Genomic DNA, 124,724 nt, shown 5'->3' on the forward strand with positions numbered 1-124,724 from the left:
AGGCTGACTAAATATGGTGCGTTCCATGCAATCATCCCGAGCTCTTCCCTACGCTATCGAAAGTACCTGAAACCAAAACTGAAAACTTTAAGCACGAAGCTTAGTTAGCTCCCCCAAACTACCACATACCATACAATAACATATAAAGCACATATTGGGCCTTGCCCACTATATAAGACCGAAGTTCGGACTAACTGGGGCCTTGCCCCCTGCATCGGACCGAAATCTGAAAACTGCATCGGGCCGAAGCCCGGACTAACTGGGCCTTGCCCCCTGCATCGGACCGAAGTCCAGCTAACTGCATCGGGCCGAAGCCCGGACTAACTGGGGCCTTGCCCCCTGCATTGGACCGAAGTCCGGCTAACTGCATTAGACCGAAGCCCAGACTAACTGGGGCCTTGCCCCCTGCATCAGACCGAAGTCCGGCTAACTGCATCGGACCGAAACCCGGACTAACTGAACATAACTTAGCATAAACATATCAATTAGCATGAACACATATACTGCATACTGCATCGGACCGAAGTCTGGAACACATAACACAAAAACATGCTTGAATCACAAAGACATCAAGCACATTGAACTACTGCATCAGACCGGAGTCTGGAAACTACTGCTAACTAGACGGGTCGGCATTGTGGTCGTAGACCCGTTCCTACTGGAAGGAAAACTTACCTGAACTGCTGAACTCGACCAATAACCCTCTGACTGCTATCTGACGACTCTCTGAAATGTTGCTCCTCTAGCTCCCTGAGCTACTAATACCAGTAATAACACTTAGCCTAAACTGAACTCTAGAAGTCAAACTAAGTCAACTCTGGTCAAAGTCAAATTCCTGGTCAAAATCAACCTTCCAGTTGACTCTACTCGCCGAGTCAACCCGTAAACTCGCTGAGTTCTTAAACTCACAATCCTTCAAAATACCACTCAACTCGCCGAGTCACCCCAAGACTCATCGAGTTCAACGATCTCCGAGTCCCATCCTGACCGAACCCACCGAGTCACCACTCAACTCACTGATTTGCGTCATAACAAGAGAAGATTGGGGTTCTGCGACCAGACTCGCCAAGTCCAAGAACAGACTCGTCGAGTCCAAGGCAACCTTCAACAGACTCGTTGAGTTGTTCTTCGAACTCAGTGATTTCCTTCCCATCTTCATACAACTCGCCAAGTCCACCCATGTGACTCGCCGAGTCGCTTTAGTTCTTAATCCATACAGTGACTTTTCGAGCCATGCATGGTTCCAAACAGTAGATCCACACTTCTAAGGCCCACCCTTTACGTAAAGTTGCAAACTTTACGTGAAACCAAGGAGTTATAGGCTTGAAACACTCTAGGGCTAGGGTTTGAGACAAACATGCTTCACCAATACACTAAAGACTGATACTTTATGGGTTTCTGGGCCAATACAAACCTAGATATGAAGTTCTCTTTGCTCACCAAGACACAATACACGAATTGGCCTTGGAAATGGCCCCAAAAATGATAAAATCTAACTACGAAAGGGGATCTAAATGAATAACAGCCAAGGTATGAGCTTCATACCTTCAAATGATCTGAAATATCACACCAACTCAGAATCTACTGCCAATTCTTGAATCACCAAAGGTTCCTTTCTTCATTTTAGCTTCAAAGCACCCAAAAATGGCAAAGAAAGCTTGAGAGCACTATAATGGAGGCTTAGGGTTTCGAGAGTAGGTAAAGGGAGTGATGGAGGCTGGGGTGGAGGCCTGAAATGATGCTTAAATAGGGTACCAAGTCCAGAAATTAGAGTTTCCCAACCCAGACCAGACTCACCGAGTCAGTCTCCCTGACTCGCCGAGTCGGTCACTTAATCTGCGACACGGGTCACGCTCCGACTCGTCGAGTTCCTCCTTGGACTCGACGAGTTGACTCCTTTGACTTAGGGCTTTTCTTTCCTTTCCTGGTCTTCCTGATTCTGGGTGTTACATGGATGAAGGTTTTGAGTGTTTAAAGCCAAACCAGCCATGAAAGGCGTAAAGTCTTCGACTTTATGGATTAGGAGGCTGTAGGGGGTCCAAATCTGTATTTTGAGCCAAGGTCTTAACTGATTAAGACCATAAGTGAGAAAATAGTGAAACTTGGACATACGCTGAGCGTAAATCCCAGTACGCGGGGCGTAAGGTTCGATCAGCCCGATATCAGCGAAGTAAACGAGTACGCCCAACGTAGGGATATGGTACGCGCAGCGTACTCGCAGGCGTTGACTTTTGTTAACTTTTAGGTTTCGGTCAACAAATGGACTTTTGGACTCACGAAGGGGTAAAATCGTCTTTTACCCTTCTGAGAGAGCATAAAGGCGAGGGGGTGGTCTAGCTTAATGAGTGTTGTTATTAAATAAGAATTTATGTTTATGTGTATTAGACGGAGGCTAGACCGGAGATTTGAGTCCGAGATTATTCCGAGATAGTTAGAGGTGAGTCTTCTCGTTATACCTTACCTAGAGTGGTAATTATGTGTCACCGGAAGGTCGTATGTGCTTATATGTGACATGTCAAATGTTATGTTATGAGTTGCCTGGTTTGGACCGGAAGGTCAAAAGGGTTGGGCCGGAAGGTCAATAGAGCAGGACTAGAAGGTCATCGAGGTAGGGCCGGAAGGTCTACCAGAGTTGTGTCCACTGAGACATATTGACCGGAAGGTCACAGCCTCGAGTGGCTAATTTATATGTATGTGGTATTTTGGGGAACTCACTAAGCATTCGTGCTTACCGTGTTATGTGTTATGTGTTTCAGGTACTTTCGGGGATCGCGGGAAGGCACCGACGTGATTGTACACACACACTCTGGACATTGAGCTATGATTGTGGATCCTGGATTTGATATAATGTTTTGAAATTTGTTGACTATTATGGTGTTTTATATAAAATGACATGTGTTTTATGAAATTAAAAATGAAAAATTTATTTGAAAAATCATGTCGTTACAAGATTTTAGTACAAATATCTCCTCGTATGATTAGTCCTGAGCTAGTACATGCATGACCATTCCCTGTGTAATTCCTCACCGTTTTTCACCTTTGAAATATAAAAATCAAGAATCATTCAGTTAACCATTTTTACTCTCATTATATTTGTTCTTGATTATACTTTTATTACTTACTTACTTATCCTAAGCACATTGTTGAGTTATTATCTTCTAGGCTTGACGATTTCATCCAGACTTGATTGAAAGAATTATTAGCAACCATTGTTGTGTTTTATCTCAAGATTTGTGTTTTCAAACCTTGTCCACACAATCCTTGTTCTCACAGTTAGAGAATATAGAGAAAGGATCTTCGAGAGAAACAAGATAAGAGAGTTCTTTGTAAGAACTGAGATGTAACTCGTGAAGGATTAATAGTAAGGAATTCGCGAGGGATTCAGTAGTAAGAAGAAAGATTAAGGATCCACGAGGGATCATAAGAGATGGAAGTAAGACCGAATGAGAATACCCGGTAAGGTTTATTCGGTTGTTGTTACCATTAGAATATAGATGAGACTAAGTATGATATGTGATCGTTGAGTCCAGATGAGAAAAGAATATTGAGGCATTAAAGTTGAGAATAGAGAGAGATGAAGAGTAAGCAGAGCATGTGAAGGCATGTTAAAAGATAGAAATGAGTAGAGCAATAGATAGAGAAGAAAGAGTAGAGAAGAGATAGAATATGGAACATAGTAGAGAAGAGACATAGATAGAGTGTCATTGGAGCATAAAAAGAGCATGAGAAGAGGCTAATAGTAGAGTATGAGAAACAAAGTAGGTGACATAGAAAGAGATAGACGGAAGAAGAAAAAAGAATAACGGTGTACGCTATTAAGAGAAAGAGTCAGATGATAGAGTATGAGAAAGATAAGGAAATATAGATAAGAAAAGATAGAAGAATAACTCACCAAACAATTTGTGTTTGATGCTGCAGATTTCAGATTGTAGCAGCCGTGGTACCAGAATAGAAGACAGAAGCACAAGGAAGGCTTAGATAGTAGGATCTTATGTATGTACTTTTCTTGTTGTTCTAATTTGTATGTAGATTTTTATTGTAAACCCACGATTATTCCTGGGAAGTAAAGTGTTTTAATTTTAGTAAAATTTCACACTTGTAAAAAAACTATGATATTTCTCTTAGATTCGATGTTTGTATAATGTGGGTCGTTACAATTGGGCTAGCCAATATATGACGCCCTTTAATGCACACAAATTGCTTCATACTAACCAAGTCATCAATCAAAGTGCTCAACCTATTAACTAACATTTTATCAACAATTTTATATTGACAACCTGTTAGACTAATAGGAAGAAAGTCTTTCACAAAATTTGAGTCGTGAAGTTTCAGAATTAGTGTAATAAAAAGATGGATTTCACAGGTTTATGGTGGCGATGGTCAAGAGGGTTTATGGTGGTGGTTGTGCAGTTTTCAAATAGGGTGCAAATTTTCGATGGTGGTGGTAGTTAAGTGTTATTCAACAAAAAGAGAACAAATATATATATATATATATATATATATATATATATATATATATATATATATATATAGCTAGGTTCAAATGTTTCTAGCAAATATTGTGTGCCTAAATGCACCAATCAGAATTTAAGAAAAAAGAAATCATTAATTAAATAATAAAGGGTAATTTAGTCATTATGTATGTACAATTAATTATATTCCAAAATTATAATCCCTAAAATAATGGGTCAATTTCCCTTTAATAACATTTAATCAAGATAATTAGTTTATAAACCCTTAAAAAATCATCATTCGTTTCATCATCGTCACCATAAAATGCCGACTTCCACCCAAGCAAAAAATCCTTCATCCTAGGGTATTGTGTTCTTCCCTTGTCGATCCTGGTAAACACCCTCTTCACCGACGACCCTCCACCTGCAGCCACCAATCCCTTTGTTTTTCCGGTGTTGGTCCCTTGCACCGACGATGATGGTGTCGCAACATATGAGGTGAAATCGAATATGTAAACTCGATCTCTACAATCGACGGTAAATTTCCTCCTGCTAATTTCTGATTTTACAATTGACCATCTTCTATCTCCTTCTTCGATTAAAACAGTTCCTTTTTGAAATCAGAATCGACGGTAAAACAGTTTCAATGGGGCTTCATTCTTGCTCCATGGGCTTTTTATCCATCTCCACTGAAGACCCTCACTTCCGATGCACCGTTTCCACAGAGAAAGATCGAGTGGGAGAGAGGTAAAAAGTCAACACCGCCACCACCCTGCTATGCACATCCAATTACCTTTACCACACTGGTCGATTTTGCTTTACAAACCTCGAATTCTCGTGATCATCCCTTGGATTGTCGATTCAGGTATGAGAAGTACAGATGCCAAATTTTGTTTTCAAATTCTTCAAAGCCGGTATGAGAAGTAATTTGATGGTATAATTTCCGTTTGAACTCGATTTCCCATCCCTTAAAATCCGAAAATTTCCTTTTTTAAAATAGGTTAATTGACCAACATACCCTTTTGCTGAAATTTGTGTGATTATATGATACATGCTACCCTATGGTAATATCATAGACCCTCAGATCATGACTGTTGATTCTGTTCATCCAGTGGTCCAGATCTGTGCATTCTGGCACACAATAGTTACTAGAAACAATATAACCTAACTCTCTCTCTCTCTCTCTCTATATATATATATATATATATATATATATATATATATATATATATATATATATATTTGGTGTATAGTTATAAAAAGGTTAGGCAGATCACAATTTTAATTAAAAATAATAGAAATATCACAAATAAATTGAAAATGACGCTATAGTCATTTCATGTAATGGATGAAGCGTGTAAAATTAAACCAATAAGGGATGAAATGTGCAACTTCTAATCAAACGAGAGACGATCCATGTTAATTTTTGAAAGTATGGATTGGACATACATTTTGACATTTGTACGATAGATGATTTCTGTAATTAGTTTAAATTTAAAAATAGATTTGAAAGATTTTTTAATATAAATAATAGTTAAATGATATTAAAAGAATTTAATTAGTTTTGGGATTTATTAAAAATAATTAAATTATATTAAATTTATTGAAACTGAATTAATGAAAGGAAAGGGGTGTCTTTTGCTAAAATCTGAAAGTACCAAATTTGTTACCGAAAAAGAAAAATGGGTTAAAATTATCAACTTCAAAAGTTCAGGGGGTGATCTGAATTTCCAGAAAGGATTGGTTATTTAACTCAAATTGGGATTTGAGGAATTTTTTCAAGTGCACAAATATCAGGTATCATTAGTGTAAACTAGGAATTTTCATGCAAAATACGGGATTTTAGCCCATATCCTTTCCAGATTTAGATTCAACCCACTTTCCTTGCCCTCTACGGCATCTTGGGATTATATAAACTCCTCCCCAACCCTTATGTGGCGTCGAGAAGGAGACAAACGAGGGAGAGTGCAGAGAAACGAGGTAGGGAGATCGAGGAGAAGAAAGGGTAGGGAGTCATTAGTCATATTCTTCTGTTTGCGAATTTTTGTACTATTTGGATTGTGAGACTGAATATTGTTGGTCTATTATTGTTATTTTTTTTTGTGATGTACCTCCTTGAGAAAAGTATGATGAATATAAATTTTTTTGTTGTTGCTCGACATGCCATACAATTCACGAACATTTGTAATTCCAAGCAGCCTTTCTTTATTTCCTTATTATGCAAATTCATCCCATATAACTTCTTTAATGAAAAACAGAAAGCTGTGTATGTTGTTTATTTTATTTAAGACAAAAAGTGGGTGTCCATTTGATTGAGAGCAGCCGGCTAGATGGGACTGAAGAGCCGAGGCTTGTAATCCTTCCACTGTCGGAAGCGAGGGGTTATCGCAGCTCTGTGAAGCCAGCCTAACGCGTTGTCCCATACTCTAAGCTCCAAGTGACCCAAGCCTTCGCTCAAGCCACATGAATCAACTCTCGACTTGGAACGGGCAAGCCAGATAATGCACAGCAGACCCAACCGAATGACCCAAATCACAGTCCGACCCACTTTGATACCTCCACTAGGTTATAGGCAAGCGCAACCAAGCCCGGTGGCAACTCATCTGTTGGATGACTTTATTAACGGGTTATAAGTTTCCTCATATGCCGATGTGGGAGAACTCAATATAACTGAATTTCTTGATTAATAATTCCACCCCCGTTATGAAGCTTAAGTATGATTTAAATGACTTGGTTCTACTATTTATCCTTTTCCATTTTACATATCACGATAAAGACATTAAACTTGAATCATTACACATAAACAACAAACCACACTATAAAAAACTCTTATCAACACAAACCAATGGTATATTAACAGTATCACTCTATAACAATTTGAGTACAAATCTTCATATTATAACTAACAAAACCGATCATTGAATTCAGAAAGGTAAAATTGCACGATTTAAGAAAAATAGCAATTAGAACAACATAAATTTATGTAACACAATAAAGAGTTTTTTGATTGAACAGAGAGAAATGAGTATCTAACTTCTAGTTAGATAGATAAGTATAAAAGCTCTACAAAAAAAAAAAAAAAAAAAAATACAAACAAACTAGACCAAACAAACCACCAAAAATGCTCAAACCATTTTGAACAAAACATGTTTGCTAAATCTGAAATACCATAAAAATACTCAATAGTTTTAGTGAAAACTAGGACAACAGAAAATTTAACCCCAATAATTACAAATTTCTTGTGTATTATGGTTGAATGTTTTGGATTTAACTTACAAACTAGAACATAGAATGAATTATCATGACTCCATTTACAAAGTCACTTGTACATGACCAAACTTACATCGAACTTAACTCACGTATAATTTACCCATACAGCTAAATCCATCCAATTACTAAATCAATTTTATCAATTCCACATTTCACCCGTCTCATGATCATATTCATCATCTTTCCATTCTAACAATTCAACCATGAATTTAGCATATAATTCTTGAGAATATGATTACAATGCTTACTACATCTAGGGTTCTTACACAACCACCACTTGGCTGTTGACGATGGTGGTTACATAGTGATGCTGGCAGTTCCCGGTAAAAAAAAAGAAGAGAAAATAATGAAAGAAAAATGGTTGTTACCTTAACCTAGCTTCACATATGTAGTTATGTACCTACTTCTTGTCAAGGACTATCATGTCAACATGTCACGTTCATCGGCAATCTAAAAACCGGTTAAGTGGTCAAGACTGACCAAAGGGCTTCTAGCCCAGCGGTATCAGGTGGTGTCCTCCCTCTTTGAGGTTAAGAGTTCAAGTCCCGTCGTGGACATAGGTGGAATTAGGTGTTAGTTTAGGAGTAGATTAGTATATTTGTATTTGCCGGTTCAAAAAAAAAAAAAAAAAAAAAAAAAAAAAAAAAAAAGTGGTCAAGACTGGAAAAAGCTAAAAAAATTCAGTGTCTTAATCGCAACAAAATAAACAAACATAGTTTCAAAATCAGAAAATAATGTAAATATAATGACTTTATTCAATTTTACCCTAAATTTTTTGAAGCAGACTAAATCCTACAACAACGAACACTCAATTGAAACATATTTCTCAAATCAAAGCTAGAGAAATGAAAAGTATTGGTTGACGATTTAAAGGCGTTACATACAAGCAAAACGGTCGACTAGAACGTAATCACGTATCTAATAACTCCCTAGCTAATGCTTGGGCATCAAATAGACAAAAAATAAAATCACATGCATCGAGCACTATCTACACGTCATCAATAAACTAACCAGTCAATATCCTTGACAAATATCAACACTTATAATCGGTCATCGTTCATCAAACACTAATCCCAATCTTTTAGGAAAACAACACATACCCTTAGGGACATCAAACACTGATCCCGATTTGGAGGAAGATAGATAGAGGGTGAGAGGACGATTCGGATAATAAAAACATATTTTACCAAAGTATCAAAACTTCTATACACTAACAAAATTTACGAGCATCCGTTATTCATTTTCTATGTCAATTCGCAAATGTAAATTTTCTCCATAAGGGACATAACAGGACACACATTTCTCTCTTATCGACACTGATAAAAAAGAAAGAAAATGGGATTGTTTGCACGAATATTGCTGACCATTTGGCTAATGGGTGGCACCGCCGGTTCAATATATCTGCTAGGCAGACGGGCTTTAGAAATCGGCGTACGTATGGTGGCTCTCCATACCGAAACATGTTTAGAGGACACTGTGTTATGGCCAACATATTTGATGACCGGCGTCTTGGTTACATGCCTCCTAGGCCTCGTCGGAATCGTATGTTGTAAAGTCAAATTCTTTCAATGGCTCTTTACTTTCTTGGTCAACATCGGACTTCTTTACGTCATGGTCATTGTCGTTTGGCGTTTGCTTATGTTCGGGTGGATCAGAAAATCGACATCAGCCGTTTTCGATGATGTTTATAAGGAGGATTCACCTCTAGATGAAAAATATAAGCCGATGCTTATCGAAGCCATGGTTGCCGACAACGTGTGGCCGATGGTTGATGAGTGTTTGACGGAGATTAAGTTTTGTGAAGAAGATCGTGGACCTGAAAAGTTCCTTGACAAAGACGACGACTGGAAAATAGAAAATTACTACGAATTTTTCAGGGTATGTTTCAAATCCTTCACATCCTTTTCATTTCATTTTATCCATCGTCATCGTTATGTTGATGTAACGGGATAAGGGTTTCAGGAAGGGTGTTGTGTGCCTCCGCCAAAATGTGCACGCAAAATGTTCGAGTTGGGGAGTGTAAGCGAAAACGATGATTGCTTAAAATGGGCGAATGCGACATTGAATAAACCAAAGCATGTCAAATGTTTTGATTGTGATTCGTGTAAAGCTGCCCGCATGGCGACGTATATAACAAATCAAGACAAGGTTGGTATATATTTGACTATTGCCGGCGTATTCCTCTTCATAGCCAATCTGTTTTCTTCAATGGGGGGTTTTGAATAAACAGGGTGTGGTGTGGTTCTGTTGAATTATGATTCTAACAAATATGTATTGTAATGTGAATTAGTGTAAATTTATTGAGTTTATGATTGTTTTTATTAACCAAAAAGACAAAAGGTGTAAGATTTTAGGTTAAATGTGGGATATTGGCGAGAGAAGCTTGCATTTTGTCTTCTGAGAAAGACAAATCAACCATGGCGCCCTGTAAGTATTTCTCGTAAGCAGGAAGGTCAAAATGGCCATGGCCACACATTGCCATTAATATCACTTTTGATTCGCCGCTCTCTTTGCAGTGAAGGGCTTCTCGTATTGCTGCGGCTATGGCATGTGTAGGCTCCGGTGCTGGTATCAGTCCTTCTGATCGAGCAAATTGTATGGCCCCTAAACCAGTTCGTTTCATCCAATTCAACACGTTAGGTCTCAAAATAACAAAATTGATAGACGAAAGATTACAAAATTGAAAGTAATTGTACCTCGAAAGCACTCAATCTGTGGAATTGCGATTGCTTCCATGAAACCTAATTCATAGATGTGTGAAATCAGTGGCGCCATTCCATGATACCTCAACCCTCCTGCAAAATTAGGTGAAGTTATGGTTCATTTTAACCACAAAGAGCATCTTTCTGAGTTATTATATCAAGAAATCAGAAAGAGTTATACCGGAATGAATAGGGTCAGGAATGAAATCATGACCGAGTGTATGCATCTTCATCAATGGAGTCAATTGAGCAGTATCTCCATAATCATAAGCATAAACACCTTTGGTCAATGAAGGGCAAGCAGTAGGCTCGACAGCTCTTATAACAGGGTTGATTTTTCCTTTGAGTCTTTCCCGGATAAAAGGGAAACAGAGCCCTGCAAAATTGGACCCACCACCCGTACAACCAATGATGACGTCAGGAGTCTCCCCTAAATCCTCCATCTGCTTAATACATTCTTCCCCAATAACAGTCTGATGTAACAAAACATGATTCAGAACACTTCCTAAGCAATACTTGGTATCTTGGTTAAGACCTGCAACCTCCACAGCCTCTGAAATGGCAATCCCCAAGCTCCCTGGACTTAACGGATCCATTTCAAGGATTCTCCGGCCTGACTCCGTGATGCTTGAAGGAGAGGGATGAACTTTAGCTCCCCATGTTTGCATCATCAGTTTCCGATATGGTTTCTGATCATAAGAAGCCCTAACTTGCCACACCTGCAAATTAAAATTGAAATTAAACCATAAGTTTTAACCAACACTAAAATGAAGAAGCTAGCTCTAAGAGAAACTCATTACTCACTTCACAGTTGAGCCCAAATAGGCTGGAAGCAAACGCTAAAGAACACCCCCATTGACCTGCACCTGTTTCAGTGACAACGTTCTTGACACCTTGTTGTGCATTGTACCAAACCTGAGGGACAGCGGTGTTTGGTTTGTGTGAACCGGCTGGACTTACACCTTCATATTTGTAATAAATTCTTGCGGGTGTATCAAGTAGTTTCTCCAATCTCTTGGCTCTAAATCAAAACTCAGAACAATTCAAAAATATGATATCTTTTATATATATGGAAGAATATTCTAGAAGAAAAACCGACCTGATAAGAGGGGTAGGGCGCCAAAGCCTGTAAACATCGATAACTTCATCAGGAATCACAATGAATCGTTCATTGCTTGCCTCCTGCTTAATCAGTTCATCGGGAAAAAGATGAGATAGGTCTTGCGGTTGCAATGGTGCAAACGTCTTTGGATGCAGAAATGGGGGAGGTTTGATGGGGAGGTCGGCGATGATATTATACCAATGCGTAGGGATTTCTGTTGCGACAGCATGTGGAGTAAGTGTCGTTGATACTGGTTTTTCTCGAAATGAGAATTTTAAATGATTGGGATTTGCATTAAACAACGAATTTCCATGTTTTTTCACCTCACCTGAAAGGGGAAGAAGAAAGAAGAAAATAAGTTTGGCTATTGGATTCTTATCTTAAGTCGATATAAGATCGTACAGTTAGAAGCAAATTGATTTGAATAAGCGTAGCTTTAACCTAATCATATGAACTGTAAAATCAAACGACCCAAAATAAAAATAAAAATAAACATCTTCTACCAAACTGGATCAAAATCCACCACAAATAAATCAAAGAAGAGTTGATATCAGTACAAATAGATGAAGACCATGTGTGTTGTTTTTCTTTACCTTGGAATGAAAATTTAGGGCTCCGATTTACCGAAAAAGAAAGAGAAGGAGACATTGTTGCAGGGGTGTGGAAGTTGGTAGTGAGCTACTAAACTTGACTAAGTTGAATAGGGATTGAAGAAGTGGTTTTGGCATTGAATAAGATTGTAATAATAAAGATGGCATTTGATGGCATGTGACCACTTCCCTATCGAATACGCCGCCATGACCACCAGATGCCATTTTTCATGCATTATAGAATTGCATTCACTTAACGTACAATACAAATGCGTATAAGACGGAGGACCACGTACGATATCATTTCCTTTTTGTTTTTTTATTATATAAAAAAATGGAAAGTAAAATAGTAGTAAATGGCATAAAAGATTATTATTTGCTTGACAATTGTTTTAGAAGAAAAAAAAATTAAATAAAGAATTGGTTTACAAAAAGGTATCAGAATAATAATGCAAGGTCACCTCAAAAGTCCAACCTACACAGTACACATATTGATCGGTGGTCCGTCGAATTGCTGTCTCGGCCTTATTAGTACCACGAGCTTAAATGGCTAATCTGGGCCCACTAGCGGCCCGGTTCACTAGAAACCAGTCATTACTCCAACGGGTTATCCCTAATTTCCGAGTCATTTTACGGATTTCATTAGAATTATTTATGCCTTGAGTATTATTAAACTTAATATGAATTTGAGACTTTTTTTTTCTTTTAAAAACAGAGACTTTTTTTAGTGTTTTTCCTTATCTAGTAATCGGCCATTCTATTTTGTATATTCCTCCATCATGTGGTTAGAGCCCAAATACAAGGGTCGGACATGAAATACCAAGTCGCAATTTAGTATGGTCAGATCAAAGTCAAAAATTTAAGCTCAGGAAATCTAATATGGAGCCTTGTTGGAGAAAAAATACCAAGCAATGAGATTTCATTCTTTCATAAGAAAGCCTTCCTACAAGGCTACAACTAGGGGTGAGCATTTGGACCGGCCCGGACCGAACCGGACCGGACCGGCTCTTGGACCGGACCGGTTATGGAGAATTTTGTGGACCATGGACCGGACCGGATGAGTCGTGTCCGTGTCTGTGTCCGTGTCCGGGTCTAGGTCCGGGTTTTCCGGTTTTTGGACCCGTTTGGACCGGTACAACTTTAATATTATAACTTGCAAAATTAATATGTTTCCGTTTCATGCCTAACTAATCTACATTGATGTATAATATTATAACTTGCAATTTGCAAAAATTAATTTTCCAAATAAAAGCAACTAACATATAAATCAAGTTCACCAACAAAAGTTAAACAATTTTAAGACAAACATACAAAAGTATTACCGTAACAACAAAAATCATAGTTAAACTTTAAAATCAATATGTAACATATTTAAAGCTTGTGAAATCTCTAAATAAACACAAATGAAAATGTTGTTAGTATTTAATAAAAAGTAATAATTGTATAAAAAAAGAATAAATATTGTAATTTTTTTATCCAAAGCTATATCATCATCGTTCAAGATGTCACCAACGTTGTCAACTATCGGATTTGTAAACTTTATCTCGCAATCATGGGTGCATAACAAAGCTTCAACTATCAATGTTGATAAACTAGTTTGATACTCACTTACAACTCTACCACAAGTGCTAAACGCGGACTCGGAATTATAGTATAAAATAATACTAAAAAGCTGAAATATTTCAGCTTTGATAGCTCTACTTTGAAGGATTGTAACTCAATGAATATAATACCAAAATAAACAAAATTATAGTCTAAATTCATCTACAAATTGTAAACTAAATGTTGGAAAAAACCGTAGGTCAATCCGACTTAAAACGAATGAGTTATGGGTGTTTAAAAAACGTCACAGATTATAAAATCTTCCTAAAAAGCTGAATTTTTTCAACTTTGATAGCTCTACTTTAAAGGATTGTAGCTCAGTGAATATAATACCAAAATAAACAAAATTATAGTCTAAACTCATCTACAAACTGTAAACTAAATGTTGGAAAAAATCGGAGGTCAATCCGACTTAAAACGAATGAGTTATGGGTGTTTAAAAACCGTCACAACTTACAAAATGTTGTTGAAAAGCTGAAATTTTTTCAGCTTTGATAGCTCTATTTTGAAGGATTGTAACACGGTGAATATAATACCAAAATAAACAAAATTATAGTCTAAATTCATCTACAAACTGTAAACTAAATGTTGGAAAAAACCGCAAGTCAATCCGACTTAAAACGAATGAGTTATGTGCGTTTAAAAAATGTCACAAAAATCTTAATCATGTCCAACCGGTTCTAAACCCGGTAAAAACCGGACCAGACCGGGAAAAAAACCGGACCGGACCGGCAAGAAATCTTAGAACCGAGAACCGGCCCGGGGGTCCAAAAAAACGGTCCGGTCCACCGGTCCAAATGCTCACCCCTAGCTGCAACCCGTCCGCCAATTGGTCAATCACTCATTCGATCACTGCAATTGAGAGTGAGTGGATATTGAAATGGGCCTTATATGGATTCACCTACGAAAATAAAGGTCTCCAATGGAGGCTATTTTAAGGGTTTTACCTCCATTTTTTATTCAATATTTCTATTTCCCTTAAGCATTTAGTAGTTTAGAACTATTATAATATATATTTGTCATTCGAATTATTCACTTCTTGAGTATTGTTAAATTTTATTAAGAATTTGAGATAATTTTTTTTAATAAAATTAAGATTGTTACCGAATGCTTTTCCGTTCTCTCCTAACAAACCATTTTTTTTTTGTTTCTTCTGCCATCCATTTAAATCAAGGTTCTAAATAGCGTAAGGCGTGGCGTGGCAGCAAGGTCAAGCCTCAAGCTTAACGAGCCATGGCGAGCCATGACGTTTTTCAAGGCGTGATGTAAGGCAGCGATTTTGTATTAATTTAAAATTATATTACCACATAAATATAAATTTATATTAAATATAAGTACTTTTTATAAGTGTTACATCAATAACTAGTAACAAAAATTTAACGAAAACCACAATACCTGTATCACCGATTAGAAAAGACATAACAAAGAGCAAAAAAACCGTGTCTCAAACGAAAAAACACGCGCCATAACACGCCATAGAGGCTTTTCGTAACGGCGGAGCCACGCCTCACGCCATGGCGCGCCTTTTAGAACACTGATTTAAATACATTGATAGTTTAACACAATAAATAAATTTAAAAAAAAAAAAAAAAAACCCTTGTTAACCTATTAGAGTTCAAAATTTGTATATTTTAACTAAGCAACGAAAGTCTTAACTTATAAATCTTAGAAATGTAGCTTGGTGTAGTTTGTGATTTCCTTGTACAGGAAAAATTAGTCTCAACCTAAAACAAATATTGGAAATTGGTACTTGAATTGTCAAACTCTAAACAGAAATCTTGAAGACAAGTTTTTTAGAAAATGAAATGTGGGTGATTGTGTCACGACTTAGTTATCTAAAAAAACAAGTATTTCATAAGTTGATTCAATGATCTATGGGACTATTCATACAAGCCAATTTTTCAATCTTGAAAATTTATGGCAAGTATTTCACAAAAGCTTGGCATAGCTTATAAACACGAATACAATTACATCAACCAGTGAAAAGAAAAAGAGGTCACAGGAAATGAGCATAACTCACAGAACATTTCAATCATCCTTCAATTGTGTTATTCTTGAAGCTCCATACCTTCCTTCCTGAAGATCATACATCAAGTTGAACAAACTTCTTTATAATTCCCATCATTTCACTCCCCGGAAACCGCCCAAGACAACCCCTTGCCACCGCTAACTCATCCAACTTCCAAACCGAATCGCCGGAAAATGCTCGATTCTGTTGACTCCCTTCCTCTTCTTCCACCACATCATCTGATAAATCTTCACCGGATTTAATAACCGGAAGTGGAAACGTATCAAGAGAAGTTTGTAAAACCACGGATTCACCACCAACTGCACCCACATAATCTTTCAACCAACATAACGTAAATGGAACAGGCTCAAAGCTATGATCCCCATATTCAACCGGAGTAGAATGGTCTCCAGTGACACACACTGAAAACTGGAATTCACCACTTGACTCTGCCTCCCAAAGAAGTCTTGCAAGCTGCCCTATTGCTTTGTCAACAGCTTCCAACCCTTTCACTTTAAACACACTCGCTTTATCATGCCCCGCATCATCTATCGCCTGTAATTTATAACATTTATTATTTATATCAGAAAGGAAAGAAAATAAACAAACACCTTTATATGAAGGAATCCAAAATCATAGCCATCAGATGGACCAGGCTTGTGTTCATCTTCCCCTGGCACAAAAACATTCGGGCAAGACTTTGTAGGAGCCGACAACGCGTTTGCTATCGCCATTGCTTTTGATGTCAATAAGGTTCGGTAATCTCCCGTGGCTCCGGAAGCTTCTAGAATGTCTATACCCAGAGATAACCCAAGCCCAGCTATGATTTTCGTGGGGGCCACCATGCATGGTCTTAGTCCGTGATTCTTCTCAAATGCAGGAACCTGTAATAATTTATTTGTATTTTTTTTATAATGAAATTGTATGTTTGACTTTGACATGTAAAGTTAATAATAATAATAATACCTCGATTCGAATGCCACAGCCTCGTAAAAGGACAATATTGGCAATGTTTTTTCCTTGAGCAGCACGTTTTTCATTCAAGGGATGAGCAACTAAGATTTTAGAAATTTCTTTTGATAATTCATTGATAACTGTTGCAGTATGTTTTGCTTCTTCTGTATCATCAAGAGCTTGTGCTTGTAAAAGCAAACGGTTATCCTTCAATGGATCTGTTCCTGATATATTTCCACTTAGTTTAGGTCCTTTCACCACAACCCCACATCTGTGCTCTGTTGCATACCTGAAACAAATCTAAAAAAGCATAAAACTTGCAACATCTTTTATTTTCAAAAAGCCTTCAAGTCTTGGAGTAAGAGGACACACACACACACACACACCTGACTCTGACTTCATATTCGGGAAAAGATGGGAGCTTCATTTTATCAAGTGCTGCACACAAGATGGGGCCTTCTTCTTCAAAGTGCCTATCAGCCCTTCTGCTAGTGACTACTCCCGTTTTCTCATCTAGAGTTGCAAAGTTTGACTGATGGATTATGAAAGAAATGAAAATCAATACAATCACAAAAAGAGGGACGTTTTATTAGTTAAAAGACGGATTTGCCCATACCTTGAAAGCAATATCTCCTGGTGACATGGCCAAACCAGCACCCATGGATTCAAAGGCGCCTCGACCACGGTAATAGACTCGAGGGTCATAACCCATTAGAGAAAGATGAGCAGTGTCACTTCCACAGCCTAAACCTACTTCAACTGGGTCCATAAGACCATTGACTCCAGCAGAAGCAATGGCATCCAAGTTTGGCACTTTTGCAGCTTCTAGAGGAGTTTTGTATCCAAATCTTGGAATTGAAACATCTCCCAATCCATCGATCAACACAAATGCAACTCTTCTACGAGGCATCTTTGAATTGACCATACTTGTTTTTAAACACTTTTAAGAATCTCACTGTCATCAAGATCACGATATAACAATAAGAAACTCAAAGTAAATAAGCTTTACAACCTAGGGCTCATAACCAATTAATCATGCATGTAAGAAAAAAAATCCGAATTGACACTGAATTAGTTAACCCTAGATGGTCTATTTCAATTATGTAGTGAGATCGGATTGACATGTTATAAACGACCATCATCAAAAGAAATACTTGCATCGCTTGTGGGTTTGTATAATCACACAATCATAAAGCAAGAACTAATAACATAAACATATTTGAGACTAAGACTGACCTGATTAGGCTGAGGGTTTTGAATTTAGGAGAGATTTTGGATACTGGGTATTGAAGAGGATTGCATTTTTGTTGAATCTTGGGTATTTAACTGCGTTTAGTAGATGGGGGTAAAGGAGCATCAATCTTCATGGCACAGATGCACTAGGGTATTCCTTTTCGAATAAAGAATTCCTGTTGAGATGCACACTCCATAACCCTTTCCTCGGTTGCGTACTCTCTTTTTACACCGTCTTCACCGAGTTAAAAGAAACAGAGAAAAAACAAAAGAACAGGAGTAGTAATGAAATCAAGAAAACGTAGATTTTCTTTTATTCTTTTAGAAAAAAAATAAAAATAAAAAAGTTTTTTTTAAGACTTTCCATATATATATATATATATATATATATATATATATATATATATATATATATATAAAGCCGTTTACCCGCGCAAAGCGACGGGTGCGGATCAACAAAATGACATAAAAAATTTGTTAAACAAAATGACGAACAGATAAAGATTTCTTATACCTGGGCTAGGATTAAACGTAAGACATTTTTGGGCTTATTCGATTTTAATAGAAAGAAAAACAAAGGAGGAGGTAGCGAGCATGAGAGAGAACCAAGATTTTGCGGTCAATGGCAAGACATTCATGATAGACGAATGCTAGATCAATGTGCATCTTCCAGTTTATATAAAATGTTTTATAACGTGTACATCGTATTAGACCGATTCAAATGGATATGAAGAACACTTTGTCAAACTTTGACCCATTCAAAATCTTATCATCATCTTATTTGACTTTTTCATTATTATTGACAGATTCAGTATTTAGCGATTCAAGTGGATATGAGGAACACTTGGTCAAAGTTTGACCCATTCAAAATCTTATCATCATCATCTTATTTGACTTTTTCATAAATGTTGACCGGATAAGATTTAGTATTTACCGATTCAATTGGATATGAGGAACACTTGGTCAAACTTTGACCAATTCAAAATCTTATCATCTTCATCTTATTTGACTTTTTCATAAATATTGATCGGATAAGATTTAGTATTTACCGATTCAATTGGATATGAGGAACATTTGGTCAAACTTTGACCCATTCAAAATCTTATCATCATCATCTTATTTGACTTTTTCATTATTATTGACAGATTCGTTATTTAGCGATTCAATTGGATATGAGGAACACTTGATCAAAGTTTGACCCATTCAAAATCTTATCATCATCATCTTATTTGACTTTTTCATAAATATTAACCGTATAAGATTTAGTATTACCGATTCAATTGGATATGAGGAACACTTGGTCAAACTTTGACCCATTCAAAATCTTATCATCATCATCTTATTTGACTTTTTCATAAATGTTGACCGGATAAGATTTAGTATTTACCAATTCAATTGGATATGAGGAACACTTGGTCAAACTTTGACTCATTCAGAATCTTATCATCATCATCTTAGTTGACTTTTTCATATTTAACTCATTTAATTTGAAGATAAGCTTTGAAGACCTATTCAAAATCTGTCTTTGACCGGATAAGATTTATTATTCTCCGATGCATAAAATTATTGTATATGATGCTTAAAAGCTTATACCTTTAAAATTCAACAAAATCTTGTAAATGTTTTTTAAGATATAAAGATATATATATATATATATATATATATATATATATATATATATATATATATATATATATATATATATATATATATATCCACACACACACCTTAATAAGCATTTACACCCCGTTCCCGAGTTAAACTTAACGAGAGAAAGGAAATGAAATAGGTGGAAATGAGAAGAAAATAAAAGAAATTGGTGTTCCCGAGTTTTATTAATGAGAGAAGTGGAAGGAAGTGGAGGGAAATGGAAGGATCGCTTTCCCTCCTAACTTTCCTTCCGATTTGGGAGGATTTGGAAAGAAAGAATAAAATGATTCATTTTCCTTCCGTTTCTCTCCAATTCGGGAACACAAAAGAAAATTTTGTTCTCCTTTCATTTCTCTTTTTTTTCTCTCATGACGTTCTTTTCTCTTCTCTTCTTTTCTTTTGTTAAACTCGGGAACGAGACGTTAGCCTGCTGAATTTTAAGAGGTACAAGGCATAATTTAAGCATCGGAATCTTATCCGGTCAATTAAAAGGAAAAGTTAAACGGGACTTTGAAGACGGGCCTTTGAATTCGTGTTCCACACTTTCAACATAATGAATCGGTCAACACCAACTAACCTTTATATAACATCTCCTCTTTCGCTTCCTTTATCATTGTTACGTTACAACTCACAAGCACACACCAGATTTCAATAACCACTAGATCATTCACTCTCCGCCATCCTCTTTCTTTCCCTAAAAAATAGAATCCCCAACCAAAAACCCATTTGCCACTCACACCCCCATTCATCGGTCACCACCATCACAACATTACTTACCTGCATCAAAGGTCAGCTTCATCACTACTATTGTGGATGTTTGACCGTTCACTTCTCCTTCCGAACTCAACAAATCACAAATCAGAAAATCGAGCAGGTAACACATTTGGTACCTTTTCTCTGTATCCATAAAACCTAGATTGAACGTTCACGCTACCACCACTTTCATCACCTTCAAATCATTCATTGCATTGGTTGTGATCTTCTACTTATGCTTTCTTATTTATGTTTTCTTCTCCATTTGCAGGTTTCAATTTGTGTGTAATGTACTTGATTGGATATCAAACTGATGATGTAACTTTGAAAGGCATGCCTACGACTCTAATCGTTTTAAATCTCATCTTTGTTTTCCTGTTTTTTATTTAATTTTAGCCAGTTGACCTTTTTTGGAAAAAGAATTACTGGTGAAATAAGTTTATCCTACTTTCATATATGACTTCTATTATGTGTAAAGATGTCTAAGTACTCTACTATTTGATGCAAATATTAACCACAACAAAATATGGCTCGAGATTTTATAGCTAATAACTATGAGGTAAAGCTTATCAACATAATTTTTTCTTGTAGGTGGGAGAGAAACGAGCACTAGGAATAGAGACAAAAAGGATTTCGACGATTAGTTTGTTGCTGCAAGGTCTTAATTTTTTAGGGTTAGTATTCTTTTTTTTTCTTGATTTACAAATTCTTTAGGGTCAATTCTTTTTTTCCCCCTGATTTACAAATTCTTTAGGGTCAATATTTTGTCGTGAGAGATGAAGATGTTGTAACAAGAATCAGTATGACAAATAAATTATGTCAGTAACCCATAACTTAAACCTACATCTTTTATCATCTTTTTTCTGTAATCTCTTTTAAGTATTCCTCTCTTTTGAAATTTTGGTAGGGATAAACAAGGAGATCATATAAGATTCGAGTTCCTACAATTGGTTAATGTGCCTTGCTCCTCGGTGGATGACTTTTAAATTTGTTTTTTTTTCAATTTTAATCAACGGCGATGTTATATATATTAAATAAATGATATTGATAACATAAGCAAAATCATTTTATATTTAGCAGGTCGCCTATAGCACCTGAAGATACAATTATACCATAAGGAAGCATATCTATGATTTGTCATAATTAAAGTTTTCAATTACCATGACAGGTTAGTCACCATCTTAACTTGATAGTCACCATATCAACTACATGTGTGTGTAAGCTTGTTTGTGTTTATAGGTCTTAAAATGGGTGATTTCATCTTCATCGTTAGAACAAGCTTTAAGTGGTCATTTTGACCAGGGTTATAAGGTAAATCTGTTAATATATGAATTTTTTAAACTATTATATGATTATGTTGGAAAATGTGATATGGTGTCATTTAGGTCTAATAAAAACTATGGTATGGTTATTCTCCAAAAAAAAAGTCCTAGCAATTTTCTGTCAAAATGTACATTTGTAGAATTCTGCGATTTTACTTATTTTTTTTTTTCAATTTGAACTTTTTTTCCTTTTTAACCATTGTACTTTGATTCTTCTCAGGTGCCTGCTTCATGTTCTCTTTAATATGCTATGTTGGTTTGAGGTAAAACTGTAAAAATTGTCATCAACACTCTAAAGCGATAAGCAACAAAGCCCTTTATTCTTCTTCTAACTTTTTTCCTCTATCTTTTAATTTGGACTCATTTTCCTCTATTTTGAGATCGATACTGAAGAAAGTAAACACTGAAATCTTTTATTCTCAGTGTTTTGGGGCTTCCAAGTCCCCTATGGTCGCCAACCTCTTCCGCTTCTAATCTAACCACTATGATCGAAATGCATATACATTCTCCCATTGCTCCAAAATCTTGAAAATTCCAGCACCTAAGCAATAAAAGGCATGCACTTTCTCTTATTGTTACTGATACACCTCCAATACAATACACGTATTCTAGAAGAAGGAGGGTAGAATGGGAAATCAAGACCAAGACAAAAAGGGAACATCCCTAGAGGTGGCAGTATCAGAGAAGTAATGGGAGACACTGCAGGGGGAAATCTGGAAAGAAGTTTATTTGGTTAGCAATAGAATAGTAGGGGAGCATTAGAGAAAAATTGGTGTTATTTTTATGGAGAGACTAACCTCTCGATCATGTTAGGGTTCTTGTTTGTCTTTAAGTGTTTGTGAAATACCATAAGTGAATTGCCCCTGTTATTTACATTCTTTTGTTCTTTGCTTAGTTACTATCGGAAGTTTAGCATTAATTTAGCAATAGCTCAGGAGTTATAATGTTTATTTCGGTTTTATACTTTGTTAACATCTTTATTGCGTTAAGGTTTTATGTAATCTGTTTAGGTTACATCTGAAGAGACACCATACACATCAGCTGCAAGTTTAGTTTTGAGAACATGTATATTCTCAAGGCTCCATTTACATCATCAAATTCATACCCTCTACAAATTATTGAGATTTAAGGTTGGCCCCCTGAATTTCTTCCCAACTATTCTATGTTAAACATGGCGATGTTTTGTTTCATATTTCATTTGGATGAAGATTCGTGATAATAGTTGAGCAAATCATATATCATGAGGTTTCCTTTTCTTGCTTTTAATCACTTGCTTTTAGGATGAAACACAATCCAATCAAAGCAATGATGGTACTCCCATTTGAAGGGCAAGCTAGAAAAAGGAGTTAAAGAAGATTAATGCTTGGATTTGAAGGTTAGTCCTACGAAATGGACATTTGTAAATAGTGGAATCTGATTTTTAAGGTTGAGAACAAACATTTTTATACAAAAGATGGGAGGGAAGAACAAATTATTTCTAATTTTTACCAAGTTTATTGTTTTTTAAGCTATAGTTACATGTTTATGAAGAATGACTAGGTTTTTATCAAATGTTATTGGGTATCACTGGTAACAAAATGTGATTAATGTCTACTGTTTTGATTGTTGAATTGTTTGTTTTAAAAACAATTGGTTGATTAATGTAAGTATATGTAAGAGCTTTACAAGAAAGCTTGGTCCAAATATTGAACATACTTGATATTCATGTTTTTTTTATCGTCGTATGCATTTATCTTTCAAAAATTGAATTTATATATCAGTTTAGTTAAGCCCATACAAATTCAACGTGGCAACTTTTCTTGTGTTTTAATTTGTATTGGTTTTCCTAATCTTTTTATATTTATTTATATCTAGCATTAATCAAATTTTAATTCTTTGAACTAAACACAACAAAAAAATAATTAATTTGTCTTTCTAATATCTAACAAAATTCAACAATAAAGAAAATTATAATATATAACTAATAAAAAGTATTTGTAATTAATGGAGATACTATGTGATAAATGTTAAAAACATTTTTGAGAATATAACCATCTTATTTGTAAAATTTCAATTAACATCGATTATTTATTTAACGATGGAAGTGAATAAATAAATCTTTATAAAATATAAAAGTTCAATACATATCGATTGAAAGCAAACGAGCAACAAGTTGCGCCGCTAGCCTTTTAAAATTGAGGTTCAACAATGACAAAGTATACACATCAAATGTGTTGTATAAAGAAATATTTGTAAATTCAACCATTAGAAACACATTTATGAAAAAAAAAACGCATCTGTCGCTTAGCGCTGGTAACGACTACGATATATATATATATATATATATATATATATATATATATATATATATATATATATATACAAGTTTTCATTTTTAAAGACTCTTTAAGAAAGATGGAGAGATATATATCAAAATACATTCTAAAACTTTTTGATGACGAAAACAACCTTTCGATTAAGACTACTAAAATTGATTAAACAACATAAGGAATGTGAGAAATAAGAAGTTACATACAGGGGTGAGTATCGAGCGGGTTAGGCGATTTTTGGGTCATTCGGGTTCATTTTAAATGGTTCGTTTTGGGTTACTCGAATGGAAAAACAAAACTGCAGTATGCCACTCAAGATGTCGGGCAACCGAAGGAACCATTGAACCAGGGGAAGGCAAACCCTACAATTTGACGGAACCCTAGGCCTTAATTGATCGGAGAAGCTCGAATGGTCAAGTGCTCGACTATCGGTCTATCTCTAGCGATCGTGGAAGAGACGTCGTGTTTTGATTTTGATTTTCACGGGGTGTTGTAGTGTCGCAATTGAAGTTTTAATGATGCAACTCATAAAATGAATTAAGGGTGGGTGTTGGGGGTAAAGTCACTCAGGGGTAGGTCTGGCAATCGTGTCGTGTTCGAGTTGGCATGTCGCGGGTTGGCGGGTTGGCGGGTCAAAATATGCCAACCCAAACACGACCCATTTAAATATACAGGTCACGGGTTTGCGGGTCACAGGTTGGCGGGTTTGGAACATAAACCCATATATGACCCGCCAACCCATTTATTGATTCAGGTTCTCAGATTGGCGGGTATGTGGGTCTGATTTGGGTTCATGGGTAAGATTCCATAAATAAAATTGACAATTAAACATGAATAAATTCTTGATGGTTGATGCAAACATATCTGAATTTTAGACACTTAAGTCTTAAACATCCAAATGAAAATTAAAAACATTTATAGAAACATGTTCAAATTAAACATTAATACAAACATAGATAATTCAAGTGCTAAAGTAATTGGCCACAATTCCCATTTTTTCTCCCAAAAAAACAAAGTCAATTCTCCAACACCATTTTGATACTTGATTTCGATCACAGAGTAACAGAGGGGAGAGTGAGACTATAGGTGACCAGGAGACTGGAAGTCTGGAAAAGGGAGATACGCTCATACACGAATTGATTTTGAGATTATAATTTAGGGCAAATGGACAAAATGGTTACAGACTTAGCCTTACAAGTTACGACTTACGACCTTAGGTCATCCACACTATTTAAACATCCTTATCCCCTCAAAACCTTTTCCTTCATCAACCTCCACATCCCAAAACATCCCTTGCTAACCCTAATTCATTGTGTAAGCATTTTTTTAGTATGATAGTGTGTATTTGTGCTCTTGAAGGAAGAAAAAGATAATAGATTCATCTTGGAAGCTTCAAGCAAGAGTAGATCTGAAACTTCCTCCTTGCAAGCAACCTCCAAAAGGTATAGAGTGAAATTTGATGAATATTCTCCTTGGTCCCATAGTCTTGGTGTTCATGAGCATGGCTTACTCTAACCATAAGGGTCGTCCTTTCAGACGTTTTTAGGTGTTAGGAACCATAAAAATGTGATCTTGGTCTTTTCTTTCCCTTCATGCAAGAGTTATGGTGTTTAGTTTGAGTATTAAGTTAGAGTTTTAGTAGTTAGACTACTTCTAGCCAAGGAAAGTCATAAAGGTGGAAAGTTTATGACTTAGAATGACATTTAGGTCGAGATCCAAACTTTAGACGTTAAATCTTAATGGATTAAGCACTTAAAAAGAAAAAATATAGTCGGGTTAACTACGTTGGGCGTACCAAGGGGTATGCTGCACGTACTAGCCAAGGGCCTCGTATTTTGGATGGATCATGACTACTCCCAACGTAGTGACTAAGTACGCCCCACGGGGCGTACTCAGTCTATGTTGACTTTCCTATGATTTTTGAATTTTTTAATTTGACTTTTACCAGGATTTTGACCAAGTTTGACTGAGGGGCAATTTGGGGTATTTTGAGTAGAAGTTTGAGTTTAGGTCCTTGTTTATTATATAAGTGACCGGAGAGACAGTAGTTGGAGCAGTGATCTGTTCAGTACATTTCAAACTGTGAGGTGAGTTTTCTTCACTATACTCATGGGTTGATGGCATTAATGTCGACCTACTAGGTTATGTATCCTGGTATATAAGATGTTGCTATGATGTAGTAATTTTTCATATTTGCATTATTATATGTTTGATGGTTATATGTTATTTGTTGCATATCTCGACATAGTTTGGTTAGGTTGAGGCAATACTGCTTTGTGCGGAATCCAACAAATTTGGGAGCAAGCCAAACATAAGATGTGGGCCGGAATGGAAAGCCAAACTTATGTTGTGGGCTCGGAAGCAATCCAAACAAGAGTTGTGGGCCAGGAGGCCAAACCATACTCATGTTGTGGTCTTAGGGGTAATCTAACCCAATGGTTATGGACCCAATATGCATGTTTTTATATGTTGTGTGGTAGCATTTTGCAGAAACTCGCTAATGTTTGGCTTGCATTTTATGTGTTATGTTTTAGGTACTTCTGATGACCGGGACAAGGCGAAGGCATGAGCGCACACATCCTTCAGTAATATGTTTTGGAGATTTTATGATACTTTGATTCTAGTATATTTGTATTTGATAATTGGGTTATGACTTAAGTATTGATTGGAAACAATGAATTTACTTAACTGAAAAATGAAAAAATTTATCATGATTTTTGGGATGTTATAAGTTGGTATCAGAGGCCTTGTTTGAGCGAATTGGATAAGCATTTGTATGAATCCATTAGAACCATGGTTCTAAAAAGCGTGCCATGGCGCGCCTCAAGGCGTTCCATGGCACGAGGCGTGGTGTAGCCGTTACGAAAACGTCTAAGGCGGGTTTGTTAAGCTTGGCGCCCAAATAACGTGTCAAGGCGCGCCTTATCGCGTTATGGCGCGAGTGTTTTTCAAGGCGCGAGTTTTTTTGATTTTTTTTCTTTTGTTTTTTTTATCGGGCCTAAAATAAATGAGTTTTTGTTAACTTTTTTCTATTAGATATTTATTTAAAACTTCTAAAAACTTCATATATTTGATAAAATTCAATAATTATATGATTTATATCTTTTTATGTATATAATATAGTCACGCCTTGAAAAACGTCATGACTCGTCAAGGCTTGTCGTTACTTAACTTTTACCTTGCTGCCAAGCCACGCCTTACGTTATTTAGAACCTTGATTAGAACAAAGGATCTGTAAAGTTTTCAAAATTAATTTCAATTTTGTTTTCAAAATTATTTTTAAAATTGTTTTCAAAGGTATCCAAAGAAGGATGGGGTGTGTACGATAAGTCAGAGCAAGAAAGTATACCCCAAGATATCTACACTATTATTTGCTTATGATGATTATGATAGAATCGCATGCTAGTTTTTAGGTTAGGGATCCTCAGGAATTGCATGATATAATTGCCTAATGTGTGATGCCTTATAGCCTAGGAAAACTTCTTGTATGATAGATGAAATTGACATCATTACTAAAGTTGCTTAGTGTGTACATCATAGTTGTACATAACTAAGATTTTTATAGCTTGTGAATGTTTAATTTAGCCTTATTTCATTTTTCTTGTCTGGTTGTGGGCTTAGGGTAGAATTAAGTATTCAGCTGTTTATGGCATCCAACGTTATGTAAAAATTTAGCATACACGAGCGGCTGCAGAGTTGGTGGAAGCGTCATGAGTGACTGTGGGTGTAGCTGATGGGTTTTATGTACTCTAACATTCCTATGGTGCACATACAACCCTAATGCTTTGGGTCTAATTTTTCTCTAATTATACATGTAGCATTGTTTTCCAAAGCATAAAGCCTAAACTAGCATGCAAGGTAACATTTAAATCATAAAAAACAGCTAGAAGATTACCTTGTGTGGTAGCTTGCTTGTCTTTGTCCTTTAGGAGCCTAGCACCTCAAGTCTGATGCCTCAAATGTCTTATAACAAACCATGAATAAGAGAATTGATTTGAGAGAGAGGTTTGGGAGATCAAAATCGGCTAGCTACAACTCTAGTGTGCATGGGGGCCGATTTTAGGGTGTTAGGGACTTCTTTTATAGCTTAGGATCACAACCATGCAAACCCTAATGACTCTTCATATTTCTTAGTCTTTTAGGCTAAACCTTCTTGGACTTTCACATAGGTTTATTCCAACTTTAATCAACATGAGTCATGAGCCCAACTAGAAGTATTACTGATTCACCTAATCAGTCCCTGTAACTTTAATCAGTTTCTTTTGATCATGAAATTAATACCAAATTAATTCTTGATCATTACTAATTAAATAATGTGATTTCTCAATTAATATATTATACTTATTATATATTAATAAATCACAATAACCTCTTCCTCAAATATCCATCCTATCAAATTGTTCCAGAGTGTTACAACCCACATGGACCATGCTATTATCGGGTCAAGTACATACCCATTATAGTTATGGGCTTAGACACCTAATCCAACAGTAGCAGGCCAGTTGAGGGATGATTAACCACTCTCGAGAGAGTGGGTATAGGATGTATGCATATCCTAGTTATTGGGTTTGTTTTCGGGTAGTTTGTGATGATCCATTGAGATAAATACGGGTAGGTGTGGAAGGTAGTATGGTCCCGTACTACTGAAAGCACAGGACCCGTACGCATAACAAGGAATTCATGAACCCAAAGGGTGTAGTCTTCCCGGAATGATTGAAATAATATGAATTTGTAGCATTTGTGATATACTTATGGTTCATTTTTAGTATGGTGTTTACAAGGGATTTAGGATCTCGAGCTAGTGGCCAGGATTCTTAGATGATGACATTCACGAGTTGATCGCCAATGAGGTTGATGTTGCTATCTAAGGTGCCATCCATGAGGTTTTTGGATCTATCAAGACTGCAATGATTGAGTTTTTTGATGAGCGGTACGCCGCTGTGTTTGAGGTTGTTGTTGTTGCATCCATCGCAGCTATTGTTGCTGCTGCAGCTGGGGTTCAGGGGAGATGATCATTGTAGTATCATGACTTTAGCAACACGAATCTCCTGGAGTTTGATGGGTTCAAGAACCTTATCATGGCCATGAGATGGATTTCTGACATGGAGGGTTGTTTCTTCACCTGTTAAAATTCAGAGGACTAGAAGGTCAAGTGCTCCTTAAACCTTCTTCGACTGTGTGCGAAGGATTGGTGGAACCTAGTGACCAGTTCTTATACTTCTAAGATGAGGAATGTTGTTACTTGGGATCATATCTCATAGATGTTTGGCACTAGGTACGTTCCCTAGGTGGAGAGCAAGAGGCTGGCTCATGCGTATCTGGATTTAAGACAGACGTCGGAGTCAGTGACAAAGATCACCAAGATGTTTAGTGATATGGGCTCTTTTCTGTCCTGAGTATGATGCTATGGAGTAGGCTTGGATGGAACTGTTGGGTTTTTGAGTATTCTAACACTCCTAAGGTGTGCATGCAACCCTAAATACCTTGGATCTATGTTTTCTCTATTATCCATGCAATCTTGAACTTTCCAAGGTATTACCCTAAACTAGCATACAAAAGTTTATACATGGGTAATAAAACAAGTTAGAAGACATACCTTTTTTTGTAGTTGAAAGCCTTGGACCTTTAAGAACTTAGTGCCCCAAGTGTTGCACCTCAAATGGAATCACACAACACCACCAACAATTGGAATAACTTGAGAGAAGATTATATTATAGCAAAATCAGCTAGCCCTCACTTGTGTATCCACTAGTGTCAATGTCATGAACTATGAGGCTTATTATATAGTGTGCACATTAGGGTTACACCATGTAGCTCATGACTTTCCAAATTCCTCATGATCCATGGGTTTTAACCTCCATGGAGGATCCATGGGTTTAGCCCAAGACGAAGAACTATGGATCATAAGCTCACTTTATAAGAATGAATGATTTACCAAATCAATCCCCATTTATTTAATTAGTCTCGTTTGATCACAAAATTAATTCCAAACTAATTCTTAATCAATACTAATTAAATAATATGATTTCATATTAATATATTAGAACTTATAATATATTAATAAATCATAAATATCTTATTCTCACAAAAGTCTATCCAAATTGATCCGATGTCATGAATCCCAAATGGACCATGCTACTCTCGGGTCAAATACATACCAATAATAGTTATGGGCTTAGACACCTAATCCAACAGTCTCCTACTTGGATAAGTTTAGTAACTATTATTGCAAGCATGACTCCAACCTGACTAGAAATTGTAGCTCTTAAAAGCCGTTGTCGAACTCTGAGTCAATGACGTGTCCATTAGATAAGGGATCATACAGTCCTCCATTCTAGATACCATATGGACTGAGACATGGATTATAATCATTCTCTCTGTCCATGTGTTGTTTCCCGATTTCCGATTTATGACGACTGACTAATTGAACAAATCAAATCATTATAGGCCTGATGTCATCACTAAATCATCGAGGGGCCCATAGATATCGCTTTATCCACATGGGGTAAAAGGAACAGATAAACTTCGACACAAATGCTCGCTTGTGCTTACTCATCAAATTACACACAACGACTGGTTTATAACATCCAAGTTACCAGTGCCTTTACATATGTCAATGTGCAACCGACTCGCAATTACAACTCACACATCTCCGTTTGAAGAATATAAGATATTATCGTCTCATGATCACTCGTGATAAAATCCATGAAGTGATTCAAATGAGCGTGGGTTGAATCCAATACTCGAATCTTATTCCAGGAGTACTCATGAACACTGCAGCCACCTTGTCCTCGACAAACTACAGACCCATTCATGACAGTCTTGCCTCAATACCTACTTCCAAAGTATGATCGACTGTGGATGGTTTGAATAAAATAGTTATTCGGGAAGTCAAAACATGCAAAGCAAGACACAAGAATAATACTAACCCTATATGGCTCCAAAACTTTTGAGCCATATTGATTAATCATCATTCATTGTATAATGTTTGGAATAATCAACGTAATACTTGAATTAAAACAATAGTTGTGCCATGCTCCAAGCATGCACACTATGTTTGTCTAAACGATAGTTATGTCATGCACCAAGCATGCACACTATGTTTGTCTATGGTCCTTAATTTGTAAAAGAGATCAAATGAAAAACATTTCAATGATGCTCATTTCAAAATTCCAAATCGTTATTGCAAGTGTAAGAATTCCAAATTCTTGTCACTGCTAGAAAGTGTTAGATTCTAAACTATCATGCAATGATTCTGTTGTAATGTTTAGGTACCAAAAGTCACAAAGACTTGACCAATGATATTACAAAATATTCCTTTGGAGATTGTTACAAGACAATTCCATGGAAATGAAGTCTCATATTCAAAATACATTCCTTTGAACATCCTTCTTGCATAAAAGTTTCTAACTTTCTCATATATTCTTCAACTCCCAATATGTAAACATTCCATATTTGCCATACGACAACTCATTAAAAATAGAATCTTGTCTATTCATAATAGTGTCAATATGTTCCATCCATTATTATACTTCCAACTGCCCTTAAGCGACCAATCCTTGGCAAACCTTAGATTGTCCTTAACAGTTGCTCAACCACTTTAGTCATAACCGGTTTTAGTCTTTTTTCCCTTTTAATGCCTTAGGCATTTGGAAAATTTAGAACACGAGAATAATATAGCATATGTAATCGATCCTATACCCGAAGCATATGGGATACGATTCATAATGTCTAACATAAAGACATGATACTTGATCAGTCTTTTGCTATAATATTTCTATTTGCCATGTTCTCATAATTTTGATTATGAAGAGGGATGACGTAATCATAATCAAAATTTTGAGAACGCAATTAACACATCCATATATAGAATTTCCTTATGTTGAACTATTCTAACACACACACACACACACACACACACACATATATATATATATATATATATATATATATATATATATATATATATATATGTCACACCCGAACCAGACGGCGGAAACGTCTGAGGGCTCATGTGACTAAATTTGAATATCATCACAATGAATATACATGAATCATAACACAAACGTCACCATGCATCAATATAGTACAACTGTCATTGTTCAAATCAAGTACATTGTTTTAACATTACAAATCCATAACATAAAATGTTTGATAGTTTTCAAAAGCACAACACCCTAACATACTTGGTACCACTCCTCAGCTTACCTATTACCTGAGAATACAAGTTATTTTGAAAACGATCAACATATGGAATGTTGGTGAGTTCATAAGCAGGTTTGATATGAAAATGTTTTGTGTAGTTTGTAAGAAAACAACCCAGAAAATCCGATATTTTTTGAAAAGACCATTGTTTATATAAAAGTGTGAAGATCCGTAAATATATGCATGATGATTTCAAAACGTGTATAGTTGAAAAACTTTGTATTAAAAGTACCAGTGAAAAATGTTGAACTTCCCCAGAAAACCCGATGTTTTTCGAAAATAAAAAAATATCATATAACTGTTCGAATTGTTATCCCATCCCGTGAATGATTTTGATTTACCTTGATTACTTGATTAATATTAGATTTATTTATGTGAGTCGTTATAACCATGCATGATAATGACTAGTTCGTCTGTCTTGGCACTCTGGTGAACGCCGGAATTGATCTTAAGATTTTGTCACCCTAGACTGGCCGAGTCTAACTATAGCGAACAACTGAGGTCTGGGGGAGTCACCCCCGTATAGATCTATACACAAACTCTCGCTCTCCCTCTAGGAGACTTTGATTATAACTACAGACTACGACCGACACACGTTGGTGCCACCCGTTATTACTCACTAAATCCCAATTGACTTTGATTACTATTGATTATCGACTCGTATATGTTTACTTGGATTGACGATAGGCCTAATAAACGAGGAGAAGAGGATTACAAGATCCTACTATTCTCGCATATTATTTATGGCTATTGGTTATACGAAGGACACGCTGACCCATTTCGCATTTGATTTACTTGGACCTTACTAGCAATGCTAATGGGCCACTAAGGCCCAATAGCACTTAAAATCCATTGAGGGTCCCTTGAATATGAAATTGGGTCATAGAAGGCCCAATAACATTTATTATTATCCCGTGGACCCAAAAATCATGTTAATGGGTCACAAAGGCCCAACAAGCATGATTGGAACTTTCAAGCCCAAAGATTTGAATGTTTACTTGTTTTAGGTGTAGTTTAATTGTTGGAAAGTTTGATTGGGTGATTGTTAATTTCATACCGGAACAAGGCCGGTCGGTTATTTTTAACGATGTTTTGAATGTTACGTATTTTCATCTTTCCATTTTCATGAATGGTAGTTTGGTATTTTTATTTTAACTCAAATATCTTAAAAATAAAATAATTGACTCAAAAATCTTGGTTTGAACCCCTTTCAGCCCTTCTTTGGTAAAATTGAAAATTTTAGTCCTTTTATAAAAAAAGACATTTTAAGCCCTTAAACCATTTTCTTGACACTTTTGACCCAAAGATTTGTTCAAGTGATATTTTTAGCTCAAAACTTATTCTTTGGCAGTTTCAGCCCTTCCAGAAAAGTATTTTTCAGTTAAAGCCCAAACTTTTGCAACTTTTACAATTTTGGCCCAAAATCCAAAAAGTTTACATTTTTTATCCTTGTTTGGAAAATACATCATTTTAACCCCTGAAATAGTTTTGTTTACCCTTTTTACCCCCTGTTTTGAGAAGTTTATCATTTCACTCCCTTGAAAGTTGAAATTTTCGTAAGTTATGGCTTAATGGGCCGAAAAGCCCAAAATATGTCCCATTAAGCTACAATTTACACTTCTAGCCCATAAAAGAGTATGATATCCATAAAAACATTTATTTTTACTGATTTGACTCTTTTAGTCCTTAAGAAATCGTGAATGACAATCTTTCCCCAAACGTTTGCTTATTTGACTAAAATAACCCAATAATGAGTCTTATTTTGTAACATGTTTATTTTAACCCTTATATGGTAGATTTTTCTTAACTAGTTGTGTTTAATACACCCTAGATCACATATTTTCCCTTATGAACTATAGATCTCGAAATATCTTTCATTTTTGGCACATATTTACCACATATACACATGAAATCACACATAACACACACATACACATAGATCTACACATTTTACCTGCATTCTTCCCCATAAAACATATGAAAACCGAAAATAGAGGGGTACGGACTCACCTTGCTTAGTTGTTCTCGGTTTGAAGAAGAAATGGGAAGAGTTTGATGCTATTTTTCGGCCCTAGCAAGCTTTCTTGGGCTGATTTCGAACTTAAGAGCTTCTAAGGAGTAGATTATGAGAATTGTGTGTGTTAGGAAGAATTTTTGATGAAGTAAAGAGTCTAGGTTATGGATCTAAACAACAACTTACCAATGATGATGATTATTGTGGAATAACCTCCTTGAAAAGCCCTAGATCTCGAAATTTTGGTGGAGGAAATGAAAGTGTTCTTGAGAGAACTTGGAATAAGAGTTTGAAGTTGTGTGGGTGTGTTCTCCTTGCGTTCTCGGCCGAAGAAGAAAAAGAGAGGGGAGAAGAGAGAGAGAGAGAGTTGCATGGATACATGAGTCTTGCATGGTAGTATGGGATGTAATTGCTTTATTATTTGTTGTGTAATATGGAGGTGTCACCTCCAAAGTCAACCTCCATTTCCTTTTTTATATGTTGGTCGAGAATGGGCTAAGGAGAGGAATGTGTTGGGCCTTTTGGAGTTTAAGTCCATAATATGGGCCCAATTTGATGTTTTTCGTCCCATTGGACCTTTTAGAGAAATTCACGGCCCAGTATTCATCAAGCATGAGTTTTATGGCCCATTAGGGCTAATTAGGTTAGTTATGGCCCAATAAGGTCCATTAGGGTATTTTATTTCATTCTAGGCCCAATATGGCCCAACATGTTAAAATAAATGGAAGTGGTCCAATTAGAGCCCATTTAAGAGTTCTAAGCCCAAAATAGTTAAATTGGAAGCTTATTGGCCCATTAGGCCCAATAAGGAAATCCTAGTCCATAATGGACTTAAACCGGGATTTCTAGGGTTTCCAATTCTTTGTTGACTATTTGAAGTGCTTGCATAGAGAGTTTAATGGAAAATTTGTTGTTATTGAATAAGCATCATACGTGCTTTCACATTTTTGGTTCACAAATGTTATCATTGTTGTTGTTACATGGTATAAAATTCCTAATTGTGACATCATCCCCCCGTTAGAGGGAATTTTGTCCAGAAATTCCTTCTAAAGGTAGATTCAAGAATGCGAGAATAGGTGAGGGTACTTCTGCTTCATTTGGTCTTCGCGTTCCCATGTGAATTCTGGCCCACGCTTCGCGTTCCATCGTACCTTCACAATCGGAATGCGACTTTGCTTAGTACGCTTCACCTCCCTGTCCATGATTTCAACTGGTTCTTCGACGAACAATAGATTCTCGTTGATTTCTATTTCTTCAAGTGGAATGACGAGGGTTTCGTCGGATAAACACTTTTTCAAATTGGAAACATGGAACACAGGGTATACACTGCTGAGCTCGGCAGGTAGATGTAGTCTGTAAGCCACTGGACCGATTCGGGAAAGGATCTCGAAGGGTCCAATGTATCGTGGGTTCAACTTTCCCCATTTCCCAAAACGAATAACCCCTTTACAGGGAGAGACCTTTGACAACACTCGATCCCCGACTTGAAACTCCAAGGGCTTTCGTCGTTTATCAGCGTAGCTCTTCTGTCGGTCTCGTTATGCTTGTATTCGAGCTCTAATTTGAACTATTTTCTCCGTTGTTTCATGTATGATCTCCGGTCCCGTTAACGCATTACCTGATGTCAGTCCTCTTGCTAGCTGGGTGTCACCTACCTCAGCCCAACACAACGGTGATCTACATTTACGTCCATACAACACCTCGAAGGGAGCAACTTTGATGCTCGAGTGATAACTGTTGTTGTACGAGAATTCGATTAAGGGAAAGTGGGTATCCTACGACTTTCCAAAGTCTATCACACATGCATGAAGCATGTCTTCAAGCATCTGAATGGTTCGTTCACTTTGACCATCCGTTTGCGGATGATAAGCGGTGCTCATGTCGAGATGTGTTCACAGTGATTTCTGAAGTGATTGCCAAAAACGTGAAGTGAATCTACTATCTCTATCTGAGATGATAGATACTGGCACTCTGTGGAGTCTCACAATTTCCTTGATGTATATCATCTTCAACCTCTCCATCTTGTAGGATTCTTTTATTGGCAGGAAATGAGCAGATTTCGTCAATCTGTCGATTATTACCCATATGGTTTTCCAAAAACATCACAACTTACAAATTTCAAATGTACAAGAGTAGAAAAACTTTTACTCTACATTTAATAATTGTTTTAAACCTTTCTTAGTATTATGTCACTCAAGGTTACAATCTTGGAGTATGACTCTAAGACTTGTTTTGGGTACGAAGTATGACTCATCTTCTTGATTTAAACTATTTCAACAATTCACGATTCCTCTTCTTAGCCATACAAATGCACTAAGATGTCTTTAGAGGATCAATTGTGATATGGTTTTCCATAAATATTAAGATGATTATAAAACACAATACTAAAGTACTCTCCCATCTTTTCAGATTGGAGAAACTTTTATCTTTCTGCCTAATTAGATTCTTCTTATTCGTTCTGCCATACATGGTGATGAGAATCCTTCCTTATTTGGCAAATACTTGACAATACCACAAACAAAAGAATCAAATTCATATTGCTAACATAGAAACATACCACTACCAACACCGCCACTCTCAACACCAACTTTCTCCCCACCACCAATGTCCTTGCCATCACCCATGCCACTACCAACACCTCCAACAACTGAGTCATCAACTCCAATAACAACATCTTCTCCAACGACATTCTCACCAGCAATCTCATTACCGTCACCTACCATACCATCAGGGGTGCATTCAGAGTCGGAAAAAGCATAAAGCTATCGAACCCCTTGGATGTTCAAATCTCCTAAACCCAGAAGCAAAGCGTGATCCATGCTGGCAAACGACAGAAGAGCCTCATTCACACTCACAACAGGACCAGAGGAAGAGGCGCTAGCAACAAGGTTTTCATACCCAACGCTTTTCAGAGTGCTACGGACACACTCCACCCCAACAACGAAGGAAGAGTGACGAATGAGACTCATGACACCTGTAAAATCTGGATGTTCAATCAGCTTGTCAACAATTCGCACAAGACCCACCTGCAACAGCCAATCCAAGTCACGTTCTGTAGCATCAACACTCGCCTGCAGGGCAACCATCATCCAGTCACGATCAGCAACATCCCGCTCGAGACTCTCAACCTGGATCACCAAACCTTCATTAACCCGAGTAAGAGAGTCAACCTTCACCTCCAAGGCAGATCTGACCTCCTCCACAGCAGCCTTCACAGTGACAAGATGTAACACCTATGTTTCTGGGCTTGTCATTAATGTTGATATAATAGTCTAGGTTAACCTTTGTAACCCGTTTTGAAATAATAGAAGTGTATTATTTGAGTATTATGTGTTTTGTGCTTAACTGTGTGACTTAAATAAATTAAGGATAAAAATAAGCGTCAAAAATAAAATGTTATATAATCCTGATATCTATGAAGGATGTGGTAGTGGTCGTGACTAGGTTTCCGAATATATAAAGAATGCCGAAATCCGAGTTATAACGAAGAAGTTATGACCTGTCGAAGTTTCGCGACAGAACCGACACGACACGGAATGACGTAAAATACGAATTTAAGATAGAGCGATATCTAGCCTCAGTAATCTAAACGTAGGATACGTTAAATCGAGATCGTCCATAAAAAGAACACCCAAATCTGACTTCGTATGAGGAAGTTATTATTTTTCCAAAGTTTTGACTTAGCAGTATGCAGCTCGAATCCTCGATTTGAGATCGAGTGATTTTTAGCCGAAACAATCTAAACGAGAATCGAAGATCTCGTTAATAGTAGTGAAACGATAAAAAGATAGGCAAAAACGGACGTTAGATGAAGAAGTTATGAGTTTATAACGGAGTTTTCCTGTCCCGGCCTACTAAAAATAATATAAAACTAATATATTTATAATATATTAAAAATAAAGTCAAAATTAGCCAACGGAGTCTAAACGAGAGTTGTGGAGCATATTCTCACTTACGCGTCAATATAAAGAACCTCAAAAACGGAGTTCGAATGCGAAAGTTATGAATTTCTGAAGTTCGGGGCGCGAAACCCCAAAACTGTCAGCCACCACGACGTGGCAGGAGCTCTGGAGTCTGTCAGACCCACTTGCAATGATGCATGCAGTGACGACCCAGCCACCACGACGTGGCAAAGGCAAATTTTTCCCTATAAATAGATTTGAAGGGCCAGCTGAGTTTGGTTGCTCAAATTCTCTCCCCTCACTCATATTACCTCGATTTACGTGCAAAGAAGTACCCCCGAAGCCCCGGTATCATCCCGAGACCCGAAGCAAGTCTCGAAGCTCGAAGATCCCACGAAGAAAAGAGTTTTCGAGCCGAAGCTCTGCCCGTAAGAAGTCCGGTGAGTGAAGTGAACCCAGTTTCACCGAAGAATACTACTCTTAGAGTCGTAGTGTTGTCCGATCATCTTCCGATCAAGTGAGTGTGTAGTTACCTTTTTCTTACGCATAACTATGAAGTATTTTATACAAAACACGTGTTATGTGTATATTTTGTTGTTATATGTGTGAATGTATATTCAATTTCTTCTATCTCATAGATATGATTTATTCTCTATGAAATACGTGTTGTGTGTATGTGTCTCATCTGTTGATTGGAATATGTATTGAATGAGAATGTTATACAGGTTTTAAACTATGTATAAAAATATATATTTTTATCTACTAATATGTTGGGTAGAACATGGGTAGATAGTTGATGTGTGATAAACAGATGAGAGGCATCGATGTTGTTGTTGATCTAGTTATTCAGCGGAGTATGGATAACGACCACAGACTCTTTCTAGACAGCCATGTGGAACGCTAGCAGGCTCATAACCTGTAGGTGTTGTGAACGATGTGTTCACCGGTGTACTCTAACCCCCTCATGGTTGCTTTTAGGACATCTACTGTTAAGGAAACCCCTTTGCAGTAATGTCTGTCCCGATGAAAATCCTAGATTAGGTCCCTTGAGATAGATGTTGTTTTAGGGACGTAAAGTGAGGATAACGGGAATGGGTAATCGGGTTATTGTTGGTTGGTGGAATTAAATATAATTATTTATTGCGGGTTGAAAACCTTATATGCTCACCAGGCTCCCAAGCCTGACCCACTCAGTTTTGTTGTATTACAGGTAGTGGCGCGAGAGCATAAGTTGGATGACTTATCAAGATCTTTTGATATTAGACCAGTTGTTATATGTAACTGTTGTATGGTCTATCTATTGTTGTTTATGCTTTTGGTCTGTTTATCGGAACATGACATCCTGAATATTGTTATATAACGAAAATGCATCTCTTGATGAAATGCTTTGATAAACTTTATTTTATCATATTTTGTTTTGGGAACAAATTCCGCATCTCTTTTAAATCAATGGATTTACTCTGAAAATTATTTTTAAAAGCATAAATTAAACTGGTATTTTCTGGCCGTGATTTTGGGGATGTCACACAAGAAGCTGGTACCTTTGTTCTGAATGTTGAAAGTCATCACTAAACTCATAAACGTGATGCCCAAATTCAGTAACGAGAGAATCACACCCAACATGTGCAGCCTCCATCTCACCAAGCAACTGGATGCGCCACGCACCTGCAACAATATAAAACATTACCTGCGCAGCAACATATGACATATTGTGAAAAAGGGCAGGGCTGCCCATGACCTCTATGTCCACAATGGCAGCCTGAGGAAAAGCATGTCGGGCAAACTCCACAACATTAGCACGCGCGTAGAGATGGGACTTGTTATGAAGGCTCTAGGTAGGAACAAATGGGGAAGGCCCAGAAGAACCTTCGCTAGCACCTCTACCTGGAGAAACGGGAGCTTGTCCTGGGTCACTAGGACCCTTTGAAGGCGAGGAGTTAACAGGAGTAGAAGAAACAACTTGAACAAGAGCAACATGCTGGTTAGACATCGCACCGACCCCTTCGGATTGTTGAATGTCGTCACCAGGGATCACAACAACAGCCGCCGGCACTGAAGAAATAAAGTTCAGAAGGCGGGAGAAACTATGCCTGGTCTGGACCCGTTTGGCGACATTAGGCACACTGGTAACTGCCTCCCCATAGCCAAAACAACCTTCCTTTTAGCCTGCATACGCTGAGCATCAGAGATGATGCCATCCTTGCTGTCCTCAACAGAGGAACGATGAGCACCACCCAGCGGAATGACGGTCGAAATAGGACGAGCGGTCAAAGGGTTCACCTCAGCAGACGACGAACTCTCCCCAAAAACCGGAGGAACGGGCATGGCAGAGGTTAAAGCAAGTTGATCTAGCCGACGTGGAGGAAGACGTTCGACTAAGTCCACCTCCCGACACTCCAACTTCCCCCGATAGCGCTTCCACAGGACCTCATCCATGGATAAGGGTGATTCGACACCTGAATTTTAGAATATAAAAAGATACATCAGAACACAAAGAGCCCAAAAGACTAGAACCCAACCCCAACGAACACACCCAGGCAAATGAAGAAGAAGCAAAACGCAAGCACCTACCATCAATGATGCAGAAGAAAACCGCCATCATGCCACGGCGCCTCCAAGAAGGACTCATCCCCACACCAGATAGCATAGCTTCAAAATAATCCTCGGGAGACATCTGGACGCTCTTCGGGAAATCAGCAACACCTTGATTATGGGGAAACAACTTGGGAATAGTGTCAGCAAAGGTGTTAGCACGGTAACGACCGTTGCCGGCTAAACCCTGGTTCACCCACAACCATTTTTCCTTCCAATTTTGGGGCGTTCGCCCATCAGGAACTAGGGTGTGCCCTCCCCGCCGAACAGAAAACGTGCACTTATCGCCGGTACAGCAAAACCTGAAGAAATACTTGAACACAAAATAGTCGGGGAGATAACCGTTGGCACGGCAGATCATTTCGAACGCTACCACCTTATTCAAAGCGTTCAGAGTCAGCATTTGAACACTACAACCGTCCTTTTAAAGGACCTCCTCCAGGAAGTCGGTCAATGGGAGACAAAGACTGGTGTCTAGGGTTTTCTGGTAAACCCCAACTTTTCCACGAAGAGGGGACGTAATAGAAGAAGTAGGCGACGAAAACTCCACGTCGTCCAAAGAAGTAAGACCATAAGTACGCTCAAGCAGTTGATACTCAGTTGCAGAAAGAAGAATTCCTAGGGGACTTGCCATAAAAGAAAAGAGGGGAAGACAGACTTGGGGAAGAAGAACAACAAAGGAAAGGATGTGTAAATGAGAAAGCGTAACAAATGCCCTTATAAGAGAACAAAAAGGGCGGGATATTCAAAATGTTCGACAATGATGAAACCGATGGCCATCATGAGCGGTCACGTCGCCATTAAAATTGAAACGACGGGCAAATAGGGAATTGGCACGTGTAGAGCGGTTAAGTCCAGAACGTCGTAACTAGCATCGCAACGTTACGACTACCGGACTGGGGGACTCAATGACGTTCCTAAGCCGACATGGAAAAGTCGCGCCTGTCCAAGGAACCCGACGCACCAATAGAACCAGGCTCAGCGGGCTCAGCACCCGCCAACGCCCCTAAAGAGTAGGGCACTCAGGTGAAAGACTCGCGCATGCCAACACCCCTATAGAGCAGGGCACTCAGGCGAAAGCTCGCACCTGCCACGGACGCTCCCAATGCCAAGACAAAAGATACGGTCAGGTGACAAGGCATGGGATCACACCACTACCGCCGGAGCCAATGATAGCGCTCTGACAGATGGAGGCGCATGATTCTCCAATCAGCACCTCTGACCTTGTCTCCTCAAAAGCGATCACATCCCATACGGACAGACAGGGCCGCTAAGTATAAAAGGGCATGCTCAAGAGCTCAAAGGGTAATCTATCATCTTCCAGTAACATTCACACATACCTTAAACCTTATCTAACCTGATCGTCGAAGCGTCCTTCCTAGAGCCTCCTCCCGGGAAACGGCTGACGAATTTTCTTTCTTGTGATATTATAGAAGTCATTCGATACCCATACCCATTAGAAGAATCGAGAAAGGATCAATTGCAAGGTCGCATCATTTGGCGTCATCCGTTCGTGTGACGAAGAACGAAACTAAAACCACCATTTAGCGAAATCAATGGCGTCTGACAGCAAAAACAGAACTGGAGGAGCTAAGACCAGTACCATACAGTCCATGGAACCGTTGGACGAAACACTGCCACCTATGACGGAAAACAGAGAAGCTACAGGCAAAGGAAGCTCTACAATAACTACGGTACCACCGGGGAGTCAACAACCACTTCCGGCGCCACCCACATCGTTAGAAACAAGCGGTGGTACTGCCACGACCTTCATCCCAACAGCAAAGGCCAACTCAGGTGACGGTACCGCTACTTACACCCCTTCAACCGCCACTAACACTCTAGCCAATGGCGACACAATCCCCAGTACCATAAATTGCCGCCATTCTTCACATCAATAATGCAACACCAATTGTCAATCCCTCTAATAACACTGCCGGTAAACCAAATACCAAATGCTCAACCATCACCCCATATATCATTGCCGAACCAGTCAACGATGAATACACATCTGTTGCCACCACTTGCCCAAGCCATGATAACTACATCATCGCTTTTCTACCCTGCAACAGGCACATGAGGCGAACCTGTCATTACCACCAACACCAGCCGACAACAAAATCCAACAAGCCATCCTCCAACACAACCTCAACCCATCCCTACTGGATACTCACTTCAACTGCCATTCCAGCAGCAAGCCTTCTATGGCCCAAACCCAGTCTACCATGCATTCTACGGCCATCCAGGTGTGCAGCGACACAGCACATCCCACCAATATAACATGCAGGGACCGCTAATGTAATGCCTGTGTTTATGGGCTTGTCATTAATGTTGATATAATAGTCTAAGTTAACCTTTGTAACCCGTTTTGAAATAATAGAAGTGTATTATTTGAGTATTATGTGTTTTGTGCTTAATTGCTTAATTATGTGATTTGATTAATTAAGAATAAAAATAAGCGTCAAAATTTAAGTGTAAAATAAACTCGATATCTTTACATAAAGTAGTAGTGGCCGGAACGAGGTTTCCGAATATATATAGAATGCCAAAATCTGACTTCGTATGAGGAAGTTATGATTTTCTAAAGTTTCGACTTTGCAGTATGCAGCCCGAATACTCGATTTGAGATCGAACGGTTTTTAGCTGAAACAATCTAAACGAGAATCGAAGATCTCGTTAGTGGTAGAGAAGCGATAAAAAGATAGGTGAGAACGGACATCGGATAAAGAAGTTATGAATTTATAACGAAGTTTTCCAATCCCGGCCTACTAAAAATAAATAATAAAAATAAAGTCAAAATTAGCCGACGGAGTCTAAACGAAAGTTGTAGAGCATAGTCTCACCTACGCGTGGATATAAAGAACGTCGAAAATGGAGTTCGTATGAAGAAGATATGAATTTTTGAAATTTATTAAATAATTAAAATATATAAATTTAATCTTTAATTCGGCTGTATATCCGAAGGAGTCACCGATCTGATCCGAAGTACGCCCAGCGTACCCCGATGCATGCACCGCCTCAGACTCGAGTCCTCTGATGACGCATGCAATGACGAAACGAGGCGTACGCCCCGCGTAAAGCTGTACGCCCAGCGTACAGTGAGGCCTCAGCCTCCTATAAAAAGGTTGCGAGGGCAGCCGACTCCATTTGCCAAATTCTCTTCTCTTTCTCCCGTTTTGCATCGTTTTGCGTGCCAGAAGTATCCTGAAGCCCCGGTATCAATCCCGAGCCCCGAAGCAAGTTTCGAAACCCCGAAGATCCCGAGAAGTGGAATTCCCGAGCCGAAGCTCTGCCCGCGAGAAGTTTGATTTTTGTGAAGATCTTCTAGATCTACTGAAGAATACTACTTCTGCAAGTCGTAGTGATGTCCGATCATCTTCTGATCAAGTGAGTGTGTAGTTACTTTCTTCTAACGCATAATTATGAAGTATTTTATACGAAATACGTGTTATGCGTATAATTTTGTTGTTATGTGTGTGAATGTATATTCACTCTCTTCTATCTCATAGATCTGATTTATATTCTATGAAATACGTGTTATGTGGGTGTGCCCCATCTGTTATGTGGAATATGTATTGAATGAAAATGCTATACAGGTTTTAAACTATGTATAAAAATATATATTTTTTATCTACTAATATGTTGGGTAGAACATGGGTAAATAGTTGGTGTGTAATAAACAGACGAGAGGCCTCGATGTTGTTGTTGTTGATCTAGTTATTCAGCGGAGTATGGATAACGACCACAGAATCTTTCTAGACAGTCCCGTGGAACGCTAGCAGGTTCATAACTTGTAGGTGTTGTGAACGATGTGTTCACCGGTGTACTCTATCCCCCTCATGGTTGCCTTTAGGACATCTATTGTTGAGGAAACCCCTTAGCAGTAATGTCCGTCCCGATGAAAATCGTAGATTAGGTCCCTTGAGATAGATGTTGTTTTAGGGACATAAAGTGAGGATAACGGGAATGGGTAATCGGGATTTTGTTGGTTGGTGAAATTAAATATAATTATTTATTGTGGGTTGAAAACCCTATATGCTCACCAGGCTCCCAAGCCTGACCCACTCAGTTTTATTTGTATTACAGGAAGTGGCGCAAGGGCATGAGATGGATGAATCATCGAGTTGTTTTGTTTACAAGTCTATATATGTATATATTTGTTGAATGACTTGTAATGTTATCGTTTATGCTTTATGGTCTGTATCGAAACATGACATCCCGAGTTTTGATTATATAATGAAAATGCATCTCTTGATGAAATGCTTTGATAAATATTATTTTTATCATATTTTGTTTTAGGAACAAATTCCGCAACTCTTTTAAATCAAAAGGATTTAATCTGAAATTATTTTAAAAAGCATAAATGAAACCCGTATTTTCTGGCCGAGATTTTGGGGATGTCACAGCTAACTATCCCAAACCAAGACTGTCTATCAAGGAGCGTCACGTCTCCGTTCGCAAAGGAACTTTTAGACTACGAAATCCCAAACACAGCCAAAATCCCCAGCCTTAAAACTTGCAACAACACCACCGACCTAGACAGCCACATCGATACGTACGAATGGAAAATGACGTCGCTCAAATTAGACGAGCGGTTCTGGTGCACGTACTTCCCAACAACCCTTAATGGAAGCGCGGACACATGGTTCAAAACACTTCGTCCAGGAAGCATCTACAACTTCGGCCAACTCAAGTACATGTTCCTCACAAACTTCATGCAACTGAGAAAATATAAAGGCGACTCCCACTCAATCATTGCATGCAAGTATAAAGAGGGTGAAAGCATAAGGGAGTACTTCACGAGGTCCACAAACGCCACGCTAGATGTCCCAAGACATGATGAAGGCCTCATAGCCGGAGCCTTCACGTGGGGACTCCCACCCGACCCTTTGTCGCAAAAGCTCATGGGCAAAAAACCGCAGACGAGGGCCGAACTAAAGGAAAAGGTGGAACGATACTTGAGACAGGAGGAGAGTGAAGCAACGAAACAAGCGTATCTGAATGCCATGATGACCAAGCGTCATAGGCGTTAGGTGGAAGCAAACACTTTGGGCGAGGATGAAGACTGCAAGGTCGCTTTAGACCATTTGATAGGGATGACAGGCGGGGCCGCCGACCAGATGTCTATGTGGTCACAGACAAGCCGCAGCCGACGAAGACACCAAAAGGGCGGTTCTGTGAGTATCATAAGAGCAAAACACATGATACCACAAATTGCTCAGTCCTTAAGAAAGAAATGGAGGAGACACAACTTAAAGGAGATCTTCAAGTTCATAACCAATGATTTTAATGATCACTTTAAATGAAAAACTTTTCATTTTCCATAACATCCATAACTTGAGGACAAGTTATGGAATTTATCAAAATCCATTTAGATCAAATATTATAACTTACAAAAATAATCAATTTGTCTATGAACTAAGTTAAACTCATAAGAATAAGACAATTCAAATCAAAAAAATTTCATGTAATTAATCTAACCATATAAACTAATACAAAACATGAAACTTTGACAATTATCTTTTAATTAGACAAGCATGAATACTACCCTATTGAAAAACATGTTTCTAGGTTCAAAAAACAATTTAGGGTAATGATCCTAATCCAATTGCAAGCCAAAACACGAAATTTTGCTCACATGTACATCACCACGTCGTGGTAAAAGCTACCACGACATGGTGAGCGATCAGATGCGAAAATAGCAAATTTTCAACTTTGGAAAAACAAGAAGCATCAAGTATACGAGAAAGCAAGCCTTGGCTCTGATATCACTGTTGGGATTTGAGCATTCTAACACTCCTAAGGTGTGCATGCAACCCTAAATACCTTGGATCTATGTATTCTCTATTATACATGCAATCTTGAACTTTCCAAGGTATTACCCTAAACTAGCATACACAAGTTTATACATGGGTAATAAAACAAGTTATAAGACATACCTTTTGTTGTAGTTGGAAGCCTTGGGCCTTTAAGAACGTAGTGCCCCAAGTGTTGCACCTCAAATGGAATCACACAACACCACCAACAATTGGAATAACTTAAGAGAAGATTATATTATAGCAAAATCGGCTAGCCCTCACTTATGTATCCACTAGTGCCAATTTCATGAACTATGAGGCTTATTATATAGTGTGCATATTAGGGTTACACCATGTAACTCATGACATTCCAAATTCCTCATGATCCATGGGTTTTAACCTCCATGGAGTATCCATGGGTCACCACATGGGTTTAGCCCAAGATGAAGAACTATGGATCATAAGCCCACTTTATATGAATGAATGATTTACCAAATCAATCTCCATTTATTTAATTAGTCTCGTTTGATCACAAAATTAATTCCAAAGTAATTCTTAATCAATACTAATTAAATAATATGATTTCATATTAATATATTAGAACTTATAATATATTAATAAATCATAAATATCCACTTATCACAAAAGTCTATCCAAATTGTTCCGATGCCATGCAACCCAAATGGACCATGCTACTCTCGGGTCAAGTACATACCAATAATATTTATGGGCTTAAACACTTAATCCAACAGGAACAATACATGAGCATGCTCAAGACTGATATTCGGCAGTTTGTGTCTACCCAGCATTACGACATCCTCTCTGAGCTTTAGGATGTCGCACAAAGAAGGGAGATTGAGATTGAGACTCAGACAAGAGAGCAAAGGCAGGCTCTCGTTTAGTCATAACCTACAATGAAGTGGTACAAGCCCACCGATTCACGATCTGGGGGACCGAGGGGTCGTAATTGTGGCAAGTGTGGCAAGGTTCATGAGGGTGTTTGTCGATCTTCCTTTGGGATACTCTTAGGTCTCAGATCGTTAGTCTTATTGGCATTGTTGGATGTCAGTGCGTTGTTTTTGGGAGTCGGTAGACCCGGTGACCAACTGGTTTGGATCATGTGGTCAGAAAAAGTTATTTAGGTTGACATATTCTTTGTGCACCGGAATTCGCTTAATGAATATTTGATATTGTGGACCCCGTCTTCTTGGACCCCGTCTTCTTGTGGGTTGTATATTAGGAGCTTGGTTTCCAATGTGAGGTGTTGGTTCTGAAATCTCGAGTCACGGAGTTCGTTGTATATGTATTGAGTGATTTTTCAGGTAGATGTACACCTAATCTAATGAGGGATTTTGATGCAATGTGCAAATTCTTGGATTGACCATCCTTATGCACTTTTTTTTTACCATGGATTTCATCACCAAGTTACCTTGGATGGCCAAAGGATTTGATGAAATTTGGGTTATAGTGGATCGGGGGTAAGCCCGAGTGTTGTGGTTGGTTAGTGGACCGAGGGTGAGTCCAAGTGTTGTCAGTGGATAGTTAGGATGGGTTGTCAAAGCCGAGTAGGAGTGTGGTCTAATTTAGTATGTGATTAGTTAGTTTTCGTTGCGATGGTGCACTTATGTGCAGATTAGCATGACAACATTTGGCCGAAAAGGTTTTATGCCGACCAAATCTATGGGTTTTCGAACAGCTTCGTTGTTGTGAGGGATTGCATCATGAAGTGGGAGCGAGTGTTGATTTCGAGGACGAAATCTAATTTAAGTGGAGGAGAATTGTGACATCCGATTTCCTATCATTTCTTATATTAGGGTCGTGATTCGTAAGTTGATTATGTAAAGGCTTTTGACCTTAAGGAGGTAAAGTTTATTCCTTGTAGAAGGAGGTAATGATTGTTAAGAGATTTAACCCTTGAATTGCATATTAGGCCGAAGGGTAGAAAGGGAAAATTCATAGGTCGGGTTCTTGCATAAAATATGGATTTTTATTCGAGAAGTTTTTAGTCCAAGATATCTAGATAATATTGTAGGGCTCTTCAATACCTTTCAATGTATATAAAGATCGTCAAAATGGAATAGGAACAAAGAAGTTATGCCTGTTAGAAGATAGGAGGGTTTTGGGTTTAGCCTAGTCTGTTGGGTGTACGGGGTGTACGTTAGGCGTACTAGGCAATAAGGATCATGGAGAGTCAACCTGGTACGTTGGGCATACCAGGAGTATGTTGGACATACGTGACCAAAACCCAAACCCTAATTTCAGGGTTTTGAGCCCTATTTAAGCTCCTTAACTTCTCAAACCCTTTCCATTCTCAACCTCTACCTCTCCAACGCCCTCCCTTGAAACCTAAACCCTAGATTGAGCCTTGTGAGCAAAAGAAGGTGTTTTGAAGTGCTTTAGAGTGTTCTTGGTGCATCTTAGAGAAGAAGGAGCTCATTGGAGAAGTGTTGGTTGCATTGGAGCTTGTAGATCCGTACCTTTTTCACCTTGATCTTTCTTCTAGAGGTATAAAGCTTGAATCATGATGATGCATTTGTTAAATCTAGCTAGTTTTGGATGTTATGATTTTTTGGTCACTTTAGTGCATTAAGTGTAGATCTTGAAGGTTTGTGACCCAACTTTATCCATCTAAATATCATTTTGATTCAGATCTAAAGGTTGGAAACTTAGACTTAATGGATTAAGTAAGAAAGATGCACTTTTGGTCCCTTTGAAACTCAAAGACTAGATCTTGAGTGTTTGGACCATCCTAATGGATAAAGCTGGAAACTTTATCCATTATGGAGTTATTAGGAACCATAAAAATGCAATTTTGGTCATTAGTTTACTTCCATGCATGGAATGTGATGTCATAATGAGTTAAGAAGTTAGGGTTTTTGGGTATTGAGCGCTTAATAGCTACGCAAGATCATAAAGTTTGGAAACTTTATGATTTAGTATGTTATTTGAGGACTAGATCTAGATTTTGGACGAAAGGGCTTAAGGGATTAAGTCCTTAATAGAAAAAAATGTGGCAGGTGCATACACTATGGTACGCGCGCGCATACCAGGTCAACAACTCGTTTTTTTATCAATGCTCTAGTATGTTATGTGTACCAACTGAGTACGCTGGGTGTACTCAACTGTGTTGACTCGGTTGACTTCTTTAACTTTTGACTTTGACCAGGATTTTGACTAAACTTGATCTAAGGGTATTTTGGGTATTTTGAGTGGTATTTGAAACTAGTTGGTATTTGGTGTTCAAGTGACATGTAGAGCTGATATTCGGAGCAATGTCTTGTTCAGCTATCTTCTCAAACTGAGAGGTGAGTCTTCCTCATTGTACTTGTGGGTCGTAGGCACCAAGGCCGACCCACTGGATTTTGTATCGTGTTATATTGAGTATGTGTTGGATTGGTAGACCTGTATGATTACCTGTGCTCACTGAGTATGCGTTAGATCGGTAGGTCAGTATGATTACCTATACTTGTTGGTTATTGATTGTTATGGTATATGTCAACATGTTACAGTTTGTTGGGGTGAGACGGACCTGCTTTGTGCTGAAGACCAAGATACCATGGCGGTCCGGATAGATTGTAGGCCTGCGAGGCAGTCCAGTTAGGCCAAAGGCCTGAAGAGCGATCCAGATAGGTTGTAGGCCATATGTGGCGATCCAAATAGGTTCTAGGCCCGGCGCGATGGTCTAGTCAGGCTGAAGGCTCATATATGCATGTTGTTATTTATTTGATTGTGTGTGGTACTTTGGGGGAACTCACTAAGCTTTGACTTACGGTTTCAGTTTTATGTTTCAGGTACTTCAGATGATCGGGGAAAAGCAAAGGCGTGATCGTGCACTTCCTTCACGCTTTATGATTTTGGATTTTGGGGATACTCTGGTTTTTATTATTACTCTTGAAAACAGTGTTTTGTAAACAATTATGGTATCTGGATTAATTTTAAAAAATTAAAAATTTTACTCTAATTTTTGGTATGCTACACTTCGATTATGAAAATGAAAAATTACAAAGTTTGTTAATTACCACTGGGGGAGTAAATTGAATTCTTTAGAGCTAATACTCATAATCAATTATGCCTTGTAACTTTAATTTTGAAAAATGATTAAAACGAGTAATCAGGGGAGTAAATTGAATTCTTTAGAGCTAATACTTTGAATCAATTATGCCTTGTAGCTTAATTTTGAAAAATGAGTAAAGCCAGATAAAATCCCACAGGATTTTAAATCCCTGTTTTATTAGTTAATTGCATGAAACATATTTTTTTTTTTTGAGATAAAGCCTATTTTTTATAATCTAAACTTAACACCAACCTCAATTCTTATAAGATAAAATTTGACTTTTTTTTTAAAGAATTGAGGTTGACGTTAAGTTTAGATTATAAAAAATAGGTTTTATCCAAAAAAAATTGTCAAAAATATTATGTGTTTCATACAATTAACTAATAAAACGGGGATTTAAAATCCTGTGGGATTTTAGGTAAAGAAAAATATTTTATTTGAAAAATATTAAGAAATAATATATCTTTTTATGTAATTAACCTCACTTTTGTTTGATAGAAAATAAGAGAAATAGAGCAATTAGGAGATGATTATTATTTAGAGTCGAGTAAAATCATGAAGATAATTTGAATTTTAGTATTTGGATGAGGTGCAAGGCTTTTTATGGAACTCTCAAGGTAATAACTCTTCCCATAGTGATTTATAGACGAAATCAAAATAAAATGAAAAATAGTGATTTATAGACGAAATCAAAATAAAATAAAAATAGTGTGGCTGCTGGGATTCGAGCCCAGGTCTCCACGGCCACAACGTGGAATTCTTACCACTAAACTACAGTCACATGTTTGCTTAATTCCAAGTTTTATTTTACTTTTATTAATATTTTTAGTATATCTTATTTTTTCCTATGCTTCAAAAGTTGTGCGTTTCTTTTTCTTTTGTCAATCACGGGTTTAGTTGGGTGAGGACATTAGTTGGAGATGCAAAGATTATGCTTGCAACTGCTTCTTTCGCTTCCAATGGACATTCCCTGTTTTTTTTTAATCATTATTTTGTATATAATACGCATTTTTGTGATAATTGCAAAGGTTATAGACTCTATAGCCATAGAGGGATGGATTCTACTCTCAAGTTAATCAAGAAAGTAAGAGGGTGTTTGGGTTAGCTTTTTAAATGACTTTTGACTTTATCTTTTAGAAAAAGTTCCAAAAGATGTTTGGCAAAGGGAAAAAGACTTTTGTAAATGACTTTTCCCATAGAGTAATTTCAATCTTTTTGAAAAGTCACGATTACCTGATTTTTCCCAACTTTTCACCAGCTAAAAATATTAAATTACCAATATATCCCTCATCTACCCTAAACATGTCCTTTTTTGTCATTTTACATGTAAAAATTAAACCAAACACTTTAATTTTTGACTTTTTCCCTTCAAAATTTAATCCAAACACATTTAAAAAAATAACTTTTGTAAAAAGTTCTTTTACAAAGAGGACTTTTGCTCCATAAAATTTAAGCCAAACACCCCCTAAATATTTGTTTACTATTTATCCCCGAAATTTTAAACAAAAAGGTAAAATTATCATTTATTCATAGAGTTGTTTGTTTTGTTTTTTTTTTTCTTATTAAAGTCTTTGTAAAGGTAAAGTTCATTTATTTTTCAAAATGATGATTTTATCCTAATTATAAATAATACAAATGCAAGTGTTCGTAAGTGCAATGATTATGGTTAACAAACTGGAAAAGTGGAAAACTTTCACATATTATTCATTTCATAATTATGTTTATACGAGCAATTCAATTCACAATTAAACAATTTTCACATTCGAAAAACAATTAGTCTTCTTCCAAGTTACCTAATTTTAGTTGAAATGAATGTATGTAATTCCAAATAGAGGTGTTGATTGGGTAATTTTTTCAGATTTCGTGTAATACGGGTCGGGTAATTCGTTTTTCATGTTAAAAAAAATGTCTGTTACCCGACCCAAATTAAATTCGGATAATTCGGGTTTGGGTAATTTGGGTAGTGGGTTGGGTTTGGGTAATTCGGGTATCACCCGAAATATATAATTTTATTAATCTTGTTTATATAAACAAACGAGACATAAACGAAGTTACTCAAACTTTGACATTGAGATTTTTTAGTCAATAATACTTGAGATATCAAGTAATATTTTAACAGCTTAATCTAATCTAATAAGATGTTAAAAAACAAATACTTAAAGATCTTAGTTTAAAAGTTTAAAATGTTTAGGATAATTATAGTCATAAGTTTTGCCATGTTTTGAAGTTTCGTCAAGATAATGAGTTTGTTAATTGCAATAAAAACTATAATCTAGAAAATAGTTAAGTTTTAAAAAACATAGTGATATACAAACAATTGATTTTAATATTGTTAGTGTCATACTATCATAATAAAAGAGATTCATGTTTTACAATAATGATAGTTAGTTTAAGCGTGATCAAATACCAGCTACTAGGGATGAGCATATGGACAGGGGAACCGGCCGGAACCGGAACCGGAACCGGCACCGGAACCGGAACCCGATGGAACTGGTCGGGCCGGGACCGGTACGTTATTTTTGTGGATTTTTGGAACCGGGAACCGGTGGGAACCGGAACCGGTAGAACCGGCAAAAACCGGAACCGTATGATGCTATTTTTCAAGGAGCGGTTCCAACATTTGAAGACATGACAAGAACCGGTAGGAACCGGGAACCGGTAGAACCGTCGGGCAGGTTCGGTTCTTGATTTTGGCCGAAGCCGGTTCCCCGGTCCGGTCCGGTTCGGGCCGGTTCGCTCCTTTTGCTCATCCCTACCAGCTACAGAGTACAAGCTCTACGAAAAAAAAAAGAATTTTTAAAATAATTTGGGTAATTTGGGTATACCCAAAACCCAACAAACTTACCCTATACCCGATCTAAAAAGAAAATCAGGTTACCCGAATTTTTTTACCCGATACCCAATTTACCCATACCCAAAAAAATCGGACGAGTAATTCGGATAATGGGTATTTTCGACAGGGCTAATTCCAAGTTATCTAATTATAGTTGAATTGCATGAATGTAATTTAAATTATGAATTATAATCAATAATGTTACTCTATGAATCTCTTTGATTGTGTTCTTACTTAAAGAGAGGTGATATTTCTACTTATTAATTTGATGCTTCCACTTGAATTAAAATTGCTTTTACATTTTTACCCATATTTAAAACTTACAAAAATAAAATGAGATATAAATGAGGGTTTATATGTTTTCCTCTTATCCATAACAAATTTAAACGTTTTCTTACAAAAATTAGTTTGTTTTCTTAATTTCCTTTTCTTTCCCCTCCCCCAACCTCTCTTATTTATCACTTACAAAAATTAATTAATTTTTTTTCTCTCCTTGTTTATTCCTTACAAAAAATAGTTTGTTTTCTTATTTATTTATCAAACTGTAACGACCCAAAAATTTCTTTAAAAACATTACTAAAATCATATTTATAAAAACTGTATCATAAGTCATAACATAATTTCTCGAGTATTGGTTCAAAACATAATATCATTATCAGAGTCAAACATTCCCAGGCTAACTGTCTATGGTGTGTGCACTGCAATCTTCCCGAGCTCCTCCTTTGAAAAACCGAGTACTTGAAACCAAAACTGAAAACCGTAAGCACGAAGCTTAGTGAGCCCCCCCAAACTACCACATACCATGCAATAACATATAAAGCACATACTGGGCCTTGCCCACTGCATCAGACCGAGGTCCGGACTAACTGGGGCCTTGCCCCCTGCATCAGACCGAAGTCCGGAAACTGACTGGGACCTTGTCCCCTGCATCGGACCGAAGTCCGGGCTAACTGGGGCCTTGCCCCCTGCATCGGACCGAAGTCCGGACTAACTAGAACCTTGTCCCCTGCATCGGACCGAAGTCCGGGCTAACTGGGGCCTTGCCCCCTGCATCGGACCGAAGTCCGGACTAACTGAACAGAACATAGCATAAACATATCAACTAGCATGAACACACCTATACTGCATACTACATCGGGCCGTAGCCCGAAACACATAACACATAAGTCCTGTCTGAGCCACGAAGGCATCAAACATACTAACTACTGCATCAGATCAAAATCCGGAAACTACTACTAGCTAAACGGGCCGACATTGTGGCCTTAGACCCGTTCCTACTGGAAGGAAACTCACCTGAGTCTGCTGAACTGATGCTGCTAATCCTTCTGGCTGCTACTTGACCTCTGACTCCGAACTGCTGCTCCACTAGCTCCTCGGGCTACCAATGACCACATAACACTTAGTCCAACTGACCTCCAAAGGTCAACTAGGTCAATTCTAGTCAAGGTCAAAATCCTGGTCAAAGTCAACCTTCCAGGTCAACCCTACTCGCCGAGTCCACCTAATAACTCGCCGAGTTCAAATGCTCAAGGTCTTTCTATTCGCGACTCGACTCGCCGAGTCAGTCCATGACTCGCCGAGTCAACTATTCCCGAGTCCTGACCTGTCCAACTCGCTGAGTCTCCACCCGACTCACTGATTTGAGTTTCAACTCGAAGAGTTTGGGGTTTCACGACCTGACTCGCCGAGTCCAAGACAATCTTCAACCAACTCGTCGAGTTGTTCTTCCAACTCGCCGAGTCCATGCCTAACTTCATCCGACTCGACGAGCTGTTCATCCCACTCGTCGAGTTCCTCCTCATCTTCAAGCTACTCGTCGAGTCCACTCGAAGGACTCGCCGAGTCTATTCAGTCCTTAATCCATGCAGTGACTTTTCGAGCCAAACAGGGCTTCCAACTTATAGATCCATACTTCTAAGGTCTATCCCCTACGTAAAGTGGCAAACTTTACGTGTAGATTAAGAGATCTAGGCTCAAAACACATTAAACTAGGGTTTATGGCAAACATACTTCTTCAACATACCAAGGGCTGATACTTTAGGGGATTCTAGACCAACACAAGCATGGATCTGAGGTAGCAACCTCAGATCTGGACTTCTAACTCGAAATGGTTACATATCATACCAAAAATGTCCAAAACTCACACATAAGAATAGATCTAGGTGCAAAGGGAGTCCAAGCAACAACTTATTACCTCCAATTGGTCTGAAATGTCTTTTCAATCCCGGATCTACAGTCCCTTCTTGCCCCTCCAAGGCCTTTCTTCCTTCTCCAAGCTTCAAAACTTTACTAAGGGGGGTAAATCTTGCTCCAAAACGATTATGGCGGCTAGGGTTTAGTGATATGTGCTAGAGAGGCAGTAAAGGAACCCTAGGGGAGAGAATGAGACGTTTAAATAAGCTCCAAGTCCCGGATTTAAGGTTTTCCTTGCTCAGACCAGACTCGTCGAGTCACCTTGGCCGACTCGCCGAGTTGGTCGCTTATACCTCAACCTGGATCCCGCTCGGACTCGCCGAGTCCCTCATTGGACTCGTCGAGTCTCCCCTTAAAATTGGGGTTTTCTTTCTTTTCTTGGCTTTTCGAACTTTGGGTGTTACACAAACTAACCCACTAAATGATAAGTGACACCTCTTATTCGATCAGTCCACTTAAATTTTTATATTTGAATATAAAATCTAACTAAAAATAATTTATTTTTTTGTTCATCCACTAAGGCTAAGGGGAATGATAACGATCTTAGCATCTTATCACATCATATTTTTTTAGTGCCACATTATTTTTATTTCTTAGCAACTAACTCTTAGCATCTGATACGGAGTGGTTGTGTGTTAAATTAATATGGTTTATTTTGAAGGAAAAAAAAACAATAGCTGTGAACCAATCATAATTAACCAATGCATCTTCTCCCTCTTCTTTCCTCTCGCTACCTGCTTGACGACCAATTCTTAACATCTCCCTTAGCGAATCCTAAGGAGTGGTGTTTGATATGTTAGCGACTTGTTTGGTGAGAGGGGTGGCGAGTCCACTCCCTTAAGCCTAAATGATATATATATATATATATATATATATATATATATATATATATATATATATATATATATATATATATATATTATGTATTGGGAATTATTTTATTTCAAAAGAATGTATATCACAACAATAAAATGTTCAAATTAATATATATTAAATCATAGTAAAATTTTGTCCAACGAAAATATTCAAATCATAATAATGTTAGAAAAAATATAAGTATAAAAATACATTCACCCTACATCAATTATATATTATCACTTTTAAAGTTGGATATGCATTTAAATAAAATAAGTTGTTCTTAAGCATTTTATTATTCATTTGAAAAGACACAGGTAGATGAAAGATTGTGTGTTTGTGGTGATTCCACCAACTCAAATCTTGAAGGGTCTCACACAATATTTTTTTTTTTTTAAATTTTGGAGATATACCTGTTGTTTGACGAATTATTGGTTCAAACAACATATCAGATTTAGTCAAAAGTTTAGTAATACTTCGTTTACTCATGTCTTCTAAATGAAATATAAAGTGTCTAAGGGCAACTTATTTGATTTAAATGTATATTCACGTTTTAGAAGTGATAATATGCAATTGGAGTATGGTGAATGTTTTTTTTTCCTCAACTTTTTAAAAAAAAAAAATTATTATGATTTAAATATTTTTGTTAGACAATATTTTTGTAGTTGTTTACCACGCAAAACGCCAGTTTATGATTAGTTTGTTTTAAGAGACATGTCATATTATGAGAGAGAGAGAGAATAGGTGTTCAACAACATATATTCCTACGATGGGTTATAAATACATTCATGTCTTACTTAGCTCATTAACAAACATACTTTTATTTTTAATGTTTATAATACAAGTGCGTTGTTTTTTCGGTTAAAAATAAAAATAGATTATTGTTTTAGGGTGAAAATTTTCGTTGTCATTTAATTTTTAACAGAAAATGTCAATTCGATTAACAATTGTCATTTTCAGTTAATTTCTAATTGATGAAAATTTTATGATGTTTGTTTAATTTTCAAATTTAATTTTGCTATTTAGACCATTTGGACAAGTTAATGTAAAGATACTATCCTTATTTTGTAAGTCTAGTTTGGATATATTATATGAACAATACTTGCACAATACAAATAGTTTATTTTGGTAATTAATATATTTCTTGGTAGACATGGTTTAGTTTTATAAACCTTCCATAAAAGTAGTTTAACACATCATTTTTTATAAAAATATTTATCAAATGTCTTTAAAAAAAACCTATAAACACAACGCATTTTATTTTTTAACAATAAACGTTTGAACTTTGCCATTTATATGCTTTAAATTCGAGGAGCATTGAAAATTTCAAAAAAATGAGAAACAAAGTATATTTGATGGGAGTAGAATGTTAATGCTTATTAAGACAAAACTTAAAGAACTTAAGATAAAATATATGATATAATGTCAACTTTATTGATAACGAAGTCTAACAAATGACACTGTATGCAAGTAAAATAACCGAAGTATATAAAATAAATGCAAAATAGTCAATTTTCTAAATTCTTTTAAGTGATACAATCAAAGGGAAACAAAAAATGTGGCACGCTATGTGATACAATCAAAATTGTAATTGCCCGATTATTGTCAAAGAAAATGGTGGAAGAAAAAAAGACAAATATTATAAAAGGTTTAAATTTTTAACGCGTAATTGGAAAAAACCCTAATATTTTTTTTCATTATTGCTATGACCATAATTTTCTTGTAGAATTATCGTTCTAGCCCACTTAACGAGTTTCATGGTTAATTTGGTTAATTTTTTTTGCAAAATCAGTCTTAAAAAATTCAAATTTGATCCCTGAGGTTTGCAAAAAACTACACCACATGGTTTTTTAATATTATTTTTCCTTTTTTGTATACTTTATTTATTTTTGGGTTTTTTTATAAATATATATATATATATATATATATATATATATATATATATATATATATATTATTTTCTTTTTTATATATACTTTATTTATTTTCTTTTTTAGCTTTATTTTTCAACAATTTGATTTTTTTGCCTTTTGTTTTCTACTTTTTTAGTGTATATATAGAGTATATTAGAACTTTTTTTGTTTTTGTTTTTTTTTTGTTTTTTTCATCTTTCTCTTCGTGTTATATTTTTAAAATTTTCATCTTTTTATTTTTCTTATTTGTTTTCCAATTATTTGTTTTTTATTTTTTTGTATTTTTAACTTTTTATTGACCTTTTAAAAAAATGTTAAATGTATTAATATATTAGAGTATATTACCATTTTGATAATTTATAGTTTTTGTATTTTTTTTATTTTTATTCAAGTAAATAAAATAGTTATGCTTGTATTTGTAATTTCGGTCCAACTTATTTTCTTTTTATTCTTTTTTTCTTTAGTGCTATTATATTTACGTTACGAAAAAATGAAAAAAAAAGTTAGCTTGTTTATTGAGAATTAGTGTTTCAGTGTGTTATATAACTTGTAAATTAAATCATATTTTTATATGTGATATCAATAGTTTAAAACTTTAAATTCAAGATAATATTTTTCAATTTGGTAATAGACTAAAAAAAAAACAAAAAATATAATAATTGGTCTTTATAACTTGTTAAAGTAATTTAAATTGAATTCAAGTTTGTTTACTTGAATCTAAATAAATAAACACGTTAGAAAAATCATAAATAACTAAAATAGAAAAAAAAATATAAAAAGATAATAACAAAAATCAAATTGTTGAAAAATAAAGTTAAAAAATGAAAATAAATAAAGTATATAAATGAAAATAATATATATATATATATATATATATATATATATATATATATATAAACCGAAAATAAATAAAATATTCACAAAAACAAAAAAATAAAGTTAAAAAACCATATGGTGTAATTTTTTGCAAACTTCATGGACTAAATTTGAACTTTTTATGACTGATTTTGGAAAAATGTTAACCAAGTTAACCATAATACTCGTTAAGTGGGCTAGAGTGATAATTCTGCGAGAAAGTTGTGGCTATAGCAATAATAATAAAAAATATTATGGTTTTTTCCAATTACATGTTAAAAATTTTATGGTTTTTATAATATTAGTCCAAGAAAAAACTATGATTTCAAAACATTTTAATATAAAAAAACTTGTGAAAAGTGAAAAAGTTATGGATCTCAAGACATATATGATGTGTCTAATCCTTCGTTTTATCTATATTTTTCATTTCTTCCGCATGTTTAAAATTCCTGTTCTAGCAAATACAATTAGTATCTTCGTAATTAGAATCCATAAAATTGATATAAATAAAAAAAATATTCAAATATAGTGACCATTAATCATTTACCTATTACGGGCATTCCATCTTTAGCTTTAACAACTAACCGATCAACAAAGAAAACAATGAGAAAAAAAGTTAATAACAAATTCTATTAAGAACTAAACAACATCTAATCTTCCAAGAAACCTTACAGATACTTATTTTAGAAGGGTATCTATTTTTATTAAGATTAAAGACAAGTCAGCAAAAAGCTGGGCAAGATACAAAGTTCAAAAGTCAACAAATAGAAAAAAAAACATAAGAAAATGGTAAATGTTACTGGTCACAAATAAATAGATATTGAGTAGTGCAATCACCACAACTTGAATTGTGGATATCTACATGGGCAAAGGTACTCAGTAAAGCAAGCAGTCAAATGTGCATATATCTAGTAAGACACTAAGACCAGCACCATCTGGACAAAATAATGCACCCCTAAACCCATTTAATAGCAATGAATTTTTGATGACTCCATAACTAACTTAGAATATCAGGGAATTGAAAATACTAATATATTCATTGTATTAATAAATTAACATCTAATCTACACAAAAAAGAAAAGTAAGTTGGTCAAATATTTTTAGGCAAAAATATAGAAAAATAACATTACACTTCTCTTTTTTACTAATATAGGTAATGCACTTAATTATGTTTCTCATAAAAGCAATGTACTATGATTTTATTATCCAAAATAACATCATAGATACATTTCTTTGCAAATGGTAGAAATTTGTTGTATCTGACATAAAAATGCAACAATATTTTCGCTCATTCCTAAACTCGACCATATCACATACACAAACCTAAGAAAAATAAACAGGTTCCTTGGTTCTTTAATAATGGGTGCTGCAATTGATGCATTTTTAGTGTAGATTTAAAATTTCAAGATCTACAAAACAGTTTCACCATCAATAATCTTCATCAAAATGTAAGAATATTTTAAATATATATCTTAAAATTAGAAGCCACACCTGAAATAACTTTTGTTTAAATGTCTTAGAGCCACTGCACATAGCTAATGGAATGAATATTGGAGGTGTTAGGCACCAATATATTAAAAAGAGGAAACTAATTGTATGCAATGTTATGAATGGTAAAAATCAACAAACGCACCGAAGAAACATAAAAAGGATCACGAATCCACCTCTCCAACTTCAACATAAAGAATCTATGGCATGAAAACCACTCCTAGTGAACCAACAGAAAACCAAAGAAAAAACAAGGGGTAAAGTGGTCAAACTTAGAACAAACTGCACATCAAAAGCAATATACTATCAAGCAACAGACACTAGAGGCATGATACTTCGTAAATGCGCCAACAAGAAACCAAAGCAAAACCAAGGGGCAAAATGGTAATAACAAATTAAAAGAAATAAAACATATAACATGATATACCTGAAGCTTTTACAGGACAGTTCATAACTCCTTTCTAAAGATTTTAGTTCCTGGAAAAGTAACAATACCAGCAAATAACACTAAATTGTAAACAATCCATCAGTTACTAATCCCTGCCATCTTAATAAGCAAACTCTATGATTCATACAAGCTCCAAGAAAAGTAAAAAAAAAAGTTAAATGCACAATCAAAGGCTCCAACGGCCCCTTGGCCCTTTACTCCTTAATTTGAAGTCATCAAGTTCTTTACTGTGTTTTAAAAAATAACTAAAAAAACCGATCAAAACATTAGAAAAACAAAACCTTAACATAGGTAAAGAAAACATTATCTAAGATCCAGGATCTTCATCAACTTTGCAACCTATTTGAGGTATAAAGCTACTAACTTGATGGTTTCTTATGACAGATCTAGTTTAGGGCTCTATTTGTGCATTTTGGGTCCTTTAAGCCTTGTTTTGAAGTATAGGCTACTCCAACAGCTTGGGATAATAGATATAGGTTTTTCTTAGGTCCCTTGTACATAAAAATGATAGCTTGGTGGGTTTAGCTCTACCATGCAAGGTTGATGTTCTTCTTAATGGAGTTTAAGTGCTAGCTTTGGTCTATGGAGTGCTTTTAGCCATGCAAAGGCTTCAGTCTTTGACTTTATGGTTTAAGGCCTTAATATCACAGGTCTATGTTAGTGTGTCGGTTAACTACACACGCTCCACTAACGACTTTGAGAATGTAAATATCACAATTGCTATCGAGCTAAAATCTACTTAGTGAGCATTCTAACACTCCTAAGTGTACATGCAACCCTAAATACCTTGGATCTATGTTTTCTCTATTATACATGAAAATATGAACTTTCCAAGGTATTCATCCTAACTAGCATAATAACATTGATTCATATGAATATATCAAGTTAGAATTATACACCTCTTTGATGTAGAATGTCTTCATGAAGCTTGAGTGCCTAGTGCCCCAAGTATGACACCTCAAATGGTTCACACAACACCAAATACACTTGGAATAGATTAGAGAGAAATCCACACTTCATGAAAATCGGCTAGCCCTTTCTCACATACATAGTGACCGATTTTGTCAACAATAAGATGTTTATATAATTTGTGACAATTAGGGTAAACCCTAATTGTCATGGCTTTCCATTTCCTTGGATCCATGGGTTCAAATACACCATGGATCATCCTATGGGTTTTAGCCCAACTTGATAATCCATGGAGTCTTAGCCCACTATACAAGTATGGATGATTTACACAATCAACCCATATATTTAATTAGTCTTCTTTTGATCACTTAATTAATTCTAGATTAATTATTGATCAATACTAATTAAATAATCTTATTAATATATTAGAACTTATAATATATTAACCAACCTTAAGTGTTATTTCTCTCATTTTAGTCTATCCAAATACATGATGTCATGCAACCTAAATGGACCATGTCGGGTCGGTTCAAGTCTTACCAATTATAGTTATGGACTTAGACATTAATCCAACAGTCTCCCACTTGGATAAGTCTAAAACTATAATTGCAAGTATGACTTCAAGAACCGACTGACAATCGTAGCTCTCAAAAGCTTCTGTCGAACTCCGACCTTGCCGATGATCTCTGACCTTTGTCAATGACTTGTCCATTAGATAAGGGATCATATATTCTTCCATTCTAGATAAAATATGGAGTAAGACATGGATTATAATCATTCTCTCTGTCCATTTGTTGTTTCCCGATTTCCGATTTATGATGACTGACTAATTAAACAAATCAAATCACTCTAGGCCCGGCCGAACACTTACATTTGTCAACACCAAATCATCGAGGGGGCCACAGATATCGCTTTTATCTCGAAGGTAAAAGGAATGGATAAACTTCGAATCATCTGGCTTGTTCTACTACTTGTTGAATCATACACAAAGGCACATTTTATAACATCGATTTACCAATGCATTTTCGTGCAATCAATGTATAACCAACTCATAGTAACAACTCATATCTCTAGGTTTGAAGAATTTAAGATATTATCGTCTCATGATCACTCGTGATAAAATCCAAGAAAAGTGATTCCAATGAGCGCGGGTTGAATCCAATACTCATAACTTATGAGTACTCATGAGTGTTGTAGCACCACCTTGTCCAACATCTTAGACCTATACAAGCCCAACCCATGACAGTCTTGATTCATATCTACTTCCAACATATGACTAACTGTGGATGGTTTGAATAACTTAGTCAATCAAGAAGAACGACCTAGTTATTCTGGAAGTCAAAACATGCAAAATGAAACACAATAATAATTGAATCCAATATGGTCTCAGAACTTATGAGTATAAATAAAAACACCTTTTATTTATCACCATATGATTACACATTATTCATTGTATATTGTTTCAGCTATCAACTTTATTCTTGAATTAAAACAATAGTTGTCCCATGCTCCAAGCATGTACACTATGTTTTCTAGACACTAGTCATGCCATACACCAAGTATGCATACTATGTTTGTCTATGATCTTATTTGTGAAAGAGATCGATTGAACATAATTCCAATGATTCTCATTTCACACTCCCAATTCCTTACTGCAAATGCAAGAATTTCAAATTCATGCCATTTACTGAAATTTATTAGATTCTAGACTTATATGCATTGATCTTATTCTAATTATTATGCACAAAGTCACAAAGACTTGACAACAAACATTACAGAGCATTCCAAAAGAGATCAACTCCTTGGAAACATCCTTCTTGCATTAAGTTTCCTAATCTTACATAGATTGAATAATTTCTAACTTTTAAACATTTCCATATTCCATTTTGACTATCACTTATGAACAAGAGTTGCCTCCTTACAAATTATGTCAATATGGTTCTTCCAGAATTAACATTATACTTCCAACTGTCCTTGAGCAACCAATCTATGGTAAACCTTAGATTTTCCTCGACAACTGTTTAATGATCATTTTAGTCATATCCAATTCTAGACCTTTTCCCTTCTTAATGCCCCAGACATTTGGAAAATTTTAGAAAGGATGAATATAGCACATGTAATCGATCCTATATCCGAAGCATATGGGACACGATTCATGATGTCTCACATAAATACTAAACCAATCTTTTGCTATAATTTTTCCATTTCAATTTTTAAAGCTCTCATAAGTCAGATTATGAAAAAGGATGTCGTAATCATAATCGAATTTTAGAACGCAAATAACGGACCCATATAAAGAATTTCTTTATGTTGAGCCAATCCAACCTAAAATTCATATATATCCTTGACTAAAGATTTAAAACCTCAATCTAAACTTTTAGATTTGAGATGAAGTATAATTTCCTCTCCCTTAATTATAGCAAAACAACTCTTTCCCAATTGAAACCTTTTGTTTTCTATAATTAACATTGCTAACTTGCAACCTTTATCATAATTATCATGCTCTCACTAACATGATGATTATTAGCATAACACTTATGCTCCCACTAGCTTTGACATGTACTTAGAAATTAGCTGAACTTCCAGAAAAACAATACTTTATTGACTTTCTTACCAAAGTTCAGATTTCTGATACTATATTGCTTTGATAAAACTTTATCAGTATCATACTCTTTATCTTAGATCGCTCACAGGTGTGTCTAAACAATTTTAATAGCTATGAAAAGGGATGCCGTAATCATAGTCTCGATTTTTTAGACCTTTTCCACTTCTCACAAGTCCATGTTAGTGTGTCGGTTAACCACACACGCTCCACTAACGACTTTGAGAATGCAAATATCACAATTGCTATCTAGCTAAAATCTACTTAGTGAGCATTCTAACACTCCTAAGTGTACATGCAACCCTAAATACCTTGGATCTATGTTTTCTCTATTATACATGCAAATATGAACTTTCCAAGGTATTCATCCTAACTAGCATAATAACATTGATTCATATGAATATATCAAGTTAGAATTACATACCTCTTTGATGTAGAATGTCTTCATGAAGCTTGAGTGCCTAGTGCCCCAAGTGTGACACCTCAAATGGTTCACACAACACCAAATACACTTGGAACAGATTAGAAAGAAATCCACACTTCATGAAAATCGGCTAGCCCTTTCTCACACACATAGTGGCCGATTTTGTCAACAATAAGATGCTTATATAGTTAGTGACAATTAGGGTAAACCCTAATTGTCATGGCTTTCCATTTCCTTGGATCCATGAGTTCAAATACACCATGGAGCATCCATGGAGCATCATATGGGTTTTAGCCCAACTTGATAATCCATGGAGTCTTAGCCCACTATACAAGTATGGATGATTTACACAATCAACCCATACATTTAATTAGTCTTCTTTTGATCACTTAATTAATTCTAGATTAATTCTTGATCAATACTAATTAAATAATCTTATTAATATATTAGAACTTATAATATATTAACCAACCTCAAGTGTTATTTCTCTCATTTTAGTCTATCCAAATGCATGATGCCATGCAACCCAAATGGATCATGTCGGGTCGGATCAAGTCTTACCAATTATAGTTATGGACTTAGACATTAATCCAACATTTTTACCCTGGGATTTGGACAATTGAATGAGATTCATGGTTTTTGTTTATGGCCCAGCTTATTAATTGGGTTTATTTGATTGGCTAGCGCGTGGATTTTTTGGATTAACAGTCTGAGTTTTTATTTGAGATATTCAACAACTTGAGGTGTAGCGCCCGCAGATTCGGGCTAGTCAATTTAAAGACGATAAACATCAATATTGACTTTTTGATAGAGGATTATGTAGAATAAACAATATTAACTAAATTGTAGTATAGGTCACAAGGTTTCTGTACATATAAAGAATGCTGAAATCCGAGTTATAAGAAAGAAGTGATGACCTGTCGAAGTTTCGCGACAAAACCGACACGACACGACACCGGGAATCATAAAAAGTGAGTTTACGATAAAGTACTTCTTAGCCTTAGGGGTGTAAATGAAAGTTGTAGAGTACGTCTCCACCTACGCGTGGATATAAAGAACATAAAAAACGGAGCTCGTATGCAAAAGTTATGACCTTCCAAAGATGCAACTGTCTGAGAGCATGACACGTGTCACAAACCCTAATCTGACTGGGCTCATGACGTGAGGAGTCAAACAGACACTAATTGAAGCTAGAAAACACTTGGGATGGCTACCAGATGACTCTTGGAAGCTCACGACATGAACATATCATTCTCACGATGTGAGAAGTCATACAGACACCTTTCAGAGCTATATATGCAAATAACAAGTATACGAGGTGAGCAGGCATGACTCACGATGTGAGCATTGATTCTCATGACGTGAGACCACCAAAAATCAGCCTATAAATAGCAAGTTCGACCCTAAGGTTCCTTACACCAAATTATTTTTTCTATCTCTCTTGTTTTCGAAGGTAGTTTCCCTTCATGAGCCCGACGATCATGAACCACTGATCGTTTCTAGTTAGATTCTATCAAATCACGCTACTAAGTGCATAGTTACTTTCATCTTACACATACATATGAAATATTTAATATAAATTACGTGTTATGTGTGCATATTATTTGTGTTCCCGATATCTATGTTGGATGAACGTTTTATATATGTTTTAAATGATTTAAAATGTATATATATTTTATATCTACATATATGTTGGGTAGAACATGGGTAGATAAATAATGAGGGATGAAAGATGATACAGATGAATATTGGCATCTACGCCATAACTCGTAGGTATTTGATTTAAGTGTTCACCAGATGTACTCTAAATATCCTGGCAGCTGCGCCTAAAGGATAATACCGGCACCTGAGCCTAATAGAGAACATCATTATCCTGGCAGTTGCGCCTAAAGGATAATATCGACAGCTGCGCCTAATAGAGAATGTCATAATCATGACAGCTGCGCCTAAAGGATAATATCGGCAGTTGTGACTAATAAAGAACGTTATAATCCTAGAAGTTGTGCCTAAATGATAATATTGGCAGTTGTGCCTAATAGATAACATTGGCAGCTGTGCCATAGGCAACGATGGACTTCGTGCCTATTCCTTAGGAGAATCCTTAGGAATGAAAAAGTGAATGATAGATGATTCTTAGGGTAGATCCTTAAGAATAATGAAGATAATGGGGATGGGTAATTGGGTTGATTGTTTGATGATTAAACATAATAATTATATTATTATGGGTTGAAAACCCTATGTGCTCACCAGGTTTCCCATCCTGACCCACTCAACTTATTTGTATCACAGTTGTCGATACGAAGCTACATTACACTGAGAGATTAAAAGAGATGTAGATCACTATTGTAAATGAATGTAAGGTCTATTTATGCTTACGTTTCTGTATTGACAGTGACATCCCAAAGTTTTAATATTAACAAAATACATTTCTTCGGAAATGCTTTGATAATATGTTTATCATGTTTTTCTGGGAACAAATTCCGCAACATTTTTCTTTAATGAGTACTCTGATTTTCAAATAAGCATAAACAAAATTTTTAAAATGACCATGAATATGGGGATGTCTCATGAGGGGAGTTTCCTTACTGTGTTTGGCGGGTCAAAGGCACCAATGGATGCTAGTTGTTTGTGTGATTCTCACATGTGTAGTATGGGATATTTATACCGGGCGGGACGTGATGAGTGTATTGTGTGCTATTTATCTTAGTGATTTTTGCATGTGTTTATGTGTCTATATGAATGTCGAGCGGGGCCTGATGAATGTGATGATGCATGACCCATCTCATATTATTGACATATTTGTTCCGAGCGGGGCCTGATGGTTGTTTGGCACGACCCATTATATATTTGATATGTATGGTATGAGGTAGTTTAGTGAACTCACTATGATTCATGCTTATTGTAACGCCCGTAGATCAGGGCTAGTCAATTTAGAGACGATAGGCGTCAAAAATGAATTTTTGATGAAAGATTATTTAGAATGAATAATCTTAACTAAGTTATAGTATATGTTACAAGGATTCCGTACATATAAAGAACGTCGAAATCCGAGTTATAACGAAGAAGTTATGACCTGTGGAAGTTTCGCGACAGAACCGGCACGACACAACGCGACGTAAAAAGTGAATTTACGTTAGTGCGATATTTAGCCTTAGCAATCTAAATGAAAGTTGTAGAATACGTTAAACCGTGAGCGTGCATAAAAAGAACGTCCAAATCTGACTTCGTATGAGGAAGTTATGATTTTTCTAAGTTTCGACTTAGCGGTATGCAGCCCAAATGCTCGATTTGAGACCGAGCGGTTTTTAGACAAAACAATCTAAATGAGAATGGAAGATCTCATTAATTTTAGTAAAACGATAAAAAGATAGGCGAAAACGGACGTCGGATGAAGAAGTTATGATTTTATAACGGAGTTTTCCTGTCCCGGCCTACTAAAAATAAACAATAAAAATGAAGTCAAAATTAGCCGACGGAGTCTAAACGAAAGTTGTAAATCGTAGTCTCACCTACGCGTGGATATAAAGAACGTCGAAAACGGAGTTCCTATGAGGAAGATATGAATTTTTGAAGTTTATTAAATATTTTCGAAATTAAATTTAAATATAAATTTTCGATATTATCCAAGGGAGGAGTCACCGGGCTTATCCAGGTTACGCCCCGCGTAACCTAAGAGTATGCCCCGCGTAAATCGCAGATCCAGACCCTATAAAAGGGAGTCGAGTGCAGCCGATTCAATTGCTCATTTCTCTTCTTCCTCTTGCGTTTTTGCATCGTTTTTCGTGCAAGAATTATCCCGAAGCCCCGGTATCATTCCCGAGCCCCGAAGCAAGTCCCGAGGCCCCGAAGATCCCTAGAAGTGCGATTCCCGAGCCGAAGCTCTACCCGCGAGAAGTTCGATTTTTGTGAAGATCTTCCAGATCTACCGAAGAATACTACTTCTACAAGTCGTAGTGCTGTCCGATCATCTTCTGATCAAGTGAGTGTATACTACCATTCATAAACACGATAATAATACAAGTATGGTTTGAGTGTATTAAGTATATTGTTGTTTATATGCGTGAGTGTGTGGTCACTTTCTTCTAACACATAAATATGAAGTATTTGCTATGAAATACGTGCTATGTGTTTATATGTTATTTGTCTATTTGAGATGGGCATGGAAATTGGAGTTTTATACAGGTGTTAAATGATTTAAACTGTGTAAGTATTTGTATCTACAAAATTGTTGGGTAGAACATAGGTAGATGGAATAGTTGGTGACTATGGAGTTAGCGCCTATTGTATAAACTTGGCGACGATGTGACTTCGTGCCTATTTGATGAACCTTGGCGACTATGGAGTTAGCGCCTATTGTTGAGTAAACCTTGGTGACTATGGATTTAGCGCCTATTGTTAAGTGAACCTTGGTGACTATGGAGTTAGCGCCTATTGTTGAGTAAACCTTGGCGACTATGGAGTTAGCGCTTGTTGAGTAAACCTTGGCGACTATGGAGTTAGCGCTTGTTAAGTGAACCTTGGTGACTATGGAGTTAGCGCCTGATAACTATGGATTTAGTACTTGATAAATAAACTTTGGCAGCAATGGAATTCGTGCCGATTCCTTACGAATAAATGAATGAAGGATAGTTGGTTCTTAGGGTAAAACCTTAAGAAGATAATGAGGATGGGTAATTGGGTTGATTGTTTGTTGATTAAATATAATAATTATATTATTGTGGGTTGAAAACCCTATATGCTCACCAGGCTCCCAAACCTGACCCACTCCGTTTTCTTTTCATTACAGGTAATGGCACAAGGGTATAAGTTGGTGGACTTGACGAGAGATTTTGGGATTATAGATCAGTAGTTATAAATAACTATTGTAAGATCTATTTTATATTGTTTATGCTTTTGGTCTGTAACGAACATGACATCCCGAAGTTTTATTATTTAATGAAAATACATTCTTTTCGAGAAATGTTTTGATAAATGGTTATCATATTTTATTTTGGGAACAAATTCCGCAACCGTTTTCTTTAAACGATCACTCTGATTTATAAAACAAAGCATAAACAAATCGGTCTTTTCTGGCCGTGAAATTGGGGATGTCACACTTATGGTTTTCATTTTATATTTCAGGTACTTACGGATCGAAGGGGAACAACTCGGGATGATCGCATCGCACACACCACAATGTTCCGCATTTTATTTGATTATGATGTAACTGGATGATTATTGATATACACTGGTTTCATTATGGTTTTTATGAAACGTTTTGGATGATGGTTTTATTATTATAAAAATAAAATTTTTGGTCTTAAAATTTAGGACGTTGCAAGAATGGTCAAGTGTTGTCATCCTACTTTGAGGGATGACCAGACATACCATTAAGTTTCCTGATCTGGACCTATCATTTTTGGTCATCCAAAAGGAATACTAAGATGTACTCCGATACGAAGCTACCTTACATTGACACCTAAAGGTGTCACATAATAGGACTCTACTTTCCGTTCCTAACTTACACACCTTTTTTGAATGAGATTACCCATTATCAAACTTAATTGAACTGAGTATCCTTTACAAGTCCTACTTTCGTAATAAGCAATACTATCGGGCTTATAAACTTTTCTCAAAATACCAACTCTTATTTTTAGGCAATCATATCCTAATATTAACATAGAGTATTAGGTATTACTATTTCTTCTATCTTTCTTACTAATCATACTTTGATTACTTAATTATCATATTATCTATATACTATAACACATAGAACCATGCTTGGTTTGCACCTTATATATATATATATATATATATATATATATATATATATATATATATATATATATAAAATTTTAAACAGATATTTAATACTTATATTAAAATCATGTTCATGAAATGGACTATGCACTACTTGATGAAATGGGTGACTGACGATTTTGGCAGCACTTCGCTTCACACTTCCAAAGAGACATAGGCATATAAAGCACTAAGCCTTAGTCTAGTTTCATAATCCTAGCGACTATAATAATTATAGTCTATATTCCTCTATAATACTAATCTCTCATCAATATCTACCGAGTAAGGAATAACCATGTAGGATCATATTAGAGGTAGGGTCCGTTTGATATACATAGTATACTGTTTGGAGATCCCACTTTAAATACCTTACTAAATCCAACCTGGACATCATTCCGTAAGTAGTTCAATCAATATAATGACTTGGAATCACTGATAAATCTTAATTATATGTTCATAATTACCACTATGAATATGATTCAAAGTTATACTTAAATATAATAAGTGTAGCTTAACTTAGAGAGTAATCTAGTGAAAACCGGGAGTTACACGGGCATAACTTCTCACCGGGGAGCTTATATTCACCAGCTATCTGACACCGTAGGGCTTCGTTAAAGGGGTTGAGAACTTAAAACTAAAGAAATCTTAGACTAAAAAAGAAAGAACTCGAGAGAGAATCGTTGGAACATGTGAGGAAGGAAGTGAGATGAAGGCAACTTTATATAGGCCAAATTGACCTGTGTGCCGCACATAGATCAGGTGCACGCCACGCATCTGGTCGGAAGAAGGTGACGTGCCTCTCTCTGCATGGTGCCACATGTCGCATTCTAAGTGGTGTGTTAGTGCACATCGCACATGCTGTCTGTACGCGCGACTGCGTGCGAATTTTTTGTTTTCTTAGAAAATTCATAACTTGCTCATATGAGCTCTGTTTGTGATGATTTGTATATCTACATGTAGCTATTGACGAGATCTACAACTTTCGTTTAGACTCCGTTGGCTAACTTTGATTTTGTTTTTAAAGTTATGTTTTAAAAGACTTAGACTATTAAAGTCCGTTAAAAGTTCAAAACTCTCTCTTTCGATGTATGTTCTCGACTGTCTTTAGATTGATTGGTTTCTATTAACGAGATATTTGATTCTCATTTATATTGTTTCGGTTAACAATCAACCGATCTAAAAGTTGATATTAGTGTTGCACATTGTTACGCTGGAACTTAAAAAAATCATAACTTTCTTTTACGAAGGAAGATTTGGACGTTTTCTATATGCACGTTCTCGGTTTAATGACTGCTATGACTTTCGTTTAGGTTACTTATGCTAATAAGCAACCTATCCGGAACCCAACTGATGCCAACAATCAAACCAGTCACTTAAAACACTAAATTGCAATAACTACCTCTCTCTCTAAACGCTAAGACCCAGCTCATAATGACGCCACTTAAACAAGAACCTCCAAAATTGTATCTACTAACCATCTCCATCAATGTACTACACAAAATTGGGAGCACAACAGTCCAAACTCTAGAGACATACATAATGGGTGACGATCATCCACTTGTCATTCTTACCCCAAGTCCCTGACCAGGAATACCAGTAAATTGTGCATAACAACACTTAAAACATTTCGATCAAGGATTCCAACCCATACTAAATTCGAAAATCGCTTAAAAGTTCTCAAATACACACTAGACTTCCAAATAAGTCGTGACTAACCAACTCTTCCCACGAGCATAACCATGGTCAATACGAACTCTCGCATGACACTCAAGCTCCCACAACAACTCATGTGCACAACCATTTGCCAAAACATCCAAGAGACTTATAACTACTCGTATCACTGGTAACTTAACTCATACGGAACGTTATCATAAAGCGAACATAGATCCACAAGGAAGAAAACAATTTTAAACTTAGAGTACATGTAAAACACCATATTGGATTTAACAACAAACTTAGAATATATTGCAACTAGTTATACTGCAAAGAATAATTATGTGACTAAAAGAGATTCATCAGTGACCTCAGTGTTGAATTCAATCACTGATGGTCATTTTGAAGTTTCTGTGACTATAAGAGTGAAATTATCTTAGTGAGGATCCCAAGTCACACAAGCCCATATGACATATACTCAGTAAACACAATCACATCTGATAGTTAGCTGAATGTAAAGATTTCATAATCAATAGAGTTACATTATTAAAAGAGAAACTTGATGATATATTCTTTTAATCAATGTCATTAACCATGTATGATAGTCACACAAGGTCAAAACACATTATATTTGCAAATGAATTGGTCTGGGCACCTGGGAACCAAAACGGTATAAATTTTTATTTGATGGAGATCAGTCATTTCATTAGTTTATTAATGTATTCATTTTGCTTATAGAAGTGAAATTGATCTTCAAAATCTATGTTTTTACATAAATCTATGCGTGTTTGTGTTTATCTAGTTTTTCATACGCACACAATGGTAGGACAGAGGGGTAGGGGTGGGTTAGGGGATTTAATTTGTTTGTTTTATCAAATAAAAATGGTAAAACTTTTAAAATAATAGGAAAATAAATTAAAGAGTAAAATAGATTTTTTCAATTTTAACGGTGACTAAATCTATGAATAAACATTTTCAAAAACTATATCTATAAATAAACATATTCCAAAAGACCATTTTGTTCAAAAAGATTTTGACCAAAATCCAAAAAACAGAATGGCAAACTACGACATCATTTTTATAAGTTTTGTCTAGTAATATTTATGATTTTTGAAAGTCTAATTTAACTATATAATATAATTCATATAACTTTTTTTAATATAAATCAAATAATAACTATATCTTTTGATCCTATAAATATTGTATAAAAATCCGTTAATTATAAAATAATTGAGAATTTGAAAATGAGGGGAGTGGATCCCATTAAATCATTAATGCGGTCTTTTATTTTATCAAAATTCAATAATTGAAAATATAATAAAACCAATTAAAAACAAGCTGTGATTGACACTGACACTTTTCTAGTTTTATTTTTAATTTCTATTTTGGCTTTGTACCGACGGAGTAATAGATATAAGTTCATCTTCAACCCAAAACTTTATCCAATTTACAAAAAGTACCCCTTTTTAAGGGGCATTTTCAGTGATTACCGTAACATGAAGTACCTATCTGAAACTTCATCAGAACCCTCAACGGTAAACTCTTGGTATGATGTGGGGTATATATCTATGCGTTTGCCAAGAACTCTCAACGCTCTTCTTCTCTCTCTTCTGTCGCTCTCCGTTTTAAACCTCATCAATCATTTGAAAGAGAGCGATCCACCGATCCTCATCAATATTTCTCAAATCTTTGGATTCCTTGAAGTTTTACTGAACGTATGTTTCAAAGAAAGATACGCCTGCTTCTGGTTCCCCGGTTTGAACGAAGGCTCTTGATTTGAGGTGATATTCGTCGTTCCTATTAGTTTATGCAATTATCACGCCAATTAGTTGATCAATTTCCAATTTAATGTGCTTTCTGAAGTGGGTCTGTATCGTTGTTCGGTACTGTTGGTTCAATTTCGATTTAATCGTTGTTTATTTGGTGAATTCTTTGTTTTGTCGTCGTGTATGCAGTTGCGAATATGTGGTTGGTGTTTGATGGTTGAATTAGGGTTTCAATTTTTGTGTGCGTGTTTTTTCGTGTGAAAAAGCAGGGCCCTTTACCTTTTAGTAGAAAGTTCTTCAATTTTGGTTCATAAAAGATTAGATTAGGTCAGTTGTTAGCGTTGGATGAATCTTTGCTCTGGAGAATCGGGGCTTTTCATCTCAGGAAAAACTTAAATTTTTTTTTGTTGCAGATACCTTGTTTTTGTGTATTTGCCATGAATTTTAGGGTTCGATCTTACTTTTCTTTCGTTAATGTTTACTTGGATCGGCACTTTAGTTACTGCTGCGCGTTTTGGTTTTAAGCCTTCTTTGTGTTGGTATGCATGTTTAATTTTGCAAAACTTTCATATGCACAATTTTCTGTACAGTAGGAAGGCAATAGGAGTCGCCATAGAACAATCAAAATCCTTCTTTATCATGTTGACATGAGTTTATATCTAAGCATAGGTCTTAATGAAGATCATCACTTGGTTCTTATACACTTATTAGAAAGATGATCAGTCCAGTTTCCCATCATTCTCATAAATTTGCAGCATTAGATCCCCTCATCAGCTTAGGAACATATTTCTTTGTTCATGAAAATACACAAAATGATTTAGTTCGCCCCTCTAATTGCTAAGTTTCTTAACAGGTTACTCATCAACAATCTACTCTTGTCATTTGGGTGCTACACAACTGACTTGTAGCTTCTCGTCACCAATTTAAGCCTTTTTTGATTCATGGTACGCAACACACAAACACACACACACACACACACTTTTTTGATTCAACAATCCATTTGTCCCTCTTTGTAATCTTAAATTTGTAATTATTGTAGGCTACCAACGAGAATCTTCCTCCAAATGTAATCAAACAACTTGCTAGAGAATTGAAGAATCTAGATGAAATCCCACCAGAAGGAATCAAAGTAGGAGTGAACGATGATGATTTTTCAACAATCTATGCTGATATTGAAGGCCCAGGTAGATAGATGTTACCTTTATATACATATGTATATTATGTATGTATGTATATCTATACACAAGAGACATATTCCTTTGTTCTAACTGAATACCGGATATACAGCTGGCACTCCATACGAAAATGGTGTTTTCCGAATGAAATTGATTCTCAATCGTGACTTCCCCCACTCACCTCCTAAAGGTTTGTTTGTCTTTAGATTTGTTCATGTGGTTAGTTAGTTGTATGGGAATGTTTAAAACCTTGTTTGTGTTCCCATTTGTTAGGTTATTTTTTGACCAAGATCTTCCATCCCAATATTGCAACTAATGGTGAGATATGTGTCAACACACTGAAAAGAGATTGGAACCCTAGTCTAGGATTACGCCATGTTCTAATTGTAAGTTTCTAGATTCGTGTTTTCTTTTTTACTTCCTAATTTGGACCTTTGATTAAAAATCTAAATCCATTCATGTGTTGCAGGTAGTCAGATGCTTGCTGATTGAGCCATTTCCAGAATCTGCATTAAATGAACAGGCTGGCAAAATGCTGCTTGAGAACTATGAAGAATATGCTAGGCATGCAAGGTTCGATTTTGGCTTGTATTATCTTATTGATGATGAGTTAAATAGTTAAAATTCAAGAGATCTTGATTCAATACTAAAAATACATGACAGGTTATATACTGGAATTCATGCTCTGAAGCCAAAACCAAAGTTTAAGACGGGGGCAATATCGGAATCAACCGCTGCTCTAAATGTTGACCAGACAAACACCTCAGTTTGTAGCGTTGACCCGAAAACCGCTGTCTCTGGAGCTGTAGTGCCGCCTCCTACGCCCTTGGCTCCTTCATTGAACACCATGAAAGGGGCAAGTGGTCAGGAACCGCCAACCACCGCCCTGAACTCAATAGTTGAGATGGGAGTAAGTAGCGGATCTGGAGGTGGTGCACCGCCACCAACGGCGGCGGCAGCACATAATAAGAAGGAAGGTGGGTTGGCGAAAGCTCAAGGGGGGGACAAGAAGAAGATTGATGCTAGAAAGAAAAGTCTGAAAAGATTGTAATGTTTTTGTTTGTCTCTTGGTTTTTTATGTATGATTGAATTTGGTGAATGCAATGTGATTTTCTGGTTTCTAGGGACTTACTTGATTTTGATGGATGGGGATATCATATCAGCTGTAGATATGTTGTTTCCATATATCATATGGTGTCGATATATAAAAATCCAGTTCCTTTTTATCGGTTTTGGTCATTACATAAATATTCAGTTCCATATGGGGATATTAGGGAAACCCTCTCAATCCCCATTAAAACCTTTCCTCAAACCAAATAAAAATACTTTGTATTCTAATTATAAGTCTTGTAAAAAACCTGGTGTAACAATATAACTCCTTTTTCTTGCTATGTTTGGGTTGGGCCTTTTGTAGGTTTTGGATAGAGCCCTTTTGCTGATTTTGGTCATTATATAAATTCGATCCTTTATCTGTTTGTCGGTATCATTTTTCTAACTTTGGTTTTAAAATCAAATTTCTAATAAGGTTTCAGTTACAAAAAATAAATATTCAGTACAAACCCCAAGCCTATGGACTTTGTTTTCTGGTCGACAAATGATGTATTTTTGTCAGCAGACTGACATACAATTTTAGTGAACCAATGACCGTTTTGGTTTACATTTGTACCCTCTATGTCTGCAAGATAGAGCCTTATGTGGAAGATTTGATATGTTTGGGTCGAGCCTTATATTGCTTTTCAGGCCTTTTGACCATCATATAAATTAGTCTTTTTTTTTTTTTTTTTTTTTTTTTTTTTTTTTTTTAAATTACGTTTTACAATAAATCAACTCTTTTCTATGAGAGATTTAGTACGTTTAGGTGGTGCCTTTTTGTTAGTTTTGGCCACTATATAAATTAGATCATTTTTATACTTGCATTTTATGACATTGTCCAAAGGGCGACGATTTGGAAGATTTTGAAACATAGAAGGGTACCAGGGTGTTGTGTTAGATTCATACACGACATGTATTGTCGATCAATGACATGTGTTTGATTTTGAAAGATAGAAGTGATATCGTCTTTCCATGTAGGAATTAAGCTCCATCAATGTTCGACGCCTAGCTCTTATATCTTTGCAGGTATTTTGCAAGGTACAAAGAGAGGCACCAGGGTGTATGCTTTTTACATACGATATTGCAATGGTTGCGGAGACTAGGAGTGAGCTGAATGGTAGGTTGAATACATGAGTTTTACATATAAATTATACAAATGTTTGTACAAGGTTTCTAGAGTAAAGTTAGTCATTTTATGTTTTCACAAGATGCGACATGACTTTATTTTATATAAATTGGCACTCAAAATCTATATATAAAAAACATTTTGGTCATGAGAACCGTATAATTTGATATAAGTCTGAATTATTTATATGTATTTTTCCAAATTTTATACTTTTGGATTTGAACAAACAGTATTTATAAATGAGTCCAGGTACATTTTTATAACTCAATTATTTTATACTTTTGATAGAATAATATGTATTTATAAAAATTGGTCAACCGGATAAATATTATAAAACACTTTTGGTTATAAAAATATTTTGTGTCAAAACCTGTAGAACTCACCAACAATTTTTGTTGACCTACCTTAATGCATGTATTCTCAGGTTTATTAGCAGGTTAGAAGATTTTTCATAGAAGACTTTCCATTGTTTTTTACTACACATTTGTAAACATCGGTTGCTAGGTGTGTGTCGCGATTTAGTGATAGTTATTTTCAATGTAATTTCTATTACGGTAATAATAGAAGATTATATTTGTACTATTCAATGTATGTTCAATAATTGTGATCACTGATTTACATCGCGCACTTCGGCGTTTCTGCCGGCGTCCGGGGTGTGACAGGTCAAAATTGGTTAAACTCAACAAACCAACCAAGTCAACCCAGCCTCGTATGCGGGGCGTACACAGATGTATGTAGGGTGTACTTGCTAGTTGACCAGGATACGAGACTTGACCGCGTATGCACGGCGTACCACCTAGTACACCCAGCGTACGCAGTTGGATGCTTCCCAACTCATTAAATGCTCAATACACAAACCCTTACGTCCAAATTACAGATCTAAGTCCCAAATGTTGTCCTTGACCATAAAATTTCCAACTTTATGGGCTTGCAAGGACATTAAGTGCTTAACACTAAAAACCCCAACACCTTAAGCCATTAAGACAATCATACTCATGCACGGGGAAGAGCCAAGAGTCAAGATCCTATTTTTATTACTCTAGACCTAGTAAAACGTCCAAAAGGACAGCCCATATGTTCTATAGCATGCCATGCACAAAAAGGTCATATTTTGGGGACAAAACATTAATATCATCATACCAACAAGATCTATCAAGTTAATCACGAAGGTATGAACTTTATACCTTCTGGAGATTGAGGATGATGAAAAACTTTCGGATCCAAGCTTGTCTCTAGCTTCCAAGCTTCACCACCACCTTCTTCTTCCTTTGAAATGCACAAAACCACACTCTCAAGCTTTAAGATGCAACAATGGGGCCATGGTTTACAAGAGGGAACGTTTCTAGTGATGGAGGCTGGATATGGGATGGGAAAATGGGACTTAAGGTTCAATATATAGGGTCCAAACCCTAAGGATTAGGGTTTATGTCTAGACGGAGTACGCCCAACGTACTACCAAAATGTCATCGTTGCACCTTAAGCCCATTATGCCCAGCGTACCATCCAGGTAAGCCCCGCGTAACGGCCAAAATGCCAAAATTTACAATTTCAAGGGTTAGAATGGAAACTTACCAGGACCCGAGTGTTACAAATATGTTCGTAGGAGACAACCTACTACTACGCTTAGGAGGGTTGGAGACAATTATGTAAGTGGTGAGAGGAGGAGAGGCTGGCCACGAAAAAAACAGATAGACAACATGATGTTAGACCTGAAGGAGTTGGGTATTTACAATGACATGACCTCATTTATTATTTATTTATATTTTTACTTGGTGTCTTTTTTTTTGGAAACAGATTTGGTTGCCAACCATCTTACCTCTCCTTCCCCTATTATCATCTTTTGTTGTTACACTACCATTTTCAATTTAGAGCATGAAAGTTTTTCGCCGATTGATTGTTGTGGAAACATATAACGCATTACTGTAAAAGATTCCATAATCATCATTGAACCTTTAAGTCGGTTTTGGTCATTATATGAATTAGTTCATTGTCATTTATTACTTTTTACATGATCATTTTCAATTTGAGTCATGAAAGATTTTTATTGATTGTCGCCGAAACTTGAACTTTTTACTATAAACTTTTTGGTACATTTGGGTTGATCTTTCTGCTCACTAAGCTTCGAACAAGTTCAAGTTTCGCTCAAGTTCAAGTTGCGAAACTGGTCTCTTAAAACCTGTGGATGTTTGTGTAAGATTAAATTTTAACAATTTTTTTTTTTAAAATGAGACATTATTCATTTGTCTTTGAAACCAAAAGGTCTTTGTATCGGTATCAAAGTGTTGAAAAAATGTTCATCTCCTAAGTGGCTGAGGGTTTAAGTTCTGTGCTAGTCAAAATGAGTAGTTTAGAAGTAAGATTTAGTGGGTGAGTGAGTTAGCAAATGGTCTTTGAAAATTGATAAAACGTTTAGAAAAATATAAATTACCCTAAATGTCCGTTTGATAAGCTGATGTTCGGTCCATGTTTTAAAAATGAGTATGTGAATATTAAATAATCAAAATCAACCAACCTACTCTAATGATACAGATCGCAAAAAGAATGTTTGAATTTACTTTTGTTGTATGAATTTATAATCAATTTAATGGTTCTTTTTATGTTTTCCAAATTCTGATTATTTAAGGATGTAGAAGACTAATCCGGTATCCAAACAAATACATAATATCTACTATAATAAATGAAGGTTTTTTTTTTCCACATGTCATCTTCTCTTTTATTTGGACACATGACATTTTCTAGAATTTTTAAAATTTCTATTTTCCACTTGTCATTTTATTGTATTTTTCATTTTATTAAATTAAAATTCCACATTTAACGTGTAAGGTAATATATATGTAAAGTATTTATTAGAAAGGGTTTATGTATGTAATGTATTTAATACATTAAAGTCTTATTAATTTGTATAATTCAAAATTTTTCTCATTTTTCTTATAAATTCAAAATTTTCAAATTGTTAAAATTTCATAATTTTTTTTTAATTAAACCTATGTAATACATGGGTCTCACACCTAGTATTTTATTAAATTAAAGCCTATACTGGGTCGTAGTTTACGCCAGTTACTACCACCGACCACTAATACACAGAGACCTCAACTGCCACTTCTCTTCTTCACCATTCGCCTATCATCGTGATCGAAATCCATTCCACCATTTCCAATCACGTCCATTCACCCTCCACAAATCTAACTCTTCCTTTTCGTTTGTGTTATTTGGATTTCGTCATTATGTTTATCGTCCTCCTAAAATTTCCTCAAACTTTAATCTTTCCTTTGCAAGTCGTCTGGGGCACTCCACCACCACCAATGCCTCTACTGAAGATATCCACTGCCAAAACCCTCAAGAATCATCTCAGTGTAATGCGCTAAACTTGCAATATATGTATCTCTTTTATCCTAATAACCTAAGTTTGGTTTATTTTTCTATATTTGCATGCTTTCCAAATGTTTGACCAAAGTTTTGTTCGAATTTTAGCTTATACAGTTCGTTATCTAGAGTTATGATTAAATCATCATGTGTCTTGATCCTAATATGAACGATCTTGAAGCTGATACAAACGATGAAGTAAACCAATCGACTTCTGGGAGGAAAAAGACGAAGCTGAGCCTGAGGTATTGTACATTCTCTCACTTTTACTCTACTCTACTTAAAAAACATACCTTATATTTGTTTACAGTTTTACATATCGGAGATGGTGGAGATGGAGGTTGTGTTGTCCTACAAAATTGTCCTTGGGGGGAGAAAGTTCAATCCATTGCTCAAAAGGTTGTGCTTCAATTTGGTGTCTCGTAGTGTGAGTTGGCTTTTAAGTTAGTTTGTTTATTTTCTTTTTTGGAAGAATTTCATATACGCCTTTTTAAACCTCAAAATATCATATTTATCCAGCTTAATTTCTTAAAATCATATATCATATTTGCCCAAATCCTTTTTTATAATTTTTTAAATATTTTATAATCATTTTTAATAATTAAAAATATTACGTCTATGATAACGGAATGTGAACTTCTTAATTGTTGGAATGTTGCCCTCTTGACAAACAAAAAGATTCATCTTCAATCCTCTTTATGAAATGTATATTTTGATTGTTTGGTTTTTGTTGTTGTTGATTATTATCATGTTGTAGATGGATGATATTTTAGATATTATCATTGACATTTTGATGTTTAAAAAGTGCATATATGATATTTTGATATTTAAGAAGGACATATATGATATTATGATGTTTAAAAATGATATATATATATATATATATATATATATATATATATGATATTTTGAAATTTTATGAATGGTAAATATAATACTTAGAAATTTTATGAAGGGTGATTATGATATTTAAAAATTAAGTTGGATAAATATGATATTTTGATGTTTAAGAAGGACATATATGAAATTGTCTATTTTTTTTTGACAAAAAAAATACATTCATCATAGTGGAAACCGGCTGGTTATAATGACTTTTTTAATAGGTAAATATAAGTTTATGCCTTTATACTATTAAAAAAAACATAAAAGGTCTTTTAAAATAAATCATAATAGTTTGTCGTGTTAAAATGACATTAACCTTTTCTATTATGTAGACTTATATTACGTGTTATTTGATGTAAAAATTAGTTCGTTGAAACTTTACTATGAAACTAATTTGTAAACTACTTTTTGATCCGAAAAACATAACAAATTAAAAAATATGACAAGTTAAAACCATTTGTGCCAAACATACAAGTTGTGCCAAACATAGCTGTCTATATAATGACCAAAACTAATATTACCATATACAAATAAGGAGAGGTTTTGTGAATTTGCATGAAAGTCTCGCAAAATTGGTTAAAATGACAAATGTGTCATTTTGTTTGACCTCATTATAATCAATTTTGTTATAGCGTTAATGAAACGAATTATTTAAGTTTCAATGTCAAAAGAAGAGTAAAAAGTATAGGGTTTTTTTTTTTTTTTTTTTTTTTTTTTTTTTTTTTTTTTTTAATTTCAAAAGTGAGGTAACCATAGAATTTATCAAATCTTAATATACAAACTTCATGTAAAAAACATGTATGTAAATCATAGCCCCATAGATAGATAGATGAAAAAAAAAAGAGAAATAGAAATAGAAGATCCATCGATGATGTTGTTTATTTGTTAGCACCAACGGCATCCTTGGCTCCCTCCGCGACTCCTTGTGCTTTGGCCTTCATCTGTTGACCACCCTGTACATAACAATAACATGCTAATTAAAAAACCATATATGCACGCATTTTGGACTTATTTTGCAATTTTTACGTGTCTATTAAATTTTAATTAATTCTTTTCAACCATCTAATCTATATACAGCTCTACACCCACAACCACAAACACAAACCTCTTGCATGCTGTCCTTTGCAGATTGGGCTTTATCTTGAGCCTTTTCGACCAAATTGCTAGCCTTCTCCTGAAAACATGAAGTACTACTGAATCATCCATCATATGATTTTATGGAATAACAAACTAATTAATTATAAAATTTGATGTAAATCAGAAAATGGTTCTTTCGTCAAGGCAAAAACAAAATTCAATACTTTTTGTGATTGATGCTTATTGATCGATTCGTTGCATGCATAATATATATCAACATCAACAAGATGACTTGCATCATGCATATATAGCTAGTATAACAATTGTTATCGATCAGGTAATTAAAGTTTACCTGTGTCTGGCCTGCAATTTGGCCAGCATTGTACTCTGCTTTCTGAGATTTATCCATGTTTAATTAGTTTTCTTTAGGATTGCAAAAATAATCAGGAAATTTCAGGCTTTTGATGAATCTGTTGCTCTTGTATATGTTGTTGTTGTAGGAGACAAGTTATATATAATTTCAAATATTTTAGTCGCATGTCATAATTTGGTGGCGTATATGGCTCTCGACCACCTAAGTTTCTCCTTCTTAGACAATCTCTCGTTCAAAATGGATCTCTAGTTGACAGATCTCCAGCTATGCCTTATCTTGGATAAACCCATCAATATATACATTTGCCTAAATCAGTTCCTAGCTAGACATTTTAGAGCATCTTTTTCTCATATTTTATTTTCTTCAACGCAAATAATGAAAAATCATTTTTATTAGCACATGGACAATGGATAATTTAATACTAATAGAGAATTCAAAGGTAGAGCTTAACGATGTGACAAGTTCAATTTGGAAGAAACGAAATGACACATTGATATAACTTTTACATTATTCAAGATTGATTTAATAGGAAAAAAAGTTTTTAAATTCTTAAATAAATTTATAAATTAATTTTGATAATGTTTCATTAAAACTTTATAAAATTTAATGTATTGTTGAAAAAATTAATAGAGTTATTTTAAATCAAAATTAATCATTCATTTGATATTCCATTCAACTCTATAAAATTATAAAATTTAATGCATTTTGAAAGCCATATCTTCAAATAAACACCATGCTTCTATTGATTTATATACATCCTTGAAAAAAGCATGTTAACAAGGTCTAGAAGCAAAAGGATCATCAAGCTCATGTTTTCTGCACTTCAACTTAAACCATGGGCCTCTCTCTTTTTCTGCCAACCATTGGGACTTGGCCAACACAAGCTTTCACTCTCCTCTTCAACTCTTTCCTGCATAAACACCATCAGTACAGTAATCAAAACGACACATCAAGAAACAAGTATTTATATGCACAGGTCTAGGCAGAGTACGAGTTTCTTACATCATGAGGTGTCTATCGAGGTATGAAGATGAAAGTAGCCCTTTGTTCTCTTCAGCTCGTCGCAAAAGGTAAGGCATGATCTTATCAACAGGCCCAAATGGCAAGTACTTGCTCACCTTAAACCCTGAATTTCTCAATCCAAAACTCATTGCATCCGCCATCCCGTAAAGTGAAGCAAACTCCAGCTTATCGCTTTCTCTACCAATCCCCAAACCACCTGCCTTTCGTGCGGCCAGTTTCCCTGTTAGGATCATTCATAACACAAACTCAGTTTGAAGCTATATCGATCGTGTTAAAGATCGTGGATTTTGTCTCAAGAGATACCTCGTTCGGTTTTCATAATCAGTATTACCCTGAGTAGTATACTCCTGATTCACAATACATTTATCAAATTTGGTTTACTACATCTATATCCTGATTCAAACTTCAAGAACATAAAAAGTAGAACCTTTTTTTAAAAGAATTTAAACAAATATGGAAAATGGAAAGCAACCCAGATGATGAACGACGTAAAGTTTCGAACTTTTACCTGATTCAAGATTATGAGTGGCAAGAATGAGCCCACCAGGGCCATTAGAAAGCTCGTCTACCATGAACGAAGCACAATCATTGAAACAACGGTGTGTCTCGTTGATGCTATTGTGAATAGGAGACTCAACACCAAGAGAATTAGCCAATTTCCTTTCGCTAGACATATAAGCTCCTCTTACTAGCTTAAACCCTATCGGCAGTTCCAATTTATCGGCGGCTTTTTTTGTCTGGAACAACCTCTGCCCGGCGTCCTTCAAATATGCTTGAATGGTCCCGGAAATCAAGGGCTTTTGACCTTTGTTGTACATGATTGCCGCTGAATATGTGAAGTAATCGATCCCTGGTTGGATAGAAGTATCCTCTGCATCAATGACTACAGGCACGTTGCTTTCAATGGCTTTATTACATATGGTGGTTAGTCTTTGTTGAGCTAGTTCAAGATCAAGCTCTTCTGCCATGGTCAAAGGGGAGGGTTTTGTTAGTGTGTGGTAAAAAGGACTGCATTCGACAAATATGGGAAGGGTTTTTAGCTTCCATGGGAGCACAAACGAAGATGAATTCTTGTGTTTGTATTCCCATCTAAGTAGATCACTCACTCTCTTTAGCAAAGAGATTGGGCAGATAGCTGTGATCTTCACGACTACAAAACTAACCTGTTGTTCATAGGATCAGTAGATATATAGTCTCAGAAAATAAACAAGATAGATTCATTGATGTGAATGTGATGGATGCAAATTACAGAAGACTTACAGAAGATGGAGGAAGAGATTGGGTTGATTCAACAGTTTTGATGAACTGTTGAGCGTTTTTATCACACGATTCATTATCAACTGCATGCTCCAGACCATAATCCAACATCCCTCTTAACCCGGACTCCCATAATTTCTTCACAGTTCGACCAGCCTCACCGGCGTCGGAACCGGCAACAAAGTGCTCATAAACCGTATGCTTGATTCCACCTAACACAGCCTCTCTTAACAAACCCATCTGCATTAACCTAGAACCCATCACCCACATCCCCAAATCCACTACCGGCTCCACCGAAGCCATGCTAAGGTTCGCCGCTGATCGTATAAGTTTACCAGTCTTAACGGATGAGAAAAGGCGTTTGGTGTCTTCAAAATTATAAACACAGTCGTCATTGGAGTTGTCGATGGTGCTTTGTTCCGGCTGTGCTGGAGGTGCGAAGATGGTGGTGGTTGCCGTGTTAATCGTTGTTCTCTGAGCAAAACGGAAACGGGGGGTGGTGAAAGAGGGAGAAGACGAGTTAAGACAGCGAAGGAAAGATGGGATCAATTTGGAAGAGATGCCATTTGTGGTCATAGCCATCAACGGGATGATGGCAACGGCAACGGTGGTGGTGGAGGCTATTTATAAACCGTAGAAAGTTGCAAGATTCAGACGAATTTGTTGTATGCAAAGAAGCAACTCCTGCGAAATTGCGATGAGCGTGTTGAAGCTAGTGAGGTGTATTTATATTCAGGAGTTTGGTGGTTCAGGATGGAGATTATCCCATTATACACTAAGGTACGATGATAATCTTAACATCGTTGTTATTCTAGAGTTTTATCGTTAAATGGTGAATTATCATGTCATCGAAATTAAATGAGACGAAAGGTCCAACTAGAGGGACCATATTAAATAAATTACTGCGATGAATTTTATGTTTTGGGGATTATATATCACTATGGTCAAAGAGTAGGGACCAAATAGTAACTGTTAATAAATAATTACCATTTGTTTATTAGTTTATTAAGTTGGTAATTTGAAGATTTGATAAGGCATATAAAGGATGAAAACTGAAAAGTACCCATTACGGTTTTTGAATGCACATTCCTCAAAAAAAAAATTAAAGTTAAGTTCATCTACTATAACTGTACTTTGTAATAGATTACATCTGCTATAACTTTACACTCTACTAGATTACATATCCAACACATATTAACGTATATACAAGAATAATTCATTGGATTTATTTAATGAATAAAAATTATAAATAACAAGAATAAATGAATCCGCTTGGCCGAGTCTCATAACATGTACGACTTTAGGTGTGATGTTGACATATTAAAACTTTTGAACCGTTGCTTTGAATAAAATGAAAAGTAACAAAATCAAAAGAAAATCTTAAAATATTAAATTGAACAAATAAACATTTTATAAGAGAAAAAGATATTATGTTTAATTTCATTTGGTATTACTATTTTTTAAGATTTAAAGTATGATTACCTAAATAACCATCATTCTTGTAGATGATATATATATAAAAATGGTCCGTCACCATCTCTGAAATCATAAAAACGACATCGTTTTGATAATTTTCTTAGATAAATTAGCCCATTTTAAAAATATCATCCGTGAAGACCTCCACATATTAGGTGTATAAAAACCCTCATTTTTGTCTTTTTCCTTCATTTTACAAAAAAAAAAAAAAAAAAAAAAAAAAAAGCTAGAAATTCTCTCAAAACTACTCTTAATCATATAGCTCCAATGTTACTTTTATATACCGTGCATGTTTTAAATATCACATTTTAAAGTATTGGATGTTTATTGCTTCATTTTAATTTTGAACATATCCATGCACGCGTTCTATAATTATTGTTGACTTTGTGAATCTTTAGTAAGAAAAGTAACAAAATATTTATTTTACAACGAAAATTTGAGTGAAAAATGTATATTCGCGGATGAATCATAATCAGTCTTAGAACATATGATAACGTTAAATATTTTAAGTTTTAACATATAAATAATTCTATAATGAAACTGTTTGGAAAATATTAAGTTTTTTTTAAATACCTTACATTAAAATTGTTTGTATACGAAAAAAATGTAACAACTTATTTTAGGAGAGACAATCGGAGAAAAATGCCAAAATGGGACCTCAGCCATGCCGGAATGACGTGCATATGAGTAGGAGAATCATGACGTACAACGTACAATTGGACCCACAAACTTAGTGAGAATGTTTGAGAACTAGCTTGCTTCAATTTTTAGTTTTTTTAGTAGATCACACAAATCGTACTAAAATGCACGTTCAGTCTTTATTTTTAAAATTTAATTTGGATCATCCTTTGTTTGGTCAAAAGTTAAACATGTCATTGTTAATTTAAATTTGCACGTTTGATCCCTTGTGAAACATAAAATGACTATTCTACCCTTTTTATTTATTTATTTTGTTTTTTTACAATTTTATAATATACAAAATAAAATAAAAAACCCCAACCCCAACCCCCTCCCCCTCCTTCTCAACCCTTTCTCCCCTAAATTTACTGACTGAAAATCATCACGAGGGACCGTCACCACCGTCGTTCAAAATATATACCAAAACAACCATTCTCCATCTATAAACCACAAATAACGAGAGATCTTCATCCTCACCCAAAATTCAATACCAGTACAACCAGCCTTATATCCACCCACCAACAGCCAATGTCAACACCTACACATATTCAGCCATTGTCACCTCCTTCTCTTTCTGTAATCACATCCAACCACAAGCTTAACCATCACAGCCCTACCAAGCCAGCACCTTTATGCAAATCGTGTTAACACACAAACAAAAACAAAAGGAAAAGAGAAATCCCATGTTCATCAATTTCTTACCCCTACCCTCCAATCGTTGTCTGCTTCATTGGGAAAAACAACACACACATTAGCGAGGGATGCTATATTCTTGATATGTACATGGGTGATTTCTCGATTAAGGAAAGAAAAGAAGAAAAAAGTGCGATTTTAATTTTTCTTGTTGGCGATTGTCGATTGAATCAAGATCATGAAGAAGAAGACGTATCTGGTGATTGATTGGAGGGAGAAGAAGAAGGCGGTGTCTGTGTCAAGACTTACTTTGGGGATAAACACGCAAAATTAGAACAGCAAGTTGCAGGTATGCTGGTGGTGGTTCTGACTTGTAGTGAAAACCCTAGGCGGTGTCAAATGAGGAAGAATGAGGTGGTGGTAGCCCCAAAAGCTCCACACACACTCTAAATACTACACGCAGATGATCGGTGGAGACTAAATAGATGAGAAATAGGTTGTTGGATTCGATGGTGAGGAAGAGGACATAGTGAAAATGGGGAAGACGGATTTGGGGAAAAGGAAGGGGAGGGGTGGGCGTGTTGAGTATGAATATTTATTTTATTTTATTTTATTTTAATCTGAAGTTTATAAACAAATAGAAGAAAATTAAAAAAGAAATTATCAAGGGTAAAATAATCTTTTTATGCCCGGAGGGATGACATGTGCAACTTTTAATCAAACAAGGGACGGTACGAGTTAATTTTTGAAAATAGGGACTCAACGTGCATTTTAGCACTTGCATGAGGGACAATTCGTGTAATTTACCCTTTTCTTAAACTAAAATTTAAAAAAAAATCATTTGTAATACAAAAAATTCATAACTCAAAATTTATTTTCAAGTAGTATACTATTTTGTTCTTAAGAAAATCATGTATCTTTGTTCAAATATGTTATTATGTAAGTTTTAATACGACTTTTAACACAAAAAAAAAAAAAAAAAAAAAAAAACCTTCAACTTATACTTTTTCTTTTTCAGACATACTCTATATGTTAAACCAAGTTCAACCCTATGACTAAGATTGTTATTTTTGTATAAAACTTTGCATTTTTTTCACTCAAACTGCAAGAAAATATATTACAATATTATAAATTCTAATATGATGAATGATAATCATTGCGAATTAAAAATCAATAAAAATTTATAATATTAATACAAAAAAAAATAAATAAATAATTCTATGAAATAGTGCACCAAATATGGAGGCTATTATTTTTTTCATTAATATAAGAATAGTGTTCGGTTTCGAGATCGGTTGTAATGAATGGCGTTGTTTCTATATAAAAATAAAGGTTGGGCGGAGAAGCTCAGCTCCAATATTTGTGACGACTCCGATTGATTTATTGAAAAAAATAATTGATTTGGGTTAAATTCTTTTATTGATAAAATGTGTATAATCCAAAAGTTTAGTTAATAAATATCGACCAAACAACTTAATTAAAAATTATTCAAAGTATATTTTAATCTATGTAACACCCTACACCACTGTATCAAAAAGATAAATTGTTATGATTATAACTAAACGTGTTGTTAATCATATCTAAGGCTAAGGATGTAAATAAATTAAACGTTCAACGAAATGTTCATGAACCGTTCGGCGGAAAGTTCGTTTATTTAATAAATGAACGAACATGAACACAAATTCTCGTTCGTTTAGTGAAACAAACAAACATGAACAATGATCTCATTCATTTAATTATGTTCATGACGTTTGTTTATATTGTTCCTTTACGTTCATTTATGTATGTTCATATAAGTTTCTTTTTATGTTCATATATGTTTAATTATGTTTGATTACATTATTATATTATATGTTCATTTATGTTTTATATATATATATATATATATATATATATATATATATATATATATATATATATATATATATATATATATATATATGGAAGGGTTAATGCGAAAATGCAAATAATTTGCGAAAACGCGAAAACAAGAAAAACCTATGATATTGCGTCACCTCAACATTATATTTTGGAAAATAATTCATCCAAACTTTGAAATACATGATGATAATCGATGATAGATAAGAAATTGTTTCATATTAGCAAAATATGATTTTTTAACATTTTTATTATAAAAACATGAATTTAAAAATGATTAAGAACGTGAAAAAATTAATTATTAAATCCGTCTTTAAATCTGTATTATCATAACACCATCTAATGTAAACTTACTATCTTTAAATTATTGCTAATAAATTTATTTTCTTATAGTAAATGTGTTTGATTTTTATAAGATAAAATATGTTCTTGTGTTTTCGTAAGATATTTATTTTTTCGCATGCACCTACTTATATATATATATATATATATATATATATATATATATATATATATATGTGTGTGTGTGTGTGTGTGTGTTTATCTTTGTTTATTTATGTTCATTTAACATGTTCACAAATATAAACGAACAAACATTAACATTGTAATTTATTAAATGAACGACCATGAACAAAAAAATTTGTTCGTTTATCCGTCCGTATTTGTTTATTTTTTCGGTTAACTTAAACGAATGAACATGAGCAAGCCCCTAAGCCCAATTTTTTTATTATATATTTATTTAAAAATAGAAATTTATAATAACGATAAGGACATTTTTTTTCTTGCTCGTTCTGGGCCTTTAAGGATATTTAATTCCTCAGGACCGGTCATGTTCGTTCCGTTTGTTTACGATCCTAATCATATCTGATCAATGAATCATAGAGTTATGTACAAGAAATAATAATGAACATTCATTCCTTTGTTTTTATTAAAACATTTAATTTTAAAAAATCTCCCTAATTATAACAGTATTGTCTTACAAATACAAAATAAGGTTCACTATTGTCATTAGGGTAAATGTTGTGATAAAAAAAAAATAGGAGACTAATAAACTCCAAAACCGCAAGGGATAAACCGTTTTGGGAGAAGCGTCACGGAATGCATGATACAACTTGATGTAGACAAGGCTCCCTTTTGAGATGATATGTCATTTTCAACATATGTGTACTGGATGAATGTAAATCTTGGCCACTCGTTCATAAGCTTATTATGACTACGCCACTAATATGATATAAAACTTAAGCAGAATCACATTTATTTTAAATAAACAAAAATTGTGAAAAGACTCAACAATTACATTCCCTTTTTCGTCATAATCTATGATCCAAACCCCTAAATGAATCGTGAAAAAAAGACGATTTTGTACAGTTTTAGTGGTCTTGGATGGTTACGTTTTCAAATGATTGTAGGTTAGCCACATTCTATATGATCATGATCATCCTGGTAATATATATGATCATGATCATCCTGCTAATATAGGTCTTTCTTTTTAAACATTATTTTTATTTTATACATAAAAATCATTACCATTCTTGAAAAAGTAACTAATAAAACTATATTTTATATTAATCAATCATCAATATTAAAGTAACATCTGAAATCCGAATTATCTAAGAAACCCATTAGGTTTTGAAACCTTTCTCCAAAAAACCATTGTGATCCGAATTACATGTACGTAAAAGTAATACTGGAATCTCATAACAAAAGATTAAATTGCTTCAACAAACATAAATTCATTCCTACTTTATTTTCATCAATCGACTTGGAAAAGCATCTTCTAAAAGTTGAGTCGCACATTATGAAATATGTTTTTCTCCATCAAATTGGACATGCAACTAATATTAGCTACGAGGTGTAAGACCCGTATATTACATGGGTTTATTAAAAATAAAATTTTAATATAAATATATAAATATGAAATATTTTATAATGTAATACTTTACATAACATAATCTAATAAATCTGCAAACGAAACTAAATTGTTTGAATTATTTATGATAATTTATTACTAAATTAATAAGATGATTTTATTGTGTTATAGAACCCATTACAATTTTATGGAATTTTGTTTTTAAGAAAATAGAAATCCCTAAAAAATTACAAGTGGAAAATAAAATTTTTAAAATTCTTACAAAATAGCAAGTGTCAAAATGAATGAGAAGATAACATATGGCAAAAAAAACTTTCATTTATTAAAAGAGGATACGGCTAAAAAGTGATTAATTACATTTTTATAGAAACATTTAAAACTTGACTGGTGGCTATATACTATCAATGATGGTATTTAACTTTATAATTTCGCTTGATATTATGACCACATGATATCATATAGATATACATAAACATAAATTGCACAAATAAATGAAAGAAATGAAGTGATTCCATCTATTACCTTGTAATTGATCAATTCCCCCATTCGATAAAATTAAGCCATTCCATTCTAATTCAATCTTCAACCAACATTTATAACTAGAATAAAATTTCAACGATGGTAACATCAAATCTTTTTATCAAACATAAAACTTTCTAATGAGCAAAAAAACCAACATATGCAATTACAAAATTTAGACTACACCCCAAAACATCTAAGAGTGTATATAATGTAGGTCATAAAAGCTATACTTTCCTCTAGTCTTCAAACCTGATCTTCTTGGGTGCTGACACTTCACTTCCCACCTGTTCATCAAATTCACAAACACATCAATTTAAAACACAATCCATAATCCATATCAATAAATAAACATAATCACACAACCAAAACCACAAAACAGCATCAAATTCTTACAAATTCAGGGCACACATAATCAATCCCAGCAGCCTCGATCTTCCTCCGCCTTTTCTGCTCCCTTTTCAAGATTCCATCTACCAACTTCTTGTGCTCCTCAAATGTCCTTTCCTAAATAACCAATCATCATAACATCACACTTAACAACCAACTAACACAAAATAACATGTTTCTTAATAAAATGACAATTATTATATTATATTTTATACCTTGTTCTGGCGTTTGCGTTCTATTTGGATCCAGTCAGAGGGTTTGTAATAACGGTTAACACCTTTCCACCTACAAATCATAAACACAAGTTCCTAAGTATAACAAGTCAACAGCTTTGACCAGAATGTTATATTGAAATGCTTGCTTACAGTTTGGGATGAACACGTTCTGGAGGGATGAGCTGCACTTGCAACAAATGCTCATACAAGAGGTAATTGTGCATTGTTTCAGCAACAATCTTTGCAACCTGTACATATTTTTCACAGATAGTAAGTTCAAGTCTCCTCATTAGAATTTACAAATGAATTGGACTATGTTTAACCTCTGGAGATGCAAACTGAAGGAACCCAAAATGCTTAGATTTTCCTGTCTGGAAAGAGGGACAAAAAAGGTAGGGTAAGATGCAAGATATGCCAATGTACTTTACTTCAGTTGTTTAGTATAGCATTCTACTTTTTTTCTTTCTATTACACTTTGAAAATCTATATCTATCCAATTACAGCAATGTCAGTCAGATACAAGGAACTTTCACCGTTATCATTAGGTAGATTTTTCAACATACAATGTGTTAATAAGAAAAAATTTTAAAAGTATATTGGTGTAGAGGCAAAAAAGAAAAGTGGGATGATATAATACACAAATAAATGAAAGTATGTTGTTAAAAAGCTAAAGATCTAACCTTCTTGTTCCTTGCTATCCTAATTTTCCTGATTTCACCAAACTGTTTGAAGAAAGCTGCATAAACAGTGGAATAATTGAATCAACTTCAAGTTGTAATAGATTGCCATAGAGCTCCTTTGAGGCATAAGATGTATAAGTTGTGTGTGTGTGTATGAACACAAGTTAAAATGGCCATTAAATAAAATAAGAAAAGCTACCTTCCATTTCATTCTCGTAAAACCCGTGAGGGATTCTTCCAATATACAATACCGTAGCTTTATTATCTGAGTTTTCAGTGATTGGCAGTTTTCGTGCTGGACCACCCTCTAATGGCTATTTCATACACAAACAAATACAAATCAATCAACAACTACCTTCAGATGAACTAAAAAAGGGTTAATTATCAACAATGGGGTGTGTTTTGATTTAGGGTGGTCAAACTCCATAGAAGAGCTGACAACTCACAGCTTTATTTAACTTTGGAACAAATACTGCAAATCTGAATGAAGGTAGCAATGGTTCTTATACGTTATTATAAGTATTAGCCTTGATAATACAACTCACCAGGAAATCTGCAGCTTCGTCCTTACGGACTGACGCCGTCAACTCGGTAGAACCCTTTTTGACTTTCTTCATCATGGACTTTTTCGCCTTCATCCCCATCTTCGAATTCAACTGAAGTTCGGTGACTGTAAATCGATTTGACAAACATTAAACTTTGAGATAAAAGGAAAAGTAACAAATAAACAAGCGGATATGATATCTAACAGTGTCAGAAAGAAAACAATGTAAACGTTGTGTAGATACTTGCGTTAATGGAAAAGAAGGAAGACGGTGGCTGTCCGACGAAGGTTAGAGGCGGCGAGAGGCAGAGAGAAAGTGCTAATGTCGAGACCTGCAATCCCCGTAACCTAAAATTTATTTGGTTTGGATAAATAATAAATAGTATTCCATAAACCCTGGACTATGAATGATTTTCAAAGAAAACCCTGTATTTTCATTTGCGAGTAACCGACTTGCCGAAAGATTTTTTTTTTTTTTTTTTTTTTTTTCCCTTTTTGGTTTTTACACATATTTCATAGAATCAATTGCGATCATTCTATTTTGACATTTGATTAAGGCAGGAGTATAAAAAGATGTACTTGTAAAATATACATATTTGTAAATTTATTTTGTATTTACATTTGACCGACTAAGTTTATGAGTTTCGAAAATATCGTTACATATATTAGTAATGTTAAGACGGAGTAGCTTTGATGAAATTTCAATGGGGGAGACAAATAATGAAGGGGGCTATGTAAGTTTAGGGGAAGAGACTCTTATCGAGTATTTGGGCTCCATAATTTATTAGGGAGAACGTGTGGAGATAACAAATCGCATAAAAGTAAGTTGATTAAAATGGAGGGCAGCATTAGGAGTTTTGTGTGACAAGGTCTCGTGTAGGGGTGACAATTTATGACACGACATGACAAAAATACATGTCACGAAACAAAATTCGGACGAAACTGAAATTTGAATTCGTGTTTGTGTCAACTGTAAAAAACACGATGTCGTGTCTTGTCATGTTCGTGTTCAAAATTCGATACGAAATTGACACGATTTAGCAGTTTTTTATTGTGTTTGCATGTTTGTCGTGTTATATTTGATAAAGTGTTCGTTAAATAAACTAGTTTAGTATATGTTATATTTTTCGTGTCGTGTCGTGTTTGTCGTTTTTTAATTCGTTCGTTTTCGTGTTAGTTAAAAAAACACGACATCGTGTTGTGTCGTATTTGTGTTACATAAAACTTTGTCGTGTCATGATAGAAACACGAAACGATAGCACGATTTGTCACCCCTAGTCTCGTGGAAACTATATGGGGTTTATAGAGTAGTTGTTAGGTTTGTCATGATGTTTGTATTTGAATGTGGGTCGACCAAGAAGGACCACGAAACAAAGATGGAAGTACCAGAGATGAGGATGTTGAGGTGAACATGAGATAGAACTTTATTGGATAGGATACCAAATGAGGCTTTAAGAAAGTCTTTAGGGTGGCACAAATCACCGACAAATTAAAGGAGGGATGGTTGAGGTGGTATGGGCATATCCTTACGAGACTACCATCAGCGACAATAAGAATGGTAAAGTCAATAATGATTGATGGTAAGAGGATGAGGGGAGGTCCTCAAAGGAAGTGAAAGGATAGTGTCAGGCTTGACATGATGGGTTTTATCTTTCCAATAACTTAACCTTAGATAGGAGGGTGTGGAGGCTAAACATCATGATAGATAAGTAACCTCGCTCGTGTATGTTTTGTTTCATAATTGATATTTTAACATATACTTTGTGCTCATATCTTTGTGTTCTGGTTTATCTATTTTGTTGTTTACTACTCACATTTTACTTACTTTGTATTGTCCGACTCTTTTGTAGGTTCTCAGAATTAGAGGCCCCTAATTTGACTTTTTATTTTTATCTTCATGTCTAACTATTCATTTTGATTTACTCGCTTTGCCTTTTTACAAGTTGTAGGTTACTCATGGCGGAGCTCATCTATGTGACACGGTTGTTTTACCCTTATGAAGGTACAATTGTCGATATTTGCCTTTCTCTTGATCATCAAGAAGTGATCTCAAACCTACAAATACAGGTTTCTTAAACAAATTGCGGTAGTGGAGCACTAAACCCATTCTTAGCCTCGCTGAATCCAAATCCCATAACCATATCAAATTTAGCACCCGAGACATCTTTATCAACCTTTGAATGGTCATCTTTGTACCCTTTTGATTTGAATCATTTGTATGGCATCTGCAACAATTAATTGAAGGGACCCAAAATGTTGTGTTGCAGCAGTCAAAACCAGCCTCGTCGGCCTCAACTCCAGTAACAATAAACCCCAATTCAGTGTTCAAGAAACTGTTAGATCTTTTCAGATGATAAGCCATTTCTTGAAAGTTGAAGCATCGTTTTTATAGAAAATTTAATTTTTATCAGTTATATCCAGGCTCCTCTAACTTTGACTTTCATGCATAATATGAGTTTTCTTTTTGCTTAATTTGATAGATTGTGGATATGATCAATATTTGTATTTTTTTGAAGTAGAAGAAACTCAATCAATCATATATACGGATTCAAATTCAATTTGGTATCAAACAATGTGTCAACCGAACAATCAAGCAGCAAACCAATTTGAATAGAGCATTATCAATAGTGAACACTGACAATTCCCAAGGCTAACAAATTCTTAACCGAACAATTAGCAAACGAATCGTCACTTTATCTGACTTGGGTTGGATTTAACACTATCAACAATCAACAATCAACAATCAAACAATCTATCTCCCTATATACTCCCATAAAACACAAAATCTAATAAAACCATAATCAAATAACCCATCTTATCTTGAAAAAATTCTATGATTAAATTATTCCAAAACCCATGGATCCACCCCCGGACCCTGCCATGGAATAATTATCATTACCATAATCGTCATCATTACCAATTTTGGTTGTGGCCCTCTCAACAGCTTCAAGAATATCATCCTTGGTCACAAAATCACCACCTAACAACATACCCAAAAATAATCAGAGATACATATCTAAATACTTCAACCAAAAAAAAAATTGTTATTAGAACAAACCTCTGCGAGCAGCAAGTAGTACAGATTCATGAGCTATGTTTTCAAGATCAGCCCCAACTAAGCCGGGTGTAAGCGAAGCAACAAGGTCACAAATGACCTTTTTGTCCTCATTCAAGGGCACCTCTCGCAAATATAAATTGAAAATCTTTCGCCTTCCCTCTTCATCCGGTACACCCACAACCACTTTCCTGGAAAACCGACCCGGTCTCATCAAAGCTGAGTCCAGTGACTCGGCCCGATTTGTAGCAGCTATCACCACCACACTTGCTTCCTTCTCAAACCCATCCATCTCAGTCAAAAGCTAACACATCAGAAACAAATCAACAATACTTAAGTCAACAAGTTCCATAATTAATTACGTATTTGACCTCGAAAAATTGAAATTTATTATTTATATACCTGGTTTAGAGTTTGGTCACGTTCACAATTCAGAGTTCTTCCACGTTGCCCTCCAACCGCATCGATCTCATCAATAAAAATAATAGAAGGTGAACTTTTGCTCGCCTCCTTAAAAAGATCCCGGACACGCGCCGCCCCTTTCCCGACAAAAACCTCCACCAATTCACTAGCGGCAATCGAGAAAAACGCCACGTCAGCTTCTCCGGCCACCGCACGGGCCAGCAATGTTTTTCCGGTTCCCGGAGGTCCGGCAAGCAGTACCCCTCGTGGTAATTTCGCCCCGAGTTTCATATATTTACTATCTCCTTTAATGCATGACACAATCTACAAAACCTCACACAATCAATCAATCAATCAAATTCAGATCCAATTCAATAAGCAGCAAGGGACAAAATAATAAATTTTACCTCGAGAAGTTCAGCTTTGGCAGAATCGACTCCTTCCACGTCATCGAAAGTTACTGACTGTTTCTTACTTGGTTTTCTTTTAGTCATTTTTCCAAGATTTTGTTGTGCATTGAGCTGATAACACGAAATCAACACCATGATCCAGTAAGGGGCTAACTGTAACATTAAAAACAAGAAATTCTTCATTGATCCGGATAACTGCTCAGGGTCTGAACCATATGTGACTTCTTTATCTTTTAGCAACTTAATAAGCCCATATTTTTCATCTCCAACGTTTCTTGTGCGAAACTGCCACTTGGGTACAAAAACTTTCAATAATCCTTTTGGCACTGAATCAATTTGTGGGGTTTCAGTTGATGATTTGGTGTTATAGAAGATTTCACGGGAATTTTCCACAAATTGAACATGAATCACATTTCCATCACGAATGTTGCCAACAAGATCTGAGTAGGGGACAACAATGCAACGGCGTGCTTGTTGATTTGGTAGGACAAAAGAGAAAATTGCTACAACTGCACAAAAAGAAGCTCCCACTATAACCGTGTATATCTTTCTACTTATTTTACTAGCAGCCCTCCTCTTAGTTTTATGAATCTTTCTTTTCTGCGTGTCTGTAATAGAAAACAAACAGACATAGCAAAACACAAGTCTAGAAAATTATGCACTGAAGACTGAGAAAGAAGTAGAAGTTGCATACCATCTTCAGTCTCTCTTGTTGCAACAGTAGTATCCTCTTTCGACCATTGACATAAGAACTTCACAGATGTTAAAGGTGATCAGTTTTGTTACAATACGTATATAAATCACACTTGCAAAATATAAAAATCTCCTGATTATACTACCATCTGGACAAGTTTTGGCCAAAAATTATGCAACTAATTCTACAGAAATAATCCAAAACGCAATTCCATGAAGAATAATTTAGTTAAAATTCAGTAATACAAATGCAATCCATGAACCTTTTCATCCGTTTGCGTGGCATCATCCCAAAAAGACGATAAACTGGAGCCCAAAAAGTCACCCCAGTTCATGTTGCCACTAAAACCCTTGTGTTCCTAACGAGGAAAAAAAAAGAACATCGTATATATGAGGCACATGATTACAAGATACAACATCTGAAAATTAAAGAAAAAATAAATACTATTTCGAGTAAACCTTAACGAGTGCAGAGATGGGCAGTGAAGCATGCATCGAAGAAAAACGATGAGAGGTTGGCGGAGTATAGAAGAAACACCTTTTAGATCGAGAAGGAGACTGTTCAGTGGGTTTTGGGGCAATGATCATCGACGAGGGTTTCAACAAAAGGTTTCTCATCGCCATGGAGGGTTTTGGTTCTCTGCGCAAAGGTTTTGCCGCCGCTATAAAATAACAGTAGCGTGCGCTACAAGGTATGGTTAAATATATGCGTTTTACACTAGGAAAGATCGAGAATTCGAGCACAGGAACCAACTTGAAACCTGAATCAAAGAGGCTTAAGGATTAACAACTCTCAAGACTGATCGATCGCATTTGATACTTGATACGAACGTCTGATTGTTTGTTAATCACTCTAAAAAAAATAATAACAAAAATCAGAACGATTGATTTTCACTTTTTTTGGTTTCCGGATTTCCTCTGCCAAAGGCCCGAGACCAGGAACAAAATATTAGCTAAAAGCCCACTTGAGTTTGATGAAAGTATTGAACTCAATGTTTTAAAAATCTAAGTTTTTTAGTTGAATCGGTAATGGTGACTGGTTTTCGGTTCAATCGGTTCGACCGTTGTTTTGACCGGTTTCTATAATTTTTATTTTTTTTCTATTTTTTATACATATATACATATATAAATCATGAATTTGATGTTTACGAGTTCAAATATTAAAAATACATATAAAATTAAGTTGTAGATCAATCCAAATACATTAAAATAACATATAATGTAACAACCCAAAATTCAAGACTAAAAATTTCTTTTAAATAAAACATTACTCAAGTAAAATCATTGATTCAAAACATAATCAAAGTAATAGTTTTCAAAACAAATGTTCATTATCAGAGTAAAACATTCCCAGGTTGACAATCCTATGGTGTGTGCCATGCGATCACCCCGAGCTCCATCATCAACTTTCGGAAGTACCTGAAACCAAAACTGAAAACCGTAAGCACGAAGCTTAGTGAGTTCCCCCATCATACCTCATACCATACAATCACATAACATACACATATTGTCAGGCATATCCGGGTGCCCGACCTACCCCTTCGGTCCTCTCGACCGGATACTGGCTAGCATATCTGGGTGCTGGCCTCCCCTTCGGTCCTCTCGACCGGATACTGAATGGTATATCTGTGAGCTTGCCTCCCCTACGGTCCTCTCGACCGGATACTGGCTAGCATATCTGGGTGTTGGCCTCCCCTTCGGTCCTCTCGACCGGATACTGTCTAGCATATCTGGGTGCTGGTCTCCCTTTCGGTCCTCTCGACCGGATACTGGGGACTATTTCACCCCCTATAACTACCACATAACACATATATCACATAATTTGTCTAACATGGTTGGGCGTGGCCACCCCTTCGGCCCCATCGACCGGTAGTCCGGGGGACTATCTCCCCCTACCGCCTCTAACTCATCTAACAAATCATGCTAGCATGTAAACATAATATCACATACTGTCAGACGTTTCTGGGGTGTCTGACTACCCTCCGGTCTTAACAACCGAACTCTACTGATGAGTCGGGGAGCCCCGTCCATGCTCCTACTGATAGTGAGATACGGGTCCAGTCCACACTCACTTTTTCCCTAACTTGGGCCTCACCCCTGATCTGCTGCTAATGAGATGTGGAACACCATCCACACTCTGCTATTGGTAACGTACGGGACCTCGCCCACACTCACCACCCTACCAGGCACATACAAGTATCACACAGACAACAAGTATAAACTATCACATAAACCATTCCTTGGGCACCCGCCCGCTATCATTGGACCTTGTCCTGAATATCAAACTAGCATACTGTGCCTAGGGCTAACCCCCGGGCCTTCTACTCATAACTACATGGGTCGGCATTGTGGCCGTAGACCCATTCACACAAAGGGAAACTCACCTGCACTGGCTGAACTTGCTGATGATCCCACTAGTTGCTGCCCGACCACTCACTGAACTCCTGCTCTACTTGCTTCCTGAGCTATCCATATCAATGCAGCACTTAGTCTAACTGACCCTCGACAGTCAACCAAGTCAACTCTGGTCCAAGTCAAAGTCCTGGTCAAAGTCAACCTTCCAGGTCAACCCTACTCGCCGAGTCCACTTACTAACTCGCCGAGTTCTCATGCTTAAAGTCCTTCCAATCGCGACTTGACTCGCCGAGTCAGCCCCTGACTCGCCGAGTCTACTGATTCCCGATTCCTGTCCTGTCCAACTCACTGAGTCCTTGCTTGACTCGCTGACTCGAGTCTTAACTCGAAGGGTTTGGGACCACGCGACCTGACTCGTCGAGTCTAAGAACAGACTCGCCGAGTACAAGGCAATCTTCAACCAACTCGCTGAGGTCATGTCCATCTTCATCCGACTCAACGAGTTGTTCATCCCACTCGTCGAGTTCCTCCTCATCTTCAAGCTACTCGCCGAGTCCACTCGAAGGACTCGCCGAGTCCATTCGGTTCTACATACATGTAGAGGACTTTTGAGTCATGCAGGGGCTCCAAATTGTAGATCTACCCTTCCCAAGCCTATTCCTCACGTAAAGTTGCAAACTTTACATGTAAATAGGGAGATCTAGGCAAAATGCACCATAAACTAAGGTTTAAGACCAAGAGGCTCGATAATCCACTCAATGGCTGATACTTTACGGGATTTTAAACCAAAACAAGCATGGATCTGAGGTAGCATCCTCAGATCTGGACCTCAAGCTCGAGATTGATCTTAGACATGGCTTAAAAGCCCCAAAACTCATAACCAAAGTAGATCTGGATGAAGGAAGCGACTTATTACCTTCAAGTGCTCTGAAATGTCCTTCAACTTTGGATTTGTTGCAGTTCCTTGAAGCCTCAATGATTCCTTCCCTCCTTCTTCCCTCAAATCACCCACAAAAAGGCAAAAAGCTTGGATAAGCTACAATGGCGATTTAAGGTTCGAATTCTAGGTTGGAGAGGCAGTAAAGGAGCCCAAGGAAGAAGAATGAGACGTTTATATAGGCTCCAAGTCCCGGATTTAGGATTTTCCTCGCACAGACCCTACTCGCCGAGTCGCCTTGGCCGACTCGCCGAGTTGGTCACTTACTCCTCGACTCGGATCCCGCTCAGACTCGCCGAGTTCCTCCTTGGACTCGTCGAGTCCCCCTTAAATTTAGGATTTCCTTTACTTTCTTGGCTTTCAAAACTTTGGGTGTTACAACTCTCCCCCACTTAAACTAAACTTCGTCTTCGAAGTTTGCTATGGCCCACCGCCTGCGGTCTGCTTTCAATATTCCACCAATTATTCCAACACCCGCTGCCTACCTTCGCTGGCCCATAGCTAGGTCGTTCCGACTAACATTAATCCTTGTAGACAATAATCCTGGGTCAACCCTGACCCTGAACATTCTGGAAGCACTACTTACCCAACCGAGAATCCTTCTGGTACCCTCTGAATGCTGCACTGAACCCATAGGGATTCACCCCCTGTTTCCTTGCGTGATTCCTTGCATCCCCAAGGCAACGCTCCAAACTAACTATTTCCTCTGCCGCTGTGAAGGTCCTAACCTTCACCAACTCCATCACTCCCGCTACTACCCGCACGGGTCATCAATGCCAATAACCACTGGCACTCCTCTCTGCCAAAACTTGGTGCCGAGCACTTCTCGATCAACCAACTGAATTCAACCATACACTGCATACTCGCACCGCTGCTGCCTGGCAATTCTGTTGTTCTTCTTCCGACTTTCGGATGAACTGAGACCACCCTGGTCCCTACCAAGCTATCAATATCTGGTTTACCGGCTCCCACCGATTGCTGACCCAACACAACCCTTAGTCGCTCTTAGCGACTTCCGAAAGAACTTCAACCACCTAGCACTGCTTAATCTATCGTGCCATTCCGGCGCCACAATCCCGGGATCCTCGATCCCCTATCTCGACACTAAGGTCCTTACCAGGTCCCACCTGTGTTGCTAAAACTCACGAGCCTTGCCCATGGGTCTCACCCGACTATATCCTAGAGCGGCCTCTCCCAAGGTCTCACCTCTCTAGGGCTATACAGGCAAACTCCCTATCATCCTCATCCACTACCCATTCCTGATCCCTTACCTGATCACTAGGAGATAAGGGCCTCGCCCCAACTCCGCTAACGAATCTACTAAGGAATGTTACGGCGTACCCGTAGTCTTACATCACCATCCATTGCTAACTGCTAGTGAATGCTACGGCTGCCCCGTAGTCTTACAACACTTCCACCACTGACTGCTAGTGAATGCTACGGCTGCCCCGTAGTCTTACAACACTTCCACCACTGACTGCTAATGAATGCTACGGCTGCCCCGTAGTCTTACAACACTTCCACCACTGACTGCTAATGAATGCTACAGCTTCCCCGTAGTCTTACAACACTTCCACCACTGACTGCTAATACGAAAGCACCCGTGTGCCATCAGCTCTCAAGATCCTCATTCCGACTCCCTCGAGTCCTTCGGGCGATCCACAACCTGAATTCCCATCTATGCACTAACCATTACCATCACGCGCACTAACTGATGGGGAGTTTCCCAAACTCCTAGCCCTGAATCCTCAATCTATCAACGCCGAACTACCTATTTTCCTTCTCGGTGGCCGCATACTCATTCTGGGTCTGCGTGCTCCTACCTGGGCACGCTCGGAGGATTCTCCCCCACTTAGATCCTGCTTACCTCTTGCTGCTCAATACTCAAAAGAGATCCTGATCTTTGCTGCCATTCCATAATCAATCTACTAAGGAACCCAAGCCCGCCATAGCTAGGGATCTAACCAACCCATTTCTAACACTATGCCACTCCGAACTAGCGAGACGTACCGAATCCCTCCCAAGCATGCTACGGTTACTGCATCCTTCGAAACTTTCTTCAATAAAGCACAACCCATAACTACCATACAAATATCCAAGGTATGCAGATGGCATATAACATAATCACAAGCAAGCCATACCCTAATACAATACTCATACCAAAATTGATGCAGAACCATAACAATATAATCATAACATAAGCTGACAGAAAGAGGAGGATTCATACCCGCATCCTGCTCTGAAGAACCCCCAAATCCTCCTTCCTTCCGAGGCCTCTGATGATACTGAGGCTGCTCCTCCCAATGAGTGGGGCAATTTGCCCTGACATGACCAGGCTGATGACAACGATGGCATAACTCTACTCATATTGTGCATTCTTGGCGTCTATGACCCTTCCATACGCATCTGCCGCACTTAGACTTGCTGCGCACGCCAGCCCATGCTCCCTTCTCCCTCGTGCAACCATCTCGACCCTGCGGGCCCCTGACACCAACTACGACAGTGCCCGACTGCCCATCCTGCCGAACTAGACCGGAAGACCGCTTCCTCTTCCTTAGCTGACTATCCGAGCCAATCTCCCGTTCACGGTTCATGGTGACCATTTCACCCATTGCCTGGACATCTGAGGTCCGCCTTTCAATCACGTCGACCACTCTATCGGTGATACGCCCAATGGTGTTCGGTAACTCTTCCTGGAGAGCCCGCGAAACCTGTGCAGCAATCCAATCCTGCAAATGACCCTCCTGAAAACATGATGCACCATTCACTTTTGACCCCAATCTACAAAAGCTAGTGGTAGGATCCTCCTTCCAGAAGGATCCCAGAGACCCACAAGTTTCGGGCTCCGGATGAGCCCCCACTTGCTCTGCTACAATCTCGGCATGGAGGGCCCTGAGGCGGCTATCCAAAAGCTCCACAATAGCCTCCTTAACCGAATCAAAAATCACAGGAGTCTGATCAATGATGTTGCGCATAATCTCTGCTGAAATAAACTTTCTCGTCCAATCGTCCATCTGTCCGACTCCAGAGTCGGAGCCAGATCCCTTTCCGGCACCTGAACTGCCCACTGGTATCTCTCACAATGTCACCATTCTGCACATGTAACACAATCGCTATCAGAATACTTATCACTGCTGCGAGACCGAACACACGCACCACTAGGTTCCCAGTCTTGTCTCGGCCCTTCCCGAATTGAGTACGGATCCTCTGCTTTCAGTAGTACGGGCCCATACTACCTTCCACATCTATCCGTACTTTCCTCAAGAACTGCCTTGACTCCACCAGGTCCCTTTTCTACTACTTCTGCTCCCAGCACTATCTCATCATAGGCTAACCCTAGGGAAACCTCTGACTCAACTCAAGCCAGTCCTCAGCTGCTGAAGGTCTCCTTGTGATGCCAATTAGCCATTACCTGGATACCATCACATGTGACGAGGCTCATATAATCCTTCGAGTAAAATACTCGTCCCTACAACGGTTAGACTCAAACGAGAGTTGCGAAATAGGGCCAAACCCAGCACTCTGAGATTATTCAACCCTGATCACATGTGACGTGGCGTATCCACCTAATAGCTAACTCCCATCACTCAAAATCCCACATTGCACAAAGCAAGCAGCATTCAGACAAGGGGAAAATCTAACCACAACATACTCAAGCAATCATATCCACATAGCAAGAATCTGAACTAGCATGCAACACAACTCATAACATCAGGCATAACCTAAACAGGCTATCCTACTACTGTCTAATCAGCATTATCATGCAGCGCAAAACACATAATCGAGCACATAAGGCATCCTTCCTAGATCCTTAGTCCTATTCTAGCATGTTGTTCTACTAATAAAATCATAAACTTGTATGGGTATTTTGGGGTACTTACATGAGCTCGGCTGATTGCATGCACCACACCCCCACTTTTTTTTTTGTTTTCAAAGCTCTTTTCTTTAAGAATTCTTTTTGCTTTTCTAAAAACATTTTCTTTCTCAAAACTCCCTTTTACATAACTGTCTTTCCGTTTTGAAAACTTTTATACCAATTCCTCAGTTTGAGTTCAGACACACTCGAGAGCATGTCCGAATCCCTCAAACCAAGGTTTTGATACCAACTTGTAACATCCCAAAATTCAAGACTAAAAATTTCTTTTAAATAAAACATTACTCAAGTAAAATCATTGATTCAAAACATAATCAAAGTAATAGTTTTCAAAACAAATGTTCATTATCAGAGTAAAACATTCCCAGGTTGACAATCCTATGGTGTGTGCCATGCGATCACCCCGAGCTCCATCATCAGCTTCCGGAAGTACCTGAAACCAAAACTGAAAACCGTAAGCACGAAGCTTAGTGAGTTCCCCCATCATACCTCATACCATACAATCACATAACATACACATATTGTCAGGCATATCCGGGTGCCCGACCTACCCCTTCGGTCCTCTCGACCGGATACTGGCTAGCATATCTGGGTGCTGGCCTCCCCTTCGGTCCTCTCGACTGGATACTGAATGGTATATCTGTGATCTTGCCTCGCCCACACTCACCACCCTACCAGGCACATACAAGTATCACACAGACAACAAGTATAAACTATCACATAAACCATTCCTTGGGCACCCGCCCGCTATCATTGGACCTTGTCCTGAATATCAAACTAGCATACCGTGCCTAGGGCTAACCCCCGGGCCTTCTACTCATAACTACATGGGCCGGCATTGTGGCCATAGACCCATTCACACAAAGGGAAACTCACCTGCACTGGCTGAACTTGCTGATGATCCCACTAGCTGCTGCCCGACCACTCACTGAACTCCTGCTCTACTTGCTTCCTGAGCTATCCATATCAATGCAGCACTTAGTCTAACTGACCCCCGACAGTCAACCAAGTCAACTCTGGTCCAAGTCAAAGTCCTGGTCAAAGTCAACCTTCCAGGTCAACCCTACTCGCCGAGTCCACTTACTGACTCGCCGAGTTCTCATGCTCAAAGTCCTTCCAATCGCGGCTTGACTCGCCGAGTCTACTGATTCCCGATTCCTGTCCTGTCCAACTCACCGAGTCCTTGCTCGACTCGCTGACTCGAGTTTTAACTCGAAGGGTTTGGGACCACGCGACCTGACTCGTCAATTCTAAGAACAGACTCGCCGAGTACAAGGCAATCTTCAACCAACTCACCGAGTTGTTCATCCAACTCGCCGAGTTCATGTCCATCTTCATCCGACTCGACGAGCTGTTCATCCCACTCGTTGAGTTCCTCCTCATCTTCAAGCTACTCGCCGAGTCCACTCGAAGGACTCGCCGAGTCCATTCGGTTCTACATACATGTAGAGGACTTTTGAGTCATGCAGGGGCTCCAAATTGTAGATCTACCCTTCCCAAGCATATTCCTCACGTAAAGTTGCAAACTTTACGTGTAAAGAGGGAGATCTAGGCAAAATGCACCATAAACTAAGGTTTAAGACCAAGAGGCTCCATAATCCACTCAATGGTTGATACTTTACGGGATTTTAAACCAAAACAAGCATGGATCTGAGGTAGCATCCTCAGATCTGGACCTCAAGCTCGAGATTGATCTTAGACATGGCTTAAAAGCCCCAAAACTCATAACCAAAGTAGATCTGGATGAAGGAAGCGACTTATTACCTTCAAGTGCTCTGAAATGTCCTTTAACTTTGGATTTGCTGCAGTTCCTTGAAGCCTCAATGATTCCTTCCCTCCTTCTTCCTTCAAATCACCCACAAAAAGTGAAAAAGCTTGGATAAGCAACAATGGCGATTTAAGGTTCGAATTCTGGGTTGGAGAGGCAGTAAAGGAGCCCAAGGAAGAAGAATGAGACGTTTATATAGGATCCCGCTCAGACTCGCCGAGTTCCTCCTTGGACTCGCCGATTCCCCCTTAAATTTAGGGTTTCCTTTACTTTCTTGGATTTCAAAACTTTGGGTGTTACATATAATCATAAGTTTTAGTGTTTACATCAATTTATATATGTCAAAAAGAAAATAAAGTATAATATCGAAACAAAATATAGTTTTAGATAAATACAAGCACATCAAAAAACTTTATAACATTTACCATATGTTTTATTTAGAAAAAATTAAATAAGTTTGAAAAAAAATCGCCAAAGTTTATTATGCAAATGGTTCTTTTCCATGTATTTTTATTCGGTTTAACCGGTTCAACTGGTTTATTTTGACCGGTTCAACCGAGTTTTTCTAAAAACCGGCTGGTTCATTCCAGTTCAGAAATCTATGTAAATCGGTGATAGTTGAACCGTTCTCTCTCTCCCGGTTCCCGATCCAGTTGGTTCAACCGGCCGGTTCAAACCGGTTTTTAAAACATTGCTTGAATGACAATGTTTCAAACACCGTTTTTTTTTCTTTTGAATCAACATAGTGATTGGTTTTTTGTTCCGTGTCAACTAGTTTCTATAATATTTTTTATTATATTTTTCTACACACAAATACATACATACAAACGTCTATAAGTTCAAACATTAAAATACACATAAAACAACTTATATCAATCCAAATATATTATAGTTTTAGATGCACAAAGACATCAAAAAAACTTCATAACATTTATCATGTGCTTTTATTTAGAGAAATCTAAATAGATATGAAAAAATCACCAAAGTTTGTTATGAAAAATGTCTCATTTTTATGTGCTTTTATTCAATTTAACAGGTCCAACCGGGGTTATATAAAAATTGGTCGGTTCATTCTGATTTAGGAATAGACATAAAATCGGTGCTAGTAGAACCGCTCACTTCCCTGGTTCTCAGTTCGACCAGCCGGTTTTTAAAACATTGCTCGAAGGAAACTTGAAATTGTGACTTGGTATTAGGTGTTGTGTTGGGGTAGGACCCTTGAATCATATTTGGGATCCTCAAAACTTTTGGAGCCTCAGGATCCTTAAACATATCTCGGGATCCTGATTATTACCACTAATATTTCTAACACTTGTAACGACTATGTTTTCTTTATTTTTCTCACATGTGCAGAACGAGTTAACACAAGACCCATTCTCAATGGATAGTTATCTCAACCAAGCAAAAGACCCGGAATACCAAGTCAATAACGTTCATATGCTGATTCTGGAGGATCCTGAAATTATCGGACTTCTTCTTATTAGCGTTATACTATAAATAACACATGTAACTAGCACACTACACACATATTTAGCTAATATATGACAATCATACTTGCATTGATACACTTATCTCTGTATTCAACATTTTATATCAAAAAAATCATCAAGGCAGGTGATAACTATCACATCCCAAGGTTTTCTGTCGTAGATCCTATCAAGGATTAAGGGCTTTCCTTGTAACTCACTTATGTCACTTTGATTATCACTTCTTACTTGATTTACCACAAACATCACAGCCTCTCATACAATTTGGTTAGATTCTAATTAGTTGATTTTTGACCAAAACAATTTGGCGCCCACCGTGGGACAGTGGTGTTCAAAACCTTTTGGAAAATCATGTCTACACAACCAACCATATCTTCCTCCTACATTCCTACCATTTCCTCCAAAAACCTTCCACCACCTTCATCCGAAGGTCGCAAAAAGACTTTCAATGCTAACAGGTACAAACTTGCCACTAAGATGTTTTTCCTTCAATAGGCAATAATTGTGACATCCCCATTTTCACAGCCAGAAAAGACCGATTTTGTTTATGCTTTATAAAAATCAGAGTACTTCTTTTCATAAAAATGTTGCGGAATTTGTTCCCAGAAAAATACGATAAATACGCTATCAAATCATTTTCGAAGAAACGGATTTTATTCATTTTAAAACGTTTGGGATGTCATCGTCAATACAGAAACATAAGCATAAACGGAACTTACATTCATTATCACTGCTGATTTATATCTCCTTAATCTCTCAGTGTAATGTGACTTCATATCGACATCTGTGATATAAATAAACTGAGTGGGTCTGGTTGGGAAACCTAGTGAGTACATAGGGTTTTCAACCCACAATAATATAATTATTAACTTTATCAAACCAAACAACCCGATTACCCGTTCCCGTTATCCTCACTTTACGTCCCTAAAACATCTAACATAAGGGACCTAGTCTAAGGACTATCATCGGGATAGGCACCACTGCTAAGGGTATTCCTCAGCAATAAATGTCCTAAAGGCAACCATGTGGGGGATGGAGTACATCTGGTTAGCACATAGTTCAAATAAACACCTACAAGTTGTGAGCCTGCTAGTGTTCCACTGGACTGTCTAGAATAGTCTATGGTCGTCATCTATACTCCGCTAGATGACTGGATCATCAATAACATCTATAACAAGGCCTCTCATTATTTCATTTTATCACACAACAACTAATACATCTACCCATGTTTTACCCCAACAGTTTCGTAGATATAAAATACATATACAATTTAAATCATTAAAAACATGTATAAAAATGCTCATCCAGCATAGATAGCAAGTACTCGAATAATATGCATACATATCACGTAATTTATATAAAATACTTCATATCTATGTGTAAGCTAAAAGTAACTATGCACTCACCTGAAAGGTGGTGACTCAACACTCGGACAGCGCTTCGATACTCTCAAAATAATTTCCTTCGATAAAACAGCGGATTTTAAAGAAAATCAGGCTTTATTTGAAGCAACGTTTCGAAACTGAAAGTCACTTTTTCTCGGGACTCCGGGAGCCTCGGGATTCCCTCGGGTGCTAGGGAGGTTCCCTAGGGTTTAGGAGGGTTTAGGGGAGTTAGAGAGAGAAAGAAACTAGAGAGAGAAGTGAGAATTGTGTGAAAAATTCAGAACCCTCGCCCCCCTTTTATACCTAGCAAGGCCTCGGATTACATTGGGCGTAGTCCTTGGCTACGCTGGGCGTTCCTCGGATAAGAATGCCAGCTCGCACCCACTCTCGGACCCGGACAAGATCAAGTACGTCGGGCGTACCCAGCTTCGGACACGAGGCGTAATGGGAGACTTTGTGGCGATCATCGGATGTGAGGCGTGGTCAGCAAGCAACGGTCCAGATCATGCCACGTCATCAGGCTTCGCAAATTGCACACTTAACTTTAAAAATTCGTAACTTTTGCGTACGATCTCCGTTTTCGACGTTCTTTATATCCACGCGAAGGTGGGAACGTACTCTACAATTTTTGTTTAGACTTCGTCGGCTAATTTTGATTTTATTTTTAAATTTATATTATTAACAGGCCGGGACAGGATTGGTCCGTTAAATTCTCATAACTTCTCTATCCGACATCCGTTTTCGCCCATCTTTTTCTCGTTACACTACTCTTAACGAGATCTTCGATTCTTGTTTAGGTCATGTCGTCTAAAAACCGCTCGATCTAATATTCAAATTTCGGGTTGTACACTGCTAATCCAAAACTTCGAAAAATCATAACTTCTTCATACGAAGTCAGATTTGGGTCTTTTTTTTATCGATGTTCTTAGTTTAACATACTCTACGATTTTTGTTTATATCGCTAAGGCTAAAACTCGCTCTATCGTAAATTCACTATTTATGCTTCCCGGTGTCGTGCCGGTTCCGTCACGAAACTTCGACGGGTCATAACTTCTTCGTTATAACTCGGATTTCGGCGTTCTTTATATGTACGGAAACGTTGTGACATATTCTACAATTTGTTTAAGACTATTTATTATAAATAATCTTTTGCTAAAAAGTCATTTTCGACGTTTATTCCCTCTAAATTGACTAGCCCGGATCTGCGGGCGTTACAATAATTCCTCGTGGAACTTATTCCCATTCAAGTCAATTAAGATGTTTTTCATACGATGGCTAACAGGTACAAACTTGCCACTAGCAACTTTGACTAATAAAGCATTATCTATTCTATCGACAGACAAAGCTAGTTTTCTACCAAATTAATGCGAAATAAAAGGAGTAGTTGGCTCCATAATCAAATAAAATTTGGGCAGGCAATTTGTTTACGAGAAAGGTACCTGAAGCGACATCAACTTCATCTTTAGCAGCTTCCAGTGTCATCTAGAAGGCTCTCGCCTTCGGCTTTGGCGGAATATTGGGTTTTGTTGTCTCCTTCTTTTTCGGATAAATCCCTCGAGATGTGCCCCTCCTCACCACACTCATAGCAGACTTTCTTGGTAAGGGTGCATTCGTTGGCATAATGCCCTGACTTTCCACATTTGAAGCATGTGGTTTCCCCGCCATATTTCCCAAGATGCTTCTTCTTGCATTTGTCGCACCGTTTCGCTTCGTGTCCTCCACCTCCTCTTGAACTAGACTTCGAGAATTTACCCTTTTTGTTGGACCCCGAGGGTTCGTCGAATTTCCTCTTCTCACCAACCTCTGACCTCTCCAGACCCTTCTCCCTGATCTGGGTCACAACTTTTCTAGCAACCCAGATGTCGGCTTTCAATGTGGTTGCTTGCTTGACCATTGGACTATAGTCTGTTGGTAGTCCGAGGGCAAACTTGTTGACCTTAGAGAGTTCTGTTGGTACTAGGTATGGGATAAGCTTCATCTTTTCTGTGAAACTTGCAGCGTATTCAGTAACGCTCATTTTTCCCTTCTTCAAATTCTGAAACTCATTATTGATTTCCAGAAGGTCCTGCTCGGAGCAGTATTGCAATTTGAGTTGCACCAGATATTCTTCCCAAGACATTTTGCTCGCTTCTCTCTTGGGCATCGAGTCAGCTAACAACTTCCACCAACTCAACACGCTAGATATTAACAGATGGGATTGCAAGAGTGGTCTTCTGTCTGTTGCTGCATTCGCAACTCTCGAACATTGTCTCCATTTCGGAGATCCAGTTTATAACTTGTATTGGTGTCGGGCTTCCGGATAGACATGGTGGTTTGGATGCCATGAAATCTTTGTACTTACACCCACGCCCATCATTTCCTCCATCCTGGTTGTTGTGTCTAACCACCGGTTGGTTGGCTTGACCAATAATCCCACTGAAGTTTCCTCCTTCCGACTGCCCTTCACTTAATTCGGGCTGTACAATCGGCATCGAAGGTTCTTGATGATTCTGCTGCAGCAGATGTCTAGTTTCTTCCATCTGACGATCCAACATTGTATGAATCATCAATTGTACACCAGCCATTTTCATTGGCTCGGGTGCTACTGCTACAATAGATATTTGCTCAACCACTAGTGGTTGAGGTCGTTGATTCCTGTTTTCGTCTGCGTTTCCAACACCATTTCTTGTTCTTGCCATCGTTGATATATATACCGAACAAAGTGAATTTAGATCCTCAATTACGATAGAAAATCAAATCATCCTTATCACTCTGACACGTTTACATGCTAGTTCTAATACCGTAATCCTATGCTTAGAATCCTAAACACATAAGGTCTCCAGATCCGGTTGGCATCAAACCATAGATCCGAACAAATAATACTATATATGGAAAACATATAACATTTAGCACATAAAAGCTTTTTAGGCAACTTTCCTAAAATAAACTAGTGCTCGTGTCTTAAATATAACAGACACTCATCTCACAATCTTCACTTAGCATTCTAAGTTTAAGTCTAGAAATCCTACAAATTCCTAGTTCGCTTAAACTAATGCTCTGATACCAACTGTGACATCCCCAAAATCACGGACAGAAAAGACCGTTTTAATTTATGCTTTTAAAATAATTTCAGAGTAAATCCATTGATTTAAAAGAGTTGCGGAATTTGTTCCCAAATACAAAATATGATAAAATAATATTTAGCAAAGCATTTCATAAAGGAATGCCTTTTCATTAGATATCAAAACTCGGGATGTCATGTTCCGATACAAACCAAAAAGCATAAACGACAAATTACAAGCCATACAACAGTTATATATAACTACATGCTTATAAACAAAATAACTTGATGATTCATCCATCTTATGCCCTCGCGCCACTTCCTGTAATACAAATAAAACTGAGTGGGTCAGGCTTGGGAGCCTGGTGAGCATATAGGGTTTTCCACCCACAATAAATAATTATATTTAATTTCTCCAACCAACAATAACCCAATTACCCATCCCCGTTATCCTCACTTTACATCCCTATAACAACATCTATTACCAGGGACCTAATCTAGGATTTTCATCGGGACAAACATTACTGCAAAGGGGTTTCCTCAACAATAGATGTCCTAAAGGCAACCATGAGGGGGATAGAGTACACCGGTGAACACATCGTTCACAACACCTACAGGTTATGAACCTGCCAACGTTCCACTGGACTGTCTAGAAAGAGCCTGTGGCCATCATCCATACTCTGCTAGATGACTAGATCAACAACAATATCGAGGCCTCTCATCAGTTTATCACACGGCAATTATCTACCCAAGTTCTACCCAACATTTTGTAGATAACAATATACATGTGCATACATATGCAACTTAAAAACTGATAAGATATTCATTTAATACTCATTCAAAATATACAAATTCATTCCAAGTAACAGACAATATATATCTATATACACGTAGCACGTATTCACTAGGAGATACTTTATATCTATGTGTTAGAATAAAAGGAATATACATTCACTTGATCAGAAGATGATCGGGCAGCACTACGGCTCTAAGAGTAGTATTTCTTCGGTGAAACCTGGAGATCTTCACAAAAACCAGACTTCTCGCATGCAGAATTTCGGCTCGGAAACTTTACTTCTCGGGATCTTCGGGGCTTCGGGACTCGCTTCGGGTCTCGGGATGATACCGGGGCTTCGGGGGTATAATTTACACGTAGATCGATGAAATAAGGGTGAGGGAGAAGAGATTTGGCAACCACAAACGACTGCCCTTTGCGATCTATTTATAGGGCTGAAGTCGGCCTCGAACGCAGTGCGTTCCCCAAAGGAACCCAGGACGTTCCCCGAATGCAGCGCGTTCCACATGAACACAGGGCGTAGGAGCGGGGTTCCGATCCTATCCCTTATCAGCTTAGTCAGCATCGACGTGGCCAATCCGTAGCCAAGCACTGAACGTGGTGCGTTCCCCAATTGAACGTGGGGCGTTCCCTCCTCGTTATGCGTGCATCGAAGTTCAGAAATTCATAACTTTCGCATAAGATCTCCGTTTTCGACGTTCTTTATATCTACAACACTCGTTTAGACTCCGTCTGCTAATTTTGACTTTTATTTTTATTATATTATTTTTAGTAGCCCGGGACAGGAAAACTCCGTTAGAAAAACATAACTTCTTCATCCGACGTCCGTTTTCGTCTGTCTTTTCACCGTTGGACTACTATCGACGAGATCTTCGATTCTCGTTTTGTTTCGGCTAAATATCACTCGATCTCAATTTCGAGATTTGGGTTGCATACCGCAAAAGTCGAAACTTCGAAAAATCATAACTTCCTCATACGAAGTCAGATTTAGACGTTCTCTTTATGCACGCTCTCGGTTTAACGTATTCTACGAATTTTGTTTAGATCAACAAGGCTAGATATCGCTCTATCTTAAATTCGTATTTTACGTCATACGGTGCCGTGTCGGTTCTGTCGCGAAACTTCGACAGGTCATAACTTCTTCGTTATAACTCGAATTTCGGCATTCTTTATATATCTGGAAACCTTGTCATGACCACTAAAACTTCCTTCATAGATATTGGGCTTATCTAAAATTTTATTATTATGCTTATTTTTATTCTTAATTCATTTAAATCACACAATTAAGCAATAAACACATAATACTCAAATAATACATCTTTATTATTTCAAGACGAGTTACAAAGGTTAACCTAGACTATTACATCAATATTAATTCCTAGCCCATAAACATGGGCGTTGCATCCGGTATCCCTTCTCGGTCGGTTACTTACGGTTTATTTGTAATATTCAAGTTAATCTTATTCCTTGAGGAGATCGGATCCTTAAGTGAAAGATGGAAGATGGGCCTGATGGTTACATCAAGTGGTGCCATCTGTGGGACTCTATAACAAACAACCAGCACAAGCACACTAACAGGCGAAGCAAGTCCCGTTGCAAGAATGCAAAATCTAGAAGGCCCAAAAGCAACCCCACAGGTTGCTATCGTGGCAAGACATCAAAACGCAGTCGCCGGAAAGTTTGTTATTGACGGTGGAACGAACTTACAAGGCAAAACGGAAAAAGAGATGGAGCTAGACGAATTCGAAGCATTTAAAAGTTTTAGAGCCATGAGAAAATTACAAAGTGAAAGACGGGTCCGTAAAGAGAAGGTGTGGGATCAATTTTCGGTCCACACAGACCAAACAGAGGATTCCAGTGAAGAGAAAAAGGAGTCGGACTCTCACGAAAAAAGATTAAGTAAGGACGAGAAGGATGTAGATTGACTACCCTACGCATAAAACACTTATAAAAGACAGGAGAAACTACCTGAAGTAATAGAGGCAAAACAATACAACCAAGCATTCAAGAATCTAAACTTTCGCTCTCCTTTTACGGATGACATTAACGAAACACCTATCCCCAAAGGATTAAAAGGGCCAAGGGTGCCACCTTACGATGGCATTAGAGATCCAGACGATCATGTAGCCAATTTCCAGTGGGTGATAAAGATGATACCAAAGGACCCAAAACTATGGAGCATATACTTCTTAGGAACCTTGGATGGATCTGCTTGATATTGGCTTTCCAGCCTACCACTTCGAAGTATAGGGAGCTTCGAAGAGTTATGCCAAAAAATTTGTAACGGTTTCATACAACAACGAAGGTTCCAGTAGCAAGCACACAATATTTTCCTGTCGACAGCGTGAGGAGAATCGAACAAAGCATTTTTAAGAGATTTAATGGGATTAGTAGAAAGATGCCAACCTGGGACGACCCTATGATCATAGCGGCATTCACCTATAGGCTTCTAGAAGGGGAGCTATTTCAAAAGTTGGTAGGGGGAAGAGTGGGACAATGTAGAAGAAATGATATGAAAAGTCAATCGATTCCTGAGAGAAGAGGATGAAAGTGCCGAAAAAGCAAGAACGGAAGGAAAGGCCGGGGCGGGAAAAGCAAAAAAGGAAGAGCGAATTACAACGTACTCGTCTCAACCAAAGGGTTGTCCCGCCATTACAAGAGACGGCCACACCAAAGCGAGAGAAGAGGGTGGAATGACCGTTACCAGCCATATCGACAAGAAGCCTATGAAGCCTATACTCCACAGAGCCCGAGTAGACACAACCCAGATAAAAACAGAAAATATCCTCGAGACCCGAACAAATATTGCGACTTTCACAAAAAGTTGGGTCACGCAGCGGAGGATTGTGAGAGTTTAAGAAGAGAAAAAGAGAAAAAATGATCATGAAAAGTTGACGAGCGAGCGACGAAGAGAGACGATACACCAAATTATGATGCTAAAAATGCCATGGTGTAAGGCGAAGAGGATCCTGGTGACAAGTTGACACGGAAGCAGAAAATAACCAACATCAAGTTCGGTCTTCATGATCCAATACCCTTTGATCATAAAGGGGCGGAACCTCTGATAATTAAAGCGGCAATAGGAATAACATTGATTAGAAGGGTTTACGTGGATAATGGAAGTGTGGTCAATATAATGTATGAACATTGCTTGAAGGGTCTACCTCCTGATATCCAAAGATACCTCAAGCCTGCCACAGCCGCAGTGGTGGGATTCGTGGGCTAGTGTGTATGGCCGAGAAGGAAGATCTTGTTACCTTTCACATTTGAAGACTATCGAGGTAACATTCGGATATCCAAAGATACCTTAAAACCCCTTCAAGAATCTGAAAGGACAACTCATTTCATCCCAATCACATCATGCACCATCTTGGGACTTTTTGGGACAAGAAATGGTTCTTTAAAGCAAAAATTGCAAGATCTATACATATATGCATAAAGTTTGAAGCTTTTTAGCTTATGTAGCTTCTAGGGCACAAACCAACTTCATATCTACTAACCTGATCTTCTTCTTAAACTCCTTGATGCAACACCTTCTTCTTAAAACACTCAAGAAACACTCAATAAGCTCAAACACTCAAGGAAATGGCTAGGGTTCGGGGAAAACGAATCTAAGCAGTGGAGGTTGGGGTAAGGGAGGGTTTTGTGCTCATAATGTTGCTTATATAGCCCCCAAACCCTAAATATTAGGGTTTCATTCTGATATGAGTACGCCCAACGTACTAGGGTGCGCCTAGTACGCTCAGTGTACCCTTATGTACGCGCGGCGTACTCCTCCTGGTCCCAAAATTTCAACTTAACCCTAGGCTTTTCATGGCTTTATCCTTCCATCCCCATGGACTATAAATGACAAATCTTGGGATGTTACATTTTGAGGAAGCTCTTGTAGACACTATGGGGGGTTTACCATAATTAGAATCCAGTTTCACACCTTTGGAGCGAAGGTTAGGGGAAATAGATCTAGAGCTCTCCAACTGAGAAGCATCTAGAGCGGAATCCATGTTGGATTTTGACGGAGTCGAGGAGTCCGAGATCATCACCTCTTCTATAACAAGGGCAGGGTTCACATTACACTTTCGATGAAGACGATCGAGAAGGGTTATATTTTTTCCCTCAAATATTTCCATAGGTTTCTTACCCAAACGACTCCAATGGGTACTCAAGCCCGCCATACCCAACATCGCTTCATCAGGATCTGCCCATCAAACAAAATTGCTCGCTAACCTCTCTGTTATCAACATTTCATCAGGCGAGAGTTCAGGAACGGGGCCGGAAACCCTGTCAGTGGTTACACCATACGCCATAGGGCCGGAAAAGGCAGATGCATGAACGAAGAAGAACTCTTCCTTAAAATATTTGATAGAGGTGGGAAGACCATCACATAGCTCCACCAAACCATGGCGAAGGGAGAAGGAACCCCAATCTCCATTGGACATAGGAAGGTAGAAGTAGAGAAATATGGTGATAGACGACAACATATCTAGGGAAATGCACAATAGGGTAAAGCAAAGAACCTTGTGAAAACCATTGAGGGTTATTTGGGCAATGTGCAGACCAAAGTAATCTAGAACGGTTTCGAGGAAATCAAAAGCAGGGAGACGCAACCCAAACTTGAAGAACCAAACTATGGGACCAAAATCATGCAAATCTCAAAGCTAGTCTAGATCTAAGCCATAAAACCATAAATGTAAGAGCTTTATACCTCCAGAAGCTTGCAAAGGTGATGAAGGCCCCGAATCTTCAATCTATAGCCACAACAATCCTCAAATAAAAACTTCTACTCCTTTACTACGCACCAAGAACACACAAAAGAGGCTTACACATGCTAATCAAGGACTAGGGTTTCGAAACACTGGTTAGGGAGGATAGAGGTTGAATATGGGGAGGCCTCAAGGGACCTAAGGTCCTTAAATAGGGCTCAACCCTTAAATTTAGGGTTTTGAGTTCAGATTAAGTATTCCCCATGTACTCCTTAAGTACGCCCTGCGTACTGCATGAAGCCCACATCCATCTTTAATGATGACACCCTATGTACATAATATGTACACGCAACGTAAATCGAAATCTCCAAAATTCCACTTCAACTTCAAACGGCTATAACTTCTTCATTTCAATTCCGGTTTTGACATTTTTTATATTCACGGAAAGGTATTGAAGATCCCCACAATCATATGCAATTACTTTTGGCTTAACACAAAACAAACTAAAACCATAATACATGCAAGAAGCCCGATTTATAAATTTTCCCTTTTTACCCTTTGACTCCGAAACACAAACTAAGGGCTTTAATCTCATAACCAATATTATCAACATCAAATAGGGTCTAAACCATATTCCCTTAAATCCTAAGGCCTTTACTTGATCCATTTATTGTCTACAATCCCAGAATAAGAAACTTCTCGAAACAGGATGTTACAGAAAGTCTAAGACTTAAGTTTGCTAAATGCATTTAATGTTATAATTAACCTAATTCATTTAATAGTGTTTCGTTAACCGAACATTTGTGATTAATATTCGTTATGAAACTAAAATTATAATAAATTTTTAGTTATGGAAACTTTTTAGGTAAACCGATGGTGCGTTCATGCCTGATACTCGCATATATGTTTAGGGGTTTTGAAACTAAAATCATAATAAAGTTCCGGTTACGAAAATTTTTATCGTCGATCAATGGTTAGTTTGGTTTTCGTTAAATCAATTTTTTTTTAAATTGTAAATTAATCATAACAAAACCAGGTAATATTCGATTTCACCAGTTTCAGTTTATTTAGTTTGGATTACCTATTAAACCAACAAAACTTGGCAAAAAGAAAAAAAAATCGAGATTAGCTCACCCAAACAAAGCCTTCATATTCTTAAGCTACAACCGAACCACTTAGCCCATAACTCCATAAGGCCAAAGGGTATATCTTCCTGTATCATGCGGTGATATGAGTTGAACCTTTCACCACACATACAACACCACACCATAGGGTATGATGAATGTGAACCGTGTCCCCTAGCCATGCCTATTCCGATGAGTTTTGATAAAAAACTATTTTTTTTATAAAACAATTTTAAGAACAACAAACTGAAGAATTTTTAAAATAACAAGTTTATTTTAGTTCATTTTAACAAAACCACCAAGAAGATCCAAATACATGGACTATAAAAATAATAACAAACATATGATGTTTAAGAGATAACATTTGAAGCCTTTGATCCTACTTGGGATTGGGAGTTGATGAAGATAGAAAAATTCAAGAATAGGATTTCTCTACAATGTGTCAACCATCAAGAGTAAGGCACTAAAATATGCTAGTAATCACTTGTAAAATAAGTTACTTTTAAGCTATTAAGACATATTTAAATAAACCTTAACAGAAAGCAACTTATAAGCACTCAAAACTAGAAAATAAATTGCAATACATGAAGAGTCTTAAACTCTTAAAAAGTCATGTTTTTTAGAGAGAAAATGGAGAAGGAAGAACACAAAAAACTAGCTAGTTTTTATCCTTATGCTTCCTTATATCTTAAGACTTAAAGTCTTAGTCAAAAAGAAAAAGTATAAAATTTCTTACAAGATACATGCAGACTCCATCTCATGGAGTGTACCTACATTTTTGGTGCACAAAAGGAGAACAAAAACTGCTTTTTAAATTTCCCTTTAACTAGCTTTATTTATATATAGTTATTTTATATAAAGGACTATCTTTTATATAAATCATCTCTAAGATATATAAAACATATAAATAGTAGTACTTATATGTATATATTTCTTTTATATAAAACTACTTTTTATATAAATAAACTCTAACTAGTTTAACAAGATATATACATGACTTATAAAATCATAGTTTATGACATATTTTATAAGTTGTTATTTCTTCAATAAATATTAGTTCCATAAATAATAATTTCCCAATTAGTAAATATTATTTTCATAAAATAATAATTTTCCAATTAAATATAAGTGTTGATTATATTCATTAATAACCGAATTATTAATAAATGATTAATTAGTAGTAACTTGATAAAGGTGTGACCATATAGGATCATATGTTATGAGAAATATCATTAAATAATTATTCTTGAGCATATAGATCCAGTAATCTTCCACTTGCACAAGATTCATTACAGATTGACATAGACAGTAGTTGGCGTTTAGCAACGGGCTACTGCTCCAAACAACATACGAATGATGTCATCTCATCAAGAATCAACTATGGGAGCTCTAAGCTACAATTGTTACTAAAGGTGTGGTTTCGGTTATTCCTTTGTCTTAGTCATCATGTTGAACATGCGATATGGATCACAATCAATCTCATGTGGTGCTCAACTTTTAGTAAGACCTTAGATGTCTAACTCTTAAAGAATAAGAGGAAACACATCACATCTTGACTACATATAACTATCATTTAGTTCATTATATACCAAACGATGGCCCGTATAACTGCATTTTACAGATTATCGTTAAACCAACTCAAATCACTACAATTCCTACACTCAAGTCCCCAATACGTATCTCACGTCGAAGAATACAAATACATTACCTTTTATCAAACATCACTTATGACTATGATCCACAAAGTGATTTTGATGTGGGTCAGGTCCAATACTTGTTCTCTAATCAAGTACCTATGAACTTGGTAGCAACTCTTGTTATTTTCATCTCCATGAAAACCAACCAATCCATTCATATTAGTTTTACCTCATAGATGCTCCCAAAACAATGAACGACAATGTACATTTAGAATAACCAAGTCATTCAAGGATTAAACATGTTAATATAGAGCACAACAATTATTTAATGAAAGAATACATCCAATATATCAATTAATTACATATATGTTGCTTGTACTATTCTAGTATCAAAATACTAAATTTCCATCATTTCCAATCACTTAGAACAACAAGGTCCTATAGCACCAGTTTGAATTTCATGCTTTAACTAATGAAGGGACTTAGTTAAGTAGACTCGACAATCTTGATATGTATAAACTTTGCAAATACCAACATGTTCATATTTATATACAACTCGTATATAGAGAAAAACTGTTGAGAATGTATTAGATGCTTAAATATGACGTAGACACAAGTACTTGCGTAATTGGATTACTCACGGTTATATATGAACTATACATTAAGTATCTTCATATGTGGTTCCCTAAACAACAATGTATTTTAACTCTGATGTGTAATTGTAATCAAAATCTACATGGAACCATTATCCATGTAATTTTCTCTGTCATCTAAAATAAGGACACACCCGATTGTGATTGAGAATCATCTCAATCTATTTGGAAGTTTAGCATATGTATAACAACTTAAACACAAATTTCTTTCAAATACTTCGCAGTTTAGGAATAATTCTCTAGTTCTTGCAAGTACTTTAGAATGTTCCTATTAGTCATAGCATGACTTATTCTCGGATTATATTGGTATTTATTCAACATGCTTTAAGCATACGGCATATCTGACCATCATGCATAATCATGACATATATGATTAATCCAATTGCAGCAACATATGAAATACAATCATATTATCTAGTTCAAAATATTGTAATAGGAATTTGAGGAATGCTCAAAATCATGTCATGTGGCATTCACATGATAAATTCTCTCAAAGTCTTTTATCTTAAGCTCTTTAAGCTCCTTGACGGTTAATACAATTTTACTTAATCTTTTAAGTTGTCATGGTATATATATATATATATATATATATATATATATACTCCAAGAATTAGTATGTTGACTACATATAAGACTAGGAATGTTACTATGCTCCCACTAGCTTTATAGAAAATACAAGAGTCATCTTGATTTATAATAAATCACACTATGTAATTATATTATAAGAAAAAAGACTCTTACTTTGAGATGTTAGCTTAAATCTGGAAGGATTTTCATTCATGTATGTTTTCTCCTTTGAAAACTCACTTACTCTTTATATTCTTAATATATCGAGGAAGATTAATCAATCACATACTTGATAATCATACGTGAATGTATCTCTATGTGTTCTATCTTGTTTTTGATCAACTATTGAACAAGTTCAACAACTGTTGAAAACATTTGTTAGTTCTAAACTATGATGCATTTAGTTTATGGTTCTTTAGCTTTTAACGTTCCATATTACTCCCACTTAGAAAAAGGACTTTCTAAGTACATGTATTATGGAATTACAGTTAATAGGATTAGTAGAAACTTCATCCTAAATAATCATTTAGGATAGTCTATATAAATGCAACTTGTAGATACCATAGTGACTTAAGCTTATTGTCTAACATAAGCTCCATAAATATATACCTTTTAGATAAGGATAGAACATTTCATCCTTAATTTATTAATCTACTTTTTTGGTTGGGAATATATATTCAATATATATTTGTTGCATTGATCATAGCTCTAAAAATATTATAAAGGAAATATATCTTTAAAAAACATCATATAGAAGATTCCAAGATCTGATTTATCATCTTCAAAAACTTGTACCATCGACATTCATCCAGCGACCATTTGACCCTATCCCACTAAAGAATACAAAGGCTACCTAGAACATCATAAGACAAATCCAAGCGACGAGGTGATCGTGTGCCACAAGAACTGTACAAGTAACAAGTGAGTGTTTTTGACGGGATGAATTGGTAATCGATTCCACAACTCTTAAGATGTTCTAAGAAGACTTGGTGTATGAAACTCATTTTATTTATCACAATGAAAGGTTAATGATGGTCTCATTAAGTTGTATTTCTATATACACTATGAAACAATTTTTAAAAAATCAAAAGTTTCAACAATAACGAATAAAAGTTGTTAGTGAAATTGATTAAGTATCTATCACTAAATCTATTCATTGATTGAAAATATTAGATACATCACTAATGTATAATTCATTTCAAGTCTTTTGTTCTTTAACTACTAATAGATAATGTCTAATGTGAATCATCTTCCCATATAAATAAGATCCACATATATCAAATTAATCAAACTCATTTGCCTTAAAAAATTCCATCATTTTTGAAGTTGGTATAGGTGTTTCATATTTATATAGTCATGATG

At 36.6% G+C, this 124,724-nt stretch overlaps 8 protein-coding genes and 1 non-coding gene across 13 annotated transcripts; 2 read left to right on the forward strand and 7 right to left on the reverse strand.

Annotated features, from left to right (window-relative positions):
- Nucleotides 1-8,796: 8,796 nt before the first annotated feature.
- LOC145087593 (tetraspanin-5-like) lies at nt 8,797-9,947 on the forward strand. Its single transcript, XM_079025578.1, has 2 exons — nt 8,797-9,599; nt 9,684-9,947. The coding sequence occupies exons 1-2, from the start codon at nt 9,057-9,059 to the stop codon at nt 9,945-9,947; spliced, it is 807 nt and encodes a 268-aa protein (XP_078881704.1). The 5' UTR covers nt 8,797-9,056.
- A 48-nt stretch (nt 9,948-9,995) lies between these two features.
- TSBTYPE2 (tryptophan synthase beta type 2) lies at nt 9,996-12,294 on the reverse strand. Its single transcript, XM_079025577.1, has 6 exons — nt 12,119-12,294; nt 11,523-11,853; nt 11,228-11,444; nt 10,605-11,142; nt 10,418-10,516; nt 9,996-10,325 (listed from the first exon to the last, which is right to left on the reverse strand). The coding sequence occupies exons 1-6, from the start codon at nt 12,171-12,173 to the stop codon at nt 10,072-10,074; spliced, it is 1,494 nt and encodes a 497-aa protein (XP_078881703.1). The 5' UTR covers nt 12,174-12,294; the 3' UTR covers nt 9,996-10,071.
- Nucleotides 12,295-15,548: 3,254 nt separating this feature from the next.
- LOC145087594 (uncharacterized) lies at nt 15,549-18,175 on the reverse strand. Its single transcript, XM_079025579.1, has 6 exons — nt 17,916-18,175; nt 17,296-17,634; nt 17,066-17,211; nt 16,692-16,968; nt 16,337-16,609; nt 15,549-16,280 (listed from the first exon to the last, which is right to left on the reverse strand). Exons 2-6 carry the CDS (start codon nt 17,602-17,604, stop codon nt 15,801-15,803), a joined length of 1,485 nt encoding a protein of 494 aa, XP_078881705.1. The 5' UTR covers nt 17,605-17,634; nt 17,916-18,175; the 3' UTR covers nt 15,549-15,800.
- Nucleotides 18,176-51,220: 33,045 nt separating this feature from the next.
- TRNAH-GUG (transfer RNA histidin (anticodon GUG)) lies at nt 51,221-51,292 on the reverse strand. Its single transcript has one exon. It is a non-coding gene; the product is annotated as a tRNA-His (tRNA).
- Nucleotides 51,293-74,056: 22,764 nt separating this feature from the next.
- LOC145087596 (ubiquitin-conjugating enzyme E2 22-like) lies at nt 74,057-76,629 on the forward strand. The gene is made up of 7 exons (XM_079025580.1): nt 74,057-74,243; nt 75,082-75,172; nt 75,268-75,412; nt 75,516-75,593; nt 75,677-75,789; nt 75,873-75,976; nt 76,067-76,629. The coding sequence occupies exons 2-7, from the start codon at nt 75,170-75,172 to the stop codon at nt 76,452-76,454; spliced, it is 831 nt and encodes a 276-aa protein (XP_078881706.1). The 5' UTR covers nt 74,057-74,243; nt 75,082-75,169; the 3' UTR covers nt 76,455-76,629.
- A 5,995-nt stretch (nt 76,630-82,624) lies between these two features.
- LOC145087598 (uncharacterized) lies at nt 82,625-83,906 on the reverse strand. Its single transcript, XM_079025585.1, has 3 exons — nt 83,296-83,906; nt 82,972-83,040; nt 82,625-82,819 (listed from the first exon to the last, which is right to left on the reverse strand). Exons 1-3 carry the CDS (start codon nt 83,350-83,352, stop codon nt 82,745-82,747), a joined length of 201 nt encoding a protein of 66 aa, XP_078881711.1. The 5' UTR covers nt 83,353-83,906; the 3' UTR covers nt 82,625-82,744.
- Nucleotides 83,907-84,035: 129 nt separating this feature from the next.
- Nucleotides 84,036-86,350, reverse strand: LOC145087597 (proline dehydrogenase 2, mitochondrial-like). 3 transcript variants are annotated; one of them, XM_079025581.1, is made up of 4 exons: nt 85,600-86,342; nt 84,848-85,502; nt 84,319-84,559; nt 84,036-84,226 (listed from the first exon to the last, which is right to left on the reverse strand). In XM_079025581.1, exons 1-4 carry the CDS (start codon nt 86,176-86,178, stop codon nt 84,145-84,147), a joined length of 1,557 nt encoding a protein of 518 aa, XP_078881707.1. In that variant the 5' UTR covers nt 86,179-86,342; the 3' UTR covers nt 84,036-84,144. The 3 variants fall into 3 exon arrangements, with proteins under 3 accessions (XP_078881707.1, XP_078881708.1, XP_078881710.1); XM_079025584.1 differs by lacking the exon at nt 84,036-84,226 and adding an exon at nt 84,643-84,686 and having other exon boundaries at nt 84,425-84,559; nt 85,600-86,350; XM_079025582.1 differs by lacking the exon at nt 84,036-84,226 and having other exon boundaries at nt 84,417-84,686; nt 85,600-86,350.
- Nucleotides 86,351-92,699: 6,349 nt separating this feature from the next.
- On the reverse strand, nt 92,700-94,854 carry LOC145087599 (RNA-binding (RRM/RBD/RNP motifs) family protein). Of its 3 annotated transcripts, none has more exons than XM_079025586.1 (9): nt 94,728-94,854; nt 94,481-94,605; nt 94,135-94,249; nt 93,936-93,991; nt 93,579-93,626; nt 93,406-93,503; nt 93,256-93,325; nt 93,047-93,157; nt 92,700-92,937 (listed from the first exon to the last, which is right to left on the reverse strand). In XM_079025586.1, the coding sequence occupies exons 2-9, from the start codon at nt 94,577-94,579 to the stop codon at nt 92,890-92,892; spliced, it is 645 nt and encodes a 214-aa protein (XP_078881712.1). In that variant the 5' UTR covers nt 94,580-94,605; nt 94,728-94,854; the 3' UTR covers nt 92,700-92,889. The 3 variants fall into 3 exon arrangements, with proteins under 3 accessions (XP_078881712.1, XP_078881713.1, XP_078881714.1); XM_079025587.1 differs by having other exon boundaries at nt 94,724-94,831; XM_079025588.1 differs by lacking the exon at nt 94,728-94,854 and adding an exon at nt 94,685-94,703.
- A 2,298-nt stretch (nt 94,855-97,152) lies between these two features.
- LOC145087600 (putative inactive ATP-dependent zinc metalloprotease FTSHI 3, chloroplastic) lies at nt 97,153-99,948 on the reverse strand. The gene is made up of 7 exons (XM_079025589.1): nt 99,499-99,948; nt 99,303-99,398; nt 99,041-99,098; nt 98,344-98,954; nt 97,937-98,260; nt 97,538-97,838; nt 97,153-97,459 (listed from the first exon to the last, which is right to left on the reverse strand). Exons 1-7 carry the CDS (start codon nt 99,661-99,663, stop codon nt 97,317-97,319), a joined length of 1,698 nt encoding a protein of 565 aa, XP_078881715.1. The 5' UTR covers nt 99,664-99,948; the 3' UTR covers nt 97,153-97,316.
- Between the last annotated feature and the right edge of the window lie 24,776 nt (nt 99,949-124,724).

The sequence above is a fragment of the Lactuca serriola genome, chromosome 2, assembly GCF_051521515.1.
Source record: "Lactuca serriola cultivar US96UC23 chromosome 2, Lser_US96UC23_V15, whole genome shotgun sequence".
NCBI lineage: Eukaryota > Viridiplantae > Streptophyta > Magnoliopsida > Asterales > Asteraceae > Lactuca > Lactuca serriola.

Bases quoted from the DNA above. Each gene is read 5' to 3' on its own strand.
- LOC145087593 (XM_079025578.1), top strand. From the start codon at position 9,057: ATGGGATTGTTTGCACGAATATTGCTGACCATTTGGCTAATGGGTGGC. The intron at 9,600-9,683 runs GTATGTTTCAAA...TAAGGGTTTCAG, and splicing joins ATTACTACGAATTTTTCAGG to GAAGGGTGTTGTGTGCCTCC.
- TSBTYPE2 (XM_079025577.1), bottom strand. From the start codon at position 12,173: ATGTCTCCTTCTCTTTCTTTTTCGGTAAATCGGAGCCCTAAATTTTCA. The intron at 11,143-11,227 runs GTGAGTAATGAG...TTTAATTTGCAG, and splicing joins TATTTGGGCTCAACTGTGAA to GTGTGGCAAGTTAGGGCTTC. The intron at 10,326-10,417 runs GTACAATTACTT...GAACTGGTTTAG, and splicing joins ACAGATTGAGTGCTTTCGAG to GGGCCATACAATTTGCTCGA.
- LOC145087594 (XM_079025579.1), bottom strand. From the start codon at position 17,604: ATGGTCAATTCAAAGATGCCTCGTAGAAGAGTTGCATTTGTGTTGATC. The intron at 17,212-17,295 runs GTATGGGCAAAT...ATAATCCATCAG, and splicing joins CAGGAGATATTGCTTTCAAG to TCAAACTTTGCAACTCTAGA. The intron at 16,281-16,336 runs GTGTTTGTTTAT...TATAAATTACAG, and splicing joins TTGGATTCCTTCATATAAAG to GCGATAGATGATGCGGGGCA.
- LOC145087596 (XM_079025580.1), top strand. The intron at 75,413-75,515 runs GTAGATAGATGT...CCGGATATACAG, and splicing joins TGCTGATATTGAAGGCCCAG to CTGGCACTCCATACGAAAAT. The intron at 75,790-75,872 runs GTAAGTTTCTAG...CATGTGTTGCAG, and splicing joins GATTACGCCATGTTCTAATT to GTAGTCAGATGCTTGCTGAT.
- LOC145087598 (XM_079025585.1), bottom strand. From the start codon at position 83,352: ATGGATAAATCTCAGAAAGCAGAGTACAATGCTGGCCAAATTGCAGGC. The intron at 83,041-83,295 runs GTAAACTTTAAT...TCATGTTTTCAG, and splicing joins AAATTGCAGGCCAGACACAG to GAGAAGGCTAGCAATTTGGT. The intron at 82,820-82,971 runs GTTTGTGTTTGT...TGTTATGTACAG, and splicing joins CAAAGGACAGCATGCAAGAG to GGTGGTCAACAGATGAAGGC.
- LOC145087597 (XM_079025581.1), bottom strand. From the start codon at position 86,178: ATGGCTATGACCACAAATGGCATCTCTTCCAAATTGATCCCATCTTTC. The intron at 84,560-84,847 runs GTAAAAGTTCGA...TGATCCTAACAG, and splicing joins CACTCATAATCTTGAATCAG to GGAAACTGGCCGCACGAAAG. The intron at 84,227-84,318 runs GTAAGAAACTCG...GTGTTTATGCAG, and splicing joins CTCGATAGACACCTCATGAT to GAAAGAGTTGAAGAGGAGAG.
- LOC145087599 (XM_079025586.1), bottom strand. From the start codon at position 94,579: ATGGGGATGAAGGCGAAAAAGTCCATGATGAAGAAAGTCAAAAAGGGT. The intron at 94,250-94,480 runs GTGAGTTGTATT...TGTATGAAATAG, and splicing joins ACGAAGCTGCAGATTTCCTG to CCATTAGAGGGTGGTCCAGC. The intron at 92,938-93,046 runs GTAAGAATTTGA...TTTGATGAACAG, and splicing joins ATTATGTGTGCCCTGAATTT to GTGGGAAGTGAAGTGTCAGC.
- LOC145087600 (XM_079025589.1), bottom strand. From the start codon at position 99,663: ATGGCGATGAGAAACCTTTTGTTGAAACCCTCGTCGATGATCATTGCC. The intron at 97,839-97,936 runs GTATATAAATAA...CTGATGTGTTAG, and splicing joins GTGACCAAACTCTAAACCAG to CTTTTGACTGAGATGGATGG. The intron at 97,460-97,537 runs GTTTGTTCTAAT...GTATGTTGTTAG, and splicing joins ACTACTTGCTGCTCGCAGAG to GTGGTGATTTTGTGACCAAG.